At 38.5% G+C, this 121,110-nt stretch overlaps 1 protein-coding gene across 1 annotated transcript; it reads right to left on the reverse strand.

Moving 5' to 3' along the window:
- Nucleotides 1-27,419: 27,419 nt before the first annotated feature.
- LOC139953215 (proto-oncogene tyrosine-protein kinase receptor Ret-like) lies at nucleotides 27,420-115,721 on the reverse strand. Its single transcript, XM_071952674.1, has 19 exons — nucleotides 115,601-115,721; nucleotides 51,725-51,982; nucleotides 50,073-50,318; nucleotides 49,307-49,533; nucleotides 48,509-48,665; nucleotides 47,060-47,274; nucleotides 46,134-46,377; nucleotides 45,437-45,460; nucleotides 44,781-44,999; nucleotides 43,225-43,392; nucleotides 41,436-41,809; nucleotides 41,177-41,324; nucleotides 38,696-38,803; nucleotides 36,851-37,059; nucleotides 36,270-36,463; nucleotides 35,208-35,345; nucleotides 33,025-33,124; nucleotides 31,189-31,381; nucleotides 27,420-30,630 (listed from the first exon to the last, which is right to left on the reverse strand). The coding sequence occupies exons 1-19, from the start codon at nucleotides 115,665-115,667 to the stop codon at nucleotides 30,482-30,484; spliced, it is 3,438 nt and encodes a 1,145-aa protein (XP_071808775.1). The 5' UTR covers nucleotides 115,668-115,721; the 3' UTR covers nucleotides 27,420-30,481.
- Between the last annotated feature and the right edge of the window lie 5,389 nt (nucleotides 115,722-121,110).

The raw sequence follows: 121,110 nt of genomic DNA on the forward strand, positions 1-121,110 counted from the left end.
AGGTTTCGTGGTCTAAAAACACAATAGGTTCCCTTTTAAAAACACCTTATTGCCAGTTTGTATTAACGATCGTAGCTGCATATTCGTGTAGGAGCACTATTTAAAAAAATAATAATAATCCCCGACACCCCCAAAAACAAGCAAACGTTTTGGTGATTTCTTGCGTGTTGATTGTTAACGATGCATGACCTATCAAAATGAATAGATTACATGCCGTTAATTACTGCCGTAATCAACTCCTCATACGAACGCTTCATTATATCTTAATAAACACCCTTCATTAAGTTGCCACTCCTGACGTTTTACAAACATGTTTGCTTTCTCCTAAAACCATCCTTCCTCTTCCCCCAAGGCGTCAATCCAGCCAAGTTTGCCTGTCCCGCATCCCACCTGAGCTTGGGAAACAAAACGATGATGATGAAGGTGGTCCCAGGTTTAATGAGCCGGACGGAGAGGCGATGCTGATGGGAAATCCTCCTGTATCGATCCGTGTCCGACAGGTGACAATGCGTCGCACCTTTAACACTTCATTGACGCTCGAAGTGTATGGCGCGGATTGCAGTGCGTCAGCCTTTAAAAGCATGGACACCTTGTAAATAACGTCAAAGAGCAGTATTCTCACTTGGTGTATCCCAACATGTTATGCATACAATGACAAATCTGTAATTTCCTTTAGTCAATATTGATCATGGAAGTTGCAAGAGAATTAAAAGCACCATTGTTGTACACGTTTTGTGCGGTTTCAGATGCCTATAACAATATTAAAAGACTTACAGGTCTGAAGCCTTGTAAAGAGCAGTTTTCCAACTTGGTGTAACCTAACAAAGCTGTAAAACAATTTTACTCAAATTGGTCAACGAAGTTTCAAGAGAATAATGAAGGACAAAAATAGCCGCTTGTTGCACAGATTTGTGTGCTTTCAGATGCCTGATAAAATGCTCCAGGCCTGAAATTTGTTCATATTACTTTAGTTATGTTTTATACTATCAACAACTCTCCATTTCTCTTTAACAAACCAGTTCATATGCTAAACATGTTGAGTAATTACCAATAGTGTAGAGTGCCTTTTAGGCTGTCTAACCATGACTACGGTGTTGGGATGTACTACGACACAGAGGAAGAAGAGAAGGGCTAATTATAGCAGCTGCCTCAACCTTAAAGCTGCAATGACAGACCTTAAGATTAGGCAGGGTGTGTATGGACGTCATAAAGTACAGACATGGTCAATAATTCATCTCCAAGACTTTAAACAGATGTTTCGATGGTGTACTCCAGGTGGACACAAGTTGATAATCCTGCTTTTAACTTGGAAATTAATGAGACCGGTAATAATCAGTGTCGTTCCGCGTATTTAACACACTGTTCCGATATTTTTTTTTATTTTTTTTTTTTAATCATCAGCGGCCCTCAAGGTTACTTTAGTAATAACTGGATTATTAGGGGGAAATCTAACCAATTTCACTCAACTTTAAAGGCACTGGACACTATTGGTAACGAGAAATGGAGAGCTGGAGAAAATGCTTCCACTGAAGCCTTTAGCCTTGTATTATATGCATCTGAAAGCACACAATCTGAAAGCTCACATGAAATACAACAGTGGTGACTTTTATTTCATTTATCTCTTGCAACTTTGAAGAGCAATTCAGTCAAAATGTTCTCAAATTTGTTGTGTGTTTGGATACACCAAGTGCGAATACTAGTCGTTGACAATTACCGATTGTGTCCAATACCTTTGAACACACCGGTACAGTATAATTGTTTGAATCATCAAGGTTACTTGTGTAATTACTGGCTTATTAGAGCCGGCTTAGAGAGGAGTGCTAAGGAAAATCTACCTGATGTCACTTAACTTTAACCTCCACAATGTTTGCTCATCCATGTTCACCTATAGGTTATTCTCCAACTGATCCTCTAATCAGTTTTGTCATGGTAGAAGCATCTTACCTTCACAGTGGTCCTCTGGCCATTAGAGCTTTTTTAAACACCGAAGGGCCTCAGTCAAAATTATCTTAAGTCGTCTGGCTGGCTCAGTATTCAAAGTCTTGTCTATTTATATATTAAAGTGAAAATGATGTGGGACAGGTGCAATTCTTAACTTTGTGAATATTTGAAAGTTGTTAACTTTTTTTTCTTTCTGTTTTACCATATTATAATAAGATGACAAGCAATAGGTCCCGCTGGCAAGTAAAAACAAAAGGGATAATTAAAGGGCAAACCTAAGTTTGGTCATCTTTTTTTTCTTTTTTTCTTTTTAAGATCTATATATTTGCATGGTTAACCTTTAGAAAACTTACTTTTAGGCAATAAAGCTATGAATACAACAGTTTTGTGATCATACTTATGTATAATTTGTATCCTTTTGCGCGAAATGGTAGTTTAAAACATCACTTTACTTTACGAAACGTTCGGGGTCGGGGGTGGGCTGGGGATGTTGGCAAAACAAATTAAAGGTTGGTTTGCAAACAATTGAAAAGAAGTTTGGAGTTCAATTGGCTGCAAATTTGTTTGAATGATTTTCAAGAGGCTGAGAGAATGTTAATAGTTTCTGATTTTGTTTTTAATATTTAGCATTTAAAGGCAGTGGACACTATTGGTAACTGTTCAAAAGAAGTATTGACATACAATAGTACTTGGTAACGTTTAATGGGGAGGGGTTGATAGTATAACACAATGTGAGAAACGGCTCCCTCTAAAGTGACGTAGTTTTCGAGAAAGACGTAAATATTCCACTTCGGCGACCAATTGAGCTAACATTTTCACAGGTTTGTTATTTTATGCATATGTTGAGATACGCCAGGTGAGAAGACTGGTCTTTGACAATTACCAATAGTGTCCACTGTCTTTGAAATGTAATGCTAGGACATCTTTTAAAGTCACCTGGAAATAGATTTTTTTTTCTTACAAACATAAGAGTATTATGCTTACGAACAATAAAACAATTTGTTTAGTATTTGTTTGTCACGATTTATATGTTTAAAAAAATGTATAAAGTTGTTTGGGGGCTGACTCCGTCTACCCCTTTTGTGACGTCAATCGAGGCAGACTTTGCCTGCAATGCGTATAGTAAACACACGTGCAAAGTACATTTACGTCCAAGTCGTGATGAGTTGGTACATTTTAAAAAGTGTTTTACTGCATTCAGCAGCAATACACCTGGTCGGCATTGCCGGGAAAAAAAGATGAAAATAAATTGAAACGTACAAACTCACGACTTGGTCTGTACATGTACTTTGCAATTGTGTTTACTCTACGCATTACAGGCAAAGTCTGCCTCGATTGACGTCACGAACAGCACCCTCTTGGGTCGGGGTCTACTCTTAAATTTGTAAATAACATAAGAACTGATTTGTTAAAACCTTAGTTAACTGTTTATTCACATTCCACTCATCAAAACACATATATTAGTGACAAAAGCTTTATTTTGAAAAAAATACCACTTCCAGGTGACTTTAAGTGTGCTGCATCCTGACTTTAGTGAAGATGAATGAGCGCACCACATTTGACGTCGACTGGCATTACTAAAAGAAGAGCAATACGAATATGTCACAGATTTATTGCTCCACTTACTTCCTTTCTTTTACTCAACATATCACTCATTTCAGCATTATTTATGTCATGGTCATTAAATATTTAATGGCTGCGAAGTGAAGTAGGGGCACAGACATGCCATATGACAGACAATATAGTCTCTTGAGGGAGTACATACGCAATGTAGTTTAACGACCATCCAAAAATATTAGTTCAATGTTCGCTTTAGCTCAACTTGTGATCTGAAAGTTTAAGGTTCGAAACATATGGCATCATAAGTTTCACACCAAGTGTTAGTTTTACATTAAAAATCGACCAGGTGGTTATGAACTGAATTATCAATTGACATTAATTTTGATTGCATTAAAGGGGAAGTGTACCTTTGGTTTATTGGACACGTTCGGTTGTTTTTATCCTGAATAAATGTAGATGTGTGCCTTATAACTAAACCTGTAAAAAGGTGGTAGCGTTTTTTGAGAAATCGCCGAAAATCTGTTGAGCGACACGCATAATAAAAACATCAATATTTAAAGTAGCATTGTAAACTATTGTGTAATATACTTTTTTCTTCGCAATTTTAGTCACAAATACATAAAAATCTGACCAAAACGTTGAATTGGGACAGGACTTGATATTTCAACTTCCACTTCCACAAAACTGCAAGCTAATGCTCATGCTTACTAGTAATTGTACCAACTCGACATCATGGAGCTGTAACTTGATACGGTTTAGTGGTGACTTTGCACCCGGAGAAATTAAGTATACTCCTCTCTTTAAAGGCACTGGACACCTTTGGTAATTATTTTCAAAGACCAGTATCCTCACTGGGTGTAAAAAAAAATGTAAATATTTGGGCTCAATTGTTCATCGAATTTACAAGAGACTAATGACAATTTGTTTCACAAAATGTGTGTGTTTTCAGAAAAGGCTTCAGGCCTGAAGTCGTTTAATATCTTAGTTAGAATTCTCTTTCTAAAAGAAACTACGTAACATCAGATAGAGCCGCTTCTCACATTTATTGTTTTATAATTATCAACAGCTCTCCATTGCTCGTTTACCAACTACACTTTTAAGGTTTACAATAATTTTAGGAATTTATCAATACTGCCCAATGCCTTTAACCACACACAGCAATAAACTGCATGGCAGAATGCAGTGTCGTGTGTTTACCCAATGCAGTGAAATATGAAGCCCTCAATAACGCGGTTGCTTGTTGGTTTAGTTTGTATGTCCTCCACAGCTGTATTTATCAGTTACTCTTTTGTACATGACGCTGACCCATTTTTCACAACCAGAGACAATATTTGAAGAAAAACAAAGTTAGAATGGTTAGGAAACATGACCGTAGTTACAGCCAACAAAGAGAACATTGACCTAGCTATCGCGCCTGTTGGGCTAAAGTTAATTAATTATCCTCTCAAATAGGAGACGCATATCGGAGAATGTGTTGCTATTTGAAGTGCCTATTCACATTATACTCCGGTTTAAATTAAAGTGGGAATAGCCGAGTCGGCATGCCGTCGTGGCTCCCGGTAATCTGTCACTTGTGTACTGTTTCCTAATTGTAGTATTAAATGAACCATCGCGGGTGGTGTCAGTACAAGTGCCGTGCATCACAGGTTTGGCTGAACTAGGAACTAGGAACCATGTTGATGATCGGAAATTAAAAAGCTCTCGAATGATGTTAGTGTTGATTGAGGTGTTTGATTGAGTCGTATGATGGACACATCTGATGATTAGTCTATGGAACGATTTTCAGTGACGGTAATTGATCGTGATGAAGGAACCCGGTATCTGCGTCAGCTTGGAATGGAGTTTTTAAGTTAATTTACTCTACCCATTGACACAAACTGACAATGGAGGTTTCTTGATGACATTAAAAAGTTAGTTTGATAAGGACATTGGACAATCACATGCATTCGCTGTACAAACCTATGTGGATGTCCAATGTTCAATATCAAACCAGCTTGTTACCCCTTTTCTAAAAACGTTCCTTGTGGGGTCCATTAGTACCTTGTCTCGTTTGGGTGCATTGTTATGTTGTTGCCATGGACCCCGCAAGCGCCACTCAGTAAGCACGCACGCAATCATTTTAAGGATGATGTATATATCTTAAAATAAAGAAGGGCCATTAAAATATTTGGAGGACATAATACCCAATCCAACCAGATACATAAGAATTCCAATCAATTATTCCACCATCGAGGTCAATGATTCCTAATTGGCCGTAAAATAATAATCCTTGCTTGATTAACTCTGAAAGCTTCTTAAAATATCAGCGAACAAATTGTTCCCTCAACTATGAAATAGCGTTTACTCCGTTTTCATAAAGATTTGATGAGGTTAAGTCGATAGTGTGGTGTTTTAGCATGCTTGTAAAATTGTCTGCTCTTTTTGAGGGTTTATGTTACTTTTTCTCTTTGGGCGGGGGGGGGGGGGAGAGGGGGGGCGGGGGGCATGAAATCGCTTTGTTTTTTGGATAAGGCTATGCTTTGACCGCACGCTTTGACGGCACGCTTCATGAGACGTTTTTAGCTACAGTGATCTTTTGTATTCACGTGTACATGTAAGTAGGCCTACATTATTCCATCATCATCTTTCAGGCTGTGTGTTCATCCAGTGTAAGACGCAGCCCTCCTCATATAAATGCCATTCACTTCTATTTCGTGCAGTTCTGGTCCATGTTGTTCCTGCATATACCCTGATGTCGTATCTTCATGTTGTTCTCTGTTTACCTCTTTTCCCTTTCCCCTATCATTGGTTGCCAATCCATTATTGGGTGCGTTCGTTTAGCTCCCCTGGGTCCACCCCGGTGTGTGGAGGTTTTTGTTATCCAGGACAACGTGGGTAATTATCTGCACACGTTCGTCCTGGGAAAAACAAACGCCACACACTGGGGTCGACCCAGGGAAGCTAAACGAACGCACCCATTCTTGTTGTCCATCTATTGTCGTTTCTTCGGGCAGAGAGTCCAGCTAATCTTCTAGATTGTTTTATCGTCCCTATGGTGTCTCTTACTCCAGTTTTCTTTCGTATTTCTGTGCATTTACTCCTGTCTCCAATTTGAGATATGTAACTATGTAGATATGGAAATTATGTATGATGTGTCAAATTGAATGCTTTACTAGGTTGACATTTTTTTTTTTTTAGGCGGAGACGAATGCTTGCCTAAGGCCTTTCAACAATGAATAAAAGCAGAGTGACGCATATAACTTGAGACATAATGTAGTTTATTGTTTCCGCAATACGGCACGTTTGCGAAATCCAACAATCAAAATGCTCTCCGACAGTCAAACATGCCACTGAGAGTTCAGTTTATATTTGCTGTAGATGATATATATTTTAACCTAGAAACCTTTTTTTTTTACAAACGGCTCCGGAATGATCGCACGTTGTTAACTTATATCAATATCATCTCGATGACATTATTGGCCACTTCAAAATGGCGCCAACCAAGTACCATTTAAACCATGTCAACACACGCATCAAATCTGGACACCACTTAACGGTTACCCGTAACAACACAAGCATGGGGTCCCAGTGAATTTTACTTGGCTTGCCTTGCGTATCTCGTCTTGTGAGAGTTAAGGAAGAAAACATAATCAGGTTTTAAAATCTGAGTTTTCACAAGGGAGTGACATTTGGTATCCTGCTATAACGATAAGTCTTTGGACGGGATAATCCGCTGCCATTGGCTAACTCGACCTTAGATACACTATGCGTCGATACATATCCAATGTTGTTAAAAATAGCAAAGGACAGCGAAATAATGTGACCAGAGCGTTAGCTGTAAATGTCATTCTTTGTATTTATTTCGTGCAGTCTATTTTAAAGGCACATGACACTATACAGGTAATTACTCAAAATAATTGTCTAGCATTAAAACTGTTGGTACACTTGTGGGAAACGGCTCTCTCTGAAGTAACGTGCTCTCTAAATGTAAAAGAGTGAAAAACACCACTCTTTACATTTCGAGTTGTCCCTCATATGGCTCTTAAAAAAGAGTGGTGGTTATTTCACTCTTTTAGAGGGGTTTCACTCCAGGACAGAGTAAAATATCACTCAAAAAGATGCAAACTTCAATCTCTAAGAGTGGAAGACCACTCGAAAAGGAGTTGTCCTTTATATGGCTCTTCAAAGATGGCTTAATTGTGTCCACTCCTTTACATTTAGAGAGAAGTTAATGAGAAAGAGGTTAGTTCTCAAAAATATTAAAAGACTTCAGGCCTGAAGCCTTTTGTTTGGCATCTGAAAGCACACAAGTGTATGCAATAAGTGTGTCTTTTTCCATTCATCTTCTTTGAATTTCGATGACCAATTAAGTCAACATACTTAAAGATGTGTTAAGATGTTGGTGTGTCCCAACATGTGCAGGTTGGGACACACCAAGGGATGAAAAGACTGGTATTCGACAATTACCAAACGTGCCTTTAAAGAGGGGGTCTTCAATGTCGAATTCATTTTTGTGATAGACTTATTTATCAATAGACTTATTTATCAATATAAACACTCTTAAAGGGACTGGACACTATTGGTAATTGTCAAAGATTAGCCTTCTCACTCGGTGCATCTTAACATATGCATAAAATAACAAACCTGCGTCCACTGCCTTTAAAACAAGTCCCGCGTCTGAACTGTTCCGGATTCTGGGTCCAATTTTGGTCAGGCTCATCTGGAATGTGGTTAACAAATGAGATTTAAACTCAAATTCTGCGCCATTTTGACAATCTTCTGGTCCATTTCATAGAACTGCTTTAAGCACAGAGTAGCTAAGCACAACAAAATTATGCTTACTAGAATAAGGTTACCCGAGCATGTCGTATGTAAAAATGACCGGTAATCTGTTTTTTTTTTTCTAAGCAACGATATTAACGATTATCTAAGCAACAATGGGCCCATGGGCCCAATTTCATAGATCTGCTTAAAAGCAAAGAATGATACCTAACAGTATTCTGCTAAGTTAATACAGACTGGATACCACAGTCAAATAATATTTGTATAATCAGGTGACCAGTTAAAATACCACCTCACATGTACAATATTATTGTACATGTGAGGTGGTATTTTAACTGTACACCTAATTATGGTAAGCGTAATGTTGTGCTCAGCTACTCTTTGTGCTTAAGCAGCTTAAAGGATATTGGGCCCTGGTCACTACTGACCAAGAAATAGGTCAGGCCCCACGGGACCCGGAACCGACTCAATTCCGATGCTGGAAGTATTTTTAGAGTGTAGAGTCCTTTTTTAGGAAGTGAAGACAAATATAATTACTATTATTTAATGGCGTTAAATGTAAGCTTTATCTGACTCTTTCAGAGCGAAATCGGAAACGTCACGTCATTGAACACAAACAACAAAAACAATCTAAAGAGTAAATTACTAGTAAAACGGTCAAATCCAATAATAAATTACATTGATTCAGAAAATAACCTCAAAACCTTGTGTACAATAATGGACTTTTTACGTACTGTCCATCAACCCAATTTCTGCGACAAACAACGGAAATAATCAGTGTTTGCTTTTATTGTAAATGTAGCAATGAACTATATTGCTATAGTTGTGTTTTCACAATATTTGCTGAAAAACAAATTTGACACTGAGCTTCTAGGCAAAACAGTATCCCAACCTCACGAGCATCAAGATGTTATTAACTAGGTCAGCTATTAAATAAGTACATATCAATTTTTCTTTACACTCGGTAGGAGAAGAAACTCAACTATGTATTTGCCTTGAAATAAAATTAATGGCCATGTAACTACAACAGCGTGTGATGACATTCAAGTCCGATCCCCCTACGTACTTGATTGATCACCGACACACGCCAAGCTCAGGGTAGCCACGCGCTGCGTTCACACCGCGGGACTCTGCGGTGATGAGGGGGTGGAAGGAAACCTAATTGCAGTAATCTATTCCTTCAATCTTATTACGTGTGTTAATGCCGAGGTGATCAGCAGGCCTCTGATGTTATTGGGGCACTTAATGAGGGCTGACATGGCGAGCATTTTGAAACTGGGCTGATCCAATTTGAATATTATGCCCCTTACACATCCAGCTCGCTTTAGGTTCATGAATAGATTTAAAGCGGCAATGGGGGACTCTGTTTTGTTCTCAATAAATAAGCAATATCTGCTCGATCTCATCAGTCAATGTTAATCGAGGTAATGTTTGCTCGATATTAACTTAAGGTGTCGGGAGATAACGATCAATGTAAACCAAGCTTGAAATCTTCAAAATGAAAAACATATTAAAGAGCGGTCATATAGCGGATTGGTGAATAAATTGGCCAGTTAGTTTGAAGCGCAATCGATAATAAAGTTCACCTCACCTCACGCGGTAGTACAATATAAAGCGAGACAAATTCGTAAAAAAATATTATAATCTACCTAGCAAGTAGATACACACATGGTGTAATCGCAAACCAAACTTATACGAATCACAAAATAACCTTATTTTTTTTTTTTTTTCTGGGGAGTTGCATCAAAGTCGAGAATAATATGGCGATTAAATATCCGCCCCGCCCCCCCCCCAAAAAAAAAGAAAAAAAAGAAGAAAAAAAACCTGAATAGATAATAATTTTTTAACTAGCTAATAATTATATATTTGGTTTGCGGTAACAACATGTGTGTATCTACTTGCCATGTCAGTTTGTTCTTAACTGTATTGCTTAAAGGGGCACACCGGCTCACCGTTTACGCATTTAGGGGTGTAGAATCATAAATAATGTTATTACAAATGGTTACTGAAAAAAAAAACCATCAAAATGTCACGTTATTAGCGAAAAATGATACAAAAAAACAAAAGCGGTAAAAGGCCAGCGTATACGTGTTTCCAGCCGTTGTCAAATCTTCGTGACATTGTCTTATAATGTTGTAAGTAGACTCGTGCTTTGTTTATAGCAACTTTTTACTATAATGCAGCATAAGGATCCAGTCTATCCATGTATTATAAACAACCAGCATAATAATACGGATCAGGCAAGTTCTTCGACGATGGAGGTACACCTTCGTGCTTCGACGACGGTACTCCAAAGATCGTCACAAAGAACACAAAGAAACTAACCCAGAATATGATGGGACAGTGACAAATAAATAAAGCATCACTGTCACCAAAAAACTAAGCCTACTACCGCATAGCCATGACGCAGTTTGGATCGCGATCGTGCCAGGACCCAATTTCATAATGCCTGTATAGTGGAACAAAAATTTGCTTAGCACAAAATATTGCATGGCAGAAACTGATTACCAGCCAAATTTTAATGAAATTTAAAATCTGGTGAACTTGTGGCTGGTGCCCGACTTATTTGTTAAATAGTAAAGAGATTTTGTAAGCAGTATTTTCTGCTATACAGATGAAACTGATCAATGGGCCCTGTTATTCACAGTGAAAGATTTTGTGTCTGTCAAAGATTGATCAAAATTCCAGTTGATGATACTATAAAGGCATTGAATCATTTCCCAAATGATTACATCAAACTGGGCCCAATTTCTTATAAATCTGCTCGAGCAGTAAATAATAGACCGATTGCGCTCCGTGCGTCACGTGACCTATAGTGGCTATTGGATGTAAATAAACACGGCGCACTGCGAATTCAGAACTAATTGGGAGGAAAGTGTGTGTATCAAAGTGAAAACCACATCTAGAATTGTAGCGCGTCTTGCGAAAGAGACAGATAGAATTTGATTTTCCCAATCTTAGTTTGTATTCCCGTCTTCATTAAACAAATTCCTTAAACAAATATTGGGACACCCAGCTTAGATCAGATTCCAGTCATACCAGTATGACAATATGAGTGATAAACAATAACAACAATAATAAATAAATAAATAAATAAATGTATAAAGAAAATAAATTGTTGTTTTAACCCATACACCGATGTGTGTTAGCACTGTGTACTCATCTTTTTCCAAGTCCTTTGAAAAAAAAATATAGTAGGCCTGGTACTCGGGGGGATTCGAACCCAGGACCCTGGCAATTGTAGACCAGTGTCTTACCAACTAGACTACCGAGGTTGCCCGGTAGCTGGAGGCAGTTCGAATCGTATGATTTGTCAGCGCTTACCGCAACGATATAAGAGAGATTTGGAAAAGCCTAAATCAAGAAATTTAATCGTACAAATTATTTAATCTGGCGGAAAAATATAAAAGGTTACGCTCCGGAAGTGTCAGGCATTCAGGCGCCGGTTCAGTTAATGGCACACACTGGCCCCTCCCCATTGCCATATAGAACCCTTCAGGACTTGCATCCGACCCAGAGCACATCCCCCCCTGCCTCGAACCCTAGCCACTGCGCGGGCCCTGTCCCTTTAGGGGAGAAAGCAAGGCAGATCCCAATCACACTGTCCCATCAGGGGCAGCAAAAAGCCTTGAATCTATATTAGAGACAGACGGTATTCGAACCTGGACCGGATGATCCGAGTTGCTGAGACAGTCCCAGCACGTTAACGCACTGCGCTATTGTGTTGGTGCTTGGAAGCTGGTGTTTTCATGGTCATAATCAACAGACCGATTGCGCTCCGTGCCTCACGTGACATATAGTGATGGGTAAAATGTAAACAAACACGGCGTACTGCATATCAACGTGCTATATAAAGAAGACACGATTACTGTTGTAATTGTTGGCTCAATAAAGACTCAATTCTTGAAATTGTTCAAATTTTGCCATTCTGATGGCTTTGTGGTCAATGTGGAATTGAAGGCGAAGTTTCGTTGAGATGGCCACCTACTTCAGTGATTCATGGGACTTTTAATTATGTGAGAAAATAACAGCAGAAAAAAAGACGAACATTGTTCATGTTTTGATCAAACACCGAGAAGCAGAGACGTGACATCGATCGACCACTCCCCTTGTAAATGGCGTTTTGGACCCGCGGAACTCACGGTAGTATTACAAGCTCAGATCTATAACCTAAATTGAACTTAATTAGTATAATCATCAATCATCAATGGTTAAAACAACCACGCAAGTTATTCTGAGTTAAATATTTTGAAGAACAAAACACCTCTAGAATCAAATAAGCCATTCTAAACGTTCTCTTTAAAGGCAGTGGACACTATTGGTAATTGTCGAAGACTAGCCTCATATAGTTGGTGTATCTCAACGTATGCATAAAATAACAACCCTGTGACAATTTGAGCTCAATCGGTCATCGAAGTTGCGAGATAATTATGAAAGAAAAAAACACCCTTTTCACACGAAATTGTGTGCGTTTAGATGGTTGATTTCAAGACCTCAAGTTCTAAATCTGAGGTCGCGAAATCAAATTCGTGGAAAATTACTTCTTTCTCGAAAACTATGGCACTCCAGAGGGAGCCGTTTCTCACAATGTTTTATACCATCAACCTCTCCCCATTACTCGTCACCAAGAAAGGTTGTAAGCTAATAATTATTTTGAGTAATTACCAATAGTGTCCACTGCCTTTTAAATTTGTCTTAGGAAAGGACGTTACGTTAACTAATCAATTTGTACCTCCATGCACGGACATGGATGTTACAATACATTCAAAGTACTCTTACCATTAGTGTAAAAACAGAATGATTTAAGTATAAGGTCCAAGCAAGTAGTGGTCTTGCTAAATAAACTGCCGGATTAAATTAAATTTTAGCACAAACAAATAAATAAAGCAGTCAAGATTTGAAAAAAGGGAAGGAAAAACAACCCATTATTTTATTTACACTGTTATACCAATGGCACAACCCCCATTGAGAAATATTATTAATTGAGAAAGCACAAAAAGGTGCACCCCACTATAATAAGCCCAAGTTCATGCGCCAAGCTAATTTGTAAACCCACAAGTTAATTTTGGTTGTAAAGTTTTGGGGGTCATGCAATAAATAGATTGTATAAATATAATAATCTAGGCCTATCATGTCACAAACAACTGCCAATAATTTGAGTATTACTTTATTCTATGATTCTCAAATGATACACTTTCACTTTTGCTCAAAGCGATCTTCAAAACCACATTTTGCTAGTGCAACTGTGTTCTTATTTTATGAATGCCCACAATTTTAAACCTAGGAGAACTGTAACTAAGGCTGGTTGCCTTTGTCAATTTATCAGATTACTCCCGGAAACCTCTGCTGAGGAGAGATTGGGTTTGTGAAACACCGAATCTAATGTGGACAGTATCTATGTATAAATGACGAAACCACATGGGTAGTAAGCCCAGCCCACCTGTAAATGTAAGCAGTAAAACTTCCTAAAACAAACAAAAGTATTGCTGCTTGGGACCAATGGAGAAAGGAGTTTGGAGCAATCAGAGAAAGGGGTTTCAACTTAGTCCTTCACGCTTTATGGTGAAGAGCGATATTGGGAGACTTTTGGGAACTCTAGGTGGCAGCACACTTACCAGGCTATTAAAAATGCTCAGACCCTTGCTCTGTGATCATATTATAGACCCTTTACGCAACCACGGCTCCGGCTTTAGATTCGGCTTGAGACTAACCACGGCTCCGGCTTTGAATTCAGCTTGAGACTCCGTCCGCTCGTCTGAAGCCATGAGCGTGTTAGTCTTAGCTCCACAGTGCCAAAAAAGCTTTAAAACATTTTTACCTTTACACTCTTCGCACCCCTCAATATTTTTTTATGAAAATGTGCAGTAGGACATGCTGATCATGATTCAGGGTGGTATATCAAATTTTGACCCGGCAAAAGTGCATTTTTGGGTCAAAAAAACAAAATGGGCGCCGTTTTCCCCCTGAACTCATATGAAACAACTCCCATTAAACATAACTAGACAAGTAAGATAGAAAAACAAGATGGCCGCTCTTCCCTTTTCCCAGCCCGGGGAATAAACTTTTTAATTTTCGAGGCACCCCGAAAAGCCGAATTAGCGTGATTACTTCTTGCGGATACCCCACCCGAGTTTGCCGGTGCAAATTTGAACCCCGTCAATGTTTTACTTTTGCGGTAATCGACGATTTTTGGTCAAATTATGACGTCACTTTTGCACCAAAAAGTTATAATTCCCAAGGTTTTGCGAATTTTGCATGACTCCACACAGGAAAGTTGTTCAGGATGCTCAACTTGGTCGATTTGCACCATCAAAACGCGATTTCCAGAGTTGACTATTTGGAAAACAAGATGGCCGCTCTTCCCTTTTTCCTGCCCGGGGAATAACCTTTTTAATTTTCGTGGCACCCCGAAAAGCCAAACTAGCGTGATTACTTCTTGCGGATACCCCACCCGAGTGTGCCGGTGCAAATTTGAACCCCGTCAATGTTTTACTTTGGCGGTAATCGACGATTTTTTGTCAAGTTATGACGTCACTTTTGCACCAAAAAGTTGTAATTCCCAAGGTTTTGCGAATTTTGCATGACTCCACACAGGAAAGTTGTTCAGGATGCTCAACTTGGTCGATTTGCACCGTCAAAACGCGATTTCCAGAGTTGAGTATAAGAAAAACAAGATGGCCGCTCTTCCCTTTTCCCTGCCCGGGGAATAACCTTTTTAATTTTCGAGGCACCCCGAAAACCCGAATTAGCGTGATTACTTCTTGCGGATACCCCACCCGAGTGTGCCGGTGCAACTTTGTACCCCGTCAATATTTTACTTTGGCGGTAATCGACGATTTTTGGTCAAATTATGACGTCCCGTTTGCACCAAAAAGTTGTAATTCCCAAGGTTTTGCGAATTTTGCATGACTCCACACAGGAAAGTTGTTCAGGATGCTCAACTTGGTCGATTTGCACCGTCAAAACGCGATTTCCAGAGTTGACTATTAGAAAAACAAGATGGCCGCTCTTCCCTTTTCCCAGCCCGGGGAATAACCTTTTTAATTTTCGAGGCACCCCGAAAAGCCGAATTAGCGTGATTACTTCTTGCGGATACCCCACCCGAGTGTGCCGGTGCAAATTTGAACCCCGTCAATGTTTTACTTTGGCGGTAATCGACGATTTTTGGTCAAATTATGACGTCACCTTTGCACCAAAAAGTTGTAATTCCCAAGGTTTTGCGAATTTTGCATGACTCCACACAGGAAAGTTGTTCAGGATGCTCAACTTGGTCGATTTGCACCGTCAAAACGCGATTTCCAGAGTTGACTATTAGAAAAACAAGATGGCCGCTCTTCCCTTTTCCCAGCCCGGGGAATAAACTTTTTAATTTTCGTGGCACCCCGAAAAACCGAATTAGCGTGATTACTTCTTGCGGATACCCCACCCGAGTGTGCCGGTGCAAATTTGAACCCCGTCAATGTTTTACTTTGGCGGTAATCGACGATTTTTGGTCAAATTATGACGTCACTTTTGCACCAAAAAGTTGTAATTCCCAAGGTTTTGCGAATTTTGCATGACTCCACACAGGAAAGTTGTTCAGGATGCTCAACTTGGTCGATTTGCACCGTCAAAACGCGATTTCCAGAGTTGACTATTAGAAAAACAAGATGGCCGCTCTTCCCTTTTCCCTGCCCGGGGAATAACCTTTTTAATTTTCGAGGCTGCCCGAAAAGCCGAATAAGCGTGATTATTTCTTGCGGATACCCCACCCAAGTGTATGTTTTATACTTGAACCCCGTCAATGTTTTACTTTGGCGGTAATCGACGATTTTTGGTCAAATTATGACGTCACTTTTGCACCAAAAAGTTGTAATTCCCAAGGTTTTGCGAATTTTGCATGACTTCACACAGGAAAGTTGTTCAGGATGCTCAACTTGGTCGATTTGCATCGTTAAAACGCGATTTCCAGAGTTGACTGTTAGAAAAACAAGAAGGCCGCTCTTCCCTTTTCCCTGCCCGGGGAATAACCTTTTAAATTTTCGTGGCACCCCGAAAAGCCGAATAAGCGTGATTATTTCTTGCGGATACCCCACCCAAGTGTGCCGGTGCAAATTTGAACCACGCCAATGTTTTACTTTGGCGGTAATCGACGATTTTTTTGTCAAATTATGACGTCACTTTTGCACCAAAAAGTTGTAATTCCCAAGGTTTTGCGAATTTTGCATGACTCCACACAGGAAAGTTGTTCAGGATGCTCAACTTGGTCGATTTGCACCGTCAAAACGCGATTTCCAGAGTTGACTATTAGAAAAACAAGATGGCCGCTCTTCCCTTTTCCCAGCCCGGGGAATAAACTTTTTAATTTTCGTGGCACCCCGAAAAACCGAATTAGCGTGATTACTTCTTGCGGATACCCCACCCGAGTGTGCCGGTGCAAATTTGAACCCCGTCAATGTTTTACTTTGGCGGTAATCGACGATTTTTGGTCAAATTATGACGTCACTTTTGCACCAAAAAGTTGTAATTCCCAAGGTTTTGCGAATTTTGCATGACTCCACACAGGAAAGTTGTTCAGGATGCTCAACTTGGTCGATTTGCACCGTCAAAACGCGATTTCCAGAGTTGACTATTAGAAAAACAAGATGGCCGCTCTTCCCTTTTCCCTGCCCGGGGAATAACCTTTTTAATTTTCGAGGCTGCCCGAAAAGCCGAATAAGCGTGATTATTTCTTGCGGATACCCCACCCAAGTGTATGTTTTATACTTGAACCCCGTCAATGTTTTACTTTGGCGGTAATCGACGATTTTTGGTCAAATTATGACGTCACTTTTGCACCAAAAAGTTGTAATTCCCAAGGTTTTGCGAATTTTGCATGACTTCACACAGGAAAGTTGTTCAGGATGCTCAACTTGGTCGATTTGCATCGTTAAAACGCGATTTCCAGAGTTGACTGTTAGAAAAACAAGAAGGCCGCTCTTCCCTTTTCCCTGCCCGGGGAATAACCTTTTAAATTTTCGTGGCACCCCGAAAAGCCGAATAAGCGTGATTATTTCTTGCGGATACCCCACCCAAGTGTGCCGGTGCAAATTTGAACCACGCCAATGTTTTACTTTGGCGGTAATCGACGATTTTTTTGTCAAATTATGACGTCACTTTTGCACCAAAAAGTTGTAATTCCCAAGGTTTTGCGAATTTTGCATGACTCCACACAGGAAAGTTGTTCAGGATGCTCAACTTGGTCGATTTGCACCGTCAAAACGCGATTTCCAGAGTTGACTATTAGAAAAACAAGATGGCCGCTCTTCCCTTTTCCCTGCCCGGGGAATAACCTTTTTAATTTTCGAGGCACCCCGAAAAGCCGAATAAGCGTGATTATTTCTTGCGGATACCCCACCCAAGTGTATGTTTTATACTTGAACCCCGTCAATGTTTTACTTTGGCAGTAATCGACGATTTTTGGTCAAATTATGACGTCACTTTTGCACCAAAAAGTTGTAATTCCCAAGGTTTTGCGAATTTTGCATGACTCCACACAGGAAAGTTGTTGAAGATGCTCAACTTGGTCGATTTGCATCGTCAAAACGCGATTTCCAGAGTTGACTATTAGAAAAACAAGATGGCCGCTATTCCCTTTTCCCTGCCCGGGGAATAACCTTTTTAATTTTCGAGGCACCACGAAAAGCCGAAATAGCGTGATTACTTCTTGCGGATACCCCACCCGAGTGTGCCGGTGCAAATTTGAAGCACGCCAATGTTTTACTTTGGCGGTAATCGACGATTTTTGGTCAAATTATGACGTCACTTTTGCACCAAAAAGTTGTAATTCCCAAGGTTTTGCGAATTTTGCATGACTCCACACAGGAAAGTTGTTCAGGATGCTCAACTTGGTCGATTTGAACCGTCAAAACGCGATTTCCAGAGTTGACTATTAGAAAACCAAGATGGCCGCTCTTCCCTTTTCCCTGCCCGGGGAATAACCTTTTTAATTTTCGAGGCACCCCGAAAAGCCGAATTAGCGTGATTACTTCTTGCGGATACCCCACCCGAGTGTGTCGGTGTAAATTTGAAGCACGCCAATGTTTTACTTTGGCGGTAATTGACGATTTTTGGTCAAATTATGACGTCACTTTTGCACCAAAAAGTTGTAATTCCCAAGGTTTTGCGAATTTTGCATGACTCCACACAGGAAAGTTGTTGAAGATGCTCAACTTGGTCGATTTGCACCGTCAAAACGCGATTTCCAGAGTTGACTATTAGACAAATATTACAACTCCCATTAAACATAACTAGACAATTAAGAGACTGATTTAGCCCAAATTTTACTAAACTCATAGGGCTTCATAACGGTCATCCCAGCTTGGGCACAATTCGAATGCAGCCATCTGTATCCTTGGTGATATCCTTGGTCTGTTTGAGTTTTAACAATAAACATGGCAACATCTAACAAGTCAGATTTGTGTTTTCTTCTGAAAAGTCCAAGCTTTCTCAATTCACGCTTTAGGGTCCGCATACTGATTATGATTCTATGATTGGCTGCTACAGAGAACAGTATTTCCCGGTAATTTAAAGGAACACGTTGCCTTGGATCGGACGAGTTGGTCTATAAAAAGCGTTTGTAACCGTTTTTTATAAAATGCAAATGGTTGGAAAGATGTTTTAAAAGTGGAATACAATGATCACACAAATTTGCCTCGAAATTGCGTGGTTTTCCTTTTACTGTGCAACTAACACGGTCGGCCATTTACGGGAGTCAAAAATTTGACTCCCATAAATGGCCGACCGTGTTAGTCGACGAGGTAAAAGGAAAACCGTGAGATTTAGATGCATAATTCTACTTTTACAACATCTTTCTACCCATATGCATTTTATAACAAACGGTTACAAACACTTTTCAAAGACCAACTCGACCGATCCAAGACAACGTGTTCCTTTAATCCAAGCTGGACATAAACTTGCATCAATAAATCCCGTTCCATGTTGTCCAACATTGCAAAATACCGACAACATTTGCATGACTGTACGTCCTTATGAATGACAACCTGTCCCAATGTCTGTTTTCAATTACACAACTTGAAGTTGCGGCTGCAAGATACTAAGTGGCGACCGCAAGATAATAAGTGGCTGCCGCAAGATATTAAGTGGCGGCCGCGAGATAATAAGTGGCGGCCGCGAGATACTAAGTGGCGACCGCAAGATAATAAGTGGCTGCCGCAAGATATTAAGTGGCGGCTGCGAGATACTAAGTGGCAGCCGCAAGATAATAAGTGGCTGCCGCAAGATACTAAGTGGCGGCCGCAAGATAATAAGTGGCGGCTGCAAGATACTAAGTGGCGAGCGCGAGATGCTAAGTTGCGGCCGCAAGATACTGAGTGGCAGCCGCGAGATAATAAGTGGTGGCCGCAAGATAATAAGTGGCGGGCGCAAGATACTAAGTGTCGGCCACAAGATAATAAGTGTCGGCCGCAAGATACTAAGTGGCGGCCGCATGATAACAAATGGCGGCTGCAAGATATAAGTGGCGGTGCTGTGAAATACATCTCATTCAGTGAAACATAAACGCACTTGTCAAGTGGCACTAATGGGGCTTCATAATATAACACATCTAGATCGAAAGCGCAATTTGGCAATCTAGTATTTTGGGTACGTATTTCAAGTCATGGTGGTAAAGAGTGAACCTGGACGTTACATAAACGCTTTAATAAAACTATTCCCAAAATTTGCATGAAGTGAATAATTAACTTAAAACGTTTACTTCACGCTAGTTCTGCAAACTACTTGCACACCATGACTAGAACTACGTTCCCAAGATACCACGTTGCCAAATTTCGAGAAACAATTCCATTAACTGGACACAGCCCCAAGGGCCACAAATCTCATGTTACATTTAACCAAACCCAAAGGGTGCGCTTAGCATCCCTGGGTCGACCCCGGTGTATGGTGGGTTTTTTTTTTCCCAGGACGAAAGTGGGAAATCATCTGCACACGTTCGTCCTGAAAAAAAACCCGTCACACACCGGGGTCGACCCAGGGAAGCTAAACGAACGCACCCATAATTGGAGTACAGTCTGTGCTCTAACCCTGCGTCAATCATTATTGGCCATTGAAATTGAGACAACACGACTGCTACATCGACAGTACCACAGAAGAAGATACGTGCAATGAAATCCATTATTCTGGCACCTGTTAAATTTAGTCTGCATCGTTGAGCAAGGTGCAAACAGAAGAGCACAGTGTGCATGGTGCCCTTTAGGTCTCCATGATGGCATGCCACTCTCAGCGTGCGTCTAGTAATACCAATTGAGCTAGTACAGCCAATAAGCGCATTTGAGTGTTAGATTTGAATGTCGTCTGGTACAATGACGTGCTTGATCACATGTTACCACTTAAGTTTGAATTCGCCAGATTATGGGTGCGTTCGATTAGCTTCCCTGTGTCGAACCCGCGGAGCTCATTCGGGTGAGCCCCTGACAAGAGGTAATCGAATGATCACTCACCCTCTCTTGGCTGACGTCATGCACCTGGGGCCAGCCCTAGAAGGGACCCGTTTCAGAAGCTGATCCGGGTGAGCCCCTGGAATGACGTCGAAGCTATTCAAACGTACCGGGGCAGATCGGGCTCGTTCGAACGCACTTACAATAGAGACAGTTGCATGCGATGTCACATGAATTCGCGGGAAGCTTTTGCCTAGTTACGTTAGAGACGGTAGACAAGCTTACCCCGAGGCTTGTGACGTAGCAGCTGTCTCGATATAGTCAGGTGAATTCAAATTTAAGTTGTAACTTGTGACCAAGCACGTCCTTGTACCAGACAATGTTCAAATCTAACATCCGTGAATACTGACTTTATTCACAAACAGTTTTACTTTGCAAGCATTTCGTGTCAATACAATCTCCCATCCAAAGGCATTATAACCAAAAACGAGGTTGGAGAGAAAGGTAGTCTGGCACCCTTCGTTGAAATGAGAATCGAAACTGTTTTTACCATTTGGGCATTCAGGGAGGCTGACAAAGAGTTCAGCTTGGCGATATTTCATGTAAATCCTATTTCAATCATGTATTTCTGGATCTGGATATTATTATAGCTTTTTTGCCGATATGTTCCCGCGGCCTGCTTATTTTTGCACTTCATAGTACGATATACTCACATGTGAGTGTTGTACTCGTATAGGAAGTAGAAGAAGATAAAGGTTTCTGGGTCATTAGACCACACATCTCCAATGAGGGATCACGACAGTATGTATATGTGGGTAGGGTGAACTGTCCCTACAGGTCTGTAATGATGGTACGCCACTCGCAGCGTGCGTTTAGCCCGAGGCAGTGTAGTTAAACCAGTATAGCTTGGATCTATACCCCACAGCCAATATTGACGTCGCGTTCCCTGCTTGTTTCATTCATTACAAATTAGCTTTCATTAATACTGATCATGCAGTCTAAAGGGCCTGATCTTTATTCCATACAGCCTCGGCTTCGTTGTGTTGGTTCGTGTGGTGTGAATACAAGATGGCGTCGTTGTGGTATTAAAACGCAACCAGTCCATCGTTATGCCGTGTTCGAATTGGCAACACTCTTAGCAACAGCTTTAGCCGTAGCTGTTATAGATGTCAATTTTGATATGGCCTATAAGGCTGTATCCAATAGTGGCTATACGGCTATGACTTTTTCTCAGTGTGTTGCTAAGGACGTCCTATACTGTAACGCATAATGAGCCGGTGATCTAGCCGTAGCCGTAATCGTAGCCGCTTATTCGGACACGGCCTAACAGGACAATGTGCTTGTTGAATTACTTTCATCCTCACCATTCCTTCTGCATCATCAATAATGCATTACTATGTAACAGAGCATATCAATATTTCATGCGTCTTTCCCATTCATAAGCTTCCCATTATAGACTTGGTAATAGATTCAACTTCAGTGAGCAGGCACCAATACAGTACCGTAGTTAACAGTTTGTGTACCACAGTAATGGGCAAGGCAATCATTGCGTCTTTCCCATTCATAAGCTTCCCATTATAGACTTGGTAATAGATTCAACTTCAGTGAGCAGGCACCAATACAGTACCGCAGTTAACAGTTTGTGCACCACAGTAATGGGCAAGGCAATCATTGAAGCAATATCAAGGGACATTTCAGCACTGCTATCGAAAAAAAAGAGAAAAAAAAAAAAAAATATATATAATTTCCAACGTTGCAAATTTGAATTCAGTATAAGGAAGTTGTTTTGTGTTAAATGTAAGATTTCTCATGACGGTTGCGATCATAGTTGACGGATTTTTTCTACAAATCTTGAGGGGAAATACCAACATCGACAAATTATACAACCTCAGACCTTTTCATATAGGGCACCAAGCCCTTAAGGAAAAGTATACATTTGGTTTTCGGAACCGTTCGATTGTTTAAAACCTATAAAAAAAAAACGATCATACAATGAAACTAACCTGTGAAATATAAATTAATTTCCTAAGTAAAAGTCTTAATAAAAACTTTGAGAAAGTTACGTTTTGCACGAAAATGTCTGCCAATAGTGGAAGTGGTAATAAAGTATCAAACTATAGTCGGGATTACGATTTTTATCTCACGTCCAAAAGCCATGCAAGCATGTTTGATTGCTCGGTTCGTGCGACTTTAAGGCTCTGAGAATACGATGAAACTAATCACATGTGAGACGAGGTAAACTGAACGATCGTATTAAGGTATTTTAAAAATTGACTTCTAGCAGAAAGAGACAATTAAAGCTGTATTTTAATTTGGTTGATTGCCACTAGGTTGGGTTCCGAAAGGTACACAGCTATTCGTTCACTTAAGATTTACCAACAGTGTCATGTGTTTCCCCAAAACGGATATTCCATGGTCTGGGGGTGGATTTGTTTAATGCCAGCAGGATAAAATAAACAGTTACAACAGACAGAATGCAAATTCAGAACGACAACGTGTAGAAGAGGAATCAATTCTAGTTAACCAGTGAGATTGAACTCGACGTTTTGACGAGTTGTCTTTAAAACGTAGGACTGCCAACTGCAAAGTCACTGAGAATAACGTAATGTATTTATGGGTTCCAGTTTGCTTTGAAGTTTATGAGTTATGTATTAAAGGCAGTGGACACTATTGGTAATTGTCAAAGACTAGCCCTCACAGTTGGTGTATCTCAACATATACATACAATAACAAACCTGTGAAAATTTGAGCTCAATCGGTCATCGAAGTTGCGAGATAATAATGAAAGAAAAAAACACCCTTGTCACACGAAGTTGTGTGCGTTTGGATGGTTGATTTCGAGACCTCAAGTTCTAAATCAGAGGTCTCGAAATCAAATTCGTGGAAAATTTCTTCTTTCTCGAAAACTACGTCACTTCAGAGGAGAGCCGTTTCTCACAATGTTTTATACCATCAACCTCTCTCCATTACTCGTTACCAAGTAAGGTTCCATGCTAATAATTTTTTTGAATAATTACCAATAGTGTCCACTGCCTTTAAGCACTTTATACTCAGTCATACTTGGCAACAGACAGCCAATGACGGAGTGAAATGGAGAATGTGTGAAGATGTTTTTCCCCTTCAGTGGAGTAAAATACGCTAGACAGACAGACAGACAATCAGAAAGACAACAAGACAGACAGTACTTCCCTAAGTAACTGTGAAAATAATCCATGGTTAAATCACTTGGGTGGGAATCGAAACCGTGACCTTAGCATTGCTATAGAGTAGATGTCTTACACCACCACTTCTGATTTCGGAACTTTGAAACTCAATACGATTTATCTCGTGTGAGACGATGCAAACTGAATGACGTGGCTTCCAGTGGTGGTTGTACAACGTTAGAAAGATCGACTTCTGTGAAACAAAGAGACAATATTATTGTGGGTGTATTTTAATTTGTTTGATTGCCACTAGGTTGGGTTCCGAAAGGTACACAGCTATTCGTTCAATTAAGATTTACCAACAGTGTCGTATGTTTCTCCAAAACGGATATTTCATGGTCTTTAGGTGGATTTGTTTAATGCCAGAAGGATAAAATAAACAGTTACAACAGGCAGAATGATAACTCAGAACGACAACGTGGACACGATGAATCAACTATATAGTCAGAACCAATACGGCGAACCCGACGTTTCGACTAAATGTAATAATATACACTGTAGGCGTACCAACTGCATTGTCACCGAAAATTAAGAAATGTTCAGGCTTCCAGTTTCCAGTTTACCTCGAAATTTACTATGCACTTTCTAATATGTACTTGCTTTGGTTGGCAACATACAGCGCAGACAGACAGACTCAGTACTTCCCTAAGTATCTGCGCAAAAACAAACCCACATGCAAATCACCCGGATAGAATTCGAGACCACGAACTTTACATTGTCTTGTATGTCACTACTTCTGATTTCGGAACTTTTAAGCCCAATGCGATGAAATTCGTCGCTTGTGAAACAACGTAACAGTTGACGTGGCTGAATGATCGTAAAGAAAGGTATTTTGAGAAATCTACTTCTTGCAGCAAAGAGACAATTGTAGCTGTATTTTAATTTGTTTGATTGCCATCAGGTTGGGTTTCGAGAGGTACATAGCTATTCGTTCACTCAAGATTTACCAACAGTGTCATGTTTTTCTCTTAAACGGATATTCCATGGTCTTCAGGTGGATTAGTTTAATGCCAGAAGGATAAAATAAACAGGTTACAATAACGGACAGAATGCACATTTAGAACGACAACGTGTACAGGAGTAATCAATTCTTGTTAGAACCATTTGAGATGAGCCATCGACATTGAAACCGACGTTTCGACTAAATGTCTTCAAGGGAAAAAAACTGCATCGCCACCGACAATAAATAAATGCTAGGTAATAATAGCCAGTTAAAACAGGCAGAATGCAAACTCAGAACGACAACGTGTACAGGAGGAACCTATTCTAGTTAGAACATTTGCACTGAACCCGACGTTTCGACTAATTGTCTTCAATTGACAGCAACTGCATCGCCACCGAGAATAAATCGTTGTTAGGCTTCCAGTTTACTTTACAGTTTTTAGCCTTACACCGGTGTGCATTAGGCAGTGTGTACTCTGGGTATACTTTCCTGTAAGTTTGTGAAAAACACCCACCGGCAACTCACTCAGGTGGGATTAAACCCACGACCTTCGTATCGCTAGGGCAGATGTCTTGTCATTAGACAACACAGCTTTAACCCGGTGGCTAAAGGGCACTTTGAATCATATATGGGCTAGAAGTAGCAGGTACCGCAAAGATTTGCTGATGATAGTTTAAAGTTAATGTGAAAGGTGAACCGACATTATGTAATTATTTATACACTTTTACCTTTGCGTTTCCATTATGTTGCATTTCGCTTGAATATTTTATTCTATATATCTTATGCGATGTCGCTCCCAAAAATGTATATACCAAATTATTTATAATAATTATTAAATTTGTATAATGCGCCGGTGGGCCTATCCGTCAAAGGATGCTCATGACACCGTAAACCCCTAACAAATTTAGAGGCACTGGACACCCTCGGTATTATTGTCAAAGACCGGTATTCTCACTTGGTGTATATCAACATATAAATTATGAATAAAATAACAAATCTGTGAAAATGCTGACCCAATTGATCATTGATGTTGCAAGAGAACAATGAATTCAAAAACACCATCGTTGCACAAATGTATGTACTTTAAGACCTGAAGATACCTTACCTCAGAGTGAGCCGTTTCTCACAACGTGTTATACTATCAACAGCTCGTTACCAAGTTTTTATGATAATAATCGTTTTGAGCAATTACCAATAGTGTTCAGTGCCTTTAATTGAAAAAAAATAGTTTACAAAATGTTTCAAAAATACCTGAACAAAAACATAACACAGTTTTAACGTACCTCACCATGCAATGCCTCAAATAATTATACTACAAACATCTTATAAAAAGGGACGTATGGGTGCGTTCGATTAGCTTCCCCGGGTCGACCCCCGTGTAGGGCGTTTTCTTTTTCCAGGACGAACGTGTGCAGATAACTACCCACGTTCGTCCTGGAAAAAAAAACGCCACACACCAGGGTCGACTCAGGAAAGCTAAACGAACGCACCCTATGTGTGAGGAATTGTTTCCGCAGATGCCAGAATATACATCGTGTTATAGGTTCACTACTGCAGCCATTACTACTTCATTAATAATAGAGAAAGAAGCCTGGTTCACTGGATTATCAGATCAAACCTTAGAAAATGGGGGCACGAGGAGCACATCATTTATAGGGACGTCATCTGATATTAAAAGGAATGCATGGGTTAAAATCTCCGGGGCGAATTGGGTCGCACAATGAAAGACTGTCGTGTTAATTCTCAAACAACCACTGTTTTCAGAGGAAAAGGTCGCCAAGCTTAGGTGTAAGAGCGGGGGGGGGGGTTATGTGACAGAGAACTTCATTAATTTTTAAGTATACTATCTTTATCAACAGGGAATCCACTTTTGATTCGTTTTGCATCTGGAGAATTAAAATAATTATGTAATTTTTGTTTTTCATCCTTTGTAAATGTTTTTGTGTAGTAATGGCTGTCTGGTTGTTTGTATAAACAAGTTAATTGGCAGACTAAATATGTTGTGCGGTTCATTTTACTCCCCAGTCTAGGCTTTATGTACACATTTGTTTTTAGCTGTATCATTTATTTATTTTCTGTGTAATTTGTTTACCTTGTGGAGAAGAATAAAATTATACTAACAAAACTGTCCTTGTTATGTGTAATAACTGTTGCTATTTTGCTATTAACATCATTATTTAAAATTATCTATTAAATCGTTTCGGTACCCGCTGTTAATGTGAAGGATTCGAACTGCCTCTAAAGCTACAGAGCAATCTCGGTAGTCTAGTTAGTAAGACACTGCTATGCAAAGGTCGTGGGTTCGAATCCAACCATATAGTAATATGTATGTGATTTTTGTCACAGCGCTCGAGAAAGTACTGAGTATACAGTGCTAACACCCATTGGTTTATTTGGTATAACAAAAAAATAATCCATTAAAACTTCCATAAAGTTGCAGACTAGGAATGCACAGAGATTTTAGCAATTCAGACAATCATCTTGATAGATCGAGTTTAAATACAGTCACAAACTAAATGATAGTTGACTAAACAATACCAGAAAAATGAAGGAAATCAAGTTTATTAGATGAATATTTTTAAATATGGAAAGTAACATTATAACAATAGTATTTACAATAAAGTATATAATAATGTAGAAATAAAAGGTGATTAGCAAAATATATAATTTTTTGTTTTTTAATCTTCCTGAATCATAGTTCACAGTCAGTTGCTTATTTTTTATAATGATAATACAAAGCTATACATAGCCTTCATCTCCATCAGAACCACCAATCTAAAACATAAAATGTAAAATGCACATTATCTTATGATATAGATAACGTACGGCAAAACAAACGGCGGTAAATATCGTTATTAATTTCCTCCACCAAATAATTTTTTTCACAGTGGTTTTTAGGAATAATGGGGAAAATATTTAAAAGATGGTTATCAGCCACAAGCATAGGTACAATTTTGTTTTTTCATTATGTTTTCATAAACAGTAAAGTTTAAAACATCTGATATAACCGATATCTCAATGTTTTTAATCAATTTTACAATAAATGAGTCAATGGTTGAGCTTTTCGAATACAAGATCTGCAAAGAGTTTCCTCAATATTGATCTACTGTTTATTTGGTAGCTTTGTAACAAAAAGTGTACCAAATTGTGCATTACACATTAATTTATTGTATTCTCATTTGATAATAATGCCTCAAAGTTATGAATAATATGTAATATAGATTTGAATTAAATATAAAACGTTTTTCATAAAAGAGAAATTTATTAACCATTAAAATACGCGGGTTTTGAATGTTGGCAAACTTGGCTGACCACCTAAATAGCAACCAATTTTGTGCACTTAGACACCGTTTGTAATTGTCAACGACCAGTATTCTCACTTGGTGTATCCAAATATTTTATACAAAATAAAAACTTTGTGGAAATTTTGACTCAATTGGTAGTCGATGTTCAAGAGAATAAAGATAAAAAATCAGATACCTTTAATAGAAGGCTTCAGACCTGAAGTATTTTAATATTTGAGTGCGAAATTACCTTTTTTTTTAATAACTACGTTATTTAACAGGGAACCGTTTCTCACAACATCTCTCCATTGCTAAGTTAGTAAGCTGTTATACTAAAAATGATGTTCAGTAATGACCAAAGGTCTCCAAAGCCTTTCGTTGGGCTTTTGTTGGACTTAAGCTGGATTTCATAATATACAAGCCCTTCAATACCCTTGGCACGCCCCTAATTTCAACACATCATTCGCCAGTCCTGATTTTGGTCTATCACCTCTCGGTAGAACTCAAGAGCAAAGGTAAAACTAATTTTAACTTAGGACTATATTAGATTTAGATACCAAATACGTACTCATCCCGAACCAATATACTTTACCAAAGAGACTAAAAGCGTTAAAAAAATTAAATGTCTTCCAAGTAAATACAAAGATATTACCCCAACAAAATCATTCCCAGTGTAACGGATTGTCGACAGAGGGCGCTGTGCAAATTTAACATGAACCTTATCGCAATTATACTCGGTACGCGTGCGTTTTGCGTGGAATGGGGTGCATGCTGGTCTAGCTAGCGATCAAGTTTGAACATTCAAATGGATATTTGCGAAAAGGTCTATGAAGTCATGTGTGTCCCGTTTTCGCTGTTCAATAATGATTGCCGCATTTAAAACGCGCCTTTACCAAAGGATACAAAGCGGCAGGTATGTTTACTGCAAGGTGAGAGGGACGAATGTTTACCTATGATACATAATCCTTAGCACCATGTAAAGGTTTGCAAGTTGCTCTGGTGCAATATACTACTAAGCCAGCCAGGACCAGCGGGGCGAACCACTTTTCTTTCCGATAAGTGCACTGGGTTATTTTACATGCGTTTATACAACACATGTGCCAACGGCTTTACGTCCCATCCGAAGGACGAAGCAATGGTTAAGTGTCTTGCTTAAGGACACAGGTGTCATGGCTGCGGATAAGCAAGATTGTATAATACGATGTTTTGAGAATACCTTAAAAATGCGACAGACGTGAAAGAATTTTTTATCTGCAGTATGCAATAGATGTCATTTGAACATGTCGTGAGCCCCATTTGACCCAAGATGTCAAAATTAAGGTTATTGTTTGGCCTTGAATATTAAGTGTCATTTCAACATCCTTCATCCTTAGTCTAAATTTTTATTCGTATTTGAGGTCACTATATTATGTGCCATTGAAACACCGATGTCGATATTTTAACAGCTCGATTTTCGCAGTTATGATATCGCACTTGTTTTATATTGTATTATCAAGTTTTGTTTTCATTTCTTTCCACTGCAAATTCCTATCCATCTAATCTAAATAATCATCAGTTAGTTCAGCATATCGGCCTGCCAGCAGACTTCTTCACTAATTAATTTGACAAGTGTACGTTTCTTCAAAGAGTATGAAAACATCTAATACCCTGTAATTAAACAAAATTTACAATCAAAATCTCATCTTATCAAAACACAGCACCCAACAGTCGAAGTATTTAGTATCATTTATTAATTAGTAATGGTGCTATTAGTAACAGCTCGATGTGTACAAATAAAAAAAGTGAGCATTTGCTAATACAGTACAAGCGAAAGATGGGACTCGATGAGGTCCCTGAATGCAGGTGTTCGCATGTGTTAGCTTATGAAGGCCCTGGTGGGTCTTTCACACAACGGACAAAAATGGACCCCACAAAATTGATCTTTGGCCAATTTGGACCCCACAGAGGAATTCTTTTAAAAAGTGAGTATAAGAACAACAGAAGCTGGACCCCACAAACCAGATCCACAAGGTTAGGTCTGTGTCTCTGTGGTGTTAAGTTGTGCGTTGTTTGTTGGGGAGGGGGGTCAAACGATTCCTCGCCTAGCTTGTTACAGCTGGCTGTTTTTCAGCAACATGTCATTAAGATAAAATGTTTCCTGTTTCTATGCATATATTTTGTCTCACCGCGAATCATTACTTAGTTTACCAAAACCCTTATGTCTTCTAAAGTTGAGTCCAAACATATAAACCTTTTCACCAAGAATCATATTTTTTCGGGAGCCATTTCACAAGTGTATAATTATATTTTTGGAGACCCCCTGTATTCATGCGGCGAATAATAACTCCTGGTCAATTCCAGCATGAATATTACCAACAGAGGGCGCTGTGTAGTAGTTTACTCCTGGAACGTCCGGGTGGGCCCTAAATTGGGCTCGCTGACTGTTTTACACAGATGGTCGGTGAGGAAATTCAGGTTATTGTAGAGTTGACAAGAATCAATGTCTCCATAGAGGGGTCCAGAGTCCACATCAGTCTCTTCAACAACTGGAGATAAAAAGGAAGATATTTATTACCAACTATTGGCTTATTTCTTCCTATCTTTGTAGACATAGTCCGAGTTATATTTCCTCATCATCTATAACCGTAAGAATACAACACTAAAAACTCTTAATCGTGACAAGATTAACTAAACTTTTAAAACGTCTTTGAATAAATTATGGTTTTGTTCAGAAGATTACAGGTCATTGTTAGCAATGGAGAGCTGTTGATTAGTACAAAACAGTAAAGATAAACGGGTCCCTCTGAAGCAACGTAGTTTTTGAGAAAAAGGTAATTAATTCTCACTCAAATATTAAGATAGTTCAGGCCTGACACTTGTTAAAGCATCTGAAAGCACATCAGTTTGTGCAACAACGTTGTTTTTTCTTTCCTCCTACAACTTCGATGACCAATTGAGTCAAAATTTGAGTTACAGATTTGTCATTGATGCATTATGTTCGGAAACCTGTGAGTACACTGGTCTTTGGCAAGTCCCAAAATGTGTCCAGTGCCTTTAAAAGCGCACTATTGAGTTAACAAATACGTTCCATATTGTTGACTTACTTATTTCCTTGAGTTCTTTCTCGTACGGTTTCTCAAGACGCTCTTTCATGAGAGGCATAAGCTCCGTAGACTCTGGAGTAGGTATCTGGAGTAAGGGTACTGCGCTGGACGTCTTGTCATCATTGGGGGCGCCCTTTGCCAACTCCTTGTCTAAGCAATCGCCAAAAGGTTCGCACGACAGATCGAGATAGTCCTGGTAACAAGAAAAGAGATTTGAAGAGATTAGATAATGACGTCATGACAGATCGAGATGCTCCTGGTAACAAAAAGGGAATTGAAGAGATTAGATAATGACGTCATGACAGATCGAGATACTCCTGGTAACAAAAAGGGAATTGAAGAGATTAGATAATGACGTCATGACAGATCGAGATACTTCTAGTAACAAGAACAAGGATTTCAAGAGATTAGATAATGACGTCATGACAGATCGAGATAGTCCTGGTAACAAGAACAAGAATTTGAAGAGATTAGATAATGACGTCATGACAGATCGAGATAGTCCTGGTAACAAGAACAAGAATTTGAAGAGATTAGATAATGACGTCATGACAGATCGAGATACTCCTGGTAACAAGAACAAGGATTTCAAGAGATTAGATAATGACGTCATGGCAGATCAAGACAGAGGATTATGATAATATGGCAAATGTTTAGGACAAGACAAAATAAACTGTAGTATTTTTCATTTTAATAAAATTATTGTAAGAGTGAAAAAACGTTGTTTACTGATAGTCTCCAGTGCAGATTATCTCCTCTCACAACTGAAGTCAAAAATGCTTCAAACCAAAATTTTGTTTGAAGTCTTAGGAAAATATCAAACGAGAAAATACGATGGTATGATGTCGTTAGAGGAAAATCTCAAATGAAAATATATTTTTAAACTCGTTTATGGGGAAAAATCAGTGTGAACTCATTATAAATTAATATCAAATAGGGAAATACACAGGTATGAACTCTTGATAATGAAATATCAATACATGCACTCGTATATGGAAATATCAAATAAGGAAATACAATTACATGAACGCGTTGAAGGAAATGTTTAACTTAATAGGTAAAATACTGGCGAGAACTCGTCATACAAAAAAGGCAAATATGGGCGTACAAATGTATGAACTCTTTAAAGGGAAACATCAATTATGAAAAGACAATGGCATTTAACTCGTATTGAGAAGTATCAAATTAATAAGAAAATACAACGGTGTAAGCTCGTTATATAAAGACAAATGGCAAAATGGTGAAATACAATGATATTAACACGTTAAGGAAATACCCAATAAGGGAATTACAATAGTAAGAACTCGTCATAGGGAGTTACTAAATAAGTGGAAGTGTCGTGGCCGCGCGGTTAAGAGCACCGAATTTAAACTCTGGTGTTTCTGATCAGCAGAGTGTGGGTTAGAATCACCAACAATGACACTTGTGTCCTTAAGCAAGACATCACTTCGTCCTTCGGATGGGACGTAAAGCCGTTGGTCCCATGTGTTGTGTAACGCATGTAAAAGAACCCAGTGCACTTGTCGAAAAGAGAAGGAGTTCGCCCCGGTGTTCCTGGCTGTAGCTGCTGTTTGCGCCGTAGCACCTTGTAAACCCTTATTAGGTGCTATTAAATTGGGTCTCAAAATTCATCACTACAATAACCTATCTTTCTGAAAGTTTGTATATACTCAGCGCCTTGAGTACCTTGTTAGGTAGATACGTGCGCTATGTAAGACTTCGATATTTGTATTATTGTTATTATTATCAAAATAGGGAAATAAAATAGTTGTTATGGGAAAATATCATAAAAATAAACATTTTAGAGCATAAGATAATCACAGGGATTAAACTCACCGCATTGATCTCCATAATCCTCTCTAACATGACGCCCACTGTATCGAAGTCTGGCCGGTGGTTCGGATCGCTCTGCCAACACTTTTGCATGATCGTATATCTGAAAACCAATTACAAGAAACATCACGTCAACTAGCAAAATAGTGTAACTAAAGTGCTATCAAATTGATCAAACATCATGAGTCAGAACAAAATTACATCAAAGCAGACCAGCAGTGTAACTAAAGTGTTATCAAATTGATGAAATATCATTATTTAGTGGTATCAAAACATCATGATAAAACATTGCATCGACCAGAAAAGCAGTGTAACTAACGTGGTTCCAAATTGATGAAACATCATGATAAAACATGACATCGAGCAGAAAAGCAGTGTAACTTAAGTGTTATCAAATTAAAGCACCATGATATAGTGTTACCAACCTAGATGAACAATATATGACATTGAGGTAAGAAAGCTTGAATTTAGGGAAAAGACTTTTAAAGATGCTATGTCAGATTTTTTTTTTCCAATAAAGGATGATCTCAAATATATAGATATTACAGTTTTCTAATAGCTGCAGTCCATAGGAAACATAAATAAAATACAACGAGTCTCTTACCTCACGTTAAAACATGGTAAAAATGGTTTTTCTACAGAACGCTTCTAGCCAAAATAATTTCTGAAAAACGCGGGGTCAAACAAACCTGCGCGACAAAGGAATCGTGACGTCGTGGCGGCTATTTGGTGTGGAAAATAGCGCCCTCAGTTTGCCAAAGCTGGAGAACTGTGTTCACATCCAATTAGGGAAATATCATCACTGGCGTCAGGAGGTCATTATAATAGATAAGCCGTTTTTGACTCATCGGCTGAAAAAGCCGCGCGGCCGGGTGCATTTTTGACTCGAGTTATTCGTTACTTAATGCAAATTTTGAGAGTAAAATGGTTATTAACCGGTATCTACGATGTCTATTTGGCCATAAAAAGGAAAAGCAGTGTAACTTAAGTGTTATCAAATTAAAGCATCATGATATAGTGTTACCAACCTAGAAGAACAATATATGACATTGAGGTAAGAAAGCTTGAATTTAGGGAAAAGACTTTTAAAGATGCTATGTCACATTTTTTTTTCTCCAAACATTACAAAATTGATTTTTTTTTAATTTTATGAATGGTATTTCAAAGAGTATCACCCGCTCTAACGAAAAAAGTTTAACTTTTACTTTTAATGGTCAGAAACCATGACAACAATTTAAAACTCTTCTTATAAAACACATAAGAATTGGTCACGTGATATATTGTCAAAACTAATTTTGAGCACTGTATTTCACTGCTACTAATAATTGGCGGACTTTGTCGAGCAATGGCTCAAATGAAAGCTTGTAACTTTCTCGACCCCCATCAAAATACCTATTGAATTTGAAATCAAAATGTTGGGGTCAAATCGGCCAAAAATCTGACATAGCATCTTTAATTGGATTTGAGGCATTGCATGATGAAGTATCGTGGTTTGCTATTTAAACACCATTTCGGATATCCATATCAACTTGATGGGTAGATTATGTTCGTACGGTAACTTGTATTGGGCCTGTACTTATTATTCTACTACCGCAGAGTAGATTTTCGGAGACTTGTACAGGACTTGGTTATTTTGATGTAGTTTTTGCAGTAGTATTGGTTTTTTTTTAGTATTGGTTCTAAAAAGAACCAATGGTTGATCGTTGAGTTGTTCTTTTCAACATTACTCAAGCAACACTAACTCAAAAGAGATTTACACATGGTGCTACCGCAAACCTCACCTAATTGCGATCCCACCATGCAAAGTTTCTAATCCAACTAATGCATTAATGGCAAACTAGATATATTTCAGAAATTTTAGAATATAATTATCATTTTATTTAATTTAAGATTCGGCTACCCAATGGAACAGCCATCACCCACTCATTTGGAGCAATGGAACAGCTGCCTCTGTGAGGCTGTACGTGCAGCTCAACCGAACTGACGGTAATACCACTCCATTCACACTCATGACAACATTTTATAAGAAAGTCTACAATGATGAAGACATGGAGAAACCCCTAAAAGAACACTGCCATCAATATTTGTAAGCAAAACCAATATATAATGTTCCTTTAACAAAAGTACATACAAAGAGAATCTATACAATGCTTTACAAACGCAAAAGATGCAAATGACATGCTCACAATTCATCTGCGCATCCGTCTGGGCGTTCGAGTCGATATCCTTCCCTGAGCATCTGACATAATTTATGTGACATCATACCGGGATAAGGCATGGCCCCCATCGTCACAATCTCCCAAAACAAGACGCCGAAAGACCATCTGGGAGGGGAAAAGGCAACAACATTTCAATAGATTGAGGGCGTCCTTTACTGAACACGGATTGATAAGGGGGAAACGTTAGGCGGCCATACGTCATTAACTTTAGTGCAGTAAGCACCGGAAGGTTAGCATGCCTGCCGTGTGCTTACTATACGGTTACGGTGCTGTAAAAAGGAAATCGCACAGTAAGCGCAAAATAGGCCGTTTAACGGCAGTGGTAACTCCTCAAAATAATTATTGGAATTAAACCTTACTTGGTAATGAGTAATTGGGAGAGGTTGAAAGTATAACAAATTGTAAGAAACAGCTCCGTCTGAAGTAACGTAGTTTTCAAGAAGGAAGTAATTTTCCACGAATTTTATTTCGAGACCTCAGATCTAGATTTTGAGGTTTCGAAATCAAGCATCTGAAAGCACACAACTTCGTGTGAAACTGGTGTTCTTTCTTTCATTATTATCTCGCAACTTCGACGGCCAATTGAGCTCAAATTTTCACGTTGTGACTTAACGGAGCGTCACAGAATTGATAAGAAACAAAAATCGTGAATATGACAGATTTACATAAAACTTACACAGTCTAATGATGATGATAGTTAAAAACATCCCTTGAAATATTTCTGTTTGGAGTTTATCGCTCAGTGAGCGTTTTATTCATTTTTATTTTGGCTCCTATGCAATGCAAAACTTTTAATCGGTTTTTCACTATTCTCTCGTGACCCAGCTGGCCGATCAATCTCAAACTTCTACAGGTTTGTCAATTTATGTATAATGGTGGATTACAAAACTGATTACACTGCCAGCAACTGTTTTGTTGGCAAAAACCAATTCTGTAATGTTCCTTTACAAATGTACAATGTGTAAAGTATGAAGGAAAAAAATGGTATTTGAACAGGAAATGCTAACTCGATTACAATCATGGACTTACATATCGGTCTTCGACGTGTATATGTTATCAAATAACGATTCTGGTGCCATCCACTTCATCGGAATGCGACTCTTACTTGTCTTGATGTAAGCACCATTTTCATATGTGTCTCTCGCGAGTCCAAAATCAGACACTTTGATGACCAGACCATCCGTGACCAGAATATTTCGAGCGGCCAGATCTCTGTGAACCAGCTAAATGGTGAAAAATCAACATTTAAAACATGAGTTGGTAACCCAACAAACTTCATAAATGAGTAAAGTTTCCATTACTGGCTCCCCTGGGAACCAAGAAGTTTTGTTTGTGTTTCTTTCTCTCTCTTTTTTTTTCTTTTTTGGTCGGGGGGGGGGGTAGAAACCTCAGAATCTGCACAGGCAGTCGGCAAGACATCTGGAAGCCTGAAAGGACAGATTGCTCCATTTTATCAGAGGGTTAAATCTGGATAAGTCTGTACTCAAAGTATTAATGAGAGAGAGAAAAATAACACAACCCAGTCAAGGGTATCAAGGGCTTCGACTTCTCCAGGCCATTACACTTACGAAAAATCAGTATTTATAAATAAAACAAATTATGAGTCTGACCTTTAACATTGCGAGATATTGCATTCCTTTACAGATCTGCCAGGCAAATGAGAGTAAATCCCGATTGTTCAGCACCACATCCTTGCCGTCCTCTTTGCAATAATTCAGCGAACAGTCGTCGTCTTGGTAGGTAGGATTCGGGCGGTTCTGACGTAGGAAGTCACGGAGGCAGCCATATTGGCAGTATTCGACAATGACGTACAGTGGACCTGTTGACGTAGTAAATGATGACGTCATTATTAAAAAAAGAAATTATGCAGATAGCCAGCAGCAGAACTTCTCTTCAAATCCCATGGACCATGGTTCGAATCCCAGTCAACAATCATCTCATTGAGTTTTCATCGCTTCACCCGAAACCAATCGTGCTTTAGCGTTGTTTCAAGGGACACAAATAACTGGCCAGGTTTGAGCAGCGACCGTTTGTCAACCACTAGTCAATGTTCCATGGTTACCTAGACATGCAATACATCCTGGGTACCAGGAAAAATCTCCCAATGGTCGACAATGGTCACCTAAAGTCCCTTGCTCGAGCTTTCATATTGCTTTAGGTTTTTGCGCTTTAGGCCGGCTACAAGTTGTTTGATAATGTTTGTAAATATCACTTGAAAGTGTGTGGTTTTCCTTAAACGTCATCGACTAACACGGTATGTATATATTTGTAGAGTCATAAATAGGTTGACCGTGTTAGTTAAAGGCGTGGACACTATTGGTAATTGTCAATGACTAGCTTTCACAGTTGGTGTATCTCAACATTATGCATAAAATAACTAACCTGTGAAAATTTGAGCTCCATCGGTCATCGAACTTGCGAGATAATAATGAATGAAAAAACACTCTTGTCATACGAAGTTGTGTGCGTTTACATGGTTGATTTCGAGACCTCAAGTTCTAAATTTGAGGTCTCGAAATAAAATTCGTGGAAAATTACTTCTTTCTCGAAAACTATGGCACTTCAGAGAGAGCCGTTTCTCACAATGTTCTATACCATCAACCTCTACCCATTACTCGTCACCAAGAAAGGTTTTATGCCAATAATTATTTTGAGTAATTACCAATAGTGTCCACTGCCTTTAACGAGGTAAAGCCCAAACAGCACCCAATCCGAAAGCTATGTGTCCTTTTCAGTCGTTGGCTTCAGTAAATGTTGGAGATTGAAACGGCATACAAAGCACTGGTTGCAAAGGGAGATATTTGGGGACACTAAAGTGGCAGCAGACTCACCAGTAGTCTTGGTGCAAGACGTTTCTCGTTTCCTTTTCATGCACAGTGCGGCCAATTCACCGACAGCGCGCGCACCGACTCACCTGACTTATATATATAGTCCACTCAGTTTCTCCGGGGCGGTGAGTGAACTAAAGTCAGGTGAGTCGGTGCACGCGCTGTCGGTGAATTGGCCGCGGTGTGCGTGAAAGGGAAACGAGAAACGTCTTGCACCAAGACTAACTCACCAGGTAAATACATTGTCTTTTGGTAATGTGCGCGTGCTCAGAACTACGTGAAAAAAAAGTTGAAATTTACTTGGGCCCACTTTCATAGAGCTGCTAAGCACGAACATTCGCTTAGCATGAAATTTGTGCCTTTTGATTACCAACCAAATTTCTTCGTGATTTTCAGGATAAGCAAACAACAGCCGAATACAAGTAACAAGCAGTATCCATTAAATGGAAGTTAAGCTGGTAATTCTGATTTCATACTAAGCAAATTTCTGTGCTAAGCAGCTCTATGAAATTGGGCCCTGGTATTAGTCTGCTGCCACCTAGTGCTCCAATTAAGTTATGCCATTAATTTATGGGATGGGGAGGCGGTGCCTTGTGATTTCTATGTACCTCTACGTTAATGATTTACCTTTCTGCGTCGAAGCGCCAAGAAGTTTGACAACGTTAGGGTGGTTCAACTCCTTCAAAAGATTCATCTCGGTTATTAAATCCTGGAGGTCATCAGAAGTATATGACCCTGAATTCATGTGACACAAAATAAATCATGAATATTCAATTATGCAAATCAGTTAGAAAGAACATGATCCCCGAATTCATATCGACGAATAATTATAAATTAATTATGAAAAATCAGTATTCAAATAAGATTCTAAGTACATATGACCGTAAGTTTATGTGGAGCGACACAAATTCATACTGAATAATATTCAATGTGCAAATCAGTTAGAAAGTACACGACCAGGAATTCATAATAAATAATACTAATAATATCTACCAAACAAGGTACTCAAGGATCTGAGTATAATACAAACTAACACAGAAGGGAAAGTTATTGCAGTGATGAATACTGGGACCCAAATATGTAGCACCTTATCGGGGTTTACAATGTGCCACGGCGCATACAGCAGCCACATCCAGGAACACCGGGGCGAACCCCTTCTCTGTTCGATTGGTGCACCGAGTTCTTTTACATGCGTTACACAACACATGGGACCAAAGGCTTTACGTCCCATCCAAAAAATTTATAAATACATCATGATGTTCATTATGCAAATAAGATACTAAGGATAGACCATACATTCAAGTGAAGCAACGTAAATTAATCATAATATTATGGTTACTCGATATGCAAAAAATATATCTAAAAAGTTCCGGGTTTGAGTATAACCCGGATCCGTTCCTGGGACACTGACTCATTATTGACTCGGAATCTCTTTCAAAATGTTCCCAATATGGCCTGAAGTATTTTAATATTTGGGTGAGAGATAACCTCTTTCTTAAAAACTATTTCATTTCAGAGGGAGCAGTTTCTCACAATGTTTTATATTATCGACAGTTCTCCATTGCTCGTTACCGAGTATTGTATGCTAACAATTATTATCAAGCAGTATCAATGATGCCCAGGTGCCTTTTTTAGAAAATCCAAACCTCTCGATGAATTATTATTCATATTAGGTTCCACTGCGCATCATTCCCTGACTATAAGGAGCACAGTGTTCGCGCAGTTGGGTTGCGTCATTGGAATGACGTATTCGCTCGTCATCACTGTCATAAAAAATAACTCCGTGAATGCTGCCGTTAAAGTCGAAGAAATAACCGCTACATTCAAATGATCGGTCGTAAATCAAGGGCTCTATTATTATCAACTATCAACTTGTTGTGTCTCTCTCTATGCACGGGCATTCAACTTTGCTATTCGACAAGGCCAAGTAAAAAGCAGTTGATCGAATATTAAAAACAAAACACTGCCTCAAAAAAAGGATGAGGGCGGGGACGATCATCTTTTTTTTCTTCTTTTTTTAACGGCAGAGATGTTGACGACTTCCTAGTGCTTGATTTATAGACCGGAATTATTTGCTAGATGAGTGATTCGAAACATGGAAGAGACAGATGTTTTCAATCTGATCGAAGGCGGTCAAGATTAGCCAGTAATTGTATCTTCGTAAACATTTTCGATGAGAAAACTGATCAGCAAGTTTCCGATCATGAATTATTGTGACCAAAATAATAACGGAACAGGCACCAAGACACCACTTTTATTAAAGACACTTGACAATATTGGTAATTACTCGAAACAATTGTAACGAGCAATGGAGAGCTGCTGATAGTACACAACATTTTGAGAAACGGATTCCTGTGAGTAACGTCGTTTTTGAAAAAGAGTAATTTCTCACTTGAATATTTCATGACTTCAGACCTGATGCCTTTTAAGTTTTATTATGCATCTGAAAGCACAGAAATTAAGTGCAACAAGGATGTCTTTTTGTATTGTTCTTTTGCAACCTCGATGACCAGTCGGGTCCAAATTGTCGCAGACTTGTTATTTTAAAGACACTGGACACTATTGGTAATTGTCAAAGACCAGTGTTCTCACTTAGTCAATCTCAACATATGCTTAAAATAACAAACCTGTGAAAATTTGAGCACAATTGGTCGTCGAAGTTGCAAGATGATAATGAAAGAAGAACAACCCTTGTCACACGAAGTTGTGTGTGTTCAAATGGTTGATTTCGAGACCTCAAGTTCTAAATCTGAGGTCTCGAAATCAAATTCGTGGAAAATTACTTCTTTCTCAAAAACTATGTCACTTCAGAGGGAGCCGTTTCTCACAATGTTTTGTACCATCAACCTCTCCCCATTACTCTTCACCAAGTAAGGTTTTATGGCAATAATTATTTTGAGTAATTACCAATAGTGTCCACTGCCTTTAAGCATATGTTGGGATGCAACAATTGAGAATACTGGTCATTGACAATTACCAAACGTGTCCAACGCCTTTAAAAAATAAAGACAATCACATCAATGAAAACTACAAAAATTCGGGAAAATTACACACTTGGAGAAATCATCAAGGAAAAGCAAACGCGACTGAAAAGATGGCGTGAACTACCTTTGAGCATCTTAACAGCTACCGTTGTATAGCCCGTGTGGCCCCGTAGGCTGAGTGCCTGCGCCCGCACCACTCTCCCGAATTCACCCTCTCCGAGCACTTTATCAAGTATGAGATTCCGCCTGGAAAACTCCCACTTGGGATCGAACTGTTTTAGGGAGGAAATCAGAATTATAAAATAATAATGCAAATAATGTCAAAGTCGAATGTTCACTGTAAAACTCAACATGATGCTTCGGTGGAAGAACAAAATGTTTACCTCTGTTTTTAATCGGATCACTGAACATTTATTCAGATGGTGTACACCGTCATCTGAGCACTCGGAAAGCACCGAGGTTAGCCGAGAGTCCGAACCGTCGATAATAACCGGTGGTTTGTAGTTTCGTCCCGATAGAATTCGCCGTAACGGAGAAGCCCGACCCCGCCATGTATAGATGATAACAACCACGACAACCATGAAGAGAACCAATATGCAGAACATTATAATAAACAAACAGTTCGTGCATTGGTCTTCATCAATACTTAATACGGATGACCTGTCGGGTTTGTAGTTGTAAATGACTTGTCTAGTCGTTCGAGCTGTTTCTGTGGTCGTTGCCCGGTGTACAGTGTTAGATGAATCAATAGGCTGCACTGAAAGATGTGAAATAACAAGCAATGTCATTATTATCTTTAACGCTTTACAGACCATTCTGTACAATCACCACACAAAATGCACAGACATTAATTGCTAACATTGTTCATTTCATAGAGTCTGTAAATATGTCAACAGAGATGGATACTATAGGCCTTTTCACACTACCTCCAATCCGACCCGCGTTGAAACCTACCCGGCTCCTCTCCGGTTCAACCTCGCTTCTTTTCGACACGGATCAGAGATTCACGCAACATTCACACTGGTCTTTACGTGAACCGGTGTGGCGGTTTCAGTCTTCCGCCGTGTTCAGTTTTCCGGGTGACGTAGCCGGACATTTCAGCACGTTGTTCGAACGGTTTTAGCTTTCCGGCGCGTTCAGTTTTCCGGGTGACGTAGCCAGACAATAAATACCGCCACGAGTACCCTGCCGATCGAGTACTGTAGTTCAGTGAAATAAAAATAACTAAATAACTAAATAACTAAAATAAAAAGCGGTAATAAATAAATTTAATAAACTAAACCAGAATGGAACATACATTCTTCTGCTTCTCTGACGGTCCTTCGGTATATGTACCACTGGTTAAATACAGGATAGTTTGCTTGGTCTTCACACCAAATTCTTTCATACGAACCACGCGTTCGCTGCTCGTTGTACTCGTGGAGGCCGCCATGACAGCTACCGGAGAGTAACACTGATGACTCAATACGGCACTGAAAATGGACTAGTTTCGCTTGCTGTGCGCAGACATCGCATGACGTAATGTTAACGTATTTGGTCATTCGGAAAACTATACACGGCGGAAAGTTGAAACCGCCACACCGGCTAATGCGTGAGCCGTATAACGGTTCACGCCGAAAATGCAATTTCGATCCGGATTGAGATTTCCAACCCTGGTCCCTGCCAGGGTTGATTTCAATCCGGCTAGAGCATGCTACCCGGATCGGAGGCGGATTGAAATTGTTACAGTGTGAACCGGGTTGAACTAAATCTCCGGTTCGGGACCGGTTCCGACCCTGAGATTTTGGGCAGTGTGAAAAGGCCTGATTCTGACATGCTACGTTGGAAAATTCCATATGTATTTATTCATTTGTTTATTTGTATTTCCAGGCAAACAGTACATACAAAGAATAGGCAATACAAATATGACTACGCAGAGAACAAGCCTGTGGATAACCAAAAATCGAAAATAATCACTATCTAAAGGCGATCCAGACAATAAAAATAACAAAAGCACAAAAGGGTATATTCGGACATGACCTTTACTTTGACCTCTGTAAGAGTAGGTTAATTCATACGACCTGTTAATACCACAAACCTCGACCATTAACATATTATTATCTTTATTGATCTGACAATGGTTGACAACTCTGTGTTTTACTTTATAAATAGCCTTTGTAACGATGTGTTTACCTTGAACAGTGGCATTTTCAACCCGTGAAGTTGGAGACTCATGGTATATGCCCACACAATAGCAGTCTGGAGACAAATCACACCAGCAAGGGCCTATCGCTTGAGCTATGCCAAGTCCATTGTTGTTCAATGTCACCATGAACAGCAGATTCCCGCCTTTTACGGTCTCTACAAAAAGATAAGTATAAAGCCCAAATTTAAAAAAAATCACAATGGATGTATCATTTCGGTTGAACATTATGAATAAACTGTTTTATGTCTTAGGAACGGCACACTTTGAAGTAGTATTTTTGGAAAAGCACAATGGATGTATCATTTCGGTTGAACATTATGAATAAACTGTTTTATGTCTTAGGAACGGCACACTTTGAAGTAGTATTTTTGGAAAAGGAGCTAAATTTTCACCCCAAAATTTGAATCAAAAAAAAACATCAGACAGTGGACACTTTTGGTAATTGTCAAAGACTAATCTTCACAGTCAGTGTTTCTCAACATATGCATAAAATACAAACCTGTGAAAGTTTGAGCTCAATCGGTCGTCGAAGTTTTAATAATGAAAGAAAAAACACCATTGTCACACGAATTTGTGTGCTTTCTGATCCTTGATTTCGAGACCTCAAATTCTAAACTTGAGGTCTCGAAATCAAATTCGCAGAAAATTACTTCTTTCTCGAAAACTACATCACTTCAGAGGGAGCTGTTTCTCACAATGTTTTATACTATCAATCTCTCCCCATTACTTGTAATCAAGAAAGGTTTTATGATGATAATTATTTTGAGTAATTACCAATAGTGTCCCACTGCCTTTAAGCTTTCGTCACAGACATGCACACAATTATTATGTGCAACAAGGTGTTTTGTTTTCTTTGATTATTTTTTTGCAGCTTCGATGATCAAAATTGAACTCAAATTGTTTTTACTTTTTATCTTATGCATGTGTTTGGATACACTAAGTGAGGATACTGGTCTTTGGCAGTCACCAAAAGTATACACTGCCTCGAAAGTTTACTGGTTGATAGTATGCAAATATTGACTGCTTCGAGTGCTGTGTTTAAAACGTTCTGTGTTTAAAACGTTCTGTTTTCCCGAAGCGCATAGAACGGTCCGGGAGCGTTTTTTCTCAGGACGAACGTGGGCAGATACCCCACGTTCGTCCTGCTCAACCAGGTGCGTATTTTTTTCAGTAAGAATGTGGGTAATTATCTGCCTGTTTATCCTGGAAAAAGAATACGCGTCCGGGGACCACCGAGGGATACTGAGTTTTAACCATAGCAAGAGTAAAATCAGTCAATGTGTGTTTCTAGCACCCTATTGATAATCTCGTACACGTAACGTTCGTACGCGCATTTTAAATACACAGATGCACAACTCATCGGGTTCGATGTGGGTAAAAAAGACGTCTGGGTACTGCCCGCACCATATTCTTTACATACTATTGCATGGCAAACTACTATCACACGGCCTGCTGCCGGGTATCTTGTAAAACTAAGACATATCATGTGACATGCTCTAAACCAATGAAAGGACAGAATTTATGTAAGGGGTGTTATAATTACCGATACAATCCTGCGGACAGAGTAGAGGAAACGACCGTTCCAGGCCATCACATTCCCGATCGGGGCAAGTTCCAAAGTCCGGCGAACATGTGGAGAAATCATAGCTGCGGAGGAAAGGAGATTCCTGCTGCCTCCATTTACAGACGCCGTCCGGGGAGCCGTAACCGCAATGACCTGTACATTCCTCCTCATACATGTGACTTGAGCAGCCGTTGTAATCTTGAAGTAATAATGAAATGATAATAACTAGACATAATGTGATATTTATTAACAATCACAGAGTGCAACGAGGAAAAAGAGTGTTGTTTATCCCTGATGCAAATTTAACATCTCTTATATCGTTTAATATTGATAGTACTGGGAATAGTGTGCTAACGCACAACGGTGATGTGTAAAAACCATAACCGCATCCGAGATGTTACGTTGTTCTGACCTCTTTCTCAAAAACTACGTTACTTCAGAGGGAGCCGTTTCTAAGAATGTGTTACAAGTAGTTACCAAGTAGGCCCAAGTTTGTATGCTAAAAATGTTTTTAAAGTTATTACAATAGTGTCCAGTGCCTTTAAACAGGATGTCGTTGGCTCAATTCCCACTCTGGTAACTTTTGTTTGTTCCACTCCAAATTAAAAACGAACATGTTATTTTCTATTACTCACCGAGTGTGCAGTTCGCCAGCCCTCCTGAAAAATAAAATAATAGGAACATAAATTATTTAGTCTATCGCTATCTTTTATGAAAGATGTTATTATTACTAACAAAGACTGAAAGTAAAATTTTGTAAACCAATATAACTTCAAATTAACACTTTATTTGAAAGCTACTTTTGGCAATCTTCACGACCGGAATTTCACCTTTGAGAGGACTAACTTTTTTTTTTGTCGTTACCGGCACTAAAGCTTCAGGGAACGGGGCACCATAAACAAGGCCAGAGGCACCAAGACCAAGACCATGGTATCGGAGGTCTTGGCCGGTCAGGCCTCTGTTTTTATAGGAGACTTTGGAACGCTAGGTGGCAGCAGACTTACCAGGTAAATGTCCATTGTTTACGTAGTTCTGAGCATGCGCATGTTACCGAGAACAATGAATTTTACCTGGTAAGTCTGCTGCCACCAAGCGTCCCGAAAGTCTCATATTCCAGGGTGTCCACCCAGGTGTTGACTCCCAAAAATGGCCGACCCTGTTAGTCGACGATGTAAAAGGAAAACCGTGCAATTTCGATGCATGTTTGTGTGGATCATTGTATTCTACTTGCACAACATCTTTCTACTCATATGCAAATTATAACAAACGGTTACACACGCTTTTCAAAGACCAACCCGACCGATCCAAGGCAACGTGTTCCCTCCAACTCACCAATTATCTCGACATTGATTTCCCATTCAGTTATAAACAAATCCTCCTCGATGCTGGCAAACTTTTTTATTTCTTTTGTGTGAGACGTGAGGCTGAGGTTTCTGAGGGGTGTGACGTCATTAAGGTAAACTATCCCGGATGTTTTGTCCACCTGAAGAAACTTGGGAAGCGAATCCTGGCCGTTAATAAATTCGCTCAGTGAGGTACTCATTGAGATGCACGGTGGAAGTTGTAACGTTGTAATCTGGTGATTGGGAAAACAAATAAAAACAGAAAAAGGTGGGAACTAGAAAAGAAGAGTTTTTTGGGGGAAACCCATGGTGTTCGGCTTTGCCAGGAAATAAAGGTCAAACAGGGTCACACTGTATACAATATAATATTATCTAGACTTGTCGTTACATCATGAAGTACAAATGTTCGTGTACGTACATAATAGTTATTATGTACGTACACAATGTCAAGAGTTTTTTTATTTCAGGTGGCGGAACTGCGCTTGTCTACAGGGCCCAATTTAATAGAGCTGCTAAGCACAAAGGTTTGCTTTGCATGACATTTTTGCCATTCAGGAAAGCAAACAAAAAACATCAACACTCTTGGTCAAAAAGTAAAATAAATGCAAAAATTATAATTGTTAAATGATTTCTTTCAACACAACACCCAGCTATGAAATGGTAAAGCCCTCCGCCGCCCTCGTGTAAACAACTCCTTATAAGGGAATGCTGTATTATACACAGGGGTACAAGCTCGCGTGTTACGCCCATGTTGTTAACACTTTTTACTGGTCATAAACAAATGTTTATACACACCCACGTGACGCGCTCTCCACCAATAGGAATAGCGAAACTGTCTGAGGTATTTATGCATTCGTAATAAATAGTAAACTCATTATTTCCTGGTAACATCATTCGGGCATACAAAATTCTTACTCTAGTATACTGCGCAGCACCACGGTGTAAGCTTGTGTTGATGACGACACGATGCTCCAACGATGCATGTATGTCTACATCAATTATTACTGTGACAACCTCCTTCTCTTGTGTTGAGTCACCCTTGCTCGTCGTATCGTTCCCCTCTTTAAGCTGTAGTGTAATTGTATGATGATCCACCATGTTACATGGCAGCATGCGGAGGAGGATGATCTCTGAAAATTGACACACACGAAGAAAAAAGTTAGAAATGTTAATTTACTCATTTAAAGGGAAGGTACACTATTGGTAATTGAGCCAAAGACCACTGTTCTCAACCGGTGTATCTCAACATACGCATAAAATAACGAACCAGTAAAAATCTGAGCTCAATTTGCCATCGGAGTTGGGAGAAAATGATGAAAGAAAAAAAAACTTGTTGGACGAATTTGTGTGCTTTCAGATGGGAATAAAAGACTTCTAGCTAGAAGTCTTTTAATATTTTAGTGAGAAATTACCTCTTTTTTCAAAAACTACGTTACTTCAGAGGGAGTCGTTTCCTACAATGTTTTATACTATCAACAGCTCTCCATTGCTAGTTACCAAGTCAGTTTTTAAGTTAATATTTGTTTTGAGTAATTACCAAACGTGTACCTTCCCTTTAAACAAATATAAAAGAAAAACCTGCAAGGGGTCAATACCTAGGTCTAGTCCAAGCCAATGCTGTTTTGCAGCAACACTGCCATTCTGTTTTCATACAAAAAGAGCGTTTTGAAGTTCAGTGTGAATCCGACCTACATCTTAAAGGGGCTGTGTCGTCATGATCAAAACTGGCGTGCGACTGAAGATAGTGTTATGAACTCTGAGTATTCTGGGAATGTTAAAGCACGTTGAGCGTCACTGGGTAACGGATATGAGCACTATATTAAACATGCTGTACACAAACACTGTCGTATAAAATAGTTTGAGGCTTTGATCATGAAGAGATTGTCCCTTTAATAATACATTATAAAATGATCAATTAGGGAAAAGTACATTATTTCGTTGTCGACAACAACCACACAGACGCACTTGTTAATATTGAGGTTATCATAATAATAACAAGTTTGACTTTTAACATTAATGCACTGAACAACTTGGAAATTGTCAAAGACCAGTATTATCATATGGTGTCTCCCAAGTGAAATAAAATCCTTGTTGCATTTGAGTGCTTACAGATGCCTTTCACAGGCTTCAGGCCTGAAGTCTTCGAATTTTTGAGTGGGAAATCACATCTTTCTCAAAGACTAATGTTACTTCGGACGAAGCCGTTCTCACAATGTGCTATACTATCAACCGTTGCTCGTTTCTCTACACTAAGTTTTTCTGTTTTTAGTAATTACCAATAGTGTCCAGTGTCTTTAACGAGATATTCTACGTCGCACAAATCCTCCTATTCTCTGGTGACAAGGAAATCAACAACTTACTTACCTCCGATTACTCTCCCGCCTGATGAGACTGTGGTTGCCATGGGCGACACCGTGTTGACACCGTAGGTATCATTGTGTTTTCCCGCCATCGTGACAGCGATTGTCTGCCACCTGATTGCGTCTGAATTATTCGAGCGGATCCACGCGACATGGTCGCCCTGAGAAGAGAAATGTATACGTAAACGGTGAATAGTAGTACACGATACACACATTGCTATATTATAGGGTGCGTTCGTTTAGCTTCCCTGGTCGACCCCGGTGTGGCGGGGTTTTTTTTTTCCAGGACGAACGTGGGTAGTTATCTGCACACGTTCGTCCTGGAAAAACAAACCGCCACACACCTGGGTCGATCCAGGGAAGCTAAACGAACGCACCCACAATTAACCACTTGGATTACGATTAAGCTCAATACCTTTGATTGAAAAATACACGCAAAACAAGTCATTGTGCCATTTTCAGATTGAGTATCTATCTAAAGTTACTCAACTCTATGCAACAATGGTGAGGTTTGTTTGTGCAACTTAACATGACCAATTGAGCCAAAATGTTTTATGTTGGAATACACCTAGCAAGTTACTTGTCTTTGACAGTAGACCTTATGCACATGACGTCATTTCAGTAGGGCGCCCTCACCTAGAGGTCAAAAGGCCAATCCTGTGCGCCGCGCGTACAAATCTGTGCGTTTCGATTGTTTCGTCCCCGTTTTTCCACTAAGATGGCCGCTGGATGACGTCAATGGATAAGGTCTATTCCCAAAAGGCTTACCCTGCCTTTCAGAATAAAAAAAATATATACCAACCCGTGATCGGTTTTCTCTAATGTTGACGTCATAATAGTCTGGAACCGCCTCTAGGTTCAGCAATATCTCGGCTGTTTGTGAAAGAGTCTGGTTGCTGCCTCCTTCTGCGTTTTCCATAGTGCACACAACGTTTATAGTATTCCTCCCATCTTGTAATGACGTAGGATGACGTAATAAAATTAATTCTGAAGTGTGGTTGTCGATGTAGAGCCAATCTCCAAAGTTTTCTGAAAGTTTTGAATTGGAATGTGGTTTAGTCTATTCATTTCTTGGTGCTTTAGCAAAACTAAAGAAAAGGATGATCCGTTTAGCCTAAAGAAGATCAAAACATTTTACAACTTTAAATAATGTCATGCGTTTCTGTTGACAATTATTTTCACAGGCCGTAACGTTACTGGGGACCCAGAGTTTTGCTAAACACTATTGACATTAACATTTGGCAAGGTTGAAACGGGTGACCATACACTGCAAAAACTTTGATTTGAAACTTTGCATAATGGAGGGTTAACTATTAAGAGCGGTTTGCGGTAACACCATGTTAATATCTCTTTTGGAGTAATGTTGGTTCCGAAAAGAACCGGTGGTTTACGACTAAACGTTCGGACAGTATGCTCTGATCGTCTTCAGGAGAAATGAAGACTGAAGACAACAAGAGCATACTTATCGAAACGTTGAGTCGTTAACTAACGGTTCTTTTCAGGACCAGCATTACTCAAATAATGGTATCCACATGGTGTTTACCAAAAACCTCTCTCAGTGAACGTACCAGTTAAAAAAGCGTATGTGAATGAGGCACTATTGGCATTCAAGCAGCTCGATAAGGATCGTAATGTTCCAAAGGCACCAAGTTCGGAGTCCGGTCTCAACCGGAACACATAGCGGGTAGAATCGAAACAGGTACACCGAGGCAAAACGTCTGTAACCCCCACCGTCATCCTAGCCTCGCCCGCAGCTACTCCACGCGGTCGTTCCCGTTGACTCCACGCCGAGATCTGCAGCGTGAAATTCCACCCTGAAATAGTAAAACTTTTAAAGTTAATTCCGAATAGTGCACGTTCTCTAGAGACTCTAAAATTATACCCGAAAGGACTGATCTTCGTTCTTGAAACACAAGGCACCAAGATTATGTTTCGGTTAACTCTACCATTCTCAGCAAACAATCTTTCCCGATGTGTTTGGGGGTTTTTTTTTCGTCTCCTATTCGGGTTTGTTTACCTCCAATACATTTTTAGGAAAAAAAAAACATCTTAGAAAAAGACAAAAACAAGTTTGAGGTGTTGTTTAAGACATCTGCAGGAAACCATCTTAAGGAACTCATTGCCAATTAGTGTGAACTTATCTCTCTATGTACACTTTGCTATCAATGAGGGCGGGTGTCCCAGGGAATTCCGCCCGCCTGAGATCCTTTCCCCAATTTTGGGAGATATATGGTGTGTTCGATTAGCTCCCCGGTCGACCCCGGTGTATGGCGTTTTCTTTTAAGAGGACGAACGTTGGCAAATAATTACCCACGTTCGTACTGAAAACAAAAAACGCCACACATCGGGGTCGACCCAGGGAAGCTAAACGAATTCACCCTACATTGGTTGGGGAAGGATGGTTCGAAAGATGGCGCTACACGGAAGTAATTTGTACAAAGTTCGTCGTACGCCTCTCTTAATATTCATGCATGACATCATAATTCTTACCGAAAAACGAGGCTATGGGGCACGTTCGCCGCCACCAATTGCAGTGGCTGCGCCTGTTAGCCTCAATTTGGGTTAGAATTTAATCGTAAACGCATGCATGAATATTAAGAGTGCGTTCGTTTAGCTTCCCCGGGTCGACCCCGGTGTGTTGCGAGTTTTTTTCCAGGGCGAACGTGTGCAGATAAAAACCCACGTTCGTCCTGGGAAAAAAAAAACCGCCACCCTAAGAGTTGCGTATGGGGGGGGGGCCAGAATATCCGGGGTGGGGGGAATCTCCGGGGCGGGGGGCAGAGTCTCCTATGCCATCATTTTGTAGGGTGTCATGGCCGGATGGTTTATAGCATCGAATTCAGTTTATTGTGGTAATCGGAGTAATCGGAGTAATCGGAGTAATCGGAGTAATCGGAGTAATCGGAGTAATCGGAGTAATCGGAGTGTGGGCTCGAATCAATTCGAATCATGACAATAATGGTGTCCTTGGCCAAAATGCTTTACCTTTAATTGCTTCTCTTCACCAAGGGATATGAATGGGTACAAGTTGAGTAGTTGATTTTGTGTTTGAAAAAAAAACCACTTGCGCCATACGGCAGCTAAGGGCTGTATACTTTCCAGGAAGATGAACAAGGTTTAAGGAATTATACTGGCCCAATGACCAGGGCACTAATTTAAAGCTTATTGAGACGTTATTGTGAAATGCGATAAGAATAAAAACTATATATTTAGAAACAACCTGTTAAATTTCCATTGGAATCGAACTGCTGTTGAAGGTAAATCTGTCCCGTTTCCTGGTCAATGGCGAACAACTCTTCGGCCTCCCTACTCAGAGCATTTGATTGGTCATCCACAGCCACTCGAAGTACATAAGAAGAGTTTTTATTGGAGAATGGTCGTGTGTAGATCTGTGCGATTGGTTCGTTAACTCGTAGGTCGGATGGTATTTTTGTTGAGTAAGAATCCATGGTGAAGTAAAAACTTGACCCTTCAGAACCTGAAAAAATAAACACAATCAAGAAGATGCTTGATAAATCATACAAACCAAGATAGGAAGAAACTATAAATAAAATGTAAACTTGCGGGTACAACCACGTGTAAACCTTTTTTGTTGGAGTGTTGGCTCTAAAAAAGAACCGGTATAGTCTCGACGTTTCTAAGAGTATATACTGCTCGTCTTTAGGGTAATGTGAATAGTTGTGGGTAAAAAACATCCGGCATTTCTGTACTTTTTGTATTTTTCTGATAACGGAAACCAAAGGTGCTGCTTATGTGAACTTTATATTTTCGCGGGCTGGTGATGTGATCCCTCCTGGAGACATTCTGTGCCATCCGTAGCATCCTGGTGTAGCAGCCATTGGTGGATTTGGTCATCGCCTTGTTGAGAGTCCAAGACTCACACACATACAGCAGGATGGTTTCTATTACCGCATGAAAGAATCTCAGCTTTAAACCATTGGGGAGCTGAGATGTCCAGATCTTCTTCATGTCATGGAGGACTTTCCATGCAAGCGCCTTACGGACTTTGATGTCTTTCTCTGTGCTCTGCATCGTGGAGCCGAGGTACTTGAAGTCGTCCACCTCCTTTAGTGATGAACCTCCTAAGGTCTTTTAGCGGAGCATGATCCCCAATGTTGTATACCATATACTCCGTCTTCTTGGCATTGAGATGGAGACCAACCTTCTCACACTCCGACTCAACTCTGCTGAGTAGCTCTTGCGCCTCTTTGATGTTGTCAGACAGTAGGGCTATACCATCTGCGAAGTCTAGGTCGGAGAGGGTCACTGGGCCGATTCTTCTAAACTTTCAAATCACCTGCCACGTGTGGACCAGATCTGGGCCAGCCATACATGGTTGCTCTGGGAAGAGAGAATACTGGTCTTTGACAATTACCAATGGTGACCAGTGTTTTTAACAGCCCCAGCTGGCACAAGGGTAGAGTTGTCTGACAACTGGTGATTTTTCGTTTAAGACACAGCCAGTTTCATTTCATTTTGCTGCTCTCTCAAGTAATTTGAAACATGCAGATTCCAGTGTGCTATGAAATTGAACCTTTTGCAGTTGTACTAGGTCAGGTGGGGGTATAACCCAAGTTGTCAAATAGCAAATTTGTGATCCAGATCGAAGGAGGTGAGATATTGAATGGGTTTATACTTGGCAGCAATATTGAAAGTGATCGATGGCCTGCTTTTCCAAGTGGTACACTTGCACTCCTTGACCATAACAATATATATTAAAGGAACACGTTGCCTTGAATCGGTCGAGTTGGTCTTTGAAAAGCGTTCTATAACCGTTTGTTATAAAATCGGTATGGTTAGAAAGATGTTGTAAAAGTAGAATACAATGGTCTACACAAATATGCCTCGAAACTGCGTGGTTTTCGTGTTACCTCGTCGACAAACACGGTCGGCCATTTATGGGGGTCAAAAACTTGACCCCCATAAATGGCCGACCGTGTTAGTCCGCGACGTAAAATGAAAACCGTACAATGTTCAGTGCTACTTGTGTGGATCATTGTATTCTACTTTTAAAACATCTTTCTAACCATATGCATTTCATAACAAACGGTTTCAAACGCTTTTCATAGACCAACTCGTCCGATCCAAGGCAACGTGTTCCTTTAAGAAGCCATTATTGTGACTCTAAGTGACTTAAAGGTAATATATTGGCAAATACGTTTTTGTCTTCTTATGGCGGCCATCTTGAAAACCCAAGATGGCCACTACATAAAAGAAAGAAAGCACTGCTGCTCTTCTAAATGGTACAGTTGGATTCCTTGACCATGAAAACGTATATTAGATGGTCACCATAATTGTAATTGTGATTGTAAGTGATTTAGGTGCGATATTGATAAAAAATATGGGTTTTCTTCACATGACGGTCATCTTGAAAACCCAAGATGGCCGCCATCCAAAACAAAGAAGGCTCTGCTGCTCTTCTGAGTGGTACAGTTAGATTCCTTGAACATGTAAATGTATATTTGGTCACCATAATTGTGATTATAAGTGATTTAGAAGGTGAGATATTGATAAAATATGTGTTTTCTTCATATGGCGGCCATCTTGAAAACCCAAGATGGCGGCTATTTAAAAGAAAGAAGGCACTGCTGCTCTTCCGAGTGGTACAGTTGGATCCATTGACCATGGAAATATATATTTGGACACACTATTTGTGATTCTATGTGACTTTGGAGGCGAGATACCGGTAAATATGGGTTTTTCATATGGTTACCATCTTAAAAATCCAAGATGGCCGCCATACAAAGGAAATAAAGCACTGTTGCTTTTCTAAGTGGTAAAGATGTGTTCCTTGACCATGGAAATGTATATCTAGACACCATAATTGTGATCCTAGGTGACTCAGGAGGTGAGATACTGGCAAAAACAGGTTTTTAAATGGCGGCCATCTTGGATTTCCAAGATGGCCGCCATAATACGTCTTGGTGAGGTGGTTCCTATCAAAAATGCAAAGCTTAGGTATTAAGGAACACGTGGACAAAATTTGGTGCTTTTGTCCGGAACGTCCACATCCATCTCAAATATGGTCATAAGCTGCCTGACTAATAGACCAAATTTGCCTCAAACAAGGCTAAAAGCCACTCTTGTTTAAAGCTACAAGAAGATAAATTATTGTTACCGCAAACTCTTCTATATATAAATTATTCAATAAGAAAAGAACTCAGGGGAGCTGAAGGTAGGAAATGAAATTCCTCTTAAAACCGTCTAGATTTTCTCTTTGCTCCCCACGGTAGGACTCGACACTCCGCTGATCAGAAACCTTAGAGACCATTGCTTTAAACCACTCCGCCATGCTCAACATGTAGCGCAAGCTTCTTAATTTTGAATCTATACTTCTAACGACGTTCAATTTAATCCCAGTTTTGCCTGGGGATGGATTTCGGTCTCCCCGGATGGTAAGCCTCGCTTTGAGACTGGTTAGTGTGTGAAAAGCAAATCTTACTGGACACCTTTGGTATTTGTCAAAGACCAGTAGAGTATTCTCAATAGGTGTATCCCAACATAATGCCCAAATAACAAACCTGTGAAACTTTTGACTCATCGTAGTTGCATAAGATGAAAGAAAAAAGTCCATTGTTTCACAACTAATTTGTGTGCTTTCATATGACTAAAACAGGCCGCAGGCCTGAAGTCTTTTAATTACAGTGAGCAATTACCTCTTTCCTAAAAACTACGTAACTACGTTTTATTTTTTTTTTACAAAATACGTTTTACGCTTACAATTATTTGGAGTAACTACCAATAGTGTCAGGTGCCTTTTAAGATTGACGTTATAAAAAGGCAATTTCATAAGAGTAAAAAATGTCATCCGCATTCAGGATGTAGCTGTTTGATTTCTCCTAACGACCGTGGCAGAATCCTGTTTGCTCAAATCAGCCAAAACACTTAGGATCTTCTTCAACCTGAGTCCTGGCCCTGTTCTTTGGAAGCAAATTCAACGCTCCTTTACTACTGACGACCGACCGATACAGTGGTTGTGTATTTTGAAGAGACCTTTCTCAGAAAAAGGACGCAAGAGGGCGACGGTGCCTGTAAATAGAAATTGTTTACAGCTGTATAACTCAGTATAACTGGCATCAACACCATTATTTCTGTCCTGTCCTGGCTCCTCGCTTGTATGCTTAGCGTCTTGGTCCAAGACGTCACTATCTCAAACACGTAACATTACGTAACGTAACGTAACGTAACGGCGCGCTGCCAATGGTAGCGAGAATAGACTAATGCAAAGCTTGCATGCGATATAGTGCGCTGCCCACAGTAGCGAGAATAGACTTGCGCAAAGCTAACGGACGATACGGCGCGTTGCCCATAGCGAGAATAGACTTGCGCAAAGCTAGCCGCCGATACGGCGCGCTGCCCATGGTGTCGAGAATTGACTTACGCAAAGCTAGCCGCCAAAGCGGCGTGCTGCCCATGGTAGCAAGAATAAACTTGCGCAAAGCTAGCCGCCGAAGCGGCGCGCTGCCCTTGCATGGTTGCGAGGCTGGTAAACATTGCAAAGGTCTTGAAACCAAGACTAATGATTGGCCCGAAGGTTGATAAACTATGAAACGACTCGTTGAAAAAGATCGATTGACTAAAAGTGGATTCAACGAGCGCCCTCCGGCGGCGATGGTGAGGTAATTAGTAAAAGCATCATAAAGCAAGGGTTAGTATAAGTATTTCTTATTCCGATGAAGGGATGGGGCAAGCCCGAGGGGGAACAAGGCTAGAGATTTCCGGAATTCTCGGGTCAGAATTGATTTATGACAAAGAGAATCACCACAGGACATCATGGTGTAGCATGAGCCGTATACTCTGAACACAACGGGCATAGATGAAGTGTTGAAACTTCATTGTAAACCAATCTCTTCTTAAAGATGTCTGATGTTATAGTAGTGCGATAAAAGAGGAAAGTTGGTTTGACATTGGACATTTGACATTTATGGCATGGGCTTGTACTTCGAATGTGAATGTGAATGTTTAATATCGAAAGTAGAAAATAGACATTGGGTGTAAAAATCATTTGTAAGCTTGAAATATCGAAATAGCAAAAAAGACATTCGCTGTTCAAACGTGAATGTCCAATGTCAACAGTCGAAGAGTAGCAAAGTAGAGATATTCATGTCAAAATGTGAAAATCAAACTAATTTTTTTATGCCTATGATTTTGTTCACCGAACTCGGGTAAGTATTGAGTATACAGTGCTAACACACATCGGTTTATATGGGGGGAAAATAAAATTATGACTTTTTCATATTACGAAACAGTGTTGATAAAGTGTTGAGCTACACACTGCTCAGTCTCGCATCATTTTAAGTGTATAGTTATTGAATCGTTGAGTCTATGTTTACACTAAACAGACCACGTTTACTTTTACGTTTAAACTAATGTTTACGTTTAATTTTACGTTTATGTTTACGCTTACGTTTACGCTTACGTTTACGTTTACTTTGACGTTTACGTTTGCGTTTACATTGACGTTTACGTTTACGTTTACGTTGGTAACTCGGCAGGATAGTTAAGTGAGGATGTTATAAAGCCAAGGTTGTTTGATTTTTTTATTGAAAGCAGTTCGGACAAAAAAGTTCTAGAATAACCCAAACTTGCAATAAACCACTAAATAAAACTTCCCAGTTCCACAGTTTGTGTTTTCGATTTTGCAATTTGCACAACAAGCACGACTAAACTTTGACAATTCATATCTAATTTTTTGGTAACAGGTGTAAATAAAAAAAATAAAAAAATACAACCTTAACGGATATGACGTCACAAAAGGTCCCGAAATAAATGATAAAAATTTGTCCACTTTGCCTTATTATTTTTTATTTTTAGTTTTAGTTTTAGGTGGATATGACGTCCAAAAAGTCCCGAAACAAATATTAACATATATTATGAGCAAGTCATGCGAACAGTTTCCAATCCACCCCATCGCCTTCTTCCTGTCTCATAATTCCCCCTGAATGAAGTGGAAAGTAAAAGCTTGGGTCAACTAAAGTTTGTTTGGCTTTTGATGCTTGACCATCCTCAGCCTATTTCAGGGATAGCTCCGGCAATTGCACTTTCCTAAGACCCCCACGAACCCTGCCCCAGTTATTAAGTAGGTGTACTGCCGGCAAATACCAACATGTGATGTTGTGTGGAGGAAGAGCAAATCATTGTTTTGTTTTGTTTCTTCCCTCGTTCCCAAACGCAATGCATGAAACGTTCCCATGGGAACGCCGTTGGGAAAGCCGGCGTCGAAGAGCAATTTCCAAGAGCAAACACATTTTCTATGAAATTTGAGACTCTGTGTCAGGAAGACAAACCACGCGAGTTTTAAAACAGAACCGAGTCACGTATTCTAGTGGTCTTTTTATGCGCGCCAAAACTCTGCGTGTAAGTGTAAATAACATTTTTCGATGTAAGTTATAGTTGTACGTCGATCCTACGCAGGGGATGAAATACGTACTGCTGTGAGCCCGGTACAATAGGCATTATTGTTATTAGAATTGAGATATTTGCCATCAATCAACCTATCCAAACAGTGGAATAATCAAAGCCATGAAAAACAATCTCCATCCAGTTTATTTGCATAGACATTGTGTTTGCTTATAATTGATTTACTTTAAACATTCGCTATCGATTACATGAATGCGTCTTGATTGACTATGTTAATGAGTGATGCTCATTCGGAATGTATTATGTTTCCCAATTCAGCCAAGATAGTCACATTAAACTGCTCATATATTCCTCAGTATATGAAACCCTTATCCATTTCGGGGGGGGGGGAGACCACATACAATGATGCATTCCTCGTCCTTCGGATGGAACGTAAACCCGCTGATCCCGTGCGTTGTGTAATGCACGTAAAAGATCTCAGTAACACTTTTCGCTTTAAGAGAAGGGGTTCGCTTAGCTGTTCCTGGTTGTGGCTGATGAATGCGACGAAGCACCTTATATAAGATGCTAAACAACTGGGTCTCAGAATTCATTACTTCAATAACCTATCAATAACCTATCTACCTAAAAATATATATACTAAGCGCATTGAATACCTTGTTGATAGATTAATACGTGGGTATTATCAAACAATAGCGAGTTTAGTTTTGGAAGAATTTTCATGAAAGTATCTGCTTGATAGAGCTAAAAATTAAGAAGTGTAGTTCAAACAAGAACAAAAGTATATTGGACAAAAGGCTTAGCAATGTAGAACAAAGGAGAAGGGTTCTAACACAAACTGAAATCGTGTTGATGCAAAGCTTTAATAAAAAATACAGAACGAGGTTAATGCTGATACCAAAGCTACAAATAAAGAAGAATGGTTCTAACAAGAACTGAAGACTAATATTCGTAGAAAGCTTCGCTATGCAGACCAAGGTTAATGGTTTAAACACCATGCTTCAAATAAAGAAGCACGGTTCCAAGAATAACCATCATCTTCTTTAAGACACACACAGTCTTGATGTGTCTAACAGATGCACCGCTCAGTATTTTTTTAGTGTGGCGTGTCTTCAAGTTAAGCAACAGTGATGTATCAGAATAATCTCTATGGACTCTTTCGTTCCATTGAATAGTTCGTCATAGTTATGATTTGTTAGCTGAGTACTACGGATTTCCCGAGGTGCCAATGTACTAGCTAATATGCATGTGAGAGTTATTCCCGGATGGTGACAAGTCGGTGGCTCTTCCGGCACTCCGTATGTGACTCCGAGTGTGTTTGCCAAGACATTTGCAATAATACTAATTTGACGTGGCTGGCATTATCGGGAATGTAATTTACCCAGAAATTAAAACCGCCACTATAACATTAAAGGAACATAACAGGACCAATAGAATTGGTAAGACAAAAACTCTTCTCTAATCTAATAGATGTTAAATTTGCATCGTTGATTAACGAGTATCATTTTAGGTTTTACCCATATACACCGGTGTGTGTTAGCACCGTTTACTCAATAATTTCCCAAGTCTTGTGGAAAAAACACAGGCATATTACTCGTGTGGGATTCGAATTCACGACCTTTGATATTGTCACAGCTATACATAAAACTTACACGATTTATTGATGATGATAGCAGAGATACTTCTATCTGAAATGGCATTTTTGATGAGAAATAAATTAATTTCCCATTTTGAGTTTATCGCTCAGTGGGCGTTTCATTCATTTTTTTTTATCGATCTCATGCAAAATATGTTACTGGTTTTCAGTATGTTTTCGTGACCCACACGGCCGATTTGATCTCAAACTTCTTCAGATTTGTCAATTTATGTACAAATTGCTTACACTGCCATCAACTATTTTGCCAGCAAAAACCAATTCTGTACACGTTCCTTTAAAACTTCGAAGAAACATTGCCTCAAGGCGGGGAAAAACTCTAGACACAAAATCTTCGCATTAGTACTCCCTATCCTCCAGCAAATTAATCAACTAAAGTGGAAAGAATAATACCTTCTATACACAAGAGGAGGTTTTTCTGAAAAAAACATATTTGGCTAGAAGGGTTGTCTGTTAATCTACACGTGGTGTTTGCAACGACGCAGTTGGCAAACACTCAAGGAATGTATACTACAGCAGATGAGACACATACAGTTTGCAAAACAAAATAGAGTCCGTGAAATAACTTGTGGAAATAGAATCACAATGGGCGCTAAAGCTTCAAGAACTAATCACAGACTTTAACAAAACATCCACATCTGGTATTTGCAAGCAGGGTGGTTGGTGTGATACACACTCCAAAAAATGTGCAGCACATAGACACAGTTTTCTATTTTTTATTCAAATAAAAGCTTCGTGAAATAATATCGAAGATGGCGCTAAAGTTTGAAGAACAAATCGTGTTGCAAGCACGATGGCTATAGTGGCACACACTCAAGGAATTTACATAGCCACAGTTTCCAATAAAAAACAAACAATCGAGAACTAATTTGTATAAATAAAATCAAAAGTGGCGCTAAAGTATGAGGAACAAATCACAGCCTATAACAAATATTTACATGGGCTTCGGAAACTGTTTGATTTGCACATCATGCCACGACGTTTGACAGCAAAAGCAAGTCCTTGAGATAATTGTGTTTGAATAGACTCCAACTGTACGTCAGGTATTTTCCTGATCAGATTTTGAACTCCGAAGATGGTTTCAACGTTTTGAATATATAGTAGTAGGCTACTTTTTCAAAAAGCTTTAGACACAGAGCCACGGTCAATTCAGTTTCAAAAGGCTGTCTACGCAGACAAAAATTGTCTAGCAATTGTCTGCTAAGCAGATATGAGCAGGATACCAGTCACGATTTGTACATGAGACAAAGTAATTTGGCTGGTAACCCTATTGCTTAACGATTGTTTGATTAGCAGAAATGAGCAGGATACCAGTCACAATTTGTGGATGTGATACAGTAGGTATGGTAACCTTATTCTGGTAACCGTAATTTTGTTAACTATTTGTTTTTAGTGTTTAAGCAGCTCTATGAAATTGGTCCCCAGAAAATTTAGCACAGAAAATCCCGACTTGAGTTGCTATCAAAATCCATGTATCTAATATTGTGGGAGTGACAACTATAGGTCAGTCAAAGTTGATTCTGTTCCAATTCTAAAACCAACTTAATGCACTTCTAATAACGGGAGACAGAACTGTGTCTCGGAATTTAAGATAAACGCGAATCTTAAGGCTTTGCCATGGTAACGGATGGGCTCTGACCCAAAAAATCCTAATCTTAGTCAAGTCAATACGCATCAGCTATCCTAAATATAGCATCATATAATACCTTGAAGAGCAAACGTAGCCTTCTTTCTTCGGATCAGATTATGAGGTCTGTTCGTCTCTCACACTTTGCTTGATCACGCTGTAAATCACTTTTATCGCGTTTGGAGAACTTCAAACGACGGATATAAGCACGGGGGTTTCAACCCTTCCATAGTGAACTCCCTGAAGAGTTCAAACAATCGCTGGATCGGGTAAAGACGTGACAAGATTCATGGGGGTCCCAAGAACTAATCAAAATTGTGGCTTTACGCTTAAACGCTTCCCATCCTCAATTTGCCTGTGTGTATTAGTTTAAACGAATGTAGTGATTAATTACGTCAACATCAAGAGTCTTGTTTTCACAGCCCGTTTTCTTCTTCTATTTTCTCCTCCTCTACGTAATTTGTCCTGCTGGTTAATAGATGATCTGAAGTTCAATGTTTGATGAACAATTTCATGAAAAATCAAAATGTAAGAGATAATTCTTGAGAAACTCACATAAATTTGTACGGAAAGGGTACAAATACACCTTTTGTATGTAACATTCTTACCTGGCGGTTTGCGTTTTGTGTTCGTTAACCTTGTTACTGTGGTATCTCTAAAAACCAACTGCTTCTCCATATCACATACACTCTTAAAATTGCTTAGATGTAGAAAAAAAGAGAGCTATTCCTATAGGTTTATTCCACATACTGCATCTTTTTGGAACTCCCTGCCTGTTCCACGTTTTCCTCCATGCAACATCTAGACTGGTTTAAGATGGATATTAATTCCTACCTTCAGCTCCCCTGAGTTCTTTTCACAATAAATATATTTTCTTTTTTGTACCCCAATACCAAAAGTGGCGTTTAGCCTTGTTTGAGCAGAACATGCATAACAACAAATAAAACAAAAGGGGTAAGCGTTGATAACATGTGACAAGTTATTTATTTCCACTGTTTCCTAAAAATTTGTAACCCCGATGGGGAAATCAAAGACCATGATATCCTAGACTAGACTGTTCCATATATCTAAGAGGGGAGGCATTAATTAAGTTATGTATTCCGTGCGTTGTCCGTGCATGGCATTCGATATATGTTTTTCGTTTCAAGACGGCACAATCAATCAAAATCCATTCATTGGCAAAACAAAGGAACAGTCCGGCGAAACAGACCATGCAACATCAAAATACCATAGGATACATTTAGGACAAGTCATCATATTATACCACAATGATTGTCAAAAGGTTATTCGTGTATGTACTTGAAAATTATGTTAATGTTCTCAATATCACAAAATAAATTCACATATGGGGTATCTAACCTACTAATAGAACCACTAACGTCACTATGTACTGTTACCTGCATCATTATCCTAAGCTTTAAATCCCATCATTACAACATTCAACTTGCATACAGTGCCAAACGTCTTGTGACATTTTGATTTGCATCTTCGATTTATCTTCCAGATCATTTCTGTTCTTGTTATAGAAGTTTGATGGCGCTATGTCATGTCCAATAGCGCATCATTGGTTTCCCCAAGGAGTTGCTGAGACAGAGGTAATCCTTCTGTTAATGGTTTTATCAAGATGCATGGATGTTATGCTCGCCCCCGTAAAACAAATACACAAGTCTTTCCTTAAACTGCACAATGAAATAGAAAAATGTTTTGTAAGGTGAAGTTACGGTCATAGATTGGTTAGCGTCGGCGCAATTCTTATTTATCGGCAAAAACAAAATTCAAAGAAAGGTACAATAAATGGCAGTTTCCTTTGAAAAGGGGTAAAAATTTGGTGAGAAAGTTACTGATGCAGAATCCCACTGTTACTGTGAGTTTTGTTGTGGGTTTTTTTTTTTTTTTGAGGTGGTTTCGCCTCCGTGAAGAAACAACTTAAGTTCTTCCCCAAATGCCACTAGCATTGAAAGGTCCTGTAAGTTTGAGTTTAGGGTCGTATATTGGTTATTGTCAGTGCAATGGTGATTTATTGGCAAAATTATAAAGAAAGGTACAATGACAGTTTCAACTGAATACAGTGACTATTTGGTTAGAAAGATATAAACTGAGGCAGAGATAATTTCACCGTTAATGGTTTATTATCATGGTACCTAGATGATTTTTCCGACCGTGTTGGCTCCATGTTCACCAGGGCCCAATTTCATGGCTCTGCTTACCGCCGAATTCCGCGCTTACAATCACGATTCCCCGCTGCGGTGCTAGCGCCGAATTTCTGCGCTAGCCATGTAAGCGTATGAATGCCTAGTAACGTTGAGTACGCACGCGCAGAAGCCAGAATCTGCCGCTAACCCGTCAAATACGCTTGCCGTAAGCACAGAATTCCCTGCTTCCGTAAGCGCCGATTCTGTGCTTACGGTAAGCAGAACCATGAAATTGGGCCCTGGTCTGTTACTAAATTTGTATGATCAAATTTTGTGTTCAATACATGTTATCATCCCCAACTGCAACAAAAAAATAGCAAGACAAAGAAGGCAACGATTAAAAGATTTGTCCAGATTTTTGAAAAGCAAACGTGAACAAGTGTGTTTTAAGTTTTTGCTGGAAGAGGGTGATGTTGTGTACCTAATGTATGCTGTATTCCGGAAGTGAGTTCCAGAGTCTAGGTGCTTGTTTGAAAACATTGGTTTTTGTCAGCGCAATTTTAACAATAGAAGACAAACAAATACACTTATTGTGTGCTCTTACTCATCGGATAATGTTACAAAGCGCTGAACAGAGTCCAGAAACCTAACCAAATAATGCAATTTAACATGTATACCTGTCATTGTTTAAAATAATGAGTTTTCAGAGCCGTCTTAAAAGCATCAAATGAAGGGGGCAGTGATTGTGCTATGGGAGCTCTTTCCAGAGTCGATGGAGATGTTCTGCCTGGATGTTGATTTATAGCCAACAGTATACAATTGTTTCACGCTGTGACGGGGTCCATGGCGTTTTGTACACCCGAGGGGGGAAATGGCACCCGAGGGGAAGCCGAGGGTGCCATTCTCCCCCGAGGGTGTAAAAAACCCATGGACCTCAATCACAGCGTGCAACAATTGTTTTGTTATACCTTGGTAACATTAATATTCCTCTTCTTGAAATTCCGTTGTTATCTTCAAACATTACTACGAAGGAGTATTAATTGTTTAATAAGCAGACGAACAAGAAACAATTCCTGATTGTTCCCTCGAATCAGCATGTGTTTCGTACACAGCGCTGGAAATCGACCAACACTGGGAACGGTCAAGGTGATGTACACCAGTGTACATCACTTTTCATGTTACCCGACCCCAAGCCATGTAACATGCGTTTTTGTTGCACGTCACGTGATTGGTTCTCGACCAATCAAACTTCACAGTTTGTTACCGAGGTATAACGAGCGTTTTTGTTGCACGTCACGTGATTGGTTCTCGACCAATCGAACGTCACGGATTGTTACTGAGGTATAACAAACACTGTTGGTAATTGTCAAAGATCCAGTCTTCTCACTTGGTGTATCTCAACATATTCATAAAATAGCAAACCCGTGAAAATTTGAGCTCAATCGGTCGTCGAGGTTGCGAGATAATAATAAAAGAATAAGCACCCTTGTCACACGAAGTTGTGTGCTTTCAGATACTTGATTTCGTGACCTCAAATTCTAAATTTGAGGGCACGAAATCAAATTCGTGGAAAATTACTTCTTTCTCAAAAACTACGTCACTTCAGAGGGAGCTGTTTCTCACAATGTTTTATACTATCAACCGCTCCCCATTACTAGTTACCAAGTAAGGTTTTATGCTGATAATTATTTTGAGTAATTACCAATAGTGTCCACTGCCTTTAATATGTGATAGTTTCAGCTGTGTACAATGGTTACTTATTTAGAAAACAGCAAGAACACTTTCATGTTTTTTTTTTTTACAGAATGTCAAATTAATCCATTCACGTTGTGCGAGGCGACAACGGGTACCAACCGCATCTTTTGGCCGCATCATTCGCGAACGGATACCCCGAACCTTAAAGGAACACGTTGCCTTGGATCGGTCGAGTTGGTCTTTGAAAAGCGTTCTGTAATCGTTTGTTGTAAAATGTATATGGTGAGAAAGATATTGTAAAAGTAGAATACAATGATCTACACAAATATGCCTCGAAATTGCGTGGTTTTCTTTTTACCCTGTCGACTAACACGGTCGGCCATTTATGGGAGTCAAAATTTTGACTCCCATAAATGGCCGACCGTGATAGTTCGCGACGTAAAAGGAAAACCGTGCAGTTTCGAGTGATACTTGTGTGGATCATTATATTCTACTTTTAAAACATCTTTCTAACCATATGCATTTCATAACAAACGGTTTTAAACGCTTTTAATAGACCAACTCGTCCGATCCAAGGCAACGTGTTCCTTTAAGGAATCAGAGAAACGATTTTGCACGCATCGTTTCTCACTGATTCAAATGTGTCGGGGTGATAAATTATCCAAACCGTATTATTTATTAAGGGGATTATTTCTCAAGATAGTTTGAACTATATCAACAGCTGTAGTGTTTCTTGAAAAGTAATTTTTATTGTCATTAATTGTTAGAGTATTTACCAACCTTTGACCCGAAATACTTCATTCCCGACTCCTTGTGTGAGGTAACTAAAAGCACACACACACAAACATGTGCAACAAGGGTGATTTTTGTTTCGTCATCAATCTCATGCATCTTCGATGACCTAATGGGCAAATTTTTCACAGATTTGATATTACGCATGTCAAGTATGATTTTAAACTTTGCATGGTGGAAACACGATGTGGAGAGTTTTTCGGTAACACCTTGTAAAGACTATATCTCTAAAATAAATGAGTTTTCAGAACCGCCAGAACTCATTTAGAGATAGTAATTACATGGTGTTACCGCAAACCTTTCTACGTGCATTTGTTGGGATACACCAAATGAGACTAATGGTCTTTGACAATATTACCAAATGTGTCCAATGCCTGTAAGTAACAAATCTGATGTATAAAAATGAAAGCTATCCATTGTTGCGACAACCAATTTCAACACTAGTATAAAGTAGCCACTAATTGTGTAATAAAAAAACAATATGCAAAGGCCTTTTATCAGTCATCTCGTTGTTTTCGTGTGTGATTTCTACTGTTAAAGACACTGGACACTATTGGTAATTGTTAAAGACCAGTTTTCTCACTTGGTGTATCTCAACATATTAATGAAATAACACACCTGTGAAAGTTTGAGCTCAATTGGCCGTCGAAGTTGCGAGATAATAGTGAAAGAAAAAACACCCTTGACACACGAAGTTTTGTGCTTTAAGATGCTTGATTTTGAGACCTCATAAGTTCTAAATCTGAGGTCTCGAAATCAAATTCGTGGAAAATTACTTCTTTCTCGAATACCATGTCACTTTTGAGGGAGCCGTTTCTCAAAATGTTTTATACTATCAACCTCTCCCCATTTCTCGTCACCAAGTAAGGTTTTATGCTAATAATTATTTTGAGTAGTTACCAATAGTGTCCACTGCCTCTAATTTGCGAAGTATAACCTCAGCCTGACCTTAGTCAATGCCAGTGTATTTCCAAAGCCCTTCTCAAGCAAGCGACTAAAAGCTTGCATTTTGACAGGGTACATGGTACACACACACCGTTACGTAGGCGTCACTTTAACGCAACATGGTGCCATCTCACCCGTCAAAAAAACCCAACAATCTTTCCCTTTTAAAAGCAAACCTAATTAACGCAACTTCGCAAGACCCTTTAAAGTCCTCGAGAAACGACACAACAGCCACAGGGCTGGAAATGCCAGACGTTTCAACAAAGTAAAAACACTTGACTGTGTGCTCTTGCATCTTAATATCATTTTATTAGCTACCTCTAAAAAAATATGCAAGGTAATCAACTTGTTTCAAGAAGATGTTTCAGAATTGGAGACGGATGTTTTGCAACAATAATCACAATTTGGAGACAGACAAGCTAAGAGTATGAAGAGTCGAGAACTAGCTGTCTCTTTGATTTGTTACTGTCATTATAAAGTCAATATTGTTTGCCTACTTCTATTTCGCTATTATTTAACGTCGTGACTAAATCGAATCCTACATCGTTAAAAACTCCATTCACAAATACCTCAGACATTTTCGCTATTCCTATTGGTGGAGGGCGCGTCACGTGGAGGTGTATAAACGGTTGATAATGACCAGCTGGACCCTGATTATAACCGGTTAGTCTTAGTGCAAGACGTTTCTTGTTACGGATGCAGGTGCTGTCGGTGAGTTGGCTGCGCTGTATGTGAAAAGCAAACGAGATAGTCTTGCACCAAGACTAATACGCGCATGAAGGAATCCTGAAACTGTCGGAAATAGGCGTCTAAGTCAAATCAGTGCAACACACAGACGTACACAGCTCAAGCACGTCGGAAACGGAAACGTTTTACACAATTTCTTATTTTTATCACGCCTTTTAACCAAACAGGCATTCATGAATGGGAATAAAAGAGTAGTGACTCTCTCTTAAACGGCCTTCGACTCGGGTCTTTATCACACGGCAACGACCCTGCCTGTTTTAAACGGTCGTTAAACAGCTCGTCGCTACCCTTTCATTCCCTTGTTTAAATATTCATGAATTAGTGATTCAAATAAGTTACCACAGCTCGTCAACTGATAAGGGATGTGGGTTTACAGACATAGTTCCTTTTTTAACTTAAACTAATCAGTCATAAAACTGAAAATGAATGTAATTTCCATAAAAATAATATACCAACGGCAAAAGGCATGTCTCAGCATATCTGAGTTGCTGTCATTGTTTTCCATTGTCTGAGTTGCTTTCATTGTTGTCTATGCCCGAGTTGCTGTTTACTGTTGTCCATTGTCTGAGTTGCCGTCATTGTTGTCAATGTATGAGTTGCTGTCATTGTCGTCAATGTCTGAGTTGCTGTCATTGTTGTCAATGTCTGAGTTGCTGTCATTGTTGTCAATGTATGAGTTGCTGTCATATTGTCAATGTCTGAGTTGCTGTCATTGTCGTCAATGTATGAGTTGCTGTCATTGTCGTCAATGTCTGAGTTGCTGTCATTGTTGTCAATGTCTGAGTTGCTGTCATATTGTCAATGTCTGAGTTGCTGTCATTGTCGTCAATGTATGAGTTGCTGTCATATTGTCAATGTCTGAGTTGCTGTCATTGTTGTCAATGTCTGAGTTGCTGTCATATTGTCAATGTCTGAGTTGCTGTCATTGTCGTCAATGTATGAGTTGCTTTAATTGTTTTCCATCGTCTAAGAAGATATCATTGTTGCCATGTATGAGATGTTTTCGTTAAGGTTCATGTCTGGGGTGCCCTTAAACAAATATGTTTTCACTGTCTGCCTGTTTTTTGTTTATTATTTGTTTATTATTTGTTTATTGTTTACATTTTTAAATTTTCTTTAAATTTTTTTTAAGAAACATCCTCCTTCAGGCTCGTGAGCCTTTGTTTCAGAAACAAACCACCAATACAAGACACAGCGTGCAAAAACATCTGCCGTATTAACTCGTTCCGGGATAACAGTAGACTTGTCTTTCTTGTTTCTTTTCCCTCCCTTTTGGGGGAGGGGAGGGCAAGTCGCAGGACGCCTGTAGCTTGCTTTAATAAAACCACGTGCAAGAAATATAGCACATAATATTATGTTTAAAAAAATACCTTTCTCAAAGATTTCTCTTGTGTCATTTCACTTAAGCCTTACGCCAGTTCTTGGAAAGATTTATCATCAGTCACTAACTTGAATTTATATCGATGGGAGAGAACTTCCCCTTGTTGAAAAAAAATAGGAGGGTCGTGAACTTCAAATAAAGGATGATGCGGAGCACTTATTTGTGAGTCGTATTTTATCTTTCAAACGAGAAGAGCATATAATTGACAACCATGTCTATATTATATGTAAAACGTAATACAAACACGTTTGATGCCAATTATTATGCTTTTCCGATGACATTGCGCTTCACAGATCATGATGATGATAATCAAGTATCCAGTCTTACTTTCTTTTTTTAAGTACTTTTGTATCAAATGTTAACACTCTATCAAATTTGTCCACCTTGTCACTTAAGTTTTGCTTTAAAACAATTTGAGTAATTAGATTCGAGAAATGTTTATATAAAGTGCATGATCGGAAAGAAGATGTTATACAAACACCACTTTCTCTTTGGCGTCTGAAGACAAATAAGACAACATTCATAGTGTTGTCTTCTACATATTTTTTGGTAAAAACCTTAAAATAAACACTCGACAATGTCTAAGGTTGTTGTACCCCGTTAATCACATCCCAAGAGAGGCGAGACAGGCTGGAAAACACAGGACATGATGTAAAAAAATGTATTCCCAACAGACATTGGCAAAAGATGACTTGGCGCTTATACTCACAAATTTACCTCCGGGAGGACCTACATCAATATTATGTCAAAAACTACTTCTCGTGACTACCAATATCATAAGGATTTACCGCCATAGTCGTGTTATTTTTCACCACAGATCATAAAATCGGATTTCGATTTCCTATGTAGGTATGGATCGCCAACTTACTTTCTATTAGCTCACGTAGAAATATAATAAACTAGCTCTATCCCCCTTTGGCGATCAGTATGATCATTGACGTAAAAACTGCATTGTGAATATTCATAAACTGTGTCTGATACGCGATTGGCTGACACTAGAAAACGCTCGTACAAGCTCGCCCAAACTTATAGGACTTGGCCTTAAGTTGTAATAACTTATAACGAGTCATAAAGGACTTTGTGAAATCGCCCCAGTTCTAATAATCAATAAGGTATGTTCTACGACGCCTTTATTAACACAGATTAAAGGCAAAGGACAGGGTTGACAAACTCGTTGTGCCTTCAGGAGCAAAACAACAGGGCTCATGCCTGAAGTCTGTAATCATTTCAGTGAGAAATTACCTTGTTAAAAAAAAAACTACTTAACTTCAAAGGGAGCCGTTTCTGTTGTATACTATCAACAGCTCTCCATTGTTCATTACCAATTAAGTTTGTATGCTAACAATTACTTTGAGTAATTATTAATAGTGCATTGTTCATTAGGGAGCAAGTCTTCCACTGTCAGGTGACATTTACGCATCAAAAAACGTGATGAACATCACCATGGCGTAGAGCAAGTACCTAACGATCTCACTTAAAGTAATAGGGTTTAATGCGTAACGCAGTAAACCGATTTAACACCAGGAAATATGCATAATTATAGTCAGGTTGCACAGTCGGGGCTATAAGCGATTGGGATTGTCAGGGCGCATTCAGACGTGGTTCCATTGTTCTTTTCAACCAACCAAAGCAATGCATTTGGGGAAAGGGTGCTTGTCTTTCTGGGAACCGTCATTGAATATTCTGCCACCGAGGAGTTAAGATAGATTGTATAGTTTCGCAAAATTCGGTACCTTCTTGGCAACTCGCTGGAAGTGGGAACCGCATTGAAGAAATCCAAGTGATACCTGATGAGGAGGGCGAAGATGGGCGGCTACAGAGAGTGGTGAAGCCGATGGCTTACTAGCCGGGCAAATCGGGTGAGTCGCTACATTTTCAGACCTAATGCTGGGGCAAGTACAGCCCCAACAGTAACGCTAGTAGGTAACACGAGTACCGTGAATACGGAAAGGTTTCAAACATCTAGTATGTATAAAGGGCCAATAATTGCGAACATCCCACAGATTAATAGTCAGGATATTTCATGGCCTTTACACGTAACTCGGGGTATAACGGACCAACATTCTCAAAGCATGAGTACAGGTACACAAGGACAAGAAAGGGCGGACAATCATAATTTTTCTGGCAGCTTGCTGTTTAATATGAAAGTTAGTCAGAGCTTGTGTCAGTCAGGCCAATCAGGAATAAGTAAGCCTAGTAGTTTAGTGTACAACTTGGCAAACTCTAGTCAATATTCAGGGTATTCCATACATAACAGGGATGGGGCATTGAGTAGGTTAGGAGGGACATCATCTTCAATAGAACTGGGTGGTGCCCAACTTTCAAATGCAGGGTGCAAAATAAGTACAGTAGGGAGCAGTTGCATGTGGGGGTCCATTGATTGCACAGCGGGCTCTTGAAGCATACCGATGGCGGATAACATGCAGCATATGAATTAACCATCAACTCCCTTTAATCCATTGATATCGGTTTGTAGCGAATTGGGCGAGGGCCTACCGCTAACCTTAAAATTTTTAAGATTATTCATAGCGAGTTTGTGGATTTTGCTGTGATCTTACAAAGAAGAGTGACCCTATAGTAGTACAAATAGCCTACCGCTAACCTTAAAATTTTTAAGATTATTCATAGCGAGTTTGTGGATTTCGCTGTGATCTTATAAAGCAGAGTGACCCTATATTAGTACAAATAGCGGTCAAGACACAATAATGCTTGCTGGCTGTAAACGAGGGGGGTTTTATAATATGGAAAGATAATAAACATAGGCGTCCAATTACTTCTATACATTACATGGACCTCTGCATTTTTGACTTATGTAGCAGTGTATTTGCGAGCTCATCTCCATAGAACACATAGAATTATTGAAATAGTGTCAGATCGTACGCACAGAGAGCAGCAGCTCGTCCAATAAGGGGGGATGGCGCACTTTTAGAATGAGGCAGCAATTAACACCAGTTAGATCATGGGCATAATTGACGATGAATTATGGGCATTGCACGTCACAGCACCATGTGTTAATCAAGCTCTAGAACAAAGTGTACATAAAGAATAGAAGGGCAATACCAAGTTTCATTATGACCTTTCGGAATGATTGATCATTATTAGGCACTAAATGGCCAGCTTCCATAAATCAAGGGGTAGCCTATTGCATAATATTAAAATTAAAGACCTTTGCATCTTCTTCCATTTGTACATACGTATCTGGTATTTCATATGTTTAATGAATAGGGTGGTATAGATGGCCTTAGCTTTCGATCCAAACCGGACCTAGTTCAGAGGCATAAAACAAGTACAAACAAATACATATCCATTCATAGAAAAAGAGAGGGGAAATGGATTAAAGGAAGAAAGAAGCGGGAAAGAAAGAAGCGGGAAAATAACAGCCAATCAAAGTTTCTATTTCAGAAACAATTGGTGGCTATGAACCAATACGAGTAGAGTGGCGAGGACAAAGGAGGTTTCATATGAAAGGATGGATTACTGGACCATAAAAGTGGTAAATGCATCGTTCGTTAACAATGCAGGGAAACATGAAAGGGTAGAATTAGAGAACAAGTTGCATCATGATGCAATTAACAATGGTTAATTAATAGAGAAAAGCAAGATCAAAAGTACGATGGTATTAAAAAAAAAAAAGGTATGAGGGACCTGTGGAAAAAAAAGGGGGGTTACTTACATGAGATAGTTATAGTAACAAATATATAGGAACAACTTTAAAAAATTAATTTATACTTGAGTTACAGAATATAAACAACATTATAGTTCTCAAGCAGAAGTGAAGTGGGGGTAACGGAAATTTATTTAACACTAGTGTTTATGTTTAGTCCAAAGGACTTGACTGTCTTGAGTTGGTGAATCCAGTGTGATTCTCTATGCTTGCAGTTATATTTCATATGTTCATAAATTGCACAAATGGGAGGATCCCAAGGGTAGTTTCATTGTTTCTAAGATGAAAGAGGATTGTAGACGCTTGGACCCTCGGCAAGATTCAAGATGTTCCATTACATTTCCAGTGCTGAGCAGTCTGGTTAGTTTTTACCGCCAGTCTGCAAAATATTGAATTATTCGGTTGGGTCCTGAGGCGAATTAGAATAAATCTGCTTTATACTTGTTAAGTATAAAGAGTTACACGGTTCAATGGTTTGGCGGGAACATTGAATAGGACTGGGTGCGGTACCCAGGGTAAGGCTTATCTGGCTATGCTATCAATAAACACATTAAAGCTTTGTTAATTTAGTCTTTTTTTAGTCGTTATATAGTTTAAGTATCATCGGTAACAGTAGCAGCTACCATAGCTTAGCAGGGAGGTCAGTACTAGCTTGAACCTGAAAGCGTTGATTTGCATAGATCAGGTGTACGTTTCCAATATCGGTTGGTTTTTCGTATCTGGCGGTCAACACAGCACTGATGTTCCATGGCAATGACACGTTGTGTCGTAAAAATGTCGGTACAAAATGTAACGAACAATGGAGGCGGGCTAAACCGTAAAGCTTACGTATTTGAACAACAAAGGCGCATGATTAAAAATTATCAGTTGATCCGGTTATTCAAGTTACAGGGTGTAATTATTGTCAGTGAAGACGAAAATATGGTCGTTACAAAAAGTAACAAACATTATAATGTGGGACTAAACGTACAGAGTATGTACATGAGATGAGAAGACGCATGATTAAAAATGATCGAGTGATCCGGTTATTCAAGTTACAGGGTGTAATTATTGGCAGTGAAGATAACAATTCGTAAAGTGGTTACAAAAAGTAACCCATTATAATGTTGGATTAAAATGTAACAGAGCATACACATGAAATGACAAGATGCATGATTAAAAATAGGTTCAATTACAGGGTGTAATTTTTACAGTGAAGACAAAAATGTTCGATGCAAACGTAGAAGAGTGTGAAGATGAAAAGAGAAGATGAATGATTAAAAAGGAATCAGTTGCTCCGGTTGCAGCATAGCTTGCAGACATCTTCATCCGGTTGCAGCATAGCTTGCAGACATACCATATTTGACTTATATGACCTTTATTAAAGTAGCATAGTTAATGTTTAAAGTATAATCAGCATATGAAGCTCTGCTGTTAAAAGCAGCATTCTTGGTTGCCATTTTCGGTTATTCTGAGGGTGAGTGAGTTTACAACTCACGATGGCAAATTCCCGGGCGTTGCGTATTGGTGATATTTCCTTTAATCAGGAAGGGAATTTGCAAGTAGTTCTAAGATATTCAAAAACGGATCAAGTGGGTAAAGTTCAATCATTTCTATTGACAGGAATGCCAATACTTCACCGTTTGTACATTGAGGGGGGACCCTATGTCAGCCAGACAAGTTAATCACATCTTAAAGTAGGGATTAAGGCCTTCAGGTAAACCCCACACCCTTTTCATTTCATAGTTGCAGGATATGTTTGGGGTTCGGGAGGAACAAATCAAAAGTATGGGGAGATGGAAGTCTGGAGCACTTGAATCCTACATTAGGCCAGACTTAATGTTTTCAATTGTCTAAAAGGGGGTAGCTTGTAGCAAGGTCATAAATAAGCAGTGTAGACAACCGCTTCTTTAATTAGCATATTGCCGTTTAAGATAAATAATCATTTACAAGATTGGTGAATGTTGAGTTGGTTGTTAACAAATTGTGTACAACATTTTCAACTACATACAAGACTTTGACAAGATAAAATATTGGTCAGAACAGATTACCCAGGCTGTTTTTCTTTGAATTTGTTTTTATACAGATGTTTATCGGGGACAGTATCATTCGCCACAGCAGCGGCACAGTGGTGGTACAGTGAAATGGAAAGGCCTGTCTGGGGCACGCCTGGACGGCTGGGACTAGGCTCAGGAGATACGGCAAAAGGCGAGGTCCCGACGGCAATAGTGTTACATCTAAGGACCAAAGATATCTTGAAGGAAAATTCGGGACAGATAACACATAGGGTAAAAGGGAGCCTAAAGATGTTCATCAATCCGATGCAAGAACGTGGGTACCAGGACAGTATCATTCGCCACAGCAGCGGCACGGTGGAGGTACAGTGACATGGAAAGGCGTGTCTGGGGCACGCCTGGACGGCTGGGACTAGGCTCAGGAGACTCCTGGCAAAAGGCGAGGTCCCGACGACAATAGTGTTACATATAAGGACCAAAGATATCGTGAAGGAAAATTCGGGACAGATAAGACATAGGGTAACAGGGAGCCTAAAGATGTTCATCAATCCGAAGCAAGAACGTGGATACCGGGACAGTATAATTTGCCACAGCAGCGACACAGTGGTGGTACAAGTGACATGGAAAGACGTGTCTGGGGCACGCCTGGACGGCTGGTACTAGGCTCAGGAGATACCTGGCAAAAGGCGAGGTCCCAACGACAATAGTGTTATATCTAAGGACCAAAGATATCTTGAAGGAAAGTTCGGGACAGAGTAGACATAGGGTAAAGAGAGCCTAAAGGTAATTAGGAATATCCTACCCAACACACGGTTAATTTGGTCAGACATTTTGTTAAGGGTGAAGTATCAAGGTAAAGTTAAAGGAGGGCAGAAAAACGCTGCACTTGGGATTTAAATATGTATGCAAAGAAGATACTTCGGGAGATGCAAAACGCACCTGTTATAAAACACCCCCATCTCATTAACCCTTCCCGGAAGGTGCGTACTGGCAAGACATGATTCATTTGGTTCCATCAAAATTTATCAGACGGGTTGACACTCGGAGAAAGTTTTGTAAAAAAAAAAATAAAAATAAAAAAAAATAAAAAAAAAAAAAAGGGGGGGGTGTTTGGGCAAATTTTTATATCAAAATTTGCTTTGGCGGTAAGTTTAGGTTGTTCCTATAAACAAGAAGCTAATAGGCATTGTAGCCTGTGAGGAAGTGGTAAATTCATTTATGTGAATTGATATGGATAAATATGGTGGTAATAAAATGATGTGATTGTATATAAAGAAGTAGATTAATTTGGTACCTTCTTGGCAACTCGCTGGAAGTGGGAACCTCATTGACCCGGAGTTTTCTCCAGTCAATGAGTGCATTTATAATTATAATAATTGTAATTAGTCTGGTACCTTCTTTGGCAAATCGCCGAGAAGTGGGAACCTTTGCGGATTGGAAATTTACCGTTCGCAAAGTGAGGGATTGGGACCCTTTGCGAATTGGTCGCAAAGTGTATCATAATGGGAACTGGTATACTTCTTTATGAGTGTGGATATCACTGGATGGAATTAAATAAAGGGAAATCCCTTATATTATTATGAATGGGCGTTTTACCACCGAATTCAGAGTACGGAATAAATTAACTCTTGGCAGAGTTCACTACAACAACAAATCCTTGTGTCTGTGTATATTTATCAGGTGGTAAAGGGAAGGTACACGTTTGGTAATTACTCAAAACAAATATTACTTACAAATTAACTTGGTAATGAGCATAGGAGAGCTGTTGATAGTTTAAAACATTGTGGGAAACGACTCTCTCTGGAGTAATGTAGTTTTTTGAGAAAGAGGTAATTTCTCACTAAAATAATAAAAGACTTCTAGCTAGAAGTCTTCTATTCCTTATTCCTATCTGAAAGCACACAAATTCGTCCAACAAGTGTTTTTTTCTTTCATCATTTTCTCGCAACTTCGATGACCGATTGAGCTCAAATTTTCACAGGTTTGTTATTTTTTGCTTATGTTGGGATACGTCAAGAGAGAAGACTGGTCTTTGACAATTACCAAACCTGTACCTTCCCTTTAAGCTATCTTGAATTGCTTGCTCCTATGTTAATTGATGAAGTCACAGTGTACCTACTCATTCATACTAGACGTTGCCTTGACAAATATTTAAACTCGATGTTCACAACATCTGTGTCACTATTCGCCGAACATGTAAAAGGCCAGGGCACCACACTCTACGTAGTCTGTGATATGCTCTTATCAGTTGACTCCACATCGCATAATGAGTCCCAATGCACTCCTCCTATACTACACTGGCTCGTTAATCATTCAGAGATTGGATGACTGAGTTAAAGGCAATGAACACTAGTGGTACTCTCTCGAAATAAATGTTAGCAGTAGAGAGCTGTTGATAGTTTGAAACCTCGTGAGAAACGGCTCCCTCTGAAGTAACGAAGTTTTTGTAATTAAAGACTTTTACTGGCATCTGAAAGCATTAACATTTTTGCAACAAGGGTGTTTTTTCTTACATTGTTCTTTTGCAATTTCAATGACCAATTGAGTCAAAGTTTTCACAGATTTTTTTACTTACGTAGATGTTGAGATAAAGCTAGCGGGAATACTGGTCTTAGACAATTACCAAATGTATGCAGTGTCGTTAAAGGAGTTATACGATATTGGTAGAGCTGACGAAAATAGTCAGACAGTGATCGCGTTTTGTGGGGTAAGCCAAGAAAATAACTGGAACATTCGGGCTGAACCCTTTATGTTGGTTAGGAGCAATAGCGAAAATAATGCATAATGGTTTCATCAGGTAAACAACGGTCTTCAATAATTTGGTTGTAACGATTGAAATTCTGTTGTAACGATCGCGTTTTTGTGTTCATTTTTCTAAAGGTCTTCATACACAGTTTGTTTTAACATAACATCATTTCAGAGCGAAATATCTCACAGAAACGAATTTGAGTTTAAATATCTTTACCGATCCTGTAACACCTTTAAAGCAAGCACAAAGCAACTTGCATTTTGCAAATCATAAAAGCAAGTCACTTTTAAGACCTTGTCCTCTCCAATATGAACTCAAAGTGAAGAAATGAAATTTGGAGTTGTCGGAGTTTTTTTTCTTCTTTTCCATGGCTTTCTTAAGTACTTTTCGGTTATTCTTCAGACATCAACCACGAAAAAAAAATTATGCCGAAAGCTAATAAATTGTACGTGTATACTTAGGCCTGTGGCAGGCCTTACTTTTTGTGCAGTGGGTCAAAAAAAAGTTTAAAGAAAATTACTTAGGCTCTGAATTTCGAAGAAGTTGAGACTTCGAGACGAATATCGCTAGAATTTATATAAGTGTAGTTTAGGTCATCACCAAGTTAATTAACAAAAAAATATTGCTGAAACTGTTGAAAACTTACGGCGTGGAAAAGCCGTTTTTAAAGGACACTGTTGGTAATTACTCCCTCAAAAAAATAACATAAAAACAATATTTGGTAAGTAGGAATGGAACGCTGTTGAAAGTTTAAATTATTGTGAGAAACGGCTTCCTCTCCAGTAACGTAGATTTTGAGAAAGAGTTAATTTTCACTCAAACTTTTAACAAAAATAAACAATTAATCAGGCCAGAAGCCTTGTTAAGGCATGTAAAAGAACACAACTTGTTCAACTAGGTGTTTTTTACTTCCACTACTCTTTGCACACTTCGATTACCAATTGAGTAAAAAAAAACAGGTTTGTTATTGCATGCATTATGTTGGGATACACCGATTGAGAATACTGGTTTGGACAACAAAAGTGTCCGGTGCCTCTAAGTACGAGTATCGGACGACTTGAATGGCGGTCATTCAAGAGATAGTCGATGGCCAGTGGGTCGATACGTAGTGCTCTCCAATACGACAGGGGTCAAATGACTAAGTGATGTAGACATCATCCCAGGCTAGGGATCGAGGTTGTTAAAGGAACTAAAACGGCTAAACAAAGGGTCGTATAAAATGATCGATTATCATTAGTTATATAGACTTTTCAGATAGGAAAATTATGGTAATTTTGTGCGTTGAGAAAATCAAATCTTTCTGATCAGGCATATTATTAAAAGGGGCAAGATGCTTGGATTGGGCGAGTTGGTCTAGTCTATGAAAAGCGTTTGAAACCATTTGTTATAAAATGCACAAACCTATGGTCAGCAGAGAGATGTTTCAAAAAGAGAAACAAATTATCCACACAAAAGATGCCTCAAAATGTCATGGTTTTCCTTGTACGTCTTTAAAGGAACACGTTGCCTTGGATCGGTCGAGTTGGTCTTTAAAAAGCGTTTGTAACCGTTTGTTATAAAAATTGCATATGGTTGGAAAGACGTTTTAAAAGTAGAATACAATGATCCACACACATTTGCCTCGAAACTGCGTGGTTTTCCTTTTACTTTGCGAACTAACACGGTCAGCCATTTATGGGAGTCAAAATGTTGTGTTAGTCGGCGAGGTAAAAGGAAAACCACGCAATTTCGAGTGATACTTTTGTGTGGATCATTAAATTCTACTTTTAAAAAATCTTTCTTATCATATGCATTTCATAACAAACGGTTCGCTTTTCAAAGACTAACTCGACCGATCCAAGGCAAAGTAAAGGCAACATTTTAGAGGCACATTTTACTGAGGCATATTTTGTGTGGGTCGTTATATTATACTTGTAAAACATCTGTCTGAGCATATGCATTTCATAAAACGATTTGAAAAACAACTTTCTAAGACCAACTCGCCCGATCCAAGGCAACGTGTCCCTTCAAATTGAAATAAATGCATTCTTATTACGATGGATTAACAACAATATGTAACAACAATACCCGAGTTCAGGCAATGTTGTTTACAGAGACAATGCAGCTTAAACACTGCGACTTCTTAGTGTGTGTACATAGCACTCATCGCAGTCCTGATAAACTATAGCGACACATCAGAAAGTCTGTTTTCTTTAAAGGGAAAGTACAGATTTGGTTTTTGCGAACAATTTGATTGTTTTAATCATAGGGACTTCAGGACTGAAAATATTTTAAGGCATCTGAAAGCACACAAATGTGTGCAGCAAGGGTGCTAAGTATAGATATATACAACTACATTATAGTCTGTGGACATTTTATTTTACAATTTTATTGGAAATCTTAGAGATGTTACTGTCAGTTATGCTTCTCAGAATCAAACTTGGGGATAAAAAAAACTCAGTGTTTATTTTTCCATAATCCTGTTACTGCAAATTGAAATGATTCTCAAATTGCTTTATGCTATCGAGAATTTGTGTATTTCTAACCATTAGTAAGTTTGTAAAAATAGTCTTTTTAAGAGTCATTACCAAACGTATACATGCCTTTAATAGGCCTGAAGCTTATCATTATGCATCTAAAAGCACACACAATTAAGTGCAACAGGGGTGTTTCTTCTGTCTTCAGAATTTGAGGTCTCGAAATCAAGCATCTGAAAGTACACAACTTCGTGTGACAGGGGGTGTTTTTTCTTTCATTATTATCTCGCAACTTCGACGACCGATTGAGTTCAAATTTTCACGTATTTGTTATCTAATGCATACATTGGGATACACCAAGTGAGAAGACTGGTCATTGAGAATTACCAAACGTGTCATATGCCTTTAATTTCATTATAATAAGTAAGTGACCGGTAAAGTGCTGGGTGCTCAACTGGGTCGCTAAGAATTCTCACCTTCTAATGGGATACTTCAACGGTCACTTCTTTTGAGTGCTGTAACGGAGGTCTTTTACCTTCATGGACAACCTCTCCTTGTGTCTCTCTTAAAGGCATTGGACACTATTTGGTAATTACTCAAAATAATTATTGGCAAAAAACCTTTCTTGGTGACGAGTAATGGGGAGAGGTTGATGGTATAAAACATTGGGAGAAACGGCTCCCTCTGAAGTGCCATAGTTTTCGAGAGAGAATTAATTTTCCACGAATTTGATTTCGAGACCTCAGATTTAGAATTTGAGGTCTCGGAATCAACCATATAAACGCACACAATTTCGTGTGACAAGGGTTATTTTTCTTCCATTATTATCTCGCAACTTCGACAACCGATTGAGCTCAAATTTTCACAGGTTTGTTATTTGATGCATATGTTAAGATACACCAACTGTGAAGGCTAATCTTTGACAGTTTCCAGTAGAGTCTACTGCCTTTAAGGGCACTACACGCATTTGGTTATTGGCGGAGACCAATCTTCTCACTTTATGTATCCCAACATATGCATTTTAAAAATAACAAATAACAAATCTGTTAAAATGTGGACTCATTTGGTCATCGAAATAACGAGAGAAAAATGCAAGAAAAACATCGTTGTTGCAAAAATGTGTGGGCCTTTAATTAAATAATGAAAGGTTTCAGGCCATAGGTCTTTAAATGTTTGAGTGAGAAATTACCTCTTTTTCAAAAACTACGTTACTTCAGAGGGAGCTGTTTCTTACAATGTTTTATACTATCAACAGCTCTCCATTGCTCATTCCCAAGTAAATTGTTATGCTAACAGTTATTTTGAGTAGCTGCCAATTTAGTGTCGAGTGCATTTAAAGGGAGGATATACATTTGGTAATTATTACAAAAGTGAATGGTCATAAAAAAATCTCACTTGATTTTTGGGGCTGGAACAAAGAATTGACTTTTTAAGAAGCAATGCAGCTGCTGATATTGTAAAACATTTTGAGACACGATTCCCTTCTAATGAATGTGGTTAAGAAAAAAAGTGATTCTAAACTAAATCAATCTGAAAAACGTTTCATGCAGAAACGTTTCTTAAATGCTGTTTTCCAACTACGGGTAACTCTTACTGTGTGGAAAAAAAAAATCTCAAGATTTTCGGCGAAACCTTTAAAAGGCCACCAACTTCTGAAATGAAGTGGAGTGAAACAATTGAACCGTTAAAAAAAACAATAAATTGTACCAAGCCTGTAAGCATGGGCTGAAGTTTAAGGTCTCTTTGTAAAACTAAAAAAGGCCATGAGATTCAGACAGTCACATACCAAGTTGTTTTCGTCTATTCTCACTACACCGATCCAGTAAGCTCCGCCCACGACGCACGTGTGAGCAAGAACACGTGAGCCTCTCCAAAGCCTTTCTACACAACTCTGCCGCGCGCACCAAGTTTACGCGCACGTTATGTCGGACGTTATTTGTCGGACCGTCGTTGAGTTGTGATTGGTCAATACGCAATGGGGCAGAGTTTAATGGATCGGTCTATTGCCAAGTAAACCGTGGATAAAACCTTTCAATTGTTGTCCACGCAACAAATTGCCATGTGCCTGTTCCGATCACTAAAGTGTCAATGCCGTCAGCAGACTGTGCCAAGTCAATATTGCATAACAGAGTTTCAATTAGTCCTTTGGTAATTACGTAATCATGTATAACTGTTAAAAAGGAAGGGAATGTCATATGCATTTTGTTTTTGTACTATTTTCCAATGGGAGACTTTTGGGAAGCTTGGTGGCAGCAGACTTACCAGGTAAAATCCGTTGTTCTCGGTCATGTGCACACGCTCAGAACTACATGAACAATAAAAGTTTACCTGGTAAGTCTGCTGCCACCTAGCGTCCCAAGTCTCCAATTAATCGACTCCTAGTGAGACGGGGGAAATTACAACCTCACTTAAACATTGTGTAAAGAGACGCATACAATACCCTTCCGGAGCGAAAAAAAAATCATAAAATATCCGGTTACATCATTCTGAGAACAACTTAATTGTATGTTTGTTAAAACAAAATTATACCCAAGCCTTGAATTTAACATTTTGTCAAACAATTTGGAGAATGTAAAGACACATTAGTTGTTGAAATCAATTTACAAAATGTTTCAAGTTTCGCTCTGAAAAGTCATGAACGAACCCAATGCGTTTTTTTCTTCAGTATCATGTAATCGGATGTTTTGGGTGTAGACAAAAATGTGCCCGGGGGATATTGTATCCAATAACACATTTGATTGAATATCGATGAAAGCCAGTAACGAATCAATCCATCCCGGTAAAACAAAAATTACAGATCCACATTTTTTACATTTTATGGCATAAGATGTTTCTATTCTATTTATATATTTTTTAATTTGTGTTTTTGTTTACTGCAACAAAACCTCAAAATATGGAAGGAGAATATAAAAATAAATAATATTATTACAGTTAGAGGTATAATAAACACGTAATTACCCATGAACGAACCAGACCATCTTGACAAAGTATGAAGAATTGTCATAACGATCTGATGAGCGGCTGGCGGGGAGTACCAAGTTCCGACTACCAAGTTTAAGGTGTTTGAGGTTAGAGACTTGTATTTTGTCCTTTGCTCTTTAATTATCTTCATGACACAAAACATGAGACTAAGTTTTAGGAACGGCAAAAAGAAAAAAGAAAAAAAAAGAATTAGATTACAAGTAAGTGATCTAGACACAGAATCAAATGCAGCATGTACCAACGGAACAAAATGAAATGAAACATACCAGTTGAACTTCAGTAGTTCCTGCCTTTGGGCCAAATTTATGTGCTATTTAATATTCTACACGCATGGATTTCTTGTTAAAAGGGTTGTGCTACATTAAAGGAACACGTTGCCTTGGATCGGTCGAGTTGGTCTTTGCAAACCGTTTGTTATAAAATGCATATGATTAGAAAGATATATTAAAAGTAGAATATAATGATCCACACAAGTATCTTTTGAAATTGCGTGGTTTTCCTTTTACCGCGTCGACAAACACGGTCGGCCATTTATGGGAGTCAAATTTTTGACTCCCATTAATGGCCGACCGTGTTAGTTTGCAAAGTAAAAAGAAAACCACGCAATTTCGAAGCAAATGTGTGTGGATCATTGTATTCTACTTTTAAAACATCTTTTTAACCATATGCATTTTGTAACGAATGGATGTAAACGCTTTTCAAAGACTAACTCGTCCGATCAAAGGCAACGTGTTCCTTTAAAGTAGATCAAGTTTTTGGTCATGATATAAATTCCGTCGGGCAATGGGTGAATGGGCTGCAACCTCTGATAACGCCACTGCGCATTACCACATACACCCTTCCTATGATTCTGAGATTATTGCCGATGTTTTTTAAGCTAATGACACGGATCAAGCAAGATAAAAAGAGAGATCGGGGGAGGGGAGAGAAAGAAATCGAGAGAGAGAGACTCCCGTTTCACGGAACCGATTAACCGACATCGTCAGGTGATAAACCTTAGTATTCGATTTCAATATAATGGCGTCATGCCAGAGTCTGTTTTTTTTTTTTAAACTCATTACAGGCCGACCTTACTCTCAGAATAAACCTGTTCGGGGTGTTCCAGCTCGGTGCTTTCGTCCCATATTTTCACAGAATCATCGGCCCTGTACAGTCGCAAAATTCTCTAGTAAGAAAAAAAGCAAGGCCAAGAAACTTGGCCAGTCGCGTCAAACACTCAAAAAGCTCGTTATAAAATGATGCTGAAATATTTAACATCTTGCCAAAATAAAATGTTTATGGCAAGACGTTTCGACCTTATAACAGCCTTCGAGAAAGACTCAGATAGGGTTGGAGCGTCCGGCCAGTTACTTTTTGCTTCGATAGGGTATGACCTTTTGGTTGGTGAGGAGTTTGCAACATGTTTCTCATTCAATATCTTGCTGACAACTAATATTTGTATTTAAAAAAATGTTTTATGACGCAAATCTTATTTTCATGTTTTTGTCTTTTAAAGCAATCGCACAGCATCGGTAAACAGTATTGTACAGACGCCTACACTTCGTGTATCGCAACTATTATGTAAAATAACAAACATGTGAAAATTAAGGCTCATTCCGTCATCGGAGTCGGGAGAAAATAACGGGAAAACCCACCCTTGTTTCCGCGAATTGTCGAGAATTGACAATTTGTTTCAACGTCTTCTCAAAAAGTAAAGCATTTTATGCCGATAATATTTCAAGAGAAGTCTTTCACCATTACCTTCTGTAAACCCTGTAAGTTATTTGTAAAACTGTTAATTTTAAATTTGTGTTCTGTTCGGAAAGTGTCCAATGGCTTTAAGGCAGTGGACACTATTGGTTATTAACAGAAAACCTTAATTGATAACGAATAATGGGGAGCTGTTGGTAGTATAAAACAATGTGAGAAATGGCTCCCTCTGAAGTAACATAGCTTTCGAGAAAGAAGTAATTTTCCACGAATTTGATTTCGAGAACTCAAGTTTAGAATTTGAGGTCTCGAAATCAAGCATCTGAAAGCACACAACTTCGTGTGACAAGTGTTTTTTAATTTATTTATAGTTATCTCGCAACTTCGACGACCAATCAAGCTCATGTTTTAACAGGTTTCTTCTTTTATGCATATGTTGAGAAACACCAAGTGAGAAGGCTGGTCTTTGACAATTTACCAATAGTGTCCAGTGTCTTTAATGTAAACACATAACAAGAAATGTCGCTCTTTCATCTCTGCTACATGTACACAAGAGTATACTCTAATCAGATGTTATAGTTTTTAAAGAGGCTAACGAAAAACTGAGCCCCCTCGGTGCGTCCCAAAGACCCCAGGCTAGTCAATAATCCCTGATATTGCGTCCCAGATATTCATGATAACAATATTAAGACAGAAACATGAGATACACTTTGAATTTTAAGTATGTTTTGGTCGACAAAGTAGCACGCCGAGATTGTTTTTTAATGTTAGTACAACAGAGAGTATAATTACGTTCCGGTTTCATACAAACGATCAGACAGTCGATGCGATTATTGACGGGAAAACATCCGAGTTTACACTTGACAAATGATATCAATTCAATGACAATGATGGTAGAAAGCTTCCCTGCAAAAAAACAAATTGCTGATGTGCTAGGTCAGGCTACATTTAGGGCTCGGGCTACATTGTGGTGCCGCACACCCGACTCCTAAAAAGCATCGCTCTGTGATTTTCACTTTGTTCTCAAAAACTTGACAACTAATGAAGCTGATAACTTCTACAGGTAAGTTCTATTACATGCATCTTCATTCACAGTGAGTATGGATTCATGTAATGGTCAAAAACCTTCAAATATAAGGATCTTCAAAATGGTATCGTCCAGCATGAGAATTTCATTATGTACTCATTGCTTGTAAAATATAATTATTGTGCATAGCGCTTTTTAATTTGTATGCACATTAATTTAAGCGCGCGTAAGAGGTGCTAAACAGGATGGTAAGGATTAAATCACCACTGTTGAATTTTAGTCTGGGGCTGACTGATTCTGAAGTTCATACTAGAACCATGTTTTATTTATGTGAAACATGAAATCCTCCAAAATGAAGATATGTTCGAATAAACTGTATTTGAAACAACCTAAAAAAGAACAAATCAACAGCTGATTCAAAAATCAAAAATAAGGAGAATGCAATACCTGCTGTAAGTTTATGCGTGCTTTTTCACTGTGTTTGTCTCCTCCTGACTCAAACAACTGATGTACCCAAATTTTCACAGATTTGGTATTAAATGTGTATAGGCTAAACTTAAAGGTATATGCTAAACTTAAAGGTATAGGACACTTTTGGTGATTGTCAAAGTCCAGTCTTCTCACTTGGTGTAGCTCAACATATGCATAAAATAACAAACCTGTCGAATGTTGAACTCAACTGGTCGTCGAAGTTGCAAGAGATAAACGGAAGAAAAAACACCCTTGTCGCACAAGTTGTGTGCTTCCAGATGCTTAAATTCGATTCAAATATTTTTTTAGTGAGAATTTACTTCTTTCTAAAAACTACGTTTCTTCAGAGGCAGCCGTTTCTCCCAATTTTTTACACCATCAACAGCTCCCCATTACTCGTTACAAAGTAAGTTTTTTTATGCCAACATTTATTTCGAGTAATTACCAATAGTGTCCAGTGCCTCTAATCCCACAAAACATGAACACTGTCTGCGACTACTTCGTCAGCACTCCTGAACAACACCTAATAATGAGCTCGACGCAAGCTTGGTATTGATTATAAAGAAATTAAACTTGATTATTCTTTCCAGCTCAAAAGCCTCAGGGAATGAAAAATCATGAAGCGGGCATATTATATAAACAAAATATAGCAGGAAGTCAAACCCTAGACTTGTGGACAAGTCGTTTATGGTCCCACGCGGTGAGATATAGTCGAGTTGTGGCGGTGCTATGGCGAGCAGTAGTAGAATACCGTGGGAATCGCGGGAAGAGTCGGAACGCTATCACCGCGACAGACATTTAACGACTTGTCCATAAGTCAAGTCAAACCCCCGATTATAAATCATGGTTTCCTTTTTAATTTAAATTAAAAAGCTGAATAATTTTATTTGTTCGGCCTTTAGTACTACCCACTTGTTTTTTTAAAGTCTGCATGTCGAAGAGACTGTCCCACTTTCTTCTTATGTATTTATATTCACTGTTTGTGATTGCTTTAAAGGTTCATTACAGAATTGGTGTGTGCTAACAAAACAATTGCTGGCAGTGTATATAAGCACTTTATGTAATCCACCATAAACATAAACTGACAAACAGTTTGAGGTCAATCGGCAATCTGGATCGAGAAAATAGTGAAAACCGATAACACATTATGCATGACATCGACTAAATAATGAATAAAACACTCACTGTGTGATTAACTGCAAATGGGAGGAGACTAGTTTTAGTTATTTCTCATCACATATGACATTTAAGACAGAAATAGTTTTAAGGAATGATTTCTACTATCATCATCATTAGACCGTGTAAGTTTTCTATAAATCATCTCAGACGATTTGTTTGTCTAAACCAATTATGTACTGTTCCTCTAAAAGTCAACGAGAGTGTCCTTATTGGGCAATGGCAACGGCACTCTTCAAAATAAAACGTTAACATTTGTAATTATTTCTTACAAATGTGAAAAAAAACTTAAATGCCACTTAAATGGCAAAGTATAGCTTCGGTTTTGTTTTAACCTTTTAAAGGATTTGGGTACTAATTCAAAATGTCCATAGATTTAAATGAAACTTACTTGGTTTGAAGATGATGATAGTGGAAAGCTTCCCTTCAAATATTACTTACTGAGGTGCTGTAGTTGTTTTTAGAAATGAGTAAAACAATGTAATGAAAATACGTTTGTAAATGCTTAAAATAATTTTGGACTCATGATACCAAAATTATTTTCATGACATTGTTTTACTCATTACCCAAAAACTACAGCACCTCAGAACGTAATATTTTCTGAGAAGCTTTCTACTATCATTATCTTCAAACTTTGTAAGTTGAGTGTAGATCTGTGGACATTGTGTTTTGTCCTACAAAAAGTACATACACCCTTTAATTGTTTCAATTCTACATTAATGTAGAAATTTACAATAAAACTGACCTGTCAAAATTTCATTTCAAAGTGTGGTTGAGTTTTGAGATTTTGTTTTAAGACATTATTCATCCTAAGCGGTTTTGTCCCACGCAGGATGAATAATCAATGTTTGGAATACGCAATCTGAGAATGTTTCATTTTTTGTTCCATTATGCAACAAAAAACATACAAATACAAAACAATAATCACAGAAAAAGCAACCAACAGAATTAAACACAAATGCCTAAAAGGCAGTAAACAAGAAAACCACGGACAGAAGACAAACGAGAATGGACAACATAAAGACAAAGGACTAGACAGTACCAACTAGACTTCTACACACCAGATAAACAAATATAGACCGGGCAGAAAAGTCTAATTAAAACATAATAACTCAATTTTTTGTTATGGTGATCGAGTGATCCATTTCTCGTTGCTATGGCTCGTTCTGTTTTAAAATAAGAATAAACGAACTCTTTAAACGCAGTGATTGATAGAAGAGGCACTTCTTTACACTTATTGTTAAAAAATGAAATTTTTCGCCAAAATAATGATAAAGGAGATGAGCTCTTTCCCTGGTAATAAACCAAAACAAATATCTTTACAGCTAAGAGTCACTGGATTATCAGATGTTGAATTAAACCAGATTATTATATTGTCCCAACAAAGTTTGACCTTACTGCAATCCCAAAAGAGGTGAAGCATCTTCTCACGCTATCTGACAAATATTATTTTTTTAACGTTTCTCAAACTCAAAATGTTTTAGGGTGGATAACAACGGATATTTTTCAATAACCATTATGTTTTCATAGTAAAAGGATTCTCAGCTCTAGGCCTATAATATTTGTAGCTGTTGTAGGCTTCTAACTTAGTAATGTTTAATTGCCATTTATTTTAGGGGTGATAACAAAGCGTAAACCTTTCCTAAAATAACATTCATCGTCTCTGTTCTTGTTTTCTTACACCTATGAATACACAATAAGAATTCCACACAAACATTTGAACTCCATTAAAAGGGACTTTAGGAGATCAACATGGAATTGTAAATGACGGGTTTTATGAATGTCTACACATTGCTTGACTTTTTGTTATCCAAACTTTTCAAAGAGCATGAGATAACAATGTTTGTCTTGCCCCCACATTGTTTTGTAAGAGTACTCCTCAACGACAGACTTTGTCATTTTCGAAACTAATGCTTGAGCTTGCGGGCTTCTGCTTGAGCGCAGTCCGCCTGATTGAAGCCCGTAAGGAAATCAAACGTTTTCTAAAAAGAAGGGCGGAGCCGAACAGCCCAAACGCGTGTTTTCGAAAAGATCCTTACATAGATTTGATGTGGCAAATTCAAGTGGCATAATCGAACATATCCACACACAGCCAGTAATTTAAAAACAGCCTTTACTTCGTTTCCTTTTGAGAATAACAAAGTTTCTTATGTCTTAAACAAAATCACAGATATACTTCCGTCTGTGTTTTCGTCTTTTTGTGATATAATTTTTAAATGATAGATGAGTAAAAGATTTTTTCAAAAGATCAAACATTTTAACTCTTTGTTTAAACAAAAATTGTGTAAAATCGTTTAAAAAGGGGTTCAAAAGATAGTCTTTTAAATAGCGCTAGCAGGGGTTACACTGGCCTTGTCCCTTGTATCTCTAACATTGTAAAGACCACACAACGGCCGTATTGGTCTATACCGCCACATTGAACACAGTTCTAATTCGGAATACATGTAGGCCTTCGAGGTACCATACTGCAACTTCCCCCCAGCCTCAATTCGGTCAAATTGATTTTCTACACAGAGTATAGGGAGGGAGCAGGATACACGTCTTTATTTGGAACACTAAACCATCCGAAAAAAATGTCAAGTCCCAAGGTAACAGTTGCCTCCATTTTTTATTTTTTTCCCTTTTTTTCTGGACTTCTGTCACAGAGAAAACATCAAACTAGCCACGATCATTTCTCTCTATACGTTCCCCAGGCGCCGAACTGATTTCACAATACTGCGGGGGAACGTTTCCCCCTCTCTGTGACTCTCCCTCTGTCCGTGTTCCTCTTTCAGTCTGACTTGCCTTGGAATATATGGCTCTTGTTTTGCATAGTCATCTTTGATTTGATCGACTGATGTGATTTATTTCTCACTTATTTCACCTTCTCGATGTCTTATACAAAGAGCCATCTCCCTTGGGAAGGAGGGAAATGAGAAAACTCGGGAGTGAAAGCAATACATCGTCTGTTGTTAACGATTTTGTGTCCGTCTATGCCCATTATTTTGATTGTCTTGCGAAATATGCATTGTGGTATATCACGAGACAACATCTGATATTAATGTATGTTGTTTCTTTTGAAGAGTGGAGTTCTTTATTTGTGTAGAGTTTCAAAGCTGATGATACAGTCACACATGTTACATTCTTTGGACTGCTTTTAAAGGGACTGAATGCGTTTGATAATCGGATCCCATCGATTTCTTGAAACTTGTTTTAGCTGTAGATTATACCATAAAACAAACCTGTGAACATTTCATTTCAAAATGTCGTTTCTAAATTTTGCCGACAATCTGGAGCGGTTATATGTCCACCCAGGAAGAATAATCTGCAATTGGATCAAGGTTACTGTCAGAAAAACTTCTCAGATAAAACCGATATCTTTTTCCGTAACCGCATTACTTCAAATGTAAAAGTTTCCTTAAAAAATGCATTATACTAAGCTAAAGCTGTTGTCTTACCAAGGTTTTTGTTGCCATTTACTTTTCATTAAATTTTCACTTGGGCCTATACAGACCCTTTAAATAGCTACTTGTAAGAATTTATTTTAACAGTTTTCATATTTAAACTTTGTTGTGTGTGTGTGTGCGTTTTATCATTGAAAGTTAATGTGGATGTGTTACACTTATTTTTCGCAATAACTTTCGATACAAAAAAAGGAGGCCAAAACCTCAAGGTTTGGAAAACAAGAAGCACAAGTTACTCTTGGGGTTTTGGAACCGTTACATTGTTTGTCAATCCTACAAACTAGTATAGATGTATACAATAAAAAGCTGTGAAAATTTCACATAAACAGGTGATCGCCTTTCTGAGATATCGCGGAAGAGAAACGTTGCTGGCACCGGGAGTAAAGCATGTTTCAGGTCTAAATTTCGGGGCATAAAAACTTATACCTGTTTAACATAATTAAATCAAATTACTACGAGTTAAATGTTTTTCTAAATGTGTTTAAATATCGAGCTGAAGGCTTCCAACCAACAGCTTTTTTTATTGTCATAACTTTCGAAAGTGATGTTCAAGCGTGTATAGACATTTCTTTTGCAACGTCACAACCCGAGCTTTTGCGAACAGATGTTGGACAACTATGGAAAGCCACATAAAAATAGTTTGTAGAAATGTTACGCATGTATTCAAAAATATGTTGAATTTCGTGGAAAGAAATCGGCAAATCATTATAGGTATTTTCAGCTCATGAACCTTTTACAGTAAATGTTCACCATTTGGTCACAATTTAGTTTAACACGGTTGATTGTTTCTCTAATATCTGGCCGGCCATGCCAACCGTCGCGCTTTGTTACCAATAACAGGAAGGTATTTACCTTCCCTTTAAAGGCAGTGGACACTAGTGGTAATTACTCAAAATAATTATTAGCATAAAACCTTACTTGGTAACAAGTAATGGGGAGACATTGATAGTATAAAACATCGTGAGAAACGGCTCCCTCTGAAGTAACGAGAAAGAATTTTCGAGAAAGAAGTAATTTTCCAAGAATTTGATTTTGAGACCTCGATTTTAGAATTTGAGGTCTCGAAATCAAGCATCTGAAAGCAGACAACTTCTTGTGACAAGGGTGTTTTTTCTTTCATTATTATCTCGCAACTTCTACGACCGATTGAGCTCAAATTTTCACAGGTTTGTTATTTTATGTATATGTTAAGATACACCAAGTGAGAAGACTAGTATTTGACAATTACCAATAGTGTCCAGTGTCTTTAAAGACGATTTGTCTGTTTAGTTAAACAAACCTCCCCCCCCCCCCCCTCAATCTTTAAACCGTGTTTACTATCCCCCTGGATGGATTTTCAACAGCATCATAATGAAATAAGTTGCGTAATATTTATTTGATCATTTCAAAATTAAAAAAGGTTTGTGTACCAACACTTGAAGTGCATATAGGAAGGGTTTAACGTGACTAAAAGCCATCATTAAACATGGCATGGGGACTGATCTGATGGGATGTTTATCTTTTTAAAACACCGCTCAAAATTATCATTTAGCCTTCCACTTTACAACGAAACCAAAACACTTCCTCAATTACTGGAATATGATGTGCCCTGCCGACCCGCTACATTCATTAAGTCTTTCTTAATTACAGTTTCGATAGATGTGAATAACAGGTTTCATCTGGCAATTTACTCTATCTATATTTACCTTTTCCATCGTGGCAAACAGAGTGATGTTTGTTTGTGGTAGGCCCGGCTGCTGTATAACACTGTTACCAGCCAAGCATTAATGACATTTTGCGATTCCGATACGATAATTATGCGTGTTATTTATGCGTGTACGAAATGTACGTGTGTTTTTTCCTATATGCTATTGTTATGTCATATTTTCACCTTTTCTCTTTCTTTAGCATAAAACCTTACTTGGTAAACGAGTTATGGGGATCTGTTGTTCTCTTTCTTAAGCATAAAACCTCACTTGGTAACGAGTTGTGGGGAGCTGTTGGTAGTATAAAACATTGAGAAAGGGCTACCTCTAAAGTATTGTAGAATTTGATTTCGAGACATCAGAATGAGCTTTGGGGTCTCAAAAACAAACATTTGAAAGCACAAAAATTCATGTGACAAGGGTGTTTTGTTTAGATACGTCGTGTTTTGTTTATGTCGAGATACACCAAATGAGACGACATGGTCTTTGACATTATACCAATAGTGTCCAGTGTCTTTAATGCAATTTTAAAAAAGTGCACCAACAAAAGCCCATAAGTGTTACCTATGTACGCAAGTATGTTCGCGTCAATTCATTGATACCAATGTGAGAACGTCTTCCTTTATCCCTCTGTTAAGGGATTGTAGACGTTTGGCATTTCCAAAAAAAATGACAGATTTTTTTAAATATCGCCGAAATCTGCAGCGATGTCCAAGCAGTTGTTACATAACCTCATTATTTCAACACCCAGTAGGGTGGATACGTGCTCAATACAAGTCTTATTATTACTGTTATTATTGGCATAATTATATTATTGATCATCACAGAGGCTTTGAAACTCTTGACGGGGAAGACAGGTTTAAGTTTTTGATGGACACTCCCGATGAAGCTATTATTATTTGCGTTGCCAAGTACGTCTTTTTATTTACTGTTTTAAAAGAAAATCAAACTGTGTGATTATTTGTTTTTGTTCTAAGTTAAATTCCTTTCCGTATGACTTATTCATTAACTGTATTTTGTTTTTATAATTGTTACCCTCCCCATGGTTATAGGGTGTGTTCCAGTTTGGAATAAACATAGAACATTACAATAAAATTATTATTTATTAGGAAGAATCCTTAACAGGATTATCAAACTCTAATAAAAGTTCCCAGACTCAAATCTGGGGGTAGCCAATACAAACTGGTGTATTTTGACATAACCTCTATACTTCAAAGCTAAAATAATGTATATCAACATGATTACTATCGAAAGATGATATAGGCTTCTATCCAATTAACTTGAGTGATTGCCAACTGCGTTCAAATTCCCTAAACACTCCCAGTTGAATAAGGGCATGAAATGCGAGGACATAAAAATACAATGGAATCAAATGAGGTCAGCATTGTTCCTTTTGTGTACCTTTGTCAAGCTCTCCCCACCCAACTGACAATGCCATGACTTCAGTGTACAATAGTCCACCACAATTAAGGGCAGTGGGCAATTTTGGTTATTACTCAAAGTAATATATTAATGCATAATAACTTATTTGGTAACACACCACGGGGAGCTATTGATAGTCTAAACAAAACACTGTGAGAAACGGCTTCCTCTGAAGTAACGTAGTTTTTTAGAAAGAGGTAATCTCTCACTCAAAAAAAAAAGAAATCTGAAAATTTCAACCTTGATGTCATTTTCAGATATCTGAAAGCACTCACTAGTTTTTTCCAACTTCGATAACCAAATTGGGCCCAAATTGTCACACAAATTTGTTATTTAATGCATATGTTGAGAGAATACTGAGCCCAATGTCATAGAGCTGCTTAAGCACAACATATTGCTTAACAATTGTCTGCTAAGCAGAAATGAGGAGCATACCAGACACAACCTTTTCTCACTTGGTGTATCTCAACATATGCATAAAATAACAAACCTGTGAAAATTTGAACTCAATCGGTCGTCGGAGTTGCGAGATAACTATGAACGGAAAAAAAACACCCTTGTTACACGAAATTGTGTGCTTTTAGATGCTTGATTTCGAGACCTCAAATTCTAAACTTGAGGTCTCGAAATCAACAGTGTTTTATAATATCAAGTTCTCCCCATTACTCGTAACCAATTGAGGTTTTATGCTGATAACTATTTTGAGTAATTACCAATAGTGTACACTGCCTTTAAGCAACTCCATGAAGTTGGGCCCTGGTCTTTGACAATAATTACCAGACGTATCCAGTGCCTTTAAACAGAATGACAAACATTGCTGAGTGTGGTACAAGAAAGCTAATTGAGTGTTGAACATCGCATACATGTCTGTCACTACAGATGGTACTTCGTACAAATACTAGTCATCAACACGTTGTAAAGCCAAAATGAAAAAGGCAAATGAATCTAATTAACATTTAAATGCAGCAGATGTCAATTTAGTCCCTTTTAATGATCATCCCCTTGTGATTTTTTTTTTTTTTTACAAAGCTGTTTGTTTCTTACTTTTAAGAGAATGTCATGCTGTACAACATGCAGCAATCAGGGGTTCGATATGATGGGTTTTATACAGCTTGGGTGTTTCTTAATCAAATCATTATAAAGAACCAATTTAGTTTTATTTAAAGACAGTGGACACTATAGGTATTTACTCAAAATAGTTATTAGCATAAAACCTTACTTGGTGACGAGTAATGGAGAGAGGTTGATGGTAAAAAAGAAATGGAAACGGCTCCCTCTGAAGTGCCATAGTTTTTGAGAAAGAAGTAATTTTCCACGAATTTGATTTCGAGACCTCAGATTAAGAACTTGGTCTCGAAATCAACCAACTTAACGCACACAACTTGGGTGTTTTTTTCTTTCATTATTATCTTGCAAGTTTGATGACCGATTGAGATACACCAACATGTGGTCTTCGACAAATACCACTGTCTTCAAACAGTGCAAGTTTAATGTAAATCTGTGGACATCTGTGGGTGTGTTACAAAAGAGTACCACAAGCCTTTAAGTAGGTTTTAATTGTCATAAATTTTGTGGGTTTTGAAAAAATATTACAAGATTTACGTTTTGAAACAACACCAACAGTAAAAACAAATCATTACGAGAAAACGAAAAAGAAAAAAAGAAAATCTTTTGGCGAAAGTCAGATTTTATAGCACTCCAAAAACACAAATCAGTTGACGTCATTTTTTTGCAATATTTTAATTAAAATACAGTCCTTCGATAGAAGTTTAAAGGTAGAGTCCTAGTTAATACTAAAAAAGAAATTGCCAATGAAAACGTACTTGATGAGAAGCACCGCAGCTGTTAATATAATCTATAGAATGGATTCCCTTCGAATAAATAATGGTTTTGACATGTTTCAACCCAAGTCAATTTAATCTGAGAAATAATTTATACATTAATCGATTCTCATATTTCTGGTGAGTTGGTGCCTGTTCTCGAATGCTGCGGCCAGAGATGTGGTTGGTACCCGCTGTCACCTCTCAAAACAAGGTTATTTTTGTGCAAATACCACGATAGCTTTTTGCCTTTTTCTTTTTTTTTTTCTCTCATCAAGATAGACACTGCATATTCAGCCGAATCTCCCACATGCATGTCACGTAGCCCCAATATCTTTCTTAAAAGCATCATAACGTTAAAAAAATGACCCTTAAAGGGAATTTATTCGTTTGGCAATCCCTCTTGAAATTAATGGCAATATAAACTTCATCTTTCAAAAGTTATGTGGTATGGAAATATAGTTGTTATCCCCCAAGTTTTGAATAACAGAAGCGTTACGTTTCTCGGATTAAGTGTTCCAAATACGGAGTCTTCTACCTCCGTGGACGTAATTGCTCCGCCGGATTTTTTGCAATATAAAAAAGACGGCCTTTTAGGTTAGTTTTGTTGGACGTATAATGTATATGTATATAGGATTAAAACAATGAAAGGATAACAAATAGTTAAACCTTCCCTTTAAGGAACTGCAGCAACACAAGAACACAACCTACTCACTCTTCAGTGACAAACGAAGCCATAAATTTTAATTAATCTTTCAGCTACGCATCCAATAAAATATCACCACTTATTAACAGACGATTTGCAGCAGGAAACCCACACACTCCCAAAGGACGCTCTATATCAAACTGCACATTCTGTCTATTGGCGTTGTTTTTATACAATAACAGAAAAGTTTATCATGATCTAGCTCTTAGATCCCATACTGGGCCAAAGTAAATGGCTCTGCTTACCGCCGAATTCTGCGCTTAGAATCACGTCATCATCCGCTCACGTGCAAGCGCCGAGTTTCTGCGCTTGCTGTGTACAGGATAGACTTGACTCAGTCCCAATCCCGTGCCATCGCCAGGAAAAAATGAAAAATAGGTCGTACACACTAATCGGACACCTGTATTGTCGGACAAAGTGAATAATTTTAACATTAGTCGGATACACAGACGCAATGTCACCGAATGCTGGCAAAAAGAACCTGATACGAAAAGAAAAAAACTCTGCTTCTTTTTCCTATCTTCAAGAAATTGTTTAAACCCAACTTACTGCATAAACCGGATGTTTGTTTTTTTTCTGTTTTTTTTCTGCGTAATTGTTTTGTGTTGTTTTGTGAATGCACTTAAATCTGTGAATAGGCGCCGATCATACTAATGATACTTATACTTAGTTATTATGATTATAGAGCTTGATCACATCCGATCATCCGATGAGCGTCTCGAAGCATACGAATTTTCTCCTGCCAGTCATGTGGAGATATACGTTTTTATAACACCCCTTGCAAAGATTCTGCCTGCTCATTGGTTTAGAGCGCGTCACATGACATGTCTTAGTTTTGCTACACGACGGCCGTGTGATAGAGCGAAGACTAGCACATGGCGCCGTGCGCTAGTCCGACAGACTAGCACACGGCGTGCAGTACCCAGACGTCCGTTGCGTGTACGAGGATGATAAATTAATAGTCTGTAACCATTTCGGATTGTCCGACACTACATGCAACACAGTAGGTAAAAGTGTTTGCAATCTGTGTTCGCGTCGTCCGTGGATTGTAGCATTCAGGTCTGTAACTTAATAATAATAATACAGGTTTTAGAAATGTTTGGGGTGTTATAAAACAAATATTGACTGCTTTTACTCGTGCAATGGTTAAAAACTATGACTCCCTCGGTGATCCCCGGAGCGTTCTATTTTCCCTCGGCTTCGCCTCGGGAAAATAGAACGCTCCGTGGATCACCTCGGGAGTCATAGTTTTAACCATAGCACTCGAAGCAGTCAATATTTGTATATAAGTAAATGAGCTATCCCTTTCTAGCACCATGTAATGGTCCACAAGGTGTTGTATTATCTATAACGCTCTACATGAAATATAAAGTGGAAGAATTTGCGAAGCTTAGCTAATTTACAGAACACTTATCAGAGTTTATACAGCAAGAAGTATGTTATGTCTTCCCAGTGTATGGGCAGTATCTTGTATTGTAGTCTTTGGATATCTTGTATTTTTGAAATTGTACTTTAATAAAAAATAATAAAAACAATTCTAAATGTCTTCTGTAATTTAAAAAAAAGGTATATATTTTCTTATGCTCTGTAATTTTAAAAGCAATTCAGCCTCTGGCTGCCAAGTTTGAATGTTTTTTAACTAACCAACAATAATTTTAGAGGGACTATACACGCTGAAATATGGCACAGTTAAATCAGACAAGTTGGTGTTGAAAGAGTGTTTGTGCGTACTTGCAACAAATATCACATCGGTCTGGAACACAGCAAAACACATGGCGATGAGTAAAACAAAAATGCAAATTATTGTTGTGGGCCCCTTTCTGTAGCTTGGGAAACCCACTACGACCTCATTGTTTAACCCCCAGTTAAAACACCCCGTGCCTATTGAACTGGCGCAATTGACTCAAGCGCGTTGGTCGCACCACTGTGTTTATTTCGCATGTTCAATGATTTACTGAGGTAATAATTTACCTATTAAAATGAGGTAAGAAGACGATCAGAGCATACTGATCGAAACGTCGAGTTAACCCAACGGTTCTTTTCAGAACCACCCCAACTCATTTAGAGATTGTTATTACATGGTGTTACCGCAAACTCTTCTATATATATTAAAATGAGGTGAAACTATAATTAAGATTCTCAACCTGAGTTTCATTTCCGTCGTCCGCTGGTCTAGTTTCCTTTTAAGTGAAACATAACACTATATGAAAACAAACAAACAAACAATAATTTTAGGGAATAGGTGTGACTTCATGCAGGATGCTTCCTGGAAGTGTGAATCAGCAGAACGCAGAGACGGGAAGACTATTCCAAAGTTTAGGGGCGACAACAGACAAGGTTTTTACAGCAGCTGATTCAATGGATATGTGTGATCGAGCCTGTCACCTGCTATAATAACCACAACTAGTTTAATTAAATCATCGGTGAATATATAATGAGACATGTGACAAGTGGTGTCTTCGCTGTGCTGGATAAGAGCACTGGACTCAAGCTCTGTTGTTTCTATTCAGCAGAGTGTGGGCTCGAGTTCCGGACGTGACACTTGCGTCATTTAAGGCCCCGTCACACTAATTCGGAATCAGCAGGAATAAAGAATTTTACAAAATTTGTGTCATATTCGGAAGGGAATTTCAAGTGCAGCAGAGTGTGGGTTCGAGTCCCGGTCGTGACATTTAAAGCCATTGGACACTTTCTAATCAGAACAAATTTAAATATTCACAGATATACAAACAGCTTTCAGGGTTTACAGAAGGTAATGGTGAAAGACTTCCCTTGAAATATTACTCCATGAAGTGCTTTACTTTTTGAGAAAGCATTAAAACAACTATCAATTCTCGATATCGAGAATAACGGATTTATTTTAAACACATGTCATGACACGGCGAAACGTGCGGAAACAAGGGTGGGTTTTCCCGTTATTATCTCCCGACTCCGATGACCGATTGTCCCTAAATTTTCACAGGTTTGTTGTTTTATATATAATTTGTGATACACGAAGTGTGGGCCTTTGGACAATACTGTTTACCGAAAGTGTCCAATGGCTTTAAAGGAAATCCACACAGCCCCCTTAGTAATACAATACAATTAAGGTGGGAGTTATTTGCACCTGCTTTATCGTTGTCGTTTAATTTGAATTGACAGAAGGTGGCACATCCTAATTTTTTTCACTGATCATTCCGGAAGGAGATGCATCTACGCTGACTGGAGATAGATGTATCCCCCGTTATAGAGATAACCTTCTTAACGTAATCTAATCGGCATTTAACACGTCACTGTTACACGCAACGTTCAATAATAGCCTGACAAATATTACTATAGAACACACACATTCTCAAAAATGTATCCTTATGGCCCATTTTTCCTTTGTTCCTGCACAGTTTACTATTAAACTTAGCCTTGCTCAAGGCAGTCGCATTATTCACTCCGAAAAGACGCCGCGGTAAACCCACCCGTATACACTGTGCTTACTGTGTGTATTTACACCGCACGACCCAGCCGTATACACCTTCACATCGTTCAACGCACACCGCACGACTACTGTACACAAGTCATCCGTACTCGTACCACTCACCCGCATGCGGAGCTGGCGGCCGACGCATGCGGATAGTGTGCGGGGGCATCGTGCGATTGGGTTACACACGTTACGCACAGTGTATGGGTTTTAATACAGCGGCGGGTTTGGGTTTTTTTCGGAGTGAATAATTCGACTGCCTTGAGCAAGGCTATATTAAACTGTGTACATACATTTCCTTGTGGGGTACCCCCAGATTCTTTATAATTTCTCTGTATGGTCCCTTTACGTTCCTTTTTGGCGCCTTGTCAAAACCTCCCGAGCGTTCCTCCGCGGAGAGTCCGCGGATTGGACAGCAAATACCGCCGTTGGTAAGGACCTCGGACAGTCCCCATAAGGTACCGAAAATGAGCACACACCGCAAAGTTGCATTAATTCACCTGCGACAAAACAGTGACTAGACTTGAAGAACAATCAGTAATCAGGCGAACGTGATAAGATTGAAGGTAAGGAAAGATTGCAAAATTAAACACGCGGTATTCTCGTGCCGATGTGTGAAATTGTTGGTCGGTATGAATCTTTTGAAGACATCAAAATTTAGTTCAAGATATATTGTCTAGTCTGCGACACGCAGTTAATGCACTCAACCCAGACCCAAGGTTATCATCTCAATAAATAGAGCAATCTTGCAACTTGTCCTTTAACAACCAACTCAACCAAATCTGTGCTGGAATGACAAGACAGTCTGATACTACTTCGGTACATTTAAGAATCAGTATCCTCTACTGCTTTGGTATACGGGGAATACGACCCATGAAATTAATCAGAATATCTTTCTTTCTTTTTCCTTAAAAGGCAGTGGACACTATTGGTAATTGTCAAAATCCAGTCTTCTCACTTGGTGTATCTCAACATTTGCATAAAATAACAAACTTATATTCGATTAAAGGCAATAGACATTATATTGGTAATACTACTCAAAATAATTGTTAGCATCAAACCTTTGGTAACGAGTAATGGTGAACTGTTGGTAATATCAAACATTGTGAGAAACGGTTCCCTGTGAAGTAAACGTAGTTTTCGAGAAAGAAGTCATTTAAAAAAAAATGATTTCGAGACCTCATAATTAGATTTTGATGTCTCAAAATCTAGCATCTGAAAGCACACAACTTCGCGTGACAAGGGTGTTTTTCTGTCATTCTAGATTTTGATGTCTCAAAATCTAGCATCTGAAAGCACACAACTTCGCGTGACAAGGGTGTTTTTCTGTCATTCTTATCTCGCAACTTCGACGACCAATATTGAGCTCAAATTTTCACAGGTTTGTTATTTTGTGCCTATGTTGAGATACATTAAAGCCATTGGACCCTTTCGGTAAACAGTGTTGTCCAAGGCCCACACTTTGTGTACCACAACTTCTATATTAAATAACAAACCTGTGAAAATTTAGGCTCAATCGGTCATCGGAGTCGGGAGAAAACAACGGAAAAACCCACCCTTGTTTCCGCACGTTTCGCCGTGTCATGACATGTGTTTAAAATAAATCCGTAATTCTCGTTAACGAGAATTTATATTGTTTTGCTGTTTTCTCAAAAAGTAAAGCATTTCATGGAATAATATTTCAAGAGAAGTCTTTCACCATTGCCTTCTGTAAACCCTGTAAGTTATTTGTAAATCTGTGAACTTTTTTTTTTCTGAACCGAAAGGGTCCAATGGCTTTGTGAGAGGACTAAGTGAGAGGACTGGTCTTTGACAATTACCAATAGTGTCCACTGTCCTTAAACCAATCGTACGGTTCCAAAAACCAAAGGTACCTGAATAATTTCCCTTTCACTTTGAAACAAGTCTCCTGTGAAATTGTCTCAAGGTTTAATGCGTGGAGTGAAAGTACACTTGGCAATTTACATGACGAATCGCTGTCATTATGTAAATTACTATTGAAGTGTGATCTTTTACTCGCGAGGACGTTAATATGGCATTAAAAAACAGATTATAGTAGTGGGTTAATCCACGATTAAGTTAGGAGAATGATTGGATAAGAAGGTGTAGATTCGTGGATAGAATGTACGAGTCGAAGGCGAATACATTGTAGTCACGAATCTACACTTTGGAGTCTATTCTCTAAATTTGTCTTTCTTCCCAGACGTTGTACATACTTTGTAAAATACGTTTTGTCATATTATAACTATTTCGAAAAATGGATAAACATAATTTGACAGTGTTTGTAATATTATTGAGTTAAATTATTTCGATCAGTTTTCAATTATGTTTTTCACGACTGTAAATTTTTGTTTTACCTGCAAAATGTTTTTGGATATTGAAAAAATAACAACTATGTTTTGCATATCTAAGAGTCTTTCAATTTGGAAAGACAGTCATTTTTAAGTAGGGTCACTTTGTAAAGCAGTTAAGTGTAGATACATAAAGAGTCTACAGTTAAAGGCTGTGGACACTATTGGTTATTACTCAAAACAATTAATAGCATAAAAAAAATACTTGGTAACGAGCAATGTGGAGCGGTTCAACAGTGTAACACATTCAATTGTGAGAAACGGCTCCTTATGAAGAAACATGGTTTTTGAGAAAGAGGTTTTTTCATTCAAATAATAAAGTACTTCAGCTGAGGTATTTTATGCATCTGAAAGCAAACAAATTATTTTGTGCAACAAGATGTGTATTTTCTTTCATTTATCTTTGGCAACTTCAACTACGAATTTAGCCCGAGTTTTCACAGGTTTGTTGTTTTGTGCGTTATGTTGGGATACACGTCGGGAGAATACTGATCTTTTGCAATATTTAAAGGCAGTGGGCACTATTGGTAATTACTCAAAATAATTATTAGCGTAAAACCTTTCTTGGTGACGAGTAATGGGGAGAGGTTGATGGTATAAAACATTGTGAGAAATGGCTTCCTCTGAAGTGCCATAGTTTTCGAGAAAGAAGTAATTTTCCACGATTTTGATTTCGAGACCTCAAGTTTAGAACTTGAGGTCTCGAAATCAACTGTCTAAACGCACACAACTTCGTGTGACAAGGGTATTTTTTCTTTCATTATCATCTCGCAAGTTCGATGACCGATTGAGCTCAAATTTTCACAGGTTTGTTATTTTATGCATATGTTGAGATACACCAACTGTGAAGGCTAGTCTTTGACAATTACCAATAGTGTCCACTGCCTTTAACGTCAAGTGCCTTGAAGTGCAAATTCGTAAAAATAAACTACACTTACATCAACAGAGTGACGTCACAGAAGTAGTCTAATCCAGAATTAGTAGTCTACGACAGGAGTTTGCTTTCAATCACGATGGCATGAGTCGGGTCTGATACAAACCACACAAGGGCAACATGAGTTTGTCGTGTAAGTGGGTTATGTCTGAAAGGTTCACGCGAAGTAATCTTAGTTGATGCGTTGCCTTGCCAACGGGTTAGGATACTATCAAAGAAGCCTCAAAGCCAAATACAGTAGTCATACGAATATTTGTAAAAAACAACCTGTTAAAAAATACTGATACGTATAATTTGAGCGACAAGATAGCACTGATTGATACACAAGTGAAAGATCACTCTATAAAGGGATATACATTTTTTTTATATAATAGATTTGCTGATGTTTGCGGTTTGTGTTAATCTTCTTATTTTGGTTATGGAAAGAACTGGGCCAAATGTCATGGATCTGCTTACCGTAAGCAAATAATCGGCGCTTACAGTAGACCTTCTTTGCTTACACAGTTATAGTTAGCTCCGAAACTCGGCGCTTGCACGTAAGCGGAGAATGGTGATCGTTAGCGCAGGGTTCGGCGGTAAACAGAGCCATGAAATTGGGCCCCGATGTTTGGCAACTCAACGTTTCGATCAATGCACTCTGGTCGTCTTCAGGAATAGATCAGAGACGGTCCAGAGCATACTGATCTAGACGGTAAGTTGTCAACTAACAGTTTCTTTCAGAACTAACAACAGATATTAAAGGCAATGTACACTATTGGTAATTACTCAAAATAATTACCAGCATAAAACCTCACTTGGTAAACGAGTAATAGAGAGAAGTTGATAGTATAAAACTTTGTGAGAAACGGCTCCCTCTGAAATGACATAGTTTTATAGAAAGAAGTGACTTTCCACGAATTTGATTTCGAGACCTCAGATTCAGAATTTGAGGTCTCGAAATCAAGCATCTGAAAGCACACAACTTCGTTTGACAAGGGTGTTTTTTCTTTTATAGTTATCTCGCAACTCCGATGACCAATCGAGCTCAAATTTTCACAAGCTTGTTGTTTTATGCATATGTTGAGATACACCAAGTGAGAAGACTGGTCTTTGACAATGACTAGTAGTGTCCACTGTCTTTAACACATGGTGCTACCGCAAACATCACCTGACTATACTCCCACCATGCAAAGTTTCAAATCCTACTTAAAAACAATGAATGCATTATCACTGCATAAATGAATGCCCACCTGCAATATGATAGTAGTATGGTCTAAATTATAATTGACGGCCTTGGTGTTAGTAAACGCCCGCCAAATAATGAATAATCTATGCTCATATTTTTTGGCGGGAATCTATGATGATCCAGCCTACGGGTGAGGTTTGTTCATTGTCAGACAAGCCACGTTTGTCTGATACATATTTAAAGGCATTGGTCACTATTGGTAAATACTCAAAACTATTGTTAGCATCAAAAACGTACTTGGTAACGAGCAATGGAGAGCTGTTGATATTTAAAAAAAAAATATAAAAAAACATTATTTTATTATGCATCTGAAAGCATAAAAAGTAATGCAACAAGAGTGTTTTTTCTTTCATTATTCTCTTGCAAACTGGATGACCAATACACATCAAGTGAGAATACTGGTCTTTGATAATTGCCATAGGTGTCCAGTGCCTTTTATATACGCCCTTTAATAACTTCTCTTCTCATATTTTTGGCGGGAAACTATGATCACCTAGGCCAGGGACATGTCACGTTTGTCTGACACCAATATTAAAGGTAAACAAGATCTCTATTGACGAGTTGTGTTTTTGGCTCTTTATTGCTCACCGCTGGGCCCCGAGGCGTTGATGCGTCACTGCCACTCCCCAGACATCTCCCCTGGGGTGGGGTTTGTGTCAGACGGACTATCTAGATTACCCTAGGGGTGGGGACTCAGTGTCAACGAGAGGCTAGAGTTATTAAGGAGGTCGTTACATGACACCGTGGTAGCCTATGGGAGATAGACTGGGAAATCATGCGCCTTCCTATTTTCCAGAAAAAGCACAAAATAAACGCTCCTTGGTGGAAACAAAAATACTTGAATAATGTTATAAGACATAAACTTTTAAAAAATGTACAAGACAAAACATCAACAAATTGGGGGGGGGTGTCATAGCACTTATAATATTCTACGGTTGACATAAATTTAAAAAAAAAATGTTTTGGGGTGGGTTTTTTGTGGGGGGTTTTCAGTCGTATTCATAGTTTCCACTGCTTTTGAAAACGATATTAACATTATTTTGTACTTATTCTTTTATTTTTGCTTGCACTTTTCTGACATAATGTTTGGTTTGAACCGTTACATTGTGGACAGTAAAATTTATATTTTATGTATGTTTTATTGTTTTTCACTCAGGGTCAGTTGTGGTGAAGTACACCTAATCAATATGTTCACATTAAAGACACTGGACACGTTTTATCAATCCTCAAAATATATCAACACTTACTTAGCAACGGAGAGCTGTTAATAGTATTAAACATTGTGAGAAACGGCTTCCTCTAAAGTAACATATTATTTTAAGAAAGATTGTATTTCTCACTATTGAACCTGAGGAAGACTTCCTGCTCAAACTCTAAATCTGAGGTCTCGAAATCAAATCCGATGAAAAATACTTCTTTCTCGAAAACTATTGCACTTCAGAGGGAGCCGTTTCTCACAATGATACCATCAACAGCTCCCCATTACTCGTTACCAAGTGAAGTTTTAAGCTGACATTTATTTTGAGTAATTACCAATAGTGTCCACTGCCTTTAAAAACATTGTGAGAAACAACTCTCTCTAAAGAAGCGTAGTTTTTGAAGAAGATAAAAAGAGGTAATTTCTCACCAAAATATTTGAACCTGAAAAAGACTTAGGGCCTGAAGCCTTTCTCAGTCATCTGAGAGCACACAATATTGTGCAAACAGGGTTGTTTTTTCTTTCATCATTTCCATCCAACATTTTGTAAAAATGACCTAATGAACAGGTTAGTTTTACTTTTATGTTGGGACGCATCAATTGAGAATACTGGTCTTTGACAATGAGAGACTTTCAGGACGCTTGGTGGCAGCAGACTTACCAGGTAAATTCCATTGTTCTCGGTAATGTGCGCATGCCCAGAACTACGTAAACAATGGAACTTTCCCTGGAAAGTCTGCTGCCACCTAGCGCCTCAAAGTCTCCCATTACCAAACGTGTCCAGTGCCTTTAAGTACACTATGCCTGAATTATTCACGTTTGTATTTATTAGGATTCAAGGCCGGAGATTTTAAAACGATTATAAAGCCAATTTATAAAAAAAAGCGGGTATATACTTCAATCATGCGTTTCATTTGACAGGGATCGTATATGTCTACGAACTAGTGTGTTTACGATTATAAAATTTTGCTTTTTTTAGAAGTCAATATGCTGAGTTTTATATTTAGAATGGTTTGCCGAAAAGAAAATCCATAATGAAACTTCAAAAATATAATGTTATACGCTATGACTTTAATCCTCCAATTAGCAGTGCACAATACCAAATATCATAGTTTGGTAATTGTCAAAGAGCAGTATCCTCACCTGTGTATCTCAATATATTATGCATAAAATAACATATGTCAGCATTTGGACTCATTTGGGTCATCAAAGTTGCAATAGAATAATGACAAAAACATCTTTAATGCACAACTTGTGTGCTTTCAGATGCCCGAAAAGGGCATCAAGCCTTAAGTCTTTTAAAGACACTGGACACTTTTGGTAATTGTCAAAGACTAGTCTTCACAGTTGGTGTATCTCAACATTCAACAAAAATAACAAACCTGTGAAAATGTTAGCCCAATTCGTGTAAAATTACATCTTTCTCGAAAACTGTATACGTCACTTCAGAGGGAGCCGTTTCTCACAATGTGTTATACTATCGACCTCTCCCAATTACTCGTTCGCAAGTAAGGTTTTACGATAATAATTATTTTGAGTAATTACCAATAGTGTCCACTGCCGTTTAATATGTGAGTGAGAAATTACCTCTTTCTCAAAAAATACGCTACTTCAGAGGGAGCCATTTCTTACATTTTTTCCCCCTTTTTTACAATCAACAGCTCTCCGTTGCTGCTACCGATCAAGTTTTATCGCTAACAATTATTTTGAGTAATTAAAAATAGTGTCCAGTGCCTTTAAGGACGAAATTTCACAGTGGTTCAATCAGCCCTAAAATTTATGGGGGGAAAAGAAGCGTAGAATACAAAGAGAACTATAGGAGAAAAAAATTCTCTCCCAGATTCCACACAAAATTAGAAACTCCCAATTCTTTCTCTTTTGAAATCTGGCCTCTTTGGCCAATACTCACAAGCCAGTGATGATCAATCTGGATAGTACGGTTCTCCCGTATATTTTTTATCATGCTTGTGTAATAAAATTTTTGCTATTTTTATATTGTAGTTTGTCCATCTTCTTTGTGATTTGGTTTACTTTTTATAGTATTTCTTTGTGTTCTTTAGTTGTTTGCCTGTAGTTGTGCTTGTCCCTTGTTTTTGTTTTTTTTGTATGTAAAGAAGGGTCCCATTTAGTGGGCCTGAGTGCATGCCTGTTCGGGGTTTCCCTTTTGCACCAATGTCATTTTTATTTTTGTAATTCTTTTGCAATGAAGTTAATAAAATATAAGAAAAGATAAATGGTATTTGAAGCAGTGGCTTCCTAAAAATCAGAGAGAAATACCTACAGACAAAATGTGTTCTCCCTTGCTCATTTGGTTCTAGAAATACAGGGATATTCTTGTATTAAGCTGCTCAATAAGTAAGAATCGACAAAACTGCAATTATTATTTGTTGTAATTTGTAGAATCAGCTGTTTTCGCAGATGTTACAAAATACTGCCGCAGTTAAAGTGCGGTTCTGTTTTGTTTTGGTTTTTTTTCATTGGGGTACTGTTAGGATGTCTTCATGCCTACGCTATTATTAGTAAACCTTTGAGTTTAAAGGAACATTTCAGAATGTTTGTTTGCTAAAAAAAAACAGTTACTGGCAGTGTAAGCACTTGAGCGTAAGCAGTTTATGTGATCCAGTACAGACTAAACAGACAGACTTGAATCAGTTTGATATCAATCGGCCTACTTGGTCACGATAAGATAGTGAACAATAACTGATTACTCACATTTTACATGACAACAAAATTGATTAGACGTTCATTGAGCGATAAAGTTCAAACGGGAAATCATCAAATTGTATGACGTTTCACATATAAATGTTGCAAGGAATGTCACCATCATCACTGTACCGTGTAAGTTTAATGTAGATCTGTGATCTCAAAACACGAATTATTAATATTTTCTTTCCCAATTCTGTAATGTCCTTTAACTATAGTCGTTATGAAAAGATTACGATGTTATATTCAATATCGAGACTTTAAGGAGATCAAATTGATTGTTGTTCCATGTTTGAATTGAATCTTTCTTCTGAAAAGTCAAATGCTCAAAACAACTAACTATAATTATTGAATACGGACAAGCTATTTTGAAGAGCTTACGGTTGTTGACACAGGATAGTTTGCGTGGGTAATCGTAATAATAGAATTTTGTTGATCGCCAACTCTGTTTTTTCAATTCACTAAAATTGAAATTTACTTTGTCGAACAAATATTTATAAATATTTCAGAATAACAAATTATGCTAAATAAGGTAAACAATATTTACACTATGAAACTTAAAACTGTATTTACACAATGACATGTCAACAAATTTACCTTATAAAACACAGCAGGAAAGAATAAGCCTCATGTTCCCTAAAGCCCTGTTTAAATTATCTGTTTATTGCTAATTTAATGTTTTCTATACTCCGTATTTATATGAAGGCCTTGGTCGTTAATTTTCCTAGAAGTATGGACATAATTGCGTAGCTAAATTGAATACAACTGAATCATATTATCATATCGTTGTGTCCCGTTTCAATAAGGGAATGAGACCATAGCTCTCACGGGTTATTTCCTTTAAGCACCGGGTACTTCTTGTGCGATATAAAACACAAACGTCCACAGATTAACATAAAACCTTAAAGATTATGGTAGTAAAAAACTTTCCTTGAAATAACATGCTGTTTTGAGAAATGAGTAAATTAATTTCTCAAAAAATCTAAGTGAGACGAAAATTATTTGAGCATGTACAACGGATTGACGTGACTATTCTATAAAAAAAACACCGCTCTGTGATTTCCACTTCTTTTTCTTTTTCGCAAAAACTTGATGACTTAACGAAGCTGAAACTTCTACAGGTAAATAATATGACATACATCTTCATTCACTTTAAGTATGGATTCATGTCACGGCCAAAAACTCAATCTACAAAAGGTAACAAAACCCTTCTTGCTGGACAACGGTGATTTTCGGGGGATAATATTCACACAAAAAAAACTTCGCTCTTTTTTAAAGCCATTGGACCCTTTCGGTAGAGGAAAAAAAGAGGTAAACAGATTTACAAATAGTTTACAGGGTTTACAGAAGGTAATGGTGAAAGACTTCTCTTGAAATATTAGTCCATGAAATGCTTCACTTTTTGAGAAAACGGTAAAACAATATAAATTCTCGTTAACGAGAATTACGAATTTATTTTAAACACATGTCATGACACGGCGAAACGCGCGGAAACATGGGTGGGTTTTTCCGTTGTTTTCTCCCGACTCCGATGACCGATTGAGCCTAAACTTTCACAGGTTTGTTATTTGATATAGAAGTTGTGGTACACAAAGTGTGGGCCTTGGACAACACTGTTTACCGAAAGGGTCCAATGGCTTTAAACTAAAAACAAGACCAAGCCCGCCGGCAGTTAACTTCTCTTGACATAAATACATAAGTGCTGCCAGGTCTGTGAAATATTCATTCATTCTGAAACCATAACGGATATTAACTTTACCCAAAACTCCCACTTATTTTCATAAATCCATACCCACAGGCAAACTTCTATTGAAGTATAACAGAACAAGACGTGTATAGAAGGGACAGTAGTGGACATAAAATCCATAATAATATCGTAGGAAATTAATCATTCCATTTTGGCAAGACAGACCGTGGTGGGACAGGTGCTTGATGGAAGCGGATGATTTGGTTCAAGGAGAGTGAACGGGTTGGTTTCCTGGAAAGTACATTGATTCGAATTCTCAAAGGTAAGAAAAGACATCAATGCAACTTTGAGAAGAGATTCAACTCAAATACATTTCTATAAGTAATTAGCTCTTTTCTTCACAAAGCTGTAAAAGGTTGACCTAAAGGCACCGGACATGTTTGGTAATTGTCAAAGTCCAGATGTTCTCATTTGGTGTATCCAACATAACTTGTCGCATAGTACGCATACATAAAAAAAATAAAATCTGTGAAATATTTTGGAAGATAAATTAATTATAACTCTCGGAGGTGAGAAAATACCTTACTGCAACTTTTAGAAGTCAACAAGTAACTAGTTTCTTTGTTTTCAAAGTTGTAAACGGTATCTTTCACAAAACGAATCAAAAAGGTACTGTACACGTTGGTATTGTCGACGACCAGTTCTCAATTGGTGTATCCCAGAATAATATAATGCATATTATGAATAAAATAACACATCTGTGAAACATTTGGCTCAATCGGTCATCGTAATTGCAAAACGTCTGGTCGTCATAACGAGTACGGTTTCATACTAATATTAAACAATGACGTTTAAAGGTACTAACCACATTGGTAATTACTCAGAATAAATGTGAGCAGAAAAACGTACTTGGTAAAGAGCAATGGATGGCTTTGATAGTTTCATAATAAAACATTGTGAGAAACGGCTCTCTCTTGGGTAAAGTAGTTTTTGAGAAAGAAGTAATTTCTCACTTAAGTATATTATGTGTAAAGGCTTCAGGCCGGAGGCCTTTTTAGGTATCTGAAAGCACACAACTTGTGCAACAAGGGTCGTTGTCTTCTCTTTAATTATTCTCTTATACAACTTCGATGACCTATATGAGTCCACATTTTCACAGATTTGTTATTTTATACATGTTGGGATACACTTAAGTGAGAATGCTGCCGTCGATGCCACCAAACTCTTCATAACTTAGGATTAATCTAACGACTTAGGACGAGTTACGTTCCGTGTCCATACGTTAAGACGCATTGAACCCATCCTATAGAGTTGCTGGGACGAGTTACTCCTCCTAACTCGAGATTAATCCTAGCGTTTCGTGAAATCGGCTGCAGGTCTTTGACAATAATACCAAAGGTATCCAGTGCCTTTAATAACAAATGTCACTAGTAACTAAAACCATTGAGTACTGTTTCGAAGCGACCAGATCTTTATTCTGATCAAATCTCCATTGGTCATTATTATAAGAATGTCTGGTAACCGACCCCGACATCTGATCAACGTACAGTGTGATTAATTGACACTCAAATAGCTTGAACTACGAGCTGGATATATCGACCAGTACGTTACGACTGTAATCTACAGTGACGTTGGTGACACCAATATACAGCTTTAAAGGGAATGTATACGTTTGGTAATTACTCAAACAAGTATTAACATACAAACTGACTTGCTAACGAGCATTGGAGAGTTGCTGATAGTATTAAAACATTGTGAGAAACGGCTCCCTCTAAAGTAGCATAGATTTTGAGAAAGAGGTAATTTCTGACTTAAATAGTAAAAGACTTCTAGCCAGAAGTATTTTATTCCTACCTGAAAGCAAATTCGCCCAACAAGGGTATTTTTTCTCTTATCATTTTCTTGCAACTTCGCTGACCAATTCAACTCAGATTTTCACTGGCTTGTTATTTTATGCTTATGTTGGTGAGAAGTGAGAAGACTGGTCTTTGACAAATTACCAAACGGAAATTTAACGATACAAATAATGATAGTTAATAACAAAACTTTTTGCTAGAAGACTGTAGCAGCTATCAAATGTATATGCATTTTGAGAATCGTTTTAATCTGAAGTATTGTTGTTGTTGTTGTTGTTTTTTGTAATAAAGTTTTCTGCCTATTTCACTAACTTTGTATTTGAGAACCTATGTCGTCCTTAACGTTTCTCAAATCTGGTATCCCATTGAATATCCTTCCTGCATGGACATAATTTATTCGCTCCGAATTTTTGGTGATATCTCAAAACGCAATAACATCTTTTGAAATGAAATATTCAAAGGTTAGTTTCATTGTTTACGTCTGTGCTATAACTAAAACAATCAAAAGGTGAAAATAAAAACATATATACTCTGCCTTTAAAGCTATATAGCAACCATCTGGTTTCTGTCACCGTAATTGCTAACTTATTGGCATAATTACAAAGATATGTACAATAAAAGTCACATGTGAAAGTTTCAGCTGTATAAATTATGATGTATGTTGTCTGTTGAGTAACAAATAAAATAAACTGTCACTGTATTTTATCAAGAACGTCGAATCTAAGTTCTTGCGACTTGTTTTGTGGTTTGTAGTTTTTCTGTTTCAATAATTATGTGATTTGTCATTTTATAATGTCTTAATCTTCTTTTAATTGTGGTGATTTTAATTGTATGTTCAGTTCATTTCATTTAATTCCACAGTATTCACAAGTATAACAGTCAAATACAATATAACAGTATTATGTAAACAGGGAGTGAAACTGTAGAGGAACCCATAAAAAAGCACAGCTTGTAAGTAACGGGTCCGTATAATGAAGCATGTGCTTTGACCTAAATAAACAATATTACTGAGAGTAGTCTCAGAGATAACCAAAAGTCAATAGTAAGCTCAAAGCAAATGCAGCATTCTATGAAGAGGTTACATGTTATTGTTCGTTTAAATCGTTTTCATTGTAATGTGTGTAAGTGCGTATATGGGTAGAGTTTCAACTGCCATCAACTGTCTTATTAGCAAACAAAACAGTTTTGTAATGTACCTTTAAAGTTTGACCCGTACCGAAGATGAAGCTTGATGAGAATGGGTTTGATTCGGTGGTGATTAGTAAGAAACAGAAATTCAAGACACTTGTATCAAAATGTGTATCTAGAGTGAGATTATTACTCAACAACACCCAGGGTTAGGTGGTGAAAGGAATTTACTCCTTAGTTGTTTTCTAGGATATATTATTTCCCAGTGACCAACGAGGAAACGACAGTTTGCCTGGAGGTGAAACTTGAGCATCTCGCAGATTCAGGAATAGTACCGTCGAAAATATGTTGTAAGAAAAACTTCTTTTAATTTGAATGTTTCATTTTTACAAAATGTTTCATTTTACAAAATATATTTGTTTACTACTTTTTCTTCGACAGGCTTAACACATTCTCATATCTCTTATCCAGTCTTTCGATCGGGAAATAATACTATTATTTATTGCTGATTTTGTATTGTAAACTGTTTACACGTTTTTACTGTTTCGGGCGATACTTTATAGAAAAGCGGATAATAATATTTTTTTACTGGGTATTTTTACGCAAAAGAGAGAACAGTGCTAAGAAATCACGAACTGCAAACAAAGGAGGGGAAACATGTGTTTGTGACAGCAGATAAATATCTACATGATGGCATGAGGGACATCTGGGGACATCTCTGCCGTAAAACTTACCGAGGAAACTACTCATGCATAATAATAGAAGAATAAGCCGCATCAATGTCATAAATACATTACACCTGTCGTCTCTCTTTGATATTTCCAAACAGCATCAACTTCGGCCCGACAAGGTAGAACCGTCTTAAAGGCAGTGGACACTATTGGTAATTACTCAAAATAGTTATTAGCATAAAACCTTACTTGGTAACGAGTAATGGGGGAGGTTGATTATATAAAACATTGTAAGAAATGGCTCCCTCTGTAGTGACAGAGTTTTTGGGAAAGAAGTAATCTTTCAGAAATTTGATTTCGAGACCTCAGAAGTAGATTTTGAGGTCTCGAAATCAAGCGCCTGAAAGCACACAACTTCGTGTGACAAGAGCGTTTTTTGTTTCATAGTTATTTCGCCACTTCGACAACCAGTTGAGCTCAAATTTTCACAGGTTTGTTATTTTATGCATATGTTGAGATACACCAAGTGGGAAGAAAGGTTTTTGACAATAACCAATAGTGTCCAGTCCCTAAACATAAAATGGTCTGTATAATCAATATTCGTGTTTTAACACTATCAAACCAAAATGAGATTTTGCAAATGTTTTTACAGTCTAAATGTGCCGTATCAGATTCATTAATCACTGTATACCACTTTTTTCCCTAGAAATTTATTGAGTTTTTAATTTTGCTTGCTACCTTCTACCGAACAGCTAAGAAAACCAACTTTCGATCCTGTGTCGTGAAAATCAATACACAGTGAGAACATCTCGCCCTTCGAAAAAATGCATATTAATTTTAATATTTCACATGGTATAATAATAGTCGAGTGGTACTGCCAGGGCATGGGAGGGTGTGTATGCTTGTAGTGTTTGCGTAACCTCTCCTCCATCGTTCGTAATTTGCAAATCACACGTACAGACGCACCTATATGGACAGAAGATTTGCAAACCTTGAGTCTTTCGACGCCACCCCCCCCCCCCCACAGGCAAAAGTTATACGACACTTTATCTGCTTATCCATAGTGATTGCTCCTTTAAGTTTATACAATGCACGATGTGTGGTAGGGGCTGTGTCCCCGCTCCCCCCCCCCCCCCAAAAAAAAAAAAAAAATAATAAAAAAAAAAAGGTCGTGGGTTCGAATCCCACCCGAGTAGTATGCCTGTAAAAAAAGAGAAATACTGAGTAGTACAGTGCTAACACACATTGTTGAATATGAGTTAAAACCATAATTAATATTCTTCATCCCCGATGCAAATTCAACAATAACAACAACAACAACAATATAGTAAGGGATCCGGTAACACCATGTACTGATAATTGAGTTAAGGTGGTTATGAAAAGAACCGTATAAAGGTTTCAACTCAACGTTTCGATCAGTATGCTCATCAACAGCAAAACCAGCAACAATAGCAACAACAACATCACCTTTTCCTCTTGTACAGAAGTAGACCTACCCCCTAAAACCCGAGATTCACAGAACACAATAAAGAAACAATTGGAAGGGGTACACCCCGCTACCCAAGCAAATTACAAGATAGAAAATTAAGCCCTCCCATCCGCACATCCACAACAAAAATAACAACAACAACAACAAGAAATACCCTTTTGACAAACTCTTTTTCTTTTGAATTCCTTAGATTCCCAGACCACAATGAGAACACAATGGGAGGGGTGTACACCTGTCTACGTTATATAGAAAATCACTAGATACATTTGAGGAAAACCTCACCAAGCATCTTCAAAAGTAAGCCCTCCCATCAACTTATTTTGCACAAGATGGTGCGATGTGGGGGTTTTTTCCGCCTTCAAAATCAGATATAGATACATACTGAGCACAAATGTATCGTTTGTAAAAGTTTACGTTCACCAAGTTCATGAGACTCCCAGAACACAATGAATACACAGTGATGAGATATAGAAAATCACTAGTTCACTAGGTTAATTTAGGGAAACCTCACCGCAAGAATCTCAATAATAAGCCCTCCAATCCACACATTGTGCACAAGATGGTGTGATGTGTCCTCCATACACTTTCCCCTCGCGTAATTCTATACAGATACGGATGGATACATATATACCGAGCATTGTTGGCAAAGTTTACGTGCACTCAACTTTTCAATTTTGACTGACGGTATTACGAGAGGTTGTAGCATGCTCTGAAACGCATTATTCCCTCTCACCTTAACACCTATACAGAACCCCTCAAATCATAAGATTTCCTCCTACAACTCACCTGTCATCCTTGGGGCAAGAAGCAGCAGAAGAAAATAGCCTAAGACGTTGGCTGTCAGGTATCCCATGATCCGTGCGCGGTACAATTCCTTCAGAGCTCAGAGCGAGTTTTGTCTCGGCGACTCTAGTCATCAGCTATCATACACTATATTACGCGTGTAGCATCCTCGCGGCGTGCTGCGTGATAATGACCCAAACCGCAACATGGTGGAGATGAGATTAAACGCATGCACGCCACCAGTTAACTGGTACTGCTACAGGGATAATTCGCTGGCACCCGGCAGTTAACACATCTCTATGATACATAAACCCTGACTGATAAAATCGCATTTATTTGAAGAAAAACAAAAAAAATCAAATTCAAGAGCGATATCAAATTATGGAACACATCTTTACTTCCGGGTGCGTAGGTGGCGCGGGTTTAGAGAAGAGGGTTCTAATATTTTTGCTTTTTATCTGTCCCTGTTCGCTCGGATGCAGATGAATTTCGGAACATCTTAAGTTTCTACATCCTTGATAACCACTTAGCAATGGTATATGCTGAATACTAAACAAGGAAGGGGGTTGATTGAGAGTAACCACGAACAATGGGACGTAAAAAATACTATACTCGGCTTGCACTCAAAAGGGCATTACCGAAACAGAATGGGATTTCTTTTTAGAATGTGTGGAATTTAAAAAAAGTTCTGAGGTTCACTTCAGGAAACTTGAAACTTGAAATGGTCGTTATTGAAGGTTTAAAGTCATTGGACCCTTTCGGTAAACAGTATTGACCAAGGCCCACACTTCGTGTATCACAACTTATATATAAGATAACAAATCTGTGAAAATTTAGGCTCAATAACGGTCATCGGAGTCGGGAGAAAATAACAGGAAAACCCACCCTTGTTTCCGCACCTTTCGCCGTGTCATGACATGTGTTTACAATAAATTCGTAAATCTCGATATCGAGAATTGATATTGTTTTAATGTTTTCTCAAAAAGTACAGCATTTCATGGAATAATACTTCCACGAAGTCTTTCACCATTGCCTTCTGTAAACCCTGTAAGTTATTTGTAAATCTGTGATTTTTTGATTTGTTTCTGTACCGAAAGTGTCCAATGGCTTTGACGAAACGTATATAAAGCCTCAAAGCAGTGTCTATTTTGGTAAATAACTGTCAAAATACAAGTATCATCATTTGGTGTATCCCAACATAATATGCATAACGTAACAAACCTGTGAATTTTGGTCATCGAAGTTGCAAGAATAAAACAACAGAGAGTTAAAAATCGCACTTAATGCATAATATTGTGTGCTTTGAAATTACTACGCTCAGTGCATTTTGTCCGATTCAAATTTGTTTTAAACAATTATCTCATTCTCTAAAACAATTATTACTTGAAAGGGGGTTTATATATAATATAGAAAGGTTTGCGGTAACACCATGAAAGGGGGTTGTTTTTAACAATGTTTGAGGTAAGAGTAATCTTGTTGCACCAGGTAAATTTTTCTAATCATTAACGTTGGAAGTAATGAACAAAGGGTATTTATGCCTACCCTCCCTAAATGAAGAAAAAATTAAACGCATAAGTTTGCATGAAATACTGACTCTATTGAAAATGTAAAATGAACTTGTTCGAATGAGGACAGGGCGCCCTCTAATGGTGTCCTACACATCATGCTATAATATTGGGTGCGTTCGTTTAGCTTCCCCGGGTCGACCCCGGTGTGTGGCGGGGGTTTTTTTCCAGCACGTGTGCAGACAATTACCCACGGTTTTCCTGGGGGGGGGGGGGGGAACCCGCCACACACCGGGGTTTACCCAGGGAAGCTAAACGAACGAACCCAATATATCATGGAGACATGTGTGGGTTTTTTCACTGTGCTAAAAAAAACTTTACCACTTCAAATCAATGTCCGTATGTTCCATATATACTGTAAATGTGACAACGTTTAAAACATGCCCTCCATTTTTCGGTTTAATGAACCGAGCGCCCTGCACGTCGGGTTTCGGGAGCGCCCATAATTTCATTCTTTAAAGACGGCTCTGTAAGGTGTGCTTCGTCACTGTCTATGTTCACTTCGATATTATAACAGTAAAAGCCGATAACCGATCCTTAAAAGCATTCTGGCACTTATTTATTATTGGTATGGCTACTTCAAGTACGTTTTGAATCCATGTTTTCCCCCATGAATACTATTCTTACAAGCAGATATATATCAATCAACCTGTCTTACATTTTGTGTAACTATGTTCTTTCGTAACTATGTTTTCCCCCAATTGACTTCCCCTTTTAATTTATAGCGTGACGTAGGCTGATGGATATGAACGTACGTTCTTGTTTGATCTACAGCTACTGGTGATATTGCTAACTTGCCTACACGACAACGCTGTGTTTACCGCAGGAAACCTCCACTTGTGTGGACAACATTAATTACATGTTATAGTCTAAAGATAGTATCTAATTTTAACAAAGCTTCCAGATTGTTTCATATGGTCATTATTAAAGGCACTGTACACGTTTGGTGATTGTCAAAGACCAGTCTTCTCACTTGGTGTATCCCAACACTATGCATAAAATAAAAAGCCTGTGAAATTTTGACTCACTTGGTCATTGAAGTTGCAAGAAAATGATGACAGAAAAAACACCCTTGTTGTACCAAAATAGCGTGCTTTCAGATAGGAATAAAAGGCTTCTTGCCAGAAGTCTTTTTATATTTTAGTAATAAATTACCTCTTTCTCAAAAACTACGTTACTTCAGGGGAGTCATTTCTCACAATGTTTCATACTATCATCAGCTCGCCCATGCTCGTTACCGAGTAATGTTTTGTGCTGATATAAATTTTGAGAAATTACTAAACATGTACAGTGCCTTTAATTTCATTTTTAAAGTCTCAATATAGCATCTAATTTTAATAAAGATTCTAAATTGTTTCATGTCATTATTAAGGGCTATCATTTACACCGCCACCTGTCTTTGTATTTTAAATTAAAGGTACTGGACACATTAAAGGATTCGGGTACTTTTTCAAAATGTCCACAGATTTACATTAAACTTACAGGGTTTGAAGATAAATGATAGTGGAAAGCTTCCCTTCAAATATCACTAACTATAAGGTTGTGTAGTTTTTGAGAAATTAGTAAAACAAGTCACAAAATAATTTTGGTCTCATGAGACCAAAATTATTTTAGCATGTAAAATCCCCTTAACCAGTTATGATATTATACCGAAACCATAGCATAACTGGTTAATACGTTTTTACATGCTAAAACTGAGACGAAAATTATTACTTTTAATCATTTCTCAAAAACTACAGCACCTCAGTAAGTAAAATTTCAAGGGAAGCATTCTTCTATCATAATCTTCAAACTGTGTAAGTTTAATGTAAATATGTGGACATTGTGTTTTTTGTTAGGAAAAAATACATAAAAAAATATACCCTTTAAGTGATTGTCTTAGACCAGTATTCCCACTTGGTGTATATCAACGTGTGAACATAATGATTGTGTTGTGAGAACGAAACGGCTCCCTCTGAAGCAAAGAGGTTTTTGAGAAAGATGGAATTTTAAAGGGGTTGCACCGTCATGATCAAAGGAGGCCACTGGATGAACATGGAATTTTGAACCAACATCACACTCGGGGTGGCTCTCAATACATTATTTATATAATTAACCAAACCTTTGTAAATTGTGCCTTGAAGGGGTAGTTTGCAAAAACTCCACTGTGAAATTTACTGCACTTTAACCTGGCACCCTAGCTGCCATGTGAAGCACCGTAAATTTTACGGATTTATTTGTACATTGTGTGGCTGTGAATTAATTAATTCTCAACCATAACTGCACGAGGGCGCCCTCTGTCCGTATCACTCATAGAGCGGCCTCGCGTCTGATGTAACTGGAGTAACTACTTTTAGAGGGAGCCGTTTCTCACAACACAATCAACAACTCTCTTCGTTTCTCACTACCAGGTATATTTTTTTTTTTTTTTTTACCAATAGTGCCCAGTGCCTTTAAGAGAAAATCTCACTCACAACTTCTTCTTTTTCCAACGAGATCGATATTCTTGAAAACAGTTTTCTCCGAAAACAAGTAGTTGGAGAAGAAAAAACAAGAGACTTAAAAAGATGGCTCTTCTTAACCTCTGATAGACATAGGAAATAGGCATGTTGAATGAATAAACACAATTAATGGCCTTATGTGAGTTTATGTACAGTAGAGTTTGGCTACAAATACAATTAAATGCGAGCAGATTGTCCCGGTAGTTAACGTACGTCCCCTAGCAAACATCCGACATCGTCTGTCTAAATTTGCTAAGTTACTGGTCGCAACATGTTTTGACAACCCTTGTATCATCAACAGTCGCGTGGTGGTGATTGTGGGGGGGGGGGGTACACTCGCCAAGCAATTCGAATTGATTCTAGAATCTTCTTTTTTTACGAGAAAATGGCAAAGCCTGCTTATCTCAGGGCCCAATTTATAAAGCCTGTAAGCATTAAAAACTTGCTGCGCATAAAATAGTAGGCCAGCCCTATTGCTTAGAAGAAACAGGCTACCAGCCCAAATTACATTACGCTGGTATTGTTATGGCTGGTGCCCCACTCAATTTTTGCTAAGCAAAGAAGTTTGTCAAGCAGGTATTTTCTGCTTAACATATTATGATGACCGTCAGCAAAGAATCGGCGGCTACGCCAGCCGGGAATTCCGCACTAACGTCAAGCGTATTTCACAGGTTAGCTGGGGAGTTTTGGGCTTGATCCTTGCATAGCCACCTCCACGTTGTAGACAAAAGCTTGAGTAATCACCAGAAAATACAACAAATTGTGCAACAAGAATGTTTTTTCTTTCATTATATATTCTCTTGCAACTGTCATGACCAATTAGGCCCAATTTTTTACAAATTTGCTATTATTACGATCCTGTAAGCTAAAGTAGTAGTCCCAGCCTATTTCTATACCATCCGCCCAGGTTATAGCAGGACAGTTCTTTTCAGAACTGAGAAGTCTACCGAACACCCGAACAATCTACTCCGCGGTAGTAGTAAGACAGTTCTCCAAGACCTGGCAAGTACATACACACATGGTGTTACCGCAGACCTAAAATATATATTGGTACCTCACCATGCAATGCCTCAAATCCTATTTGTTATTATTATTATTATGCATAATGTTGGGATACACCGGGAGAGAATCTTTGACCATAACCAAAGGTGTCCAGTGAAAAGAAACAGTGATTCTCATTCCTATGGTAGATCTGGAGTAATAATTGCAGCTAATACTTTACAATTATACCGCGCCTTAAACTAGGGTGCTTTCGATTTGGCTTCCCTGGGTCGATCCCGGTCTGCACGCCCCCGTTACGTTCGAATAGCTTAGACGTCACTCCAGGGGCTCAACCGGGTCAGCCCCAAGTGCACTGTTTGTGGAGTGGAATACTTGGGGCTGGCCCCAGGTGCATGACGTCACCACGAGAGGGTGGGTGATCGGAGGATGGGTGATCGTTCGATTAGCTCTTAGCAGGGGCTCACCC

The sequence above is a fragment of the Asterias amurensis genome, chromosome 21 (assembly GCF_032118995.1).
Source record: "Asterias amurensis chromosome 21, ASM3211899v1".
NCBI lineage: Eukaryota > Metazoa > Echinodermata > Asteroidea > Forcipulatida > Asteriidae > Asterias > Asterias amurensis.

Coding starts and splice junctions, on each gene's coding strand:
- LOC139953215 (XM_071952674.1), bottom strand. CDS start 115,667: ATGGGATACCTGACAGCCAACGTCTTAGGCTATTTTCTTCTGCTGCTT. Junction 45,461..46,133: donor AATCAATGTCGAGATAATTG/GTGAGTTGGAGG, acceptor TTTATTTTTCAG/GAGGGCTGGCGAACTGCACA. Junction 41,810..43,224: donor TGAAAATGCCACTGTTCAAG/GTAAACACATCG, acceptor CACATCTTTCAG/TGCAGCCTATTGATTCATCT.